The sequence below is a fragment of the Sceloporus occidentalis genome, unplaced genomic scaffold (assembly GCF_023333645.1).
Source record: "Sceloporus occidentalis isolate IW3139 unplaced genomic scaffold, rSceOcc1.0.p SCAF_454, whole genome shotgun sequence".
NCBI lineage: Eukaryota > Metazoa > Chordata > Lepidosauria > Squamata > Phrynosomatidae > Sceloporus > Sceloporus occidentalis.
In genome coordinates, this window is record NW_028317434.1 from 138,813 (window position 1) to 282,991 (window position 144,179).

Sequence of the window (144,179 nt, forward strand, 5' to 3'; positions counted from 1 at the left end):
CATCATGCTGTGCCCCCCCAATTGAAACGCCGTCTTTTTTTTTTTTTAATAGACCCGGAGGAGAGAGTGAGAGGCGCCGAGCGGTTGCTGAGGAATAAGTTCTCAGCAACCGTTCGGCGCCTCTCACTCTTCTCCGCGACCGCGAGGCCTCTTCCTGGTTCGCAGTGCCGGCATTTCAAGCCGAGCGCCGGTATATGTCGTCATATCCGGCGCCCAGCAGTGAAGCCGGCAGAACCAGGGATACAGAGACCTCGCGATCTCACCGCTGGACAAGCCCAAGGTAAGTGAACTTCAAAGGGGGGGTTAGAAAGTTAGGAGGGGGTTAGAGAGTCAGAAGAGGTAGATAGGAAGTGAGAAGGGGTAGATAAGGATAGATTGGGAGGGAGAGGGGGGGTAGATGGGATAGATTGGGAGGGAGAGGGGGAAGATGGGATAGATTGGGAGGGAGAGGGGGGGGTAGATGGGATAGATTGGGAGGGAGAGGGGGGGTAGATGGGATAGATTGGGAGAGAGATGGGGGTGGATGGGATACATTGGGAGGGAGAGGGGATAGTTAGGATTGATTGGGAGGGGGTAGATAGGATAGATTGGGAGGGAGAGGGGGGTACATAGGATAGATTGGGAGGGAGAGGGGGGTACATAGGATAGATTGGGAGGCAGATGTGGTAGAGAGGCAGATGTGGTAGATAGGGAGGGAGAGGGGGGTAGATAGGATAGATTGGGAGGGAGAGGTCTTTATGGGACAAAAACGGCGTACGTTCAGCTGTTTGGGGACAAAGTTGACATAATGTGTAACTTAGGTGCTGGTCAGGTTCTATGTGGGCAGTGTGGACACCAGGGTTGGCTTTGGGGTGTGTGACCAGCGATCTATGCCTGTAATTTAGGGGGTTTTATCTATACCTTTAATGCAGAGTTTATATGTAATTTCCAATTGATTTATATCTGCAAAGCTGGGTTTTGTGTCATTCTGTTCATCTGTATCGGCTATATTTCCATACATTATTAATGTTTACCTGCAAATATAGGATTTGCATGTCTTATTCAGTTGATCAATACCTGGAGTGCTGTTTCCATGTGTTCATTATTTGATCTAAACCTTCAGTGCTGAGTGTACATGTGATTTCCAGTTGATCTATACCTGCAATGCTGGGTTTGTGTGTTCTGTTGGTTTATACCTGCAATGCTATGTTTCCATACATTATTTATGTATACCTGCAAATACAAGGTTTTTTTTAATCTCATTCAGTTGCATGTGCTGTTTCCATGTGTTGTTTATTTGATCTATACCTGAACTACAGGGTGTAAGTAAAAGAGCGCTATGGTTTAGTGAATGAGGGGACAAAGGGACTCTGGGGATGATTACAGGGGAGAGGACCTCTCAATGTCACGGTGCAGTCAGAAGGAGGGAACACTGCACTGACTCTCACTGTCTTCCCCTGATCTGCAGTCAGTGTGGCAAATATATTGGCAGCAGGGTCTAATATTAATATATATTGGCTGCAGGGGCTAATATTAATATATATCGGAAGCTGGGACTAATGTTTATATATATCGGCAGCAGGGGCTAATATTAATATATATTGGCTGCAGGGCCTATTATCAATAAATATTGGCTGCAGGGGCTAATATTTATATATATTGGCTGCAGGGACTAATACTATATATCGGCAGTAGGGGCTAATATTAATATATGTTGGCAGCAGGGTATAATTTCTATGTATATCGGCAGCAGGGTATAATATAAGTATGTATCCGCAGCAGGGGCTAATATTAATATATATCCGCAGCAGGGGTTAATATTAATATATATCGGAAGCAGGGTGTAATATTTCTATATATCTGCAGCAAGGTCTAATATTTATATATATTGTCAGCAGGGGCTAATATTAAAGAATGAAAAATAACTGTCACTTTAGCTGTTATTTTGAAATCATATTTTAATCACAGTCTTTACTTCAAAGAGATAAGTGCATATTATGTAGTTAAAAATGCACGTCTAACGTGTGTGTGTGTGTGTATATATATATATATATAGTGTATATGTACCGTTTTATAATTGGCCCCCCTACTTTGGTCCCTGGCCCCCCATGTGCCCCCCCTAAATATGAAACCTGGAGACACCACTGGGAGCCAGGCCTTCTCGTCCAACATCAGTGCCTGGCCTCACAAACGCTCTACTGGATGAATGGGCAAAAATTCCCATGAAAACACTCCAAAATCCTCTATTGTCTGAAAAATCTAATTTCCCACCCTCTACAATGCTCCCTACTACACCAAAGAAAAAAAAACAGAACAAAAAATAGCCTGGATAAACTAAAAAGGTTTTATGAGGTAATTTAAATTGCAGTAATTAACTAACTGGAAAGATATCACTGAACATACCGTATTTGCTCGATTATAAGACGAGGTTTTTTCCAGAGCAAATGCTCTGAAAAATACCCCTCGTCTTATAATCGGGATCGTCTTATAATCAGACCTCAAATAGGTCTGACTATGAGACGACTAAGATCCAGATCCCCCGTAGCTGCAGGGGACCTGGATCCTCCTGTCACTTCCGCTGCAGCAGGAAGGAGGCGTGGCTAGCAGCGGGGGTTGTCTGCACCCATCGCGCAGACCTTCCCCGGCTGTCAGTGATCAGAGTTCTCGGTGCGGGGAACACTGATCACTGACAGTCGGGGAAGGTCTGCACGATGGACGCAGACAACCCCTGCTGTTAGCCACGCCTCCTTCCGGCTGCAGCGTAAGTGCGTGGGATCTACATGCTGCCCCGGCTACATGACAGGGAAGTCAGAAGCATCGGTAAGTTTGGGGTGGGCGGGGGAGTGTTAAAAGGGGGGGCATAAGGCATTTCTGGAGGCAGAGTGCTCTGTGAAATGCCTTTTAACCCCCTTAATGCCACTCTGCCTCCAGAAATGCCTTTTTAACCCCCTATACGCCACTCTGCCTCCTGAATGCCTTAAACCTCCCTATATGCCACTCTTCCCCATAATATGCCTTTTAACCCTCTAAATGCCAGAGTGGCATATAGGGGTATAAGGCATTTCTGGAGGCAGAGTGGCACATAGGGGGTCAAAAGGCATATCATGGGGCACAGTGGCATATAGGGTTAAAAGGCATATCATGGGGCACAGTGGCATTTAGAGGGTTAAAAGGCATATCATGGGGCACAGTGGCATATAGGGGGTATAAGGCATTTCTGGGGCAGATGTGCATAACTGGGGGGCAGGTTGGAAAATAGAAGGAAATAAATCCAAAATATTTTTCTCAATCATAGCTTTTATTAAAAAAAAAAATAGTTTAGATGAATTAACATTTACTGGTAAAACTTTTTTCCTATAGGGTCGTCTTATATTCAGGCTTTTTCTTTTTTTCCTAAATTAATGTTCAGATTTTTTTTCTGCAGTTGCCAATTTTCTGGCTGAGAAATACAACACAATTTACTCCAATACAACTCACTGTTTAGACAATAAACCCCCAGAAATGCTTATTGTTATTGCAGTAGACAGAGACTGCTGTTTCACACAATAGAAAGTTTCCTGTAATCTGGGAAGTTGTAAATGCAGTTAGATTGGAGAAGACTCAGAAACATGTTCACATTTCAGAATACACAATACTAGGGTTCAATGACAAGCTCCCTGTCCAGCAATACAACAGGCCGATGGAAAGTATTCCAGTAACCAGAGAGCGCTGCATATTTCCCCCCATACCGAAGCACTGGAATGTTCTATTTCAGTATCACGGGTAAGGGAGCATAACTTAGTGATTTGGGCAATGTCGGTTTCGTATAATAGGGATATGATATTTCTTATGCCAGATGGTTATTAAAGTCTCCAAGAATAACGTGCGGTCAGCGATTTCTTGCACTTAAAACAAGAAATGGAGTTAAAGCGCACAGCCTTTGCAGCAGAGGGGAAATAAACATCAGACGTCTCCGTCTTAACCGCAGGCGCGGTGTATTGTGGGTGCTGTAGTTCACCTGCTCGGTGGAAAAGCAAATATGCGGAAGGCTCAACACTACAACTCCCACAATGCTGTGGGTGTGTACCGAGGAGAAAGAATTGTCTGTATGGCTGGTATGGGGCAAAGATGAACTCTGTGGCGTGTCGCAGTCGGTGTTGGTGGTCCCTTGTGGCCAAAGGACGGTTGACGGTGAACTGTAGCATGGTGCTAGGGGCAAGAGGGAAAAATACTAAGCCGACCGATACCAAGAATAAGCCTTTGAAGCAGTGGACGCTGATCGTGAGCCCTCTAGGCAGCCTTAGAGTACGACTGCCCTGCAATGTGAGGGTGAGACCCCAGGACCCCCTCGCCTATCCAGATGCCGACAGGGTGTTTGTTATGGTCAGTGGCGTGGACCGCAATGTTCACCGGGGGCTGGATCTCGACAACATTGAAGTCAAGTACAATGAAGAGTCCAGGCAGGTGCTGATCTATTCAGAGAACATTGACAGCCAGACCTGCGTGGATGTCACAACTCCTGTGCGCTTTAGTGAGTACCGCACTGTTACGGAACAGGGTAGTGGTGCTAGGTGAGGTGTGCCATGTGACACCCAGTATAAAGTGTGGTTGTTATGTACTTTTAATTTGACTCGCTTTTTGTTTTAAATGCGATATGCCAATACGTCCTAAGTGCGGCCTGTCCACGGAGGCTTCCCCGCCCTCGCCCTGCGCGCGGCCTGCCGCGGAGGCTTCCTCGCCCTGCGCGCGGCCTGCCGCGGAGGCTTCCTCGCCCTGCGCGCGGCCTGCCGCGGAGGCTTCCCTGCGCGCGGCCTGCCGCGGAGGCTTCCCTGCGCGCGGCCTGTCCGCGGAGGCTTCCTCGCCCTGCGCGCGGAGGCTTCCCCACCCTCGCCCTGCGCGCGGCCTGTCCGCGGAGGCTTCCCCACCCTCGCCCTGCGCGCGGCCTGTCCGCGGAGGCTTCCTCGCACTGCACGCGGCGTATCTGGAACTGCGCGGCCTGTCCGCGGAGGCTTCCTTGCCCTCGCCCTGCGCGCGGCCTGTCCGCGGAGGCTTCCTTGCCCTCGCCCTGCGCGCGGCCTGTCCGCGGAGGCTTCCTTGCCCTCGCCCTGCGCGCGGCCTGTCCGCGGAGGCTTCCTCGCACTGCACGCGGCGTATCTGGAACTGCGCGGCCTGTCCGCGGAGGCTTCCTTGCCCTCGCCCTGCGCGCGGCCTGTCCGCGGAGGCTTCCTTGCCCTCGCCCTGCGCGCGGCCTGTCCGCGGAGGCTTCCTCGCCCTGCGCGCGGCCTGTCCGCGGAGGCTTCCTTGCCCTCGCCCTGCGCGCGGCCTGTCCGCGGAGGCTTCCTCGCCCTGCACGCGGCGTATCTGGAACTGTGTTCCCTGTGTGTAAAAAAGCTTCATTAAAGTAAAAAGTCCTAGGATGGAGTAATCCTATTGTATGGTGTAGTTTGCATTGCAGACTTTATCCCCATTAGACATCAGCATCGTTTTGTTGGAAGTATCTCCCTATGCTTATTTTAAAAGTCGTCTGAAAGGTCCAGTGTGTTAACTGAGTTAAAAGTGAAATGACTGATGAGTTCAGGGAAGATATGAGTAGGTATGTTCCTCACTCCTGTAACCCGTCCCCCAGTGCTTAGCTTTGTTTCCTAAGGTCTCTGCAGTCATTAAACAGTCCCAGCTCCTGGATGTCATTTTAATGACTTCTTTTTTAGGGACCCTTACTGCTATATAAAACAAAATGTATAACTTGATGTGTGCTTCTTCATACATTTCCACTTACATTTTAATGATCTTGCATATTAGTACAGTGCAATAAATAATTGTTGAAGAGCCATCAAGTACTAGTTGGCCCTGCAATAGAATATTTAATCTCTCCACTCAACACCAACTTATTTTTAGTGGTTCGACTTTGCAATGTTTTGCATCTTCTTGAGGTGATTAGGAATCGGTTCTTGAGGTGATTAGGAATCGGGGGGAGAGAATGATGACCGTAATTAGTTCATGCTACTAGTAGTAGAGGTTCAATGTGTCCAGTATGTAGACCCTAACAGGCCGCCATCACATGCATCGATGATGAATAGCTGTCAGGAATAAACTTACTCTGTGCACGTTTTACAGAGCAGCTGCTTTTTAGCTTTTGGTGAATATTGTAATGCAGAATGGGCGCCAGCAGTATATAATCTTTCTTGTGTTCATTTCAAAATCTTATACTGTTGTGCTGCAGTTATTGCTTGGTTTTGGGAACAGCTTTTGGACACGTGTGGCTTTATACTATGCTGTGTACAAGGTTAAATGGGGTCACAGCATATATTCTGGGAAATGGAACACCTGTTACATGTTTTTCTTTCATGTTAAATGGCCGATTTGACATTGAAATGGTGTGTGTGTGTGTGTACACTCACGGGCCACTTTGTTAGGTATACCTTCCTAGTACCGGGTTGGACCCCCTTTTGCTTACAGAACTGCCTTCATTCTTTGTGGCATACTTTCATCCGTATGGACCTGAGCAATTGCTGCAGATTTGTCGGCTACAGATTTTTCGGCTGCACATCCATGATGCGAATCTCCCATTTCACCACATCCCAAAGGTACTCTATTGGATTGAGATCTGGTGACTGTGGAGGCCAGTGGAATTCAGTGAACTCGTCATGTTCAAGAAACCAGTTTGAGATGATGTGAGCTTTGTGACATGGTGCATTATCCTGCTGGAAGTAGCCATCAGACGATGGATACACTGTGGTCGTTAAGGGACATACATGGTCAGCAACAATACTCAGGTAGGCTGTCGCGTTTAAACGATGCTCAACTGGTACTAAGGGGCCCAAAGCGTGCCAAGAAAATGTCCCCCACACCATTACACTACCACCAGCAGCCTGAACCGCTGATACAAGGCAGATTGGATGCATGCTTTCATGTTGTTTACGCCAAAGTCTGACTCTGCCATCTGAATGTCCCAGCTGGAATCGAGACTCATCAGACCAGGCAACGTTCTTCCAGTCTTCTCTTGTCCAATTTTGGTGAGCCTGTGCGAATTGTAGCCTCAGTTTCCTGTTTTTAGCTGATAGGAGTGGCACCAGGTGTAGTCTTCTGCTGCTGTAGCCCATCTGCTTTATGTTCGACGTGTTGTGCGTTCACGGATGGTATTCTGCATACCTTGGTTGTAACGAGTGGTTATTTGAGTTACTGTTACCTTTCTGTCATCTCAAACCAGTCTGCCCATTCTCCACTGACCTCCGACATCAACAAGGTATTTTCATCCACCCAACTGCCGCTCACTGGATATTTTCTTTTTCAGACCATTCTCTGCAAACCCTATAGATGTGCGTGAAAATCCCAGATCAGCAGTTTCTGAAATACTCAGACCAGCCTGTCTAGCGCCAACAACCATGCCATGTTCAAAGTCACTTAAATCCCCTTTCTTCCCCGTTCTGATGCCCTGTTTGAAATTTGTCAAAGGTTTGGGAGAGTGTCAGACTTGTGGCCATGAGTGTATTCCTCCTTTTAGATGTAGCTGGCATAGCTGTAGTATGTAATCGGCATTACTGATAACCTCAGTGCCAATCATGTTCTAGAATATGTATCTGATCAGCCTGGTGTAACTGGGTGAAATACTTTTTACTACGTATAACTAGGATTTTCCCAGAAATGCAAATAGACCACGACGGGTGTTTTTTTTTTCAAGAATACTAGTTTTTAAAGTTCCTGACGTTGGTAGAACAACATTCCAAACGGGTTTTGGTGTTCCAATGTTTGAGCGGCTGTCGGCAGACGTATTGCATATGTCATGCTGTTCTTCTGCTTTGTTTGCACTTCACCTGATTATTGACGCTGGAATTCAGTCTCAGTCCTGTTAGTATATGGTGTTGACATGACATTTGTGAATACCAATATACCAACTTTGTGTATTTAAATAGCATTTTGAACTTATAGAAATCTTCTCTAATATTTTATTGAACCGTCCAGCGGATTTAAATTGTACATTTGCAATTAACGTGTATTGCGCTTAGTGTAACATATTAAAGGGGAACACAATAAAATGTGTAACTTAATTTATTTTATTTTAGCATTTTATTTAGCATTAAAATTGCTTAATGCGTGTTTTTTTTTTTTGTGTGTGTGTGGACTTATCTTGTCTCAGTCTACTATAACAACTAGCCCTTTAATAAGTTTTCCAGAGGGAGCATACAGTTAGTGGTAATCTATATTAGAAGGATTTTAATATGAGCTTTTGGTGTCACAGTGTTTACCAAACCTAAATTTAATTAGATGGCCGAATGGTCCTCATCTGCAAATTCTGTTTCTATTGGTAACTTAATGGGAATACATTTTGTGGCTCTTAAGAATAAATATGATTATGTGGGTTTATAACTCCCAGCAGTGTGTTTTTTGCTGGACATTCCCAATTTTATTTGGGGGGTGGGGGCCAGACCAGCCCAGGGGGTAAAAACCCAATGGAGGTCTGTACTGTTGCAGGACAGGCCTCTTTTTGCAGCTTCCTCCTTACTGTCTCCCTATGATATCAAGTGGTTCTGTCACCAAAATAAACCTTTCTTAAAAGAATAAAAAAAGTTGTTTACTGAGCAGTCATTCAGGAAATGGAAAACAAGTTTCTCCAACAAAGAAACGTGCAAATATTTGAATCTGCCCTACAGGGTTTTAACAATCGTTACAAAAAGGTTCTTCTCGTTGTTCACATGTGCTAAACCCATTCATTTCATATGTAGGCAAATTATATGCTCCCGTGACTAATTGGACTTCAGTTTTGGTGACGTAGACACTATGATCCTCATAATGAATATTTTTCCCTTGGACCTTATTGTTTGACAGCCTTATTAAAGGTCCAGTAACGCATATGTTTCATTGGTAACCCCTTTATGCTAAATAAAATACATTCCATTTAGAAACACTGCTCACGTCGCAGCCTATTGCTGTCCATCTCCTGGCAGGTAGACCCCCCAGCGGTACTGTGCATGTGCGCCCATCTGGGTGCGGGTCATACCCTTACCAGCATGCTAGGCTTCAGTATTTTGGTTTTGTTCTGTTTACTATTAAAGGTTAGCTGTATTTTCTAGATCCGGTCGTAGTTAGCACTGTAATAAGAGTTCTTCGAGACATACAAAGGTTAAAAGCACCATCACGTCATGTTAATGTTCTGTAATCTCACCGATGCAACAATTTTAATTTGTTTTAAGATTCTGTATTAAGTATACTGGTTATATTGTTTTATGTGCATGCTGTAAATTTACCATTTATCTCAAAATTTCATTCTAGATGTGAACATCAAGACTTCAGGCACTGGTAGTGTAAACGTTAAACAAATTGAATGTGACAACTGTCAGATAGAAACCGAGAAAGGAGACAGCGTTCTTCATGCTGTCAAGGTAATGCTCACAGGCTTCAAACCTCATCTAAAATGCAAATCCACTCTATAGTTAACCTGAAGGAAGCTCTTGTCCTATTTATACCTTCTCTTTTATAGTGTTTCCTGGCCACTTATTGCCCCGTCACTACTTAGTGAATATTTTCCTATAGATTTACGCTTACAATTATGGTGTTTAGAAGCAGAGTTGAATTATGAACTTTTTGTGAACAGTAATCTGGTGTTAATTTCCACATTTCATATATATAAGCACTGGAATAGCGAGGGCCAGGTGTCAGTTTCCAATCAGCTGCTGAGCAGTGGTGTCCCTTGCCAGGGTTCTTGACTGTGAATGCCAGGTGCTGGTATTAGCTGTAAGTAGTAGCAGATTGAAATAGCAAGGGGGGGGGGGGTTATGGCTCTGCCATTTGCCTACCCATTCTCCTAGGCTATGGGTGATCCAAGAAAGGAGGACCCCGTGGTGTCTAATGGTGAAGCAGATGTTGTGTGCCGTTCCCTGCACCATCCTGGACTGATAGATTGGGACAAAAAAATGCCTGTTTTTTTTTTCTATTCCCGTTACTAAATTTATATAACAAAGAAGAAGGTATATAAACAGGCAGGAGCATTTTTAAAGGAATTTGATTATTCTGCGCTTGGGATTTCTTGACCCTTGTAAACACGTAGTTCGTAAAAAGCTGTACCAGTTTGAGCATTAAAACCAGGCCAGTTATGAGACTGGAGGTATTGGGGTTAATACTTCTGGTCACCAGCTGAAGTCTGGTTTCAATCCTCCCAGATTTAGTCCCTGGAAATCCACTGTCCGTTGAAAATAAACTAATCATATATGGTAACTGGTTTATTGAATTGATTTAATTGTTTAGCTTACAATAAAAGCTTAAAGGAAACAAACCAAATGCCCGATTTCCGGTGTATGTTGTGAAGGTTTTGATGTTTGTGTGCTTTGAAGCTGTTACATGAATTAGAAAAGGCATGAAACCATTTTAGGAACATTTTGTTTGGCTGGGAATTCTTGACCTCATACAGAGACACTTGAATCAATTGAGTTCTGGAAGTTCACTAAGCATAAAAACCAGTGTTTCTAGTACACGGTTCTAAAGCAGTGGGGTACCTGGTGAACTAGAAGAGACCAGAAGCCTGCAGAGTGCCATAGGGCGACTCAATCTAACACAGTTTTGTTTTTCTGAAAATGTAACTAGTCCATTTTGAAATAACCTATTGTGATAAGTAGGGCTGAAACAACGAATCGATAAAATCGATAATAATCGATAACGGAAATCGTTGTCGACGATTTCCGTTATCGATTAATCGAGTGATCGATTCGTTGTTGGCTCCTTTTACTTACCTCCGCGAGCGTTCCCTGCTTCCGCTACACGCTCTGCACTGCGTGACGGATGTGACGCGTTCCGGAGGTAAGTATTCTTCATGTCTGTGCGAATCGCTCTGTGTGAGTGGCTCCGTTCGCACAGAGCGAATCGCTCTGTGCGAGTGGCTCCGTTCGCACAGAGCGAATCGCTCTGTGCGAGTGGCTCCGTTCGCACAGAGCGGTTCGCTCTGTGCGAGTGGCTCCGTTCGCACAGAGCGGTTCGCTCTGTGCGAGTGGCTCCGTTCGCACAGAGCGGTTCGCTCTGTGCGAGTGGCTCCGTTCGCACAGAGCGGTTCGCTCTGTGCGAGTGGCTCCGTTCGCACAGAGCGATTCGTGGGGGTGGGGTTTCAGGGGATGCAGGGCAGAGTGGGGGTGGGGGGGCAGGCCAGGGTAGGAGACGGGGTGGGGGTGCAGGGCAGAGTGGGGGTGGGGATGCAGGGCAGGGTGTGAGTGTGGGGGCAGGGCAGGAGACTGGGTGCAGGGCAGAGTGGGGGTGGGGGTGCAGGGCAGAGTGGGAGACTGGGTGCAGGGCAGAGTGGGGGTGTGGATGCAGGGCAGGGTGTGAGTGTGGGTGCAGGGCAGAGTCCGTGCAGGGTGTGAGTGTGGGGGCAGGGCAGAATGTGGGGGCAGGGCTGGGTGCAGGGCAGAGTTGGAGACTGGGTGCAGGGGCACAGTGCAAAGTGCTGGGTGCAAAGTGCCAGGGCTGGGTGCAAAGTGCCAGGGCTGGGTGCAAAGTTCTGGGTGCAAAGTGCCAGGGCTGGGTGCTGAGTGCTGGGTGCAAAGTGCTGGGTGCAAAGTGCTGAGTGCTGGGTGCAAAGTGCTGAGTGCTGGGTGCAAAGTGCTGAGTGCTGGGTGCAAAGTGCTGAGTGCTGGGTGCAAAGTGCTGAGTGCTGGGTGCAAAGTGCTGAGTGCTGGGGCAAAGTGCTGAGTGCTGGGTGCAAAGTGCCAGGGCTGGGTGCAAAGTGCCGGGTGCAAAGTGCTGGGTGCAAAGTGCCAGGGGTGGGGCAAAGTGCTGGGTGCAAAGTGCCAGGGCTGGGTGCAAAGTGCCGGGTGCAAAGTGCTGGGTGCAAAGTGCCAGGGCTGGGTGCAAAGTGCTGGGTGCAAAGTACCAGGGCTGGGGCAAAGTTTCTTGAACAGTAATAGTCCACCTCTTTTCAGAATGTTTGGGGTTATTTTGTTTCATAAATATTGTGTTTGGGTTTTTGTACTTTGAAAATATTGTTTTTTTATTACATCATAACAAAATAAGAATGTTAATGTAAATTTTAAGTTGTTTTTTAACATCCAGTTCATTAAATTATTTTAAATAAACTAAAAATTTGCATATTGTTTTTTTTTATCCGATTAATCGATTTATCGAAAAAATAATCGGGCAACTAATCGATTATTAAAATAATCGTTAGTTGCAGCCCTAGTGATAAGAAATGTAAAGTATTCTTCCAGGTATTTTTAAATTACTTAATTGAAACTATGTAAACCATGATCCATTTTGCAGCAGTTTCCCCTCACATTTCATTAATCGTAAAACCGATATGCCGCATATACCGTATTTGCTCAATTATATGACAAGGCTTTTTTTCATAGCAAATGCTCTGAAAAATAACCATTGTTTTATAATTCGGCCTCAAATAGAGGTTTTACTACAAGACTAAGATCCAGATCCCCCGCTGCACTGCAGGGGACCTGGATCCTCCTGTCTGGCAGCTGCTGGACAATGCATGCAGACAACCTCCGCTGCTATCCGACACTTCCGCTGGGGCTTCTATGACAGAGCACCGCCGTGAGGTCATATAGCGGGTAGCAGCAAAGGTTGTCCGCACGCGTCGCATTGACCCCATTTGACACCAGAGTCTTGAGCATGGGGGACAAGTTTTACCTTTATTTTTATAAGTGGTTTAACAGTTTTAGTTACGCCTTATCTGTCACCAAGTCCTACAGAGTACACAATTTTGATTTTTAACTTTAACTCAATGGTTCAGTCATAAAGTATCACCCTCTAGAAGAGAAATGGGTCCATTGGAATCGGAGTAATAGGCCTTGTAAGTAACTTTGAGCTCGTACTATACAGAAAGTAAACCACCAGGGATATGTATGTGGCATTTATAGTTAATCACTTGCGATGTTAAAAATGCAGCTACGCATGCTTGCACTTAAATCTACTGCATATTGTCATTAAGTCATTAGGAATGTTTGTGGCAGTGAATTTATCATTTTTTTTTTAATCTATCCTGTTCAGTTTGGGGTATCTGATGTTGAGATTTATTTCCCTTGTGGTTTATTTTTCTGTTGCAATGGTATGTTCAACTGAGAGATACTTTTTCTAAAATCCACAACTTTTTTCTGTGTGTGATAAAAAAAAAAAATCGCAATAATGAATTGAATGCAATAAGAATAAATAATAATATATTAAAGTTACAGAGAAAGTTACTTTAAAAAGTCCCAGTTTCTTTTTTTCTTGGTCTTTTTTGTACTCGTGGTTTACACCCCAACCTAGTTTTCTCCTTGAACCTTGTTTGTGCTTTTGGAGATGAAACTTTGTGACAATTAACGAATATTATTTTCTCTTTTAGGGCCACAATGTCCACATAGTAACCAAAGGAGGCAAAGTGAGATGCGTGGGTACAGTCCATGGAAATGTAGATATTCAGGCTTCATCTCACAGTGTAAGCAAGAATTGACGATACACCTTTTGAGGTCACTAGTTGCTTTGCTTTCAGAAACTAATTACACAAACCCGATAGGTGATAAATGTTTCCTTAATGTTTTTTCTCATATGATATTTACATTTATTTTTTTTACCAAGGCTCTGATTACTGAAATGACCAAAGCATCTTTTGGGCCACTCTAATAAAAACCTTCTTCCTTCTAATGTGACTGTCCCAGCTTGGACAGTTAAAATAAGTCATATATAGTTTTATATTTACTTACATCATTTGGTTTAGTGAGTAATTCCCCCACTCCACTTACCTCCCTGAACCTGACCATAGTGTTTCTGTAGGAAGTCGCTAAACCATTATCTCTGCCCTAGCCCATTTGGGTCCTTGAGCCAGACGATTACAGGTGCTCAGATGGTAAACATAATCTGTAGTAGCACGTGTGTTTCCATGAGCAATTTCTACATTAAAGAGACACTCAAGGTATCACATGCACTTTAATCCATATAATAGCTTTTATTTGGTTGCCCACTCCCCCAACCCCACCTATACATTTGCCTCTTTGTCCACCCCAGCTCCTTGGCCTGCAAGTAATGGATTTTGGCCAAACACATCTCCTGCTTGTTTAAGAGCATAAACACTACACTCAATGCAGCTCCAGGGTCTAGTGAGACCCACCGTGCACATGTACAGAAAGAGACAAACTGCCATGTCTGCTCTTCTTTGGTTGTCTCTTATAAACCTCTTAACATTTTCCCTTATTCCCCCTTTTAACAAGATGATACAAGACATATGTGCTGAATTACTGTTTCCAGAAGCTTAGGATATGCAGTCATTTGTAAAATAATTTCTCCGTGGTAAACAAGAAAAAGTTAGCATACATCATTCTGAGTGTATTTTATTAAGAATCAGACGCAGAATATGACACAACGCCTCCCAGCCTGTGGCAGTACCATGATAATGAAGTGGCTGCAGTGAGGTATGAGTCTGAATATAACTATAGTTTGTCCAGGCTGCTACCTTTTGCCCAAATACTGTTGCATTACACGAGTAAATATGCCTAGGCTCATTGTGGAATGCAGAGCAAAAAAGATATAACTGCTTAACTTATGACTAGGGCTGAAACAACGAATCGATAAAATCGATAATAATCGATAACGGAAATCGTTGTCGACGATTTCCGTTATCGATTAATCGAGTGATCAATTCGTTGTTGGAGCACTCGGCTCCTTTTACTTACCTCCGCGAGCGTTCCCCGCTTCCGCTACACGCGCCTTCTTTTAGTTGCGGTTCGCTCTGTGCGAGTGGCTCCGTTCGCACAGAGCGGTTCGCTCTGTGCGAGTGGCTCCGTTCGCACAGAGCGGTTCGCTCTGTGCGAGTGGCTCCGTTCGCACAGAGCGGTTCGCTCTGTGCGAGTGGCTCCGTTCGCACAGAGCGAACCGCTCTGTGCGAGTGGCTCCATTCGCACAGAGCGATTTGCGGGGGTGGGGGTGGGGTTTCAGGGGATGCAGGGCAGAGTGGGGGTGGGGGGGGCAGGCCAGGGTAGGAGACTGAGTGCAGGGCAGGGTGGGGGTGGGGATGCAGGGCAGGGTGTGAGGGCAGGGCAGGAGACTGGGTGCAGGGCAGAGTGGGGGTGGGGGTGCAGGGCAGAGTTGGAGACTGGGTGCAGGGCAGAGTGTGAGTGTGGGTGCAGAGCAGAGTGGGTGCAGGGTGTGAGTGTGGGGGCAGGGCAGAATGTGGGGGCAGGGCTGGGTGCAGGGCAGAGTTGGAGACTGGGTGCAGGGGCACAGTGCAAAGTGCCAGGGCTGGGTGCAAAGTGCCAGGGCTGGGTGCAAAGTGCCAGGGCTGGGTGCAAAGTTCTGGGTGCAAAGTGCCAGGGCTGGGTGCAAAGTGCTGGGTGCAAAGTGCCAGGGCTGGGTGCAAAGTGCCGGGTGCAAAGTGCTGGGTGCAAAGTGCCAGGGCTGGGTGCAAAGTGCCAGGGCTGGGTGCAAAGTGCCAGGGCTGGGTGCAAAGTGCTGGGTGCAAAGTTCTGGGTGCAAAGTGCCAGGGCTGGGGCAAAGTGCCAGGGCTGGGGCAAAGTGCCGGGTGCAAAGTGCCAGGGCCGGGTGCAAAGTGCCGGGTGCAAAGTGCCGGGTGCAAAGTGCCGGGTGCAAAGTGCCGGGTGCAAAGTTTCTTGAACAGTAATAGTCCACCTCTTTTCAGAATGTTTGGGGTTATTTTGTTTCATAAATATTGTGTTTGGGTTTTTGTACTTTGAAAATATTGTTTTTTTATTACATCATAACAAAATAAGAATGTTAATGTAAATTTTAAGTTGTTTTTTAACATCCAGTTCATTAAATTATTTTAAATAAACAAAAAATTTGCATATTGTTTTTTTTTATCCGATTAATCGATTAATCGAAAAAATAATCGGCCAACTAATCGATTATTAAAATAATCGTTAGTTGCAGCCCTACTTATGACAAAACGTATATGATCCGCAGGCACTCGCTGACCTCTGCCGATGATACAATAACAGACAAATGTCATATAGACTTTTGGAGGAAAATATTTCTTACTGAGTAATGCTGTGATAAGCTGTTCAGTGAAATCTAATGAGCACCATTTAAATATGAGTGATGTGTGACCTTTGTTGTAATATGTAATTGCAGTACTAGACTTCTGCCACAAGTTGGTGTATTAGGAGCACTTATACAAATGCAGCTAAACCAAAACTATGCTTTCCATGTATTCTGGTCACAAGCTTTGACAATCCATTCATTCTAAACATGAAAACAAGTGTTTTGTACACACAAATACTGGGCAAAGAGTAAAGGAGACGATATATATATATATATTTTAAATATTAAACATTTTAAAGGTGCCATGTTAGTACAAACTGCATCTTGGCATGTATCAGCAGGCCACCTTGACATACAATAATTGCTGAACGTGAATTATATATGTATTTATGCTTATTTTTATGTATTAAGTGCTTTACGTTTAAAATGAATGGTATAATAAGTGAAGACAATATAATATGTACAGTGAGTGTACATACATTTTGATCTGGATACAACAGGTATGTTCCCAATAATACATTGGGAAAGGACATCCCTGTCCCATAGAGCTTACAGTCTAAATAGTAGTAGTAGTAGGGAGTGGATGGACATACATATGCAATCAGGTGAAGGAGATGGAAGAATTCCCATGTACTGTACTGTAGTTCTACGATAAAAAGGTGTACTCTTTCAGGATTAGGAGCAGAAATGACATGAAGCTGCAGCTGAAGGCTGCTGCAGCATGTTGGGAAGTACAGACTGCCATAGCTACAGCGCCACCGATAGCCCATGGCTGCTGAGCATACTCCCGCCGTGCTCTGGGGTTTGCATGTAGCGGTTAAACCTGACTTGTTTTGCCCGGTTACCTCACCAGCTTAAAGAGACACCCCAGCCAATGTACGCATATAACTGAGTGGTCTCTTTAAATGTTAATGGTGACCGCCTGAAAGTGCTCCCACCGGTTTCAGTGGGAATTGTTTCCTGCTGCAAGCAGCCGGTCATTGCCAAGAATCATCAGACCACAGGAGGAGGTGGGGAGCTGCAGTTTATTTAACTTTTTTGAAAAGTACTTTAATATGCATTATTCTTTGCAATGGCTTCCTGGGACATTAAACTGTCCCTCCAAGGCTATGTTTTTATATTGCCTTAAATTAAAGGAAATCTTTTGAGATAGCAACAGTTTATTTTCTTCCATTTGATCATGTTTGTGGGTCATATGGTCCCAATTAACTAGTTTGTTCATAAAATTCCTCTCTGGGGTTTCCTGCCCATTTAAATGCTTCCAAACCCACCTCGGGCAACTGGTTTAAAAGACAAATCACTGAAAGGCTATCAGTGAACTGTACCCACGATTTCTTTTACTCTTTTATCATCAGCATTAAGTGATGGTGAGTAATCAAAGAGTCTGTGATTAGGGTGTAAAACACATGGAAAGCGAGATGACTATTTTAAGGACAATCAAAGCAAATGCTTTGCCAAGATTTTTACAATTATATTGCATTTATTAATAGTTTTGAACTCTTGCCATGCCTAAATATAACCGCTGAAGGCTGAAAAACTATTTTCCCACTGGCACCCAATCTGATAGTAGGAGTGTTTTGGCAAACAAAATCTAGTACAATTTCAAGAAAAAAATATTTCTAATAAATGGTTATTTTAATCACTGAAAGAAAAGGGCCCTGTAAATCTAAATCTTGAACCGCTTGCGACAAAATGATCCAATGCAGTGACCGGAGGCTACTGTACACTATACATTAAATGGCTTAAACATCATTCCCTGGTTTATAATAACAATAATGTAAGTTAAAACCATTGTTCTACTTTTTTGGTGCCTTTACCTTATCATCATAATCTGTTGTTTTATATAGCGCCATCATATTCTGTAGCGCTGTACAATTTGACTTACCGAAACAGGGAGGTAAGGAGGGCCCTGCTGCAAAGAGCTTACAATCTGATAGTCCATTTTTGTTTCTCTGTCTTGAGTTTGCTAAGGCTGTCACACCAGGCCTGACTGGTGAGGTGGGAAAAGCCTTACACCAGTGTAAAGTAAATTTAGACCACCGGGGGATTGTCTGGTTCTTGTGGATCTGTATGGGGTTCTAGTGAAGTAAACATATTGCCATGTAGGAGCTCTGTCTCACTACGGCAATGGAAGCATTCCAAAGAATGTGACGATCCGCCCTGTAGACTAGAAAAGGGTGGATGGTTAGGATAGCATTTTCTCTCAAACTCCATAATATACTGCAATACTGTCAACTAGCTATCAGTGTTTTGGAGGGACCATCCGCCTGCTTTGTCATTGTAAGTTCTCATTCTAATGTTCCCATCATTGCAACTCCAACTTCGAATATCATTCTGAATGAGGTTTTTGAGGCAGGCACTCTAAATTTTATGCCATACATTATAAACCAATGACTGTATTTACTGGTATGTTTTATATTTTCTGGTTATATGTATCACTAGATTATGTTTTTTTATAATTTTGTACATACTTTGTAATCTTTTTGTTTAGAATAATCTTGTTTATACTTCTCATGTCTGCTTTGAATCTTTACAGACTGTAGATATTGAGAAGTTGCTGGGAAATTCCATAAATATTTGCACAGAAGATGGCCGTTTGAAAGCAAAGTACCTTTATGCCCAATACTCCTCAATGTCCTCCACTGCGGGAGATATTCTGCTAGGAAGTACCCATGGTAAGAGTTCCCCGTATTTGTCAGTTTTAACAACATCATAAGTTTGTGTGAGGAAATGCTATTGAAACAAATGTATTTTCTTGTCAATTATATGTTTAATGTGCTTAGATTGTAAAAACTGGAAAGCAACATTTCTAGTGGCCTTGCGCAACTACTAGAATGATGGCTTCAAACTACAAATATCTAAAATAAGCCCGATCCCACGGCGAGGAGCTGGTAAAGCATGTTGTATTATCCAGATCACTTTTCTTTACTCTGATCACTGCAGACCAGGAACACCCCACAAGAGCTGCGGTTTTGGAGATGCTCGGAGCCGGTCATCTAGCCATCACAATTTGGCCCCTTTTTCCTGCTTCTAACACACAAAATGTTCACTTGCTGCCTAATACTTTGCCCGAATATAGGCTGCACTTTTTTAAAGACTTAAAGTGGGGGTGCGGCCTCTATTCGGGGTCTAGCGCAGGAATGCGCAATTCGTATCGCCCGACGCCCGGGACATGCAGTTCCAGGTGCCGGGCAGGCAGCAGGGTTAGGATACAGATCCCCCGCTGTCAGGGTCCAGCAGTCAGGATTCGCCGCAGCGACTCACCGGAAAACCCGCTACCCGCGGGTACCGGGTCCAGCGATGCGTACCCGCGGGTACGGGTTCCATCGCCGCGGCATCCATCTTCTGGTCTTCCTCCGGCACTCTCGAGTGCACGCTCGGAGACTGTCCCGCCCCTAGGGGTGGGGCGTAGCCGAGCAGCAAGTTTAAAAACAAGCAATAAGCTTTGCTCAGTTATTGTGCTTCCCATACGTACCTCCTGAGTGCTCTCTCCTTGCTGATTATTTCGTGTACCAGACCCGGCTTGCCTTGACTCCTCTACTTACCTACCCTTCGTGTACCAGACCCGGCTTGCCTACGTTTATCCTTGTGGTTCCTCCTTGGCCTTGGCGACTAAACAGCTCCTGCACCTGTGTACCGAATTTTGGCTTCTCCTTGACTTCGTTTTTGGGACTGATTATCTAAATACCGTGCCTGTTTCTTCTGCATACTGGTCTCCGGGGGTGCCTCAATGTCCAGCAGGTCTTCTTCAACCCCTTCTAGCCCCAGCTAGACCATGGATAGATATTTCTCTGGATTCCGTTACGGATCTACCAACCTCTGATCATTTTACTACCTTATTGGTGATTGTGGACAGATTTACCAAGATGGCTCACTTTATTCCGCGTAATCATCTCCCATCTGCCACAGAGACTGCCACTCTATTTATCCGGAATATTTTTCGCTTACACGGTTTACCTGAAGCATTGGTGTCGGACAGAGGGTTTCAGTTCACTTTGCGATTCTGGAGGGCGTTTTGTGAACAACTTTATGTACGTCGTTTCCTGTCATCAGCATATCATCCTCAAAGCAACGGCCAAACGGAACGCACGAACCAAACACTGGAACAATACCTCAGATGTTATACTACATACTTACAGGATGACTGGAGTTCCTACTTACCCCTTGCAGAGTTCGCTTATAATAATCACTTACACCGCTCCATCAAGATGTCACCGTTTTTTGCTAACTATGGATACCATCCGACTATGTTACCCGGTGCACCCATTCACAGTACTGTTCCTTCTGTTACTGACCACGTCACTCATCTGTCCAAAAACTTCCATTTTCTCCGTTCCACGTTACTCAATGCCCAACGTTACTATAAAGCATTTGCAGATCGTCATAGAAGAGAGGCCCCTACCTATCGGCTTGGAGAGAAGGTCTGGCTCTCTACCAAACACCTTAAATTAACATGCCCCACAACTAAACTAGGCCCTAGATACATCGGGCCTTTCTCCATCTCACTCCTCATCTCGCCCTCGGCTGTAGAACTACAATTACCAAGCTCCATGTCTGTACACCCGGTGTTTCATGTATCACTACTTAAACCTTGGCACGACAATCCGTTCCCTGGCCGGCATCCTACTCCTCCTCCTCCTGTTTTGATCGATGACACTCCTGAATATGAAATAGAAGAAATTCTGGATTCCCGTTACCACCGCAGCCAATTGCAGTATCTGATATGCTGGAAGGGCTATAACCCAGATGAGGATTCTTGGGAACCGGCCGCCACAGTTCATGCACCTGACCTGGTCTCTTCCTTTCATAACCTCCATCTTGGACGCCCCGGTTCTGCTAGAGGCCGGAGGCCTCTCGTTAGGGGGGGGGGATCTGTCAGGGTCCAGCTGTCAGGATTCGCCACAGCGACTCACCGGAATACCCGCGGGTACCGGGTCCAGCGCTGCGTGCCCGCTACCCGCGGGTACGGGTTCCATCGCCGCAGCATCCATCTTCTGGTCTTCCTCCGGCGTGTGTTGCTAGGGGCGCGCGCGCCCTCTAGCTTAACTTTATTGTTCCCATTCTGGGAACACTGAGTGCACGCTCGGAGACTGGGACAGCGGGACGCCCCTAGGGGCGGGGCGTAGCCGAGCGGCAAGTTTAAAAACGAGCACTGAGCTTTGCTCAGTGCTCAGTTATTGTGCTTCCCATACGTACCTCCTGAGTGCTTTCTCTTTGCTGATTATTTCGTTTACCAGACCCGGCTTGCCTTGACTCTACTTACCTACCCTTCGTGTACCAGACCCGGCTTGCCTTGACTCCTCTATTTATTGACCCTTCGTGTACCAGACCCGGCTTGCCTACGTTTATCCTTGTGGTTTCTCCTTGGCCTTGGGGACTAAACGGCTCCTACACCTGTGTACCGATTTTTGGCTTCTCCTTGACTTCGTTTTTGGGACTGATTATCTAAATACTGTGCCTGTTTCTCCTGCATACTCCACTTCTGTCGCTGCTGTCCAGTATTCCTGATACCCGCAGGACTGCGGGGACCTGCATCCTACCCTCAGATATGCTGAGACAGCCTCCACTGCCAGGGGAGGGGGCGCCGGCACAGGAGACTGTCTAAGCGCATCGTGGAGACGTTCACCGGCTGCGGTGATGCGCATAAACAACCTCCGCTGCTCTATGTGCTTTAACAATCTCCCTTGCCGGGACTTCCCACGGCCGGCAAGTGGGATTGTTAAAGCACATTGTGCAGACGTGCCGGCAGTGGAGGTTGTTTACACGCATCACCGCAGCCGGTGAACCCGTGGGAAGTGCTGGCAGGGGAGGCTGTCTCAGCGTATTGCCTGAAGTTGTCTACGAGTATTGCGTAGATGTCCCCCACCGGCCCCACAAGATAACCGGGAGTCTGCTTTGGTAAGTCTAGGGGCGGCATATCCCGGGGGGGGGGGGCACGGCAGAGTGGCAGCATATCTCGGGGGAGCAGAGTGGCAGCATATCTCGGGGGGGCAGAGTGGCCGCATATCTTGGGGGGGGCAGAGTGGCAGCATATCTCGGGGGGATGCATGCTTGCACTTAAATCTACTGCATATTGTCATTAAGTCATTAGGAATGTTTGCGGCAGTGAATTTTATCATTTATTTAATCTATCCTGTTCAGTTTGGGGTATCTAATGTTGAGATTTATTTCCCTTGTGGTTTATTTTTCTGTTGCAATGGTATGTTCAACTGAGAGATACTTTTTCTAAAACCCACAACTTTTTTCTGTGTGTGATAAAAACAAAAAACTGCTTTAAAAAGTCCCAGTTTCTTTGTATTTGGTCTATAACCATGTTAAGAGCTGTACCGCTCCAAGGACCCAACTATCCTTAATACACCAAAATCTCAGTTAAATGAGCATTTCTACCCCTCCTGCCTTCCAAGCGGTGGAGTTGCATCGACGATGCTGCATGTTGGTCGACAGGGTTATGTTTAATTAACATTTTAGTGGGGGAAAAAACACAATTTAAAAGTTTCCCTCTCTTAGCAGGCTCATAAAATCTAACAGTGTATGCGCTAACAGCAGTGTCTGATCCATTGTTGCTCACCATCCATACTGGGTGCCACTTGCCACCCATGCTTATGATTATTTAGATACTCTTATAATACAGCATAAATTAAACAAAACCTTTTTTTTTTTCTTTAAATAGCACTTACAAAAATATACACTTCTGGATTTACTGATGAGCGGTATTTGTAACCATCATTAAAGTAATTTACTGAGTTATGACTTCAGTGTAGTTCATGTCTGGTGCAGACTGTACACTAACAGAGCAGCATCCAAATTAAACAAATCTTTGTGAAGTGACATCACCCTGCTTATTTAATTTGGTGATATATGAATAATTACCCGCAGCCTAGGTTCAGATCTTTTTATTTTTTTTGTGAAAAGTGCCTTCGCTTTTCTACTTGTTTGGGCTATTTGCACCATTTTTGCAGTTTAGCACTGACCTGTTTAACCAGTCTCGTACCCCGTGGGATATTGATCCCGGTGTGCTGTAATCAGAGCCGCTCCCGCGGTTGACTTGGCTGGATACTGTCCTGCTGACAGTTCTCATGAGCTGACATCCTCGTTATCAAGCAAGAATAAACTCCACACAGGAACTCAGAGTTCCGCATTATCATTAATGTTGTGTTCATAACTAATGAGGAAACTGAAGCAACTAAAGCTTTTCCCAAATTCCAACATTTACAGTCCTATACTTAAACTAAACCTATGTAGTGCTGTCAACATGTTAATTCATATTTATTGTTTAAGTTAAAAACCAACCCTATATGTACATCATATGTTAACTTTTCTCAAAATCGACATAAACTATTGTCCCAGGTAGCTTTTGCAAAAGCTGGTAGGGAGAAGTAGGGAGATGAATATTAAATATAGATATCGCTAAAGAAAGAAATATCATTTAAAAGTAGTTTCAGTAAAATAATTTACTTACAACTGAAAGATGTGACGTTGGCCATATAAATTTATTGAGCTTTGAAGAATTTAAGCCTCGGGGAACATTTGTTTTTAGAATTCTACATAACTGATTTTTTTTTTTTTAATTTTCAGTTTTTAATGTTTTTTCTTATTTCTATATTTGAAATCAATTTCCTCCCGCCCACTAACAACTATTAACACTCTCCGTGAAAAAGAGCGTTTTTCCTCCTCTGCATTTTTTTTGTAATCACACCAACGGTCATAAAAGCCATGGAATGTTTCTAATCGACATCCTCCATGGGGAACAAATTGGAGCGCAAAACTCCTGAACATCTGCAGCTTCATGTCGTTGGCCAGCTGTTTGCAGTCCGTGGTTGTGTAGTCATAACAGATTTTCAAGTAATAACCATCAATAAGGTAGGGATTTATGGTTAGTTTGCCCTGTAGGTACAACCAAAGAGTATTTTGTCTTCTAGTAAAGATAAAATACACGTGACTCTTCAGTATATATCTCCATCCTCCTAACAATTCTAAAAATCCATTACATAAGTTATGGTGGGTAAAGGTGATGGAAAACCCTTCCACTAAAATTAAGGGGGTAGTAGAAGTAATGGTATTTCTTGGCTACCCCAAGCCAAGTATTAAGCCAGTATCCCAACCTCATGCTGACGAGTCCCATTAAGGATGAAACAGCTGTCCATGAGTGGTGATTTGGCTACTGCACCTCTTACCCGAGTTTTGTCTAAAGGCTGTCTTGTACAGCGGGCAATTAATTTCAAGGGATCCACGTATAAAGTGGATATAGAGGCAAAAGGTGATAATTGTTGACCTTATTTGCATGCGCCTACCCAGAATCCCTTGTGATTGTGGCAGCACCATGAGATTTCTGAGGGGGAAAAAACAAGCCTTCTGGCTTGTCTGGTGTCTGTAGATGAGTGTTTAATAATGCTACTACCCTAAAAATCCAGAAAGAGGAAAACAAGGAAAGCAGTTTGGGATTTATTCAGTAAATGGAGAGTTGTTAGGAAAGTTGTGTTTCAACTCTTGCTTCACTATTCATTAGGAAGGGCTGATACTGGCAAGTTTCTGTAGCAAGAAGGGCTAAACTGGCCCTGTATAGTTCAATGAGTGAAAAGAAACCACACTGCTATATCTATATGTCTCTCCTCATGCCAGTATTTGCTGACTGACCCATGTGCCCTTTACTTCTTGTCTCTGGCTTAACAAAAGCACCTATCCTCCCTGCAGTCTCATAAAGCTTCCAGGGTTCTCAATATCAGATGAATATCTTCAAGAGTTTAGAAGTTTGTATGAATTACATTAACTGAAGTGGAGCGCTAGTAATGCTTTCCATAAAGCTCAGCTTAAACCCAACCTTTTGAGTTCATGACATATTCGCCTGCTTAGTACGAGAGGAACGCCAGCAGAATTCAGTGCTCAGCGCTGCCAACTAGGGAAAAATGCGTACCTGGGCACGGGCATAGCAGACCTTTTGCTACTGAAACATAGCTTGACAGGCATCGATGAAGCAAACCATGCAAAGCAGAAAAGAATAAGCGGCCCTGTCCATTGGTCAACTAATCTGCTTCGAGGCATTAACAAGATACTCTATCAAACATATAGTGAGAATGTTCTTCTGGAGCTACCTTGGCCAGTTCAACCGTTCTCTGGGATTTGAAAATATCTATATTTTCTTTACGCACACAAGCCTGCAGCAGCATAAGACCACCTGGTTACTAGTCTGCCCATATGTGTTTTATTACATGGAGAATTGCTTCATGTAATAAATTGCATTTACAGGAGTAATCGAGAAAACCGCCTGTAGTTGATAGGTCTGCTGATGAATCTGTTTAGATCACTGGACCACCAATGATGCTTGGCTGACTAAAATGTCCAAAGACAGTGTGTATATTTATTTATTCATCCTTTTGGGGAGAATAGGGCTATATTTGATGAAATATATATTATTTGTTTTATATTGCGCCATCAAATTCCATAGCGTTGTACAATGGGCATTGCATAGTTACTCCTGACTTAATGCGCATATGGTCTATCTTTTACAGGTGACACAAAGCTTCATACAGAGAGAGGAAATATTACAGTAGGTATGCCATTATACTCCATTGTTTTGTATATGTCACTTTAACCCCTTTTAGACCATTGTATATTCATTGCTGGCTTTCCCCATGAGGTCTGCACAGGCATCACATTTATATTGTCTAATGAGCATGTCGTCATTGTCGCATTCTCTGCTGTACCGATGCTGGGGAATAAAGCTACCGATTGGTAGCCATAACCCCTCTCTGTCAGCCAGGACAAGGTTTTTAAACATTTAAATTACTAAACTTGCGTGGATATTATTTTTCTGGGTAAGTTATCTGCGTGAGCTATATGTGCACTGTATTAGTACTTTTTTATGCTTTGCGATGTGTGTGATGTTACGTATTGCATTATGACTCTACAGTACATGTGTTATTTCCATGTATTTGGTTTAAGGTTGTGCCATAATTACTTTAGGATCTAAACCGTGTTTACCATGTGCATCCTATTTTCTTTTATTGTTGTGTTTTGTTATTTATCTGTTTATCTAAATTAAAATCTTAATCGCAATTTAAAATTGCAAGTTATTGTAATGTTATGTATGTTAAGAAAAAGCACTTATTTGTGTCAGCTCTTCTGCCTAATAGCGTCCTCCTCTTACCAAGTGTAATGATCCCCTGCAGATTCCTCTGATGGGTGTCTAACCGCATCCACTCACCAAGGAGCCATAGATGTTTACGTCAGCCAAGCTGGGAAGGTACATCTGAAATCAGACCAAGGTGAGAAAACTGTTCTGTGAAATGCAAGCTTCCCACAACAGCCGGAATTTTTCTTCGCAAGGTTATGTGTTGGAGATTTTCTCAACTTCATTTGACATGTTCAGTTTGTGACAATGCTTTCTTCTTGAGGTCTGTGATTAGCTACGTGTGCTGTATGGGTGGTAAGCATCACTTTGTGCTTTGAAACGACTTTGCATATTGTGAAACCTCTCTTTCCATGTATAGTAAGTAAAGGGTTCGCTAAGGCTGATACAGGGAGTGAAAAGCATTTAGTGCAGGGGTACAACAGGCCTTCATTTTCAGCGTGCTGCTTTTCCCTGGTTCATGGTATGTGTGCTGCCGGGCGCCTTGTACATGTTCACTTATAAGAAAAGAGATCGTTCTTTTTTATGGTCGGTGTGTGACAAAAATGTATTTCCCTAGGTGACCTATTTCTCTTACCGTGAATAGGTAGCATTACTGTCAAAATACCCGCAACACTTCAGGCTTCCTTACAGCTTTCGGGAGCCAAGGTCGAGGTCAGCCCCGAGGTCCACTTACAGGAGATCCAGAACACTTCAAGAGAGGACCAGGCAACCGTAACAGGTATATTTTTGTTTATATAACTAATAGAGGATTTACAATCTGCTTTGGCATGTTTTAAGGTATTAAACGGGGTACAGGCTATATCTATGTGGGATTATGGACAGGGTGATTCTGTACAGCATACCAACTGCAGACAAACCGCATGTATAATGCCGGCCTAAGACATAAACACCTAAATACAGTACATACAAGCAGCTGCTTTAAAATGAGATGTACAGTAGCTACTGTTACATTACTGCCCGTGCAAAAGTATTCACCCCTCCTTGGCATTTTTCCTATTTTGTTGCATAACAACCTGGAATTAAAATGGATTTGTTGGGGGTTTGAAATCTGTATTTGATTTACACAACATACCTACCACTTTGAAGATGCAAATTAATTTGTGTTGTGAAACAAACAGGAAAACTTGAGCGTTCATAACTATTCACCCCCCTACTTTGTATAGCCACCTTTTGCAGCAATTACAGCTGCAAGTCTCTTGGGGTACATCTCTATAAGCTTAGCACATCTAGCCACTGGGATTGTTGCCCATTCTTCAAGGCAAAACTGCTCCAGCTCCTTCAAGTTGGATGGGTTCCGCTGGTGTACAGCAATCTTTTGTCTAGGGCTGCAACTAACGATTATTTTAATAATCGATTAGTTGGCCGATTATTTTTTCGATTAATCGATTAATCGGATAAAAAAAAACAATATGCAAATTTTTAGTTTATTTAAAATAATTTAATGAACTGGATGTTAAAAAACAACTTAAAATTTACATTAACATTCTTATTTTGTTATGATGTAATAAAAAAACAATATTTTCAAAGTACAAAAACCCAAACACAATATTTATGAAACAAAATAACCCCAAACATTCTGAAAAGAGGTGGACTATTACTGTTCAAGAAACTTTGCCCCAGCCCTGGTACTTTGCACCCAGCACTTTGCACCCAGCCCTGGCACTTTGCACCCAGCACTTTGCCCCACCCTTGGCACTTTGCACCCAGCACTTTGCACCCGGCACTTTGCACCCAGCCCTGGCACTTTGCACCCAGCCCTGGCACTTTGCACCCTGCACTCAGCACTTTGCCCCAGCACTCAGCACTTTGCCCCAGCCCTGGCACTTCGCACCCAGCACTTTGCACTCAGCACCCAGCCCTGGCACTTTGCACCCAGAACTTTGCACCCAGCCCTGGCACTTTGCACCCAGCACTTTGCACTGTGCCCCTGCACCCAGTCTCCAACTCTGCCCTGCACCCAGCCCTGCCCCCACATTCTGCCCTGCCCCCACACTCACACCCTGCACCCACACTCACACCCTGCCCTGCATCCACACCCCCACTCTGCCCTGCACCCAGTCTCCCACTCTGCCCTGCACCCCCACCCCCACTCTGCCCTGCACCCAGTCTCCTGCCCTGCCCCCACACTCACACCCTGCCCTGCATCCCCACCCCCACTCTGCCCTGCACCCAGTCTCCTGCCCTGCCCCCACACTCACACCCTGCCCTGCATCCCCACCCCCACTCTGCCCTGCACTCAGTCTCCTACCCTGGCCTGCCCCCCCACCCCCACTCTGCCCTGCATCCCCTGAAACCCCACCCCCACGAATCGCTCTGTGCGAACGGAGCCACTCGCACAGAGCGATTCGCACAGACATGAAGAATACTTACCTCCGGAACGCGTCACATCCGTCACGCAATGCAGAGCGTGTAGCGGAAGCAGGGAACGCTCGCGGAGGTAAGTAAAAGGAGCCGACAACGAATCGATCACTCAATTAATGGATAACGGAAATCGTCGACAACGATTTCCGTTATCGATTATTATCGATTTTATCGATTCGTTGTTTCAGCCCTACTTTTGTCACACCACAGATCCTCAATTTGATTGAGGTCTGAGCTTTGACTAGGTCATTATATTTAAATGTTTCCCCTTTTAAACCACTCAAGGTCAACCTCTGGAACAGATTTCCCTGTTATTCATCATTCCTTCAATCCTGACCAGTTTCCCAGTCCCTGCTGAAGAAAACTGGGATGGTGTTCTCGGGGTGATGAGAGGTATTTGGGTTTGCACCAGACCTAGCGTTTTTCCTCAATGGACAAAAAGCTAAATTTTTAGTCTCATCTGACCAGAGTACCTTCTTCCATATGTTTGGGGAGTCTCCCACATGGCTTTTGGCGCACAGCAAATTTGTTTGCTTATTTTTTTACTTTAAGCAGTGCCTTTTTTTCTGACCACTCTTCTGTAAAGCCCAACTCTATGGAGTGTAAGGCTTAAAGGTGTCCTATGGACAGATACCCCAATTTCCGCTGTGGATCTTTGCAGCTCCATCAGTTATCTTTGGTCTCTTTGTTGCCTCTCTGATTAATGCCCTCCTTGCCTGGTATGTGAGTTTTGGTGGGCAGCCCTCTATTGCGAGGTCTGTTGTGTTGCCATATTCTTTCCATTTCTTAATAATGGATTTAATGGTGCTCCGTGGGATGTTCAAACTTTCAGATTTTATATATATACATACATACATACATACATACATACATACATACATACTCAACCCTGATCTGTTTGGGGAGCTCCGTGGTCTTCATGATGAAGCTAGCTTGGTGGTGCCGCTTGCTCAGTGGTGTTGCAGACTCTGGGGCCTTTATTTAACTAATTATGTGACTTCTAAAGGTAATTGATCTTATTTAGGGGCTTCACCACTTTTCTGTTTTTTTTTTGTTTTTTTTTTATCTTTTTAGAATTCTTTTAAAAAAGTAATTTTCTTCATTTCACTTAATCAATTTGGGCTATTGTGTGTATGTCCGTTACAAGAAATCCAAATAAAAATCTATTTTCATTCCAGGTTGTAATGAAGCAAAATAGGAAAAATAGGGGGTGAATACTTTTACTTTTGTAAGGCACTGTAGGTACTGAAGCCGGCTGGTTGATTGTAACTAGGACATGATTTTGTAGTAAGTTACATTACTGAAGCAGAATTCACAGCATGTTGACCTCATAGAACCTCTTTGCCCTTTTTCAGGATCTTTGAATTTGGGAAATGAAAAAGAGAAGTTAATTGAGGCTGAAGCTAAACGAGGCACAGTTTCCCTTAAACAACAAGACTGGCTACAATCCCTAAAACTTCAAACAACCTGAGATGTTCAAACCTGCACCATACTACTGTTCCAGTAGTACTGACCTCTGTTCTAACCACTGCAATGAGGAATTACACGATTCCTAAATAATCATTTTATTATGGGGTGAATAAATTTTACTGTATTTTGTGAAGGTAAAAAGAAATCTACAAGATTTAGGAGTATAATTAGGCAACCGCCAAATTTTACAGCGCTGCTTTCAGAAAAATATCAAAGAATTGAAAACTACATACAGTTATGTGTTTGACAGAGAGGAAATACTTTACAGCAATGGACCATTCTCCTCTGTGTCAAGTGAGCAAGGGTTACAGATACCACCATTGTGGCTTTAAACTTTAGGATCTGTGTTGGGGATGTTTTTAAACTTTAAAGTGTACATTCACAGGCAGTGTTGCTACAGTCGGCTGGCAGTTCACATCTCAATGTAATAAATTAGCACCTGGAAAGTTTCCTAATTCCCCGTGCCTTCTGTCAACTACACAACTGGTTTTGTGCCACCATGTAGTGCTTATTTTTAAATGTAGGATAGAGTTATATCCATCTTTTCAGGGATCTGGCAGTGCAACCATTTAAGGAAGCTATTTTATCCAGCTGTTAATAAAGCCAACCCAATAGGAATACCCAGCCTGAAGTAACTCTTTTGTGCACCTTATAGATCTTTTAATGAAAAACGGTTCTTCCAAGTAATAGGTCATGGGAATAGAACAATAATGAATTCTGTGCCTTTGGCATTCATTGTAGTGTGTTTGCTGTTAACATTTGTATTATTTCTTCAGACTGGTATGTTAAATGGTTATCCTACGGCATTCTATTACTTGTTTTACAAATTGTTTTCTTCTAATTATCTTATAACACAAGGTTCTCCATATATATATATATATATATATATATATATATATATAATAAAAAAAATGTGCGGTTTGTCACAGCGCAATAAATGCTAACCACTAAACGGTATAAGATAACAAACCAGGAAACATGAGGCTATAGATATTGTAGCTTGCAATAAAAGTTAGAACAAATCAGTCTTGTGTGTTTTATTCATTCTCACAATGCATATTTTACACTTGGTAATGGTATTTGATCTATGAGGTCTCCTGTAATGATCTGATAACCCTGCTGTTTCTCCCTTCCAGGCTCTGTATCCACCTCAATGATATGAAAGCATTGTGTCACTGTTAGTCTGTGTCACCTGGACGCCGCTGGTAGTACACACACACACACACACACACACACACACACACGTGTCCTGGTCTTCTTCATTTGCTGGTGCACAGTTCATTACTTTATTAATGGTTTTATATGTTTCAATAACTGTTACATCAGGCATCATGAAACATTATACTGCAATGTATGCCATAAGTAATGTTGAAGCTTAGGCAAGACCAATTCCTCATTAAATCACAACTGAGAGTGTTCCTTCAATTGGATTGTTAATAGCACAAAGTAGTTAGGACAAGGACGTATTTTCTGGCACTATAAATAGCATTTATACCTCTAAATCCACCTAAGCAAAGAGACTAATTAGGCCCGCTCTTGAATAAAGGCACTCACTAACACACTTCACAGGCTATCCACGCTAGCACTGGAAAATAGCTTTGTAGCTTGCTTCCCCGTCTCCTCTTCAGTTTCCTCTAGATGTGACACACCATTAAGCAGATCACCATGCCGATCGTATCCAAACCATGGGGGTGGATCATCATTATTGTACTCTACTTTCTGAATCTTTGATTCCATTTTTGAAACAGCTGCCCTGTGGAACAAAATACTCATAATTACTATAGAATCTTATGTGATATTTACTGGACAGCAAAACTGGTTAAAACAATATACAAATATAAAGCCTAGTTTTAGGTTTAACTACATTGAGCATAAATGCACACCTACAAGTATAAGATGAGAGTGTTTGTGATGTTCTACATAATCTATACGGAAAAGGGTTTGGGGGAATCGCTGAAATCACAATGCGACCTGTTGATCTACTGGATGGATCACTGGATCCATCACAGGGTAGCACCAAGTGTTGGTTGTACATCCAGGGACTGGCTGACATGCAAGACAAGGGGCAGCCGCCTCCTGGAGGAAAGATGCTTCCACTTAAACGTAACATATCTCTTGAGCACGCGTTCTGTTAAATAACACATGAATGAAGATAGGTTTATCTCGCAGACACGCATTTCCTCTCCATTCATCTAGGTAAAGAACATCATCTGATGAGACCTGGTAGAATTTGATTTTCCCATTGCAAGAAGCCTAGACTAGCCATGTTTTTCCTAGTCTGAATAATTTTATCACATGTTAGTCTACCTGCTGTGGGTTTAATACACTTCTCATGACTCACTTGGTAATACTTTTGCAATACAGCATTCGGAGGATACGAAGTTGTCTGCAACCTTTCCGCAGGTATTTTAAAGTTCTGTCACTCAGATGGACACATCCAGAGAAATCCAAGATGTGGAGATAATGGCAGACACCAGAGAGATACTGAATACTTAAGTCTGTTACCTGTGGATTATAAATTCGCAACAAAGAGATGCATCGTTAGATTGAACATTTATGCATTCTAGATTCTTAAGGTCGGTTTACGTACTTCAAAAAAGTGTAACTGTTCAGGATCTCATTGAGCAAGCAGAATGACTTAAGGCCTAGCTATATCTATCTCTATGTAACAGAGCTTGGCCTGGGGGGTAGGGAGATTAGTCGAAACTTACAGAGAGGGTACATGGCTACAAATACCAAACCTCGTGAGCAATGTTCCATCTAATTTTTCTTAGGTGGCGTGCGCAGAAAATTTGTCTTGTGCAAAAATTTTCCCAGAGCCAAAATGTGCGCACAATATCCGCACCGCATAAAGTATCAAAAAAATAATATATATATATTTTTTATTGGGAAAAACTGTTGTGCGCACAATTTTTGGACGTGTGCGCTCTCTAAAAATGCTATGTGCGTGCGCACAAGCGCACAGCTTAGAGGGAACACTGCTCGTGAGTATAGGTATTTGTGTAAGTATCCTAAACCTTTTATAATGGAAAAGACTTTCAAAGCTACCTTTTGCACCCTCCACCAGGCCGCCAAATTGAAAGCCTGCTGTACCGTCTGCTAAGAGTATTTCAAACTTTGTTCTATTTAAAATGTATCAAAAGTTGCCCAAAAATGTCTAGTATGTCCCTTCTGTGGGTTTGGTAACCTTGCGTGTTTACCTTGGGACAGCCAGCAATGCTGATTGATGTTAGCATTTTACAGCAGAAAGCCAGTGATTTCACTGTGTTGTTGGTCACTTGCAGACAGTGAGAAATGTCAAGCAGCTCCAGATCTTTTGATTGTTGGCAAAATTTCTGTAAATTTACAAAAAAGGGGTGTGAAACATGCATAGAAAAGCTTATTATTTTCCACTGATTTTCCTTCAGGTTTTTCCATAGGTTAAGTGAAGGAAATAGTAAAGATTCAAAACTCACTTGCTGATTGCTTGCTGTATGAAGAAGAAAATACTCTCACCCACCTGCCTGCAATGGGCTAGTTTGCCACACAGGCCAGTCCTTCAACAGGCAATATTATGGGGAAAAGGGACTATGTTGTGCTCCTTCTGTTCTGCATGGGACTGAAGTGCAAGATGTGCCTGTGACTTAATACGAGCTGAATATAGATTTTTTACTGTGTATGTTTAAGTAATGAGTTGAGGAGTTTTACTCTAGCAATGTGTTCTTGCGATTGAAGAGTATTGCTGCATATGCGGGCGTAACTTACTATATCTGCGTAACTCGGGGCACGTTGTGTTGGACCCAGCTGTTAATTTTTAGCATTTTCTTGGGTTATTATAGACAAAGCACTTCTATATTGAACACAAAACATTATCATAAATTCTACTAAGTAGAAACTTTTTCCTTTGATTAACAAATACATGTAATCGGTTTGTCAGCTGGTTCTTATCTGCTGCCAGACACTATGCTTTATAGAGGTTTAGAGCCCACATTTTTAAAAGCAAGACAAAACCCAAATAAACTGGAACGTGTTCTTTTCCCACTTTAATCTAAACATTAATTTCATCCCTTCTCATTGCCTCCTTCCTACCTTTATTTAAATACCTTTGGCCGCATATTGCTCCTTAATGCCTCCTCAATGCCCCAGTAACACTTTTAGAGCATTATTCCCCTGGCAACTGATGAAAAGTCCTTGTTCCTGGTGGTACACATTCCACTGTTCATGCAATATTAACTAAATGTTGTCCAGGTTTAGAGTGAAGAACATATCTAAGCTGCTTCTCGATTCATGTTTTCAACATCGTGCATTTATTTAATGGGGTTTACTCACAAAAGGGAAAGTTGTCAGAATAGGTTGCAAGCAATGTTCCATCTAATTTTTCTTAAGTGGCGTGCGCAGAAAATTTCTCTTGTGCAAAAATTTTCCCAGAGCCAAAATTATGTGCGCACAATATCCGCACCGCATAAAGTATCAAAAAAATAATATATATATTTTTTATTGGGAAAAACTGTTGTGCGCACAATTTTTGGACGTGTGCGCTCTCTAAAAATACTATGTGCGCGCGCACAAGCGCACAGCTTAGAGGGAACACTGGTTGCAAGACATTGTGGTTTAACTCCCTAACTTTAATATACATTATGAAGGGCCCACCCCTGCTGAAGGAAGAGCTTGGCTCCCACTGTATATTGTATAGGTAAATCTGCACAGACACTATCTATGTGTGTCGCAATCGCCAGTGTCATTTCTTCCCACCTTCAAGAGATCTTTGCCATCAAAGCACTGTAACCTAAGCAAGAGTTATTGGCATCTGACAAATGTTCTGATGGCACAGCATAAAACACATATCAACTAAAATCATAAACTAACTCTTATTAAGGTCGTTAGTCCTTTATAGTAAAATCATGGCAGTATCTGGAAATAATTCACAAAGCGCATATTGGGGGTGGGTTCTTACTCAATGTGCTTTGGCAACACACATAGTGTATGCACTTTAAGAATTATTTCTGGATACTGCCATGATTTTACTATAAAGGACTCAGTACCTTAATAAGAATTAGTTTATGATTTTACTGTATATATGTGTATTTTGCCATTTTCTTGGAGTGCGGTCGGACCATTTGTTGGCTGTCTGCGATGAGTTTGGATCCTCCTTTGATTATTGTCAGAACACCTATTAGCAGGTCATTAATTTAAATAAGGACTGAGCTGTCAATAATGTAAGAGTTATTGGAATGTCATGTAACAACTACTACCTTCTCTTATCTCATTAAGCTCATTATCCGTGTAAGTTTAAGAAGAAGTATCATATGGTGTTGGGGCAATGTGGTATCTACCAAATTGGATGGCATTTTGTCTTAGCAGAAACTGCTTACCTAAACACAGTAATACAGTAAAGATATAGGTTGAAGGGGTGCTGCAGTGGCTGGGCTATAGGCACAAGTATGCAAGTAACTTGCTAGGGGGGTGCTACCATACAAGCAGATTAAGCCGTTGCTTGGGGCTCCTGTTGGTCTATGGTGCATCATCAGAAGAATGGGGGGGTGAGGCACAGATTCCTCTTAAAACTTATATCATTATAATGCATCTTTTTCATTGACACACTTTCGATTGTAAGTATTGTGTTCATTTATGTATACTTACCTACTTTAATTGCACGTATGATGCACAATAAATCTTTTCACTTTGGGCCCTACAGGCAACGCTACTACATGCTCACCATCCTTCTGGGGAGCTAGTGTTTGGAAGCTTTATTGCATAATCCTGTGTTCCTGCTACTAGAAAGCGAGACAAAGGATCCTGGAACATGAGGTCCTGGTTGTCTGAGAATCCATTTGCACTCTTGTGGCCTCCCAAACAAAACGGTTCTTTAGGTAAATGTCTGTCTCATGAGGGTTTGCCCACTTAGCAATCCAGACTAGGTAACTTTCAGTAGAAGTGTTAATACCATAGCTAACAATTTCACTTTGAACAAAAAAAACCTGTATTAATACAAGTTTTTTTTAACTGATGAGTTTGTTCCAGATTTTCATAAACATTTTTGGCACTTGCTACCTAAAACTGAAAATGTTTCCTGTATATATCTAGGGAAATGCAGCTGCACATCTCATTATCCAGTGAATGATATCCCCACAGCTAAATTTCATGTTAGCAAAAGCATTCATACTACATGATCGACAACAATGACCAAAATGCTAGGGAGAGGAAAGAAAAACAGAACCAAACCCTGAATTGTGTGTGTTCTTCTGGTATACAATGTACAGAATGCTTTTATTCATTTCCAACTATATATCCATGCCTCATGTTATACAGCACAGAAGCGATTTCATTCTCATGAGGCTCAGCTGAACTAATCTAAACTTTTTGTCCTGGAGAGAGGTATGTGAAAACCCCCAAAATATACAGCAGTCATTGCAGTGAATGCAATAGCTGCAGCTTCTTCTAGTGTGTGTATTTATCTTCATCTCAGAAGCCTTCAAAGCTTATCAGAGTATATTCTATGGGACAACTATGACAATATCAAACAAAAAAATATTCTTGACACTTAGCTCAAATTAGCCTGTCAATGGAAAAGAAAGCCCTAACTCTACCCATTATACTGAAATACCCGCACAAATACCACAAGTGTTGCCTAAACCTAAGAGTTTGTAATCAGATTTTAATGCAATGGATTGAGGAGATTTCTGAACCTTCATCCAGTATACAGCTGTTGATAATTCAGACAATAAATACATAGAGAGCACTACATTCTGAATTAAACCCCTGCTTGTAGCTGACTTACTTCATCATCATCATCCTGGTCAAGAAATAGAGTACAAAACCTTGCTTTTTCTGCTGTGATAGAATCCATACATTTCTTATACAGATGTGCTCAAAAGTTTGCATACCCTGGCAGAAACTGTGAAATGTAGGCATTGATTTTGAAAATATGACATAGTTGTTTGGCTCTTTTTTAAATAATAATGATAACAGATATCACCCAAATGGTCCGGATCAAAAGTTTACATACCCTTGCATGACACACACAGGTTAAAATGGAAATTAAAGGTTAAATTTCCCACAAAATTAATGTCTATGTATAAATAGTCAATGAGTTTGTGAGCTCTCACGTGGATGCACTGAGCAGGCGAGATACTGAGAACAGGCAGAAAAGAACTGTCACAAGATCTGCGCAACAAGGTAATGAAACTTTATAAAGATGGAAAAGGATATCAAATGATATCCAAAGCCTTGGAAATGCCAGTCTGTACTGTTCAATCACTTATTAAGAAGTGGAAAATCCAGGGATCTCTTGATACCAAGCCAAGGTCAGGTAGGCCAAGAAAGATTTCAGCCACAACTGCCAGAAGAATTGTTTGGGATACAAAGAAAAACCCACAGGTAACCTCAGGAGAAATACAGACGGTGTGGTTGTTTCGAGGAGCACAATACGACGATGCTTAAACAAAAATGAGCCGCATGGTCGAGTTGCCAGAAAGAAGCCTTTCCTCCACAAAAGCCACAAAAAAGCCTGGTTACATATATAGAATTTGGGGCCTCATAGACAACTATTACAAAAGGACTGCATGCTGTCATTGATGCTAAAGAGGGGCAATACACAGTATTAAGAACTAAAGGTATGCAGATTTTTGAATTAGTACCTACACCATACTTTTAATGGCAATGATAGTTTGCCCTTTAACGTAAAAAAGTAATTTAGAACTTTAATTGTAAATTTAAATTTGTTAGAGAACCAATAGGATTAAACACTAACACAATTTTTCAGATCTGATTAATCTCATTTCAACCAGCCGAGAGACTATCAGGAGTGAAGGGAGACAGTTTTCCTCCATGTTGATGGGGACACAATCTGCAGACAGAAAAGTGTGCATATAGGATGCTGTAGCTTTGGCCATACTTGACGCAGGTAGAGTCGGTGAGTTATACTTTAGGTCCTCAGATGGAGTAAAATATCTGCAATAGCTTGATCTCAGCTGATTTTTGCCACGGTAACTAGTAATTTAACAATATCACTGATTAAATCTGCCTAACCTGGTTTGCTTCCTAATTTCAGATTGTAAAACATTCCAGATCTACGGATTATTTTCTAAAAGCACTGTAATTATTGTAGCATCTCATACTTACCCTGTAGGATGGAGTTGAGTACATCTATTTTAAAGATTTGCTAGATTCCCTCAAAATAGAAACCTACAGAATATGCCTATATAAATACGGTTGACTACACCACAGGTAATCACGTCCCTGGATTGTCAAGCCGTGTGATATATACTACAGAAGTGAACAAACATGCCACATTTTCATATCACACTTTTGTATATTGCTGTATGGCTTCATGATTCCTGTGGTACGCTGGAGATACATAACAATAATGTTTGTATCAGTTTCAATGGGGCTACCCTCCTCTATTGGAGGGAATATTGAAAGGACCATTTCCACAGAGGGAATGTATGTGAAATAACCATAACTAAAAGTATAATATAAGTTCTAAGAATTCACTTGTGTAACACAAGTATATTGCATCTTATTGCACCTAATTTATTATCGAGTCCCCAGGAAAAAGAACTGTTAATACTAAAACTCAGAAGGCTTAATTTCCATATAAACAAAGGTTTTAGTCGGAAACATTTTATTTGGTAAACGTATTTCTAGAGCAGGGCCCTGGTCCAGCGTTCCAAGAATTGTTAGTCCTTTTGTGTAATTAAGGGTGTAGTGAAATATAAGATCCTTTTGTTATTCGCTTTTACATGGTTTGAAGTTAATATTTTTATTTGCACATGGCTAACAGCCTCTGAGTTGCTATTTATTAATTTTCTTTTGGGTTTGAATGTACGGATTATAGCCAGGGGTGCATCATCCCAGAAGGTATCCAAGCAAACCTCAGCAGTCCACATCCCTCTATATTTTTGTGCCAGCCATGTGTCTACACCAGTCAGCCAGGCGTTACAGGTTCGGAAGAAGAGAGAGAAGGCAAAATTATACAGAAGTGTCCTGGGTTAATACGAACTGGGATGGGAACTACTGGAACTACTGTCAATTATGGAAGACACAAAAGATGGAAAAGGGGTTAAGATTTTTAGAAATAGGCTTGTGCAGTAGGAAACGAGAAGGGGCCTGACTGGCAACGTGGGAACATTTTTAGGAGTAAATATTGTCACCCTGGGTAATGTTTGCTGTTGATCTTCCCCGTTTGTGGTATGTGCTTGATTCACGTAATAATTGTGGACTTATGTGAAGAAAGTTTTTAATTAAACAAGTAATTTAAGAGGAATATGCTGCTGCATGCTATTTCAAGAGGAGTTCAGAATATATTTGTCCCCATAAGGTTATTAACAAAACTATAAACACACATCAGCAAATCATAGCTCCAGTGTTTTAATACAGATACACGTGTCCCAGTGAACCCCCTAAAATACTGATGCATGTAAGTAATCTATGTAATTACTTTCATTGGAAAGAAATGTACTTACTGTAAAAGAAAAGCTGCAGCTACAAATCTTTCCCGCCTCCATGGTCCGATGTTTCCCTGCTCAAAGCAGCCCATCAGCAGCAGGAAAGATTCCTACTGAAATCAATGGGAGCACATCGGGTATATTCCCACAGGGGTCCCATTGGACCACCACCTGGAATGTTTGCAGAGCCAGTGTTCAGTGAGTTTATCACATGTGGGAAAATGTGTTAGGTCAAACACATCTCCTGCACAGAATAAAGCTAGGGGGCAGACACCGACTACTATTAGAACTGCTAGTTGCTGCCATTAGCAAGTTGCAAGTTGCTACAACAAGGGTCATATTTCTTAGGCTCAGGGTCAGTTTACTTACTGATGACCCACCTTGCTTTCTTGAGTGGAAGATAATGGATTCTGTCAGTTCCCAGTATATGGCTGGAGATTGCATGACACTGCTTTTGGATATATGCAAATAGTTACCTGAATTCCAATGTCAGAGATCCCCATACATTCTGATACAGCGAGTTCTTTTATTTTGCTGTTAGCACCAAGGGCAGCCAATCCCTATAAGAAATAAACAATACAGTAACCAGTGATGTACAATGCGGTCGAAGTCCAAATTCTGTGCTACACGTTCCATTGTCATAAAAAGTTGGAAAGCCCAAATAAATTGAAATACGTACTGTTCTGGATATTAAAAGTAACATTTTCTAAAGGCCTAACTTTTTGAGGTCTTCTCACTAAAGGGAACGCTGTCAATAGTTATGGTTGCAACGCTCACTTCACTATTTATTATGAAGTTTCACGTATAGTGAAGTCAATGGATTGAAACCACAACTCTCCTGCAAAGTCACTTTCCCATTAATGCATAAACCCATTTCTAACAATTTTACTGGCACTGAAAGGGGTTAAATTGTCCCTGTGTATGTTTTTTTGATGTTTGTTTCGGTTTTGCTTTGCATGAGATAAAATGCAATATTACCGTACATTAAAACTTAACAAAGAAATCAGGAGAGTCAGCTGTGTGCCCTCATTTTTTTTATATCAAATGTTTTCCCTAGGAGGTAGGTAAAAAGTTACTGCTGACTTTATCTAAAACCTTAAACTACACTTAAACACACTAGATGTTTAACAGAGCTTACAGATAACTTTTTATGTAATAGTGATTAGACAATTTATAAATATGTACAGAGTGGTTGCCATACCTAAGCAATGTTTCAAGTCTTAATACATTTGTTGTAAAACTAATATGTTAACTCACATTTCTATTTACATGTAACAAATTATACATCACATCTCAATTTTACAAAGCAATTCATTTCTGGGAAAGAACTGAAAACATTATCAGTGCAGCGATCACATAGTCTGAAAAAGGATTCTTTGTCGAGTCCAACATTTCCAAGAGATTCCTGTAAACTGCTCTTAAACTCATGCCAAATCCATCCAGCCGGATTCATCAGTAGATTAACCATTTTTCAAATTAAGCACATGAAGGAAAACTAACCCTTCTAGTACTGGATGCTAAATTGCTGAAAAAGTTAATGTTGGTTCTGATAGAAAGTTGTCAGAACACAAAGTGCATCGCAGTTTGTTGCATATGGGGCTGTGTAGCCGCAGACCAGTCAAGCTGTCCATGCGGACCCCTGCTCACTTCCGAAAGCACCTACAATGGGCATGAGAGCATAAAACCTGGACCACAGAGCAACGGAAGAAGGTGGCCTGGTCTGATGAAAAGTTTTCTTTTACCTGGAGAACACACGACACCAGGATGCATCCATGGAGGTCCCACCTCGCAACTTACAGAACCTAAAGGACCTGCTGCTGACGTCTTGGTGCTAGATACCACAGCACACCATCAGAGGTCTTGTCCATGCCGTGACTGGTCAGGGCTGTCCTGGCAGCAAAAGGGGGACTCACACAATATTAGGCAGGTGGTCATAAGGTTATGGCTCAAGAGATGGTTACCTGTTTAACAACTCCTCCATCGTGCCTGCGGCTCTCCTGTAAAGCTGCTGTTCATCGGACTCTAATAAGGTAAGTATAGACAGCCAGCAGCCCCCCTTAGGCAATGCAAAGTGCTGTTTTAATAACCTATTTATATAGCCTTTTCCTGCCTTTTGCACAACGTGAGCCCGTCACAAGGCACAAGCAGGACATTTTTACCACAGGCAAAACATGAGCGCAAGCTGATTAATATATATATATATATATTATATAACATTTGAACTTATGAACCCTACCTAATACAACATGGCTGACCTTTACCTGACCGCTTCGTATCCCCATAACCACCTGCAGGCCTGTACAACTGGTATGAGGGCTTTGCAGCCTTTGCCTCCCTTATTGTCTGCATTGCAACTTAAAAACAAGCAAGTAAGAACAAGCTATGGTTTTAATAAAATAACTGATGACAAACTAATTTCTCTGTTCCTTGCGTGTGGATCAGGAACTGTACCTTATGTTCTCCTTGATGTGTAATGCATTATCTGTGATCCAGATGTGAATGCCCTTACTATCACGCCGTATGCAAAAATATTACTTCTGGCAGAATAATAGACATGGAATATCCTTAAAACAACTCTCTCCTTTGATTGTAATCTTGTCCCCTGGTAACATACAGGGGGTATAAATAAGGGCGTCACAGAAACTTTTCCAAGGGAATGTGTAGATTTAAAACAAAACGGATAATTATTCCCCCTATCCTTCATTCATTCACCCACTCTCCCCTGTCATGTAAATGTTCCTCTTTTCAATTAATACTTTAAATTACCCTATTGCCAATGATTGCTTCCATGCCTCCGAGGGTCTGGAGGCAGAGTTGATGTTGGAGTCCTCTGTGAATTCTCTAGTAAGGGGAAAGTGCTTTGAATATTCCCAGTCAGCCATACAGCTCTCTTCTGCTGTGAGTTCCATTGCAACACTATGCATTTTGGTGGGCCACACCAGGCACGGAACTGAAGATGGAATAGACTCCTTCACCATGGTGGGTCTTGAGGGGCAGCTTGGGGGACTGACTCAGATCAGGCCTTAGTATATATACCACAAATTCCAAGTTATTTTGCCCCAGCTGTTAAGTTACTGATCCATTTTTGTGATTGCTAGTTTCAGCAGTTTGTATGAGTGGTGGGTAGAGGATTGAAGCGAAGACAATATCATAACAGGGAATATATATGCTAGTTCTAATTTTCACACACATACCTCAGCTTTCACAACATATAACACTCCCTTACTTTTAAACTAAACATATCCACAACAATTACACTGTCTGAAAAACAAAAGCTAAATGGCTAGTTTTAATACATTAATTTAGTTTGGGGTTTGTGGTAAAAAATTATATGATTGAATAAGAAAGTCTGTCTCTAAAAATGAGTGGAAAGTAAGACTCATGACATTAGATACATCAATTAGTAAGAAAAGAATCTGTCAACTATGCATTTGTATAGTCCTAATATGTATATATATATACACATACATACATACATATATACACACTTGTTTTAAGAAATCAGAATTATCATTTATTGTACATCTTGTTTTTTTGTAACGTAAAACCTTACCGATCTTGGATCTAAAAGTAAACTTAATTATAGTGTTATAGGAAAGTGTGGGTTTGAAGGATATGATCATATTCAGAAGTATGTGCTGTGTCATAAAGGGATCACTGTACAGTTATGTCCTGCTAGCAGTATGGTTTTATTATTATTCCAAAGCAAAGACCAGCAGCAAAACCACTCTCTTTTAAAATCTTCCTTTACTGTATTATGCATCTGCCAACAAGCGTCATTCTATGGTGAGCTGGCCCTGGAGCCTATTTTAGACAGTTGTGTATAAGCAGAATTAGGCAAACAACCCCAAGAGTGATCACCCCAGCCTCTAACTTCCCTTTGCATATTTGGAGTCAATGCTTCGAGACTTATTCACTGACTTTCATCATTGTGTGAGTAGAAGAGCCTCCTTCCTCCTAGCATCACTTTCGTCCAAAAGAAACCGAGTGGTGGTATTCTTGACAAGTGAGGAACTAAAATATGAACTGCGCCCTGTTAAATGTGTTGTGTGTCGCCAGTCTACCAAGATCTAAATTATTAGTTGTAGAAAATGTACTGAATGAAAATAAATTTTATTTTATTTTTGTCTAAAAAAGATACAGCCTACTACCTGTAAGGCAACACTAGACATGTCCCTGTGCAGGAGCCTGGACACGTTTTCGTATATAACAAATCCACTAAAACATAGTATACAGATGATCTACATCAAGTAGACAAAACATTGCTAAACACAAGCCCTATTCAGGAGAACCCTTTGATTATATGGATGAAGTAGGTGTCTTCCTATAAGTGCTAAAATAAATGGGTTTTGTAATCTGGCCATTTTCATGGGAAGGGTGGGTATTTAAGTAAATTATACATAGAGTCAAACATTAATATTCAGATCAGATAATGAAAGCACACTCTTACAACAGCGCATTGGTTATTGGAGATATTCTGGTTTATATATCTAAATACTCAATAGCCTCTGAAAGCTCACGGGATCAAACAATGTGTCATTGTGCCTATCTCTGAAAGGTTTCACTTCCATGAAAAGAACACATTTGCAGTTCATGGGTTTACACACTCCCCCACAAAAAAACAATAATAAACAACAATTTGTTTATATGTATTGTTGTTTGTGCGCTGGTAACATTATGGCTCACCTGGTCTGTGATGCTGGTTCCAGACAGATCAATGGAGATGAGCGAAGCCATGTTACCCAGGAGCTCAATGCCAGAATCTGTCACGTTTTCACAGAAACGAAGGCTCAAGAACGTCAGGTTATGGCATCTAAAGAGAAAGCAACATGTTCCTTAGAAACAACATAATGCATATCTATGTTTTAAACTAATAACAAAAAACAAGAGCATAATTTTAGCAGATGAATTCTACAAACTTTACCAAGTTTACCATGACTCCAGCTAAGGGTAGATCAAGAATACACACTAAGTTCAAGTGCACCCAAGTTTCAAGGGCATCACAAAGCTCACGGATTGTAGGAATACATTTCTTTCCTACAATTCTGGAGCTTTTTCTCATACAAGGGACAATAATACTATTGAGTCAGAGACTGGAAGGTCCCACTCCAGGGACCTTTTTACATCTTGCACTTTGGAAAGCAAGTTCCCACTGCTTCAGTTAACTGAATGTCCAAAGATCTTTACAAATGTTATAGTAGCTAAGTCTCTTCTTCTTTTCATAGAGTTCCCAGGTATGTGCATAAACCTACACAAATGCAGCCACTCGTGCATTCATATAGAGACATCCTCACATAAAGACACTGAGTTCTGTGCCCATGGACCAACGTTCCAACTTGCAGAGTATCTCTGCTCCTGTGTCTGCAGGCTTGGGGTTTTGACACAATAACTCTGAGCCTTTCCTTTTTGTTTTCAAGCAGAAAGCCATGCAACTTCCACTCTTGTACTGTTGTATCTACAAAAGTAGTTTCTTAGTGGTTGATCCTGTCATGTGACAGAAGTCTGCCATGTCTGATCATACTCCAGCAATGAGGTGTGTGTCCCTACAAATACCCCCGCTGCAGGCCATTCCCTTCCTCCTAAGGGCAGCCAAACCCACTTAAGGCTACCTGGGGCTATTGTTATTTATATTGAAATTAGGTCTAATTTTTTGAACTATTTTGCCAACACTAATGGTATTTATCTTGGTATAATTTTATTATTTAGTTTCTTATCCTCAACAACTTTCACAACACATAACATAGTACATGGGGTATGTCAAGCTCAAAATGACAATGAAATAATGCTACTATTCTAATTTCTGATTGATGCTTTTTTAAATTAACGATTGAATGGAGAAATCAGTGAGATTTATGATGCAACACGGACAATCAAACACTTATAAGAGGCAGCTAATGCTCAGTTGGTTTTTAAATGGCATTCAATTTACTGGTATAACGAAGGCTATTTCTATCAACTATAAAAGGAATTAGAAATATAAAAGTTAAAAATACTGGCAATGGGACTCAAAAAGCAAAAAAAAAAACAACATTAAAAACCTTTTTCAACAAAACATGGTCTGTTATTTTTTTTAGGCAATTTCTGAGCCAGCATATGCACTGTTGGCAGGAAAAACAATTAGCTCATGTTCATTAATGTGTATTCCAGGAACATCACACACCAGCAGAATCACAACCCAAAATTGGGATATCAGTTCTGATAGCACTGCAGAAACTATAGCAAGCTATAGCTAAGTTTCCCACCCAAGGAATTGAATCACATCTGAGCTGTACATAGTTTTAAGAATACATGAGTATTCCATTAAGGCTGATCTGAATAGAAGCTATATTTTACAACATCTGCTATCTTTCTTCTCTGTAATGTTTCTAGTGTAATAGCAGCATAAAGCAATACCCTTCAGAACCAGTTCATTCTCCAGTGCAAACTAATGCTAAGGATCAAAGCAGAAAGATAAAGTTATACATGGAGTGTTTTGGAGGGCCGTTCTATAATATATGTTTAATAAATATGAACAAATGAGGAAACACATTCTGAAATCAATAAAATGAATATTTACGCACACTAAAACTCAAAATATTGAATAGTGAATTTACATGCCTTTGTAGACAACAGGAAAGAAATATACGCGAGTTTAAAAAAAATAGGGTGACCGCATGTCCTGTTTCACATGGGAAGAGTATATAAATAAAATGTACTTCGCAAGCTAGCAAAGACATGTATTATTTATTTCAGTGATGGCTCCCAAATATTATTTTCCAGTTAGATTTAAGCAAGTAGGGCAAAACATGCCTCAATGCTTTAATGTATGTAAGGGTTTTATTCAATCGATAATTTGCTGAGGGGTATAATGACATTAAATATGTGAAATATTTATTGTGGATTGAGTTGGCTTCACATTTAACTTTAACAAAGGACCCAGTCAAGGGCTTGCCCATACGCATCTGGTCACCCTATATTATTGGCATTGGTACCACACAAACAGAAGCTCAGGGGCCATTCCTGATCATAAATCACACAGTAGAGCAGAATTGTAGACCAGCATACACAATCGGGTAAGATAAACATAGTACAGTGTACAAAGGTGTCACAAATAGACGGTCAACAGTGGAGAGATGGCATCAGGACAATCATACGGAGAGACCATATATTAAAGCAAGCACCATAGTATACAGCATTGCCATACAATAAACTGAGATAGAAGACAGGCACATGGGGCCCGTACAACGAGCGAAAACAAAATAAAGAAAAGAAAACCAAAGGCGAGGATTGCGGAATCAGTCCGGTGGAGCACTGTCATAAAACCTGTAAGTAGAATACATACATATACACAGAGGAGGGGCAACAGGACAAGGGGCACAGCAACGACCATAGGTATCAGTAGGCCGGCTACATCGTCACGGGAGAACTAGACAGTAGGGCGGGAAAGGTAGAGGAGGTTATAAAGGACTGCCACGGAAGCCATTTCAGCTCATGTTTATAATCTAAACCCTTGGAGGACATAACTAGCTCCTCCATCTGGTGGATGAAACTAACCCTAGCCAGCCAGGCAGAGACGGGCGGGGTTTCAGCCTTCCTCCAAAACCGGGGTATGACCGCCTTGGCAGCATTAAGCAGTTGCACGGTAAGAGAACGTTTATAGGAGCCAACAGGGGCATCGTGAATATGGAGAAGGACACTGGCTGGATCTAAGGAGAAATCAGGAGGCTCTACATGGCGTATCACACGGAGAATGATGGACCAATACGGCGTGACCAATGGACAGTCCCACCAAATGTGTCTAAAGGTACCCCTTTCCAAGCCACACCTCCAACATAAGGGAGATACGTGAGCCGCGAAAAGATGGATCGCGACGGGGACCCTATACCAGCGCGTAAGAAGTTTATAGGCAGACTCCTGGAGCCTACTGGAGATGGAGCAACTATGCGTGAGGGCAATAGCACAGTCCCAGGCCTCTGTATCCACAGTGATGCCCAGCTCACCCTCCCACATAGCCAGGAAATAGGGCGTCGTAGAGGCACAGTTATCTATATACAGTTTGTATATGGTAGAGAGTAGATAGGAAGGCAAGGTCGGATTAACGCAAAGCGACTCAAAAGGAGTAAGGGGCCTAGCTAACAAAGGAAGCGGGGAAAGGGACAAAATAAAATGCTTAACCTGATGATAAAGGAATCTGTGGCCAAAGGTAGGTGCAGTGCCCGACAGCACACGTTCCAGAGGGAGTATCATGCCACCACCCAAGAACTTGGAGACCCGGAGAATCATTTCCCCCTGCGATATGAAGGGGCGAAGCACCGCCCCTCTACCAGGCAAGGGGAACTCAGGATTATGAGAAATCGGGGTCATAGGGCCGGGGGGGCCCAGCAGAGTATGAGTGGCCTGCAAGCGTTTAAGGACTCCAAGCGTCGGTGCAACTGTGGGATGTGCCCGAAGTAGCGGAACCGTGAATTTAGAAGGCAGCCACGGCACCGCTGAAATATGATGGGAGAACAGAGCAGCCTCCATCGGAAGCCATGGGCCTCCCTTACCGTGCGACCACTCCACCACCCTCCTTAAGTGCGAGGCAATCCAATAACCCTCCACGTCGGGTAGACCCATTCCCCTAGCCAACTTGGGTCTGGTCAGGTGATGAAAGGCCAGTCTAGGAGCACCCGAAGACCAAACATATCTGGCAAAGATCCTGCGGCAACTCTTAAAGAAACTACGAGGTACAAAAATAGGGAGGGCTTGGATGAGATACAGGAGGCGCGGCAAAACATTCCTTTTAATGACCCCCATTCTACCAAACCACGATACATGAGTATATGACCACCGAAGTAAGTCAGCGGAGATACTAGAAAGGAGGGGAAGATAGTTCCGAGAGAAGAGGTCCGAGGGGTCGGCCGTGATTTGGATACCCAGGTAAGTAAGGACCCAGAACCTCAGATTTTTGGATGTTAATTTTATAGTTGGCGAGGGAGTGAAAGGTGTCCAATTCTGCGACAATGTGTGGGATAGAAACCAATGGATCAGTAATCGTGCACATCATGTCATCGGCGTATATGGCTAACTTATGAACATCGTCCCCCACCCATATTCCCTTGACCAGTGGATGACCCCGAAGCGCATTAGCCAGTGGCTCTAACATCAGAATGAACAATAGCGGGGATAGGGGGCATCCCTGCCGAGTACCATTGGATAGGGGAACCCTCTCAGATAAAGTGCCATTGACCCGTATATAGGCCGAGGAATCGGTATACATAGACCTCACCATCCGAACAAAACCTGGACCGAGCCCCACAGCGGAGAGAATGCGAAAAAGAAAGGGCCAAGAGACGCCTTCTCCGCGTCCATGGACATCAGCAGCAAGGGGAGTCGGCGATGATGAGACCAGACGAGAAGGTTGACAGTTTTAATCACGTTGTCCCTGGCCTCCGTCCCAGGAACGAAACCGACCTGGTCCTCGTGTATAAGGGACGGAACAAAGGGCTGCAACCGAATTGCCAGGATCTTCGCCAGAATCTTCAGGTCGGTGTTTATGAGGGAGATGGGTCTGTAGCTGCCGCACAATTTGGCGTCCTTATCGGGTTTAGGAAGGACCGTCACATGGGCAGCATTAGTGTGGGGATCCAGTGGGCCACCTCTCGCTAGCGCGGAGAAGAGAGAAACCATATGAGGGCCCAGAAACGTCCGGTAATATATAGGCGTAAAGCCATCTGGGCCAGGGCATTTACCCCTAGGGAGGGACTTAAGCGCCGCCGAAATCTCAGCGAGGGTAATGTGTGCGTCCAGAGCTAGTGTATCGGCCTGGGACAGCCGACGACGGAGGTGTTTAGCCAGGTAAGAATCAATAAGCCCTCATGAGCATTACCGGGTCCCGAAGGCGAAGGGAGGTTGTATAATTTGCTATAAAAGTCACAAAAGCAGTTAGCAATTTTCGTAGACTCGTAATGAGAGGATCCAGATGAATCCCTAATTTTATGTATGTGAGAGGCCGAGCGTTTAGCACGCAAAGCACGCGCCAATAGCTTACCCGGCTTGTCCCCAAGTTCAAAAAACTTGCTTCGGGTGAGAAGGAAATTCCTACGAACCCGAGTGTCGAGCAAATCGGACAGCCGGGACCGCAAGACCTTGAGCTGATCCATCAATTCGTGGATTTATGGCGCAATTCGAGTTCAGCAATCTGACGCGACAAGGCAACCATTGATGCCTGGCTAGCACGTTTCAGCCTGGCACCCAGCTGGATGAAGCGACCCCTTATGGTAGCCTTATGGGCCTCCCAAAGCGTATGAACCAGAGTATCATCCACAGTATTTTCGCGAAAAAACTGAGTCAAATGGCCAGTGAAGTCTGCGACATATTGTGGATTACTGAGTAGGTTTTCATTAAGGCGCCAATTAAAATGTTTGGGGGGAGAGGGCGCAGCACCAAGTGCACAGGAGAATGATCCCCTAGAGTGCAGCTGCCAATAGAAGTGGAATGTAAATACGAGAGGTGATGATGGGACAAATAAAGAGTGTCAATTCGCGAATACCTATTATGAGGCGGGGAATAAAACGTATAGTCACGCGCAGTAGGGTTTTGAGACCTCCAGGAGTCTGCCAGTTGGTTAAATAGTAGTAAGCGCTTTACCCTTTTAATTTTAGCATAAGGTATGTGGGATGTGCCAGCGGAACAATCCAATCTTGGATCCATGACCATATTCAGGTCCCCCCCGAAGACAGTGATGCCTTCCTGAGAGAGAACTTTCGCCAAAAAGGGGGCCTGGTCTCGGTTAGGGGCATATACAGTGGCAAAGGTGATTTTATGTGTACCTAGGAACCCCTTCAGAAACAGATATCTGCCCTTTGGATCCCTGTAAACATCAGAACATTGAAAAGAGACTGTCTTATGAATCAGTATCGCCACCACCTTGGTCTTATTTGAGGGAGACCTTGCAAAGTAGACAGGATTGTAAAGGTGGTTGGACAATTTAGGTTGCTTAGAGCTCAGAAAATGGGTTTCTTGAAGAAAGGCAACATAAGTTTTCAATGATCGTAACAAATATAACAGTTTGGAGCGCTGCTGTGGTTTATTTAAACCCCTAACATTAAGGGAAGTGATACGAAGTGAATCAATGGCCATGGGCATTACAGCAGACAATGCAGCAATAGACATCATAATCTCCACCGGACAGTAATCTCGCCAAAAAAATTAAAAACCAAAGAAAATACCAAAATACATAAAAGAACAAAACAGGGCAAAACAGCAGCCCGATGCCGAAGCATCCAATAGTGAGCCAATGGACCAGCCGAGCGGTCAAAAAACCACAACCCATCCTAGAAGGACAGGAGGGTAGGCTCTGGTGGGGGTGAACTGGTAGGATAGTACAACATATAGAAGACATAGTTGTGAGCAAGAACAGAGAGGCCCAGGCATGAGCACGCCGCCTCTCCGCCATATGGTAACTTAAAGTGGATGGCCTCCCGTAGAGCTGTAGTAACCCGTCGAGTGTGTAATGTAATCGGAGACAAGTCCGGATAGACGGATACAGGCGAGTCCTGCCACTTGATGGAGGAAGCAAAGTGGCACCTACGGATGATCTGCTCCTTGAGCGGGTAATCATGTAGCCTGCAAATGATATCACGCGGAGGACCGCCAGGGTCACCTCGAGGTCTGATGGCCTGATGAGCTCTATCCAATTTAACCGCGGCGTCAGACGGCCTCTGTAGGATCTCATTGAACAGCGTTTGGAGAGTAGAAGCAATGTCCTCCGGGGGGACCGATTCCGGTATCCCCCGGATCCGGAAGTTGTTCCTGCGGCCTCTATTATCTAGGTCCTCCAAGCGCCGGGAGAGCATCCTGATATGGTCGGCATGGGATGATGTTTGTTTCGACAATAAGTCAACCGTACCCATAATGCGAGAAGTGTCTTCCTCTGTGGCTGCCACGCGGTCGCCCAGTTGACGGACATCCGAACGAATTTCGGAGAGCGTGTCTCGTATGCCCTGAGTAGCCCGCTCAATGAGCGGTATCATTTCATCTTTTGTAGGCAAAAGTTTCAGGACCTGTCGCAGAGCTGGATCTTCTGGATGAGAGGCCTCCGAAATGTTGTCGTCCCCATAGTCCTCGTGGGAACTGGCGGGAGAAGGCGCCATCTTGGCATGTGGGTCTCCGGAGTCAGGATCAGCAGAGCCCTGGAAAAACTTCCGAACCGAGGTAAGTGCAGCCTTGTCTCTCGGAGGTTGTGACCGGGAAGTCCCGGGGAGCCGATTGTGCTTCCCCATGGCAAAAAGAACACTGAAAGCCGGTTTAGGCGGAGAGGAATAGCGGAGCTCAAAGCCTAAGCAGCCATCTTTCTCAGAGGTCAGACCACGTCTCCCCTCTTTAATCTTTAATGTATTGGTTTGTCTCAGTCTGTCTACTCTAGTTTTGTCATACACTTGACATGTATTTACTGTAAGACATGCTGCATAAACGGTGGGCACTATATAAATAGAGGATTATAATAAAATGGTTTATCTATCCTCTATTCATAACAACTGCCTTACTAGCATATTTTGTGTGTCCTGCAAGAAAGTAATAGTGTTAACATCTCACTTAGAATATAGCACTTGTCGGATAGTTACGTGATATTAATTTTTAATAAATATTAATTTTCCATACACTAGGCCCTATAGAGTATGTTCATGCACCACTACCTCAGCGTTAACACAAAAACCATTGAGCTTCTGTATCCTTTCTATAGATGCATATGGTTGACTGTTTGCAAAAGATTCATTAAAATAATACAGACAATTTCCTTACTTTTGGGCTATTCTCAGAAGAGATAAATCACTGACACGTAGACAGTTAGTCAGATTTAACTCTTGGATCTTAGCACCTGATGGTCCTTCTAGAATTTGTCGGACACCTGGATCGCTGATCCTAAAATAAAGCAAGCAGGTATTTGAAACATGATGGAGAGCTTTACTATAACGTTACGTCTAACAAGCGTCTTGTTATTGCACAAAACAAAGCCAATGAGGAAATCATGCTTCTAAGTTACAAACTGGTACTTCAATAAGAAGTGAAGAATGGATGTATAACGTATAACAATAACTATTTCACTGTGTCTCAAGTGCTATAACCCGACAGCGTATTGTTTTATTATATTTGTTGCATGAGAAAACGGATTTCAAAACTTTCCAAGAGTTTTAAAATGCTAACACTGCATTTTTTAAGTTCCGTGGATTATCATATTATTTTGCATAGTATTACTAAGTGGCTCTAAAAGGCATTGGATTTATGAATATGAGGTAAGCATATTCCCTATCCCCGTGCTTTCATTTACAAGTCCCATGCAGAGGACAATGCCTTTTGATCATATTGTTATTAAAATAGACAATAATTATTACTTTTGTTCTGCAAGTATAACAATTAGTAAAATAATTCTCTTTTTACGCTATACATTGTTATTAAGGCATAAAGCCATGTCAGCTAAATATGATAAATATTTCCAGTCTTTTCCTTCATGTCTGCTTTATGTCACAGTTACTTTAAACAGGAAACAGAACTGTTTGATGAAACTGGCTACATGCCAACATAATATGCTATAGCAATGTACAATCCAGAGGAATTCAAGTGAGAAGGAATAAGCACATTTTACTTTTTATTGTATTTATAATATATTGCATGGATAAAAAGTGGAAAGTATCCTGAACAGTGTAAGCCTTAGTCACTTACCGTATGCAGTCAGCAACGTTTAATACAGTAATATACTTCAGCGTTGCTACTGCCTTTAGGGAGGCATCAGTAATTTTCTGACAATCGGCTAGATAAATGTGATTCAGATTGGGACACGATTTGCTAAGCGCCTTGATGCTTGCATCAGTAACCCTGTTGTTTCCTGTAGCAATAAACTGAGATGTTAACCTAAGTAACACAAAGGCAGCAAACGGGAAATAAAGTATAGTCTCTGACCTTCAATTCGGAGTTTTACAAGTTTTCTTCCCTGTGCGAGTACTTTAAAGGCTGCATCAGAAAGATGCGGGGAACTCAGAAGAGAGACCGATGTAATGCTCTGACATTTTTCAAGAAGAGCCTTGAAAAGAATAAGTCATGTCAAATATAACACTGCACGCGGCATGTTCATTTATAAACAATCAGTGTTTATTTATTTATAGAATGCAAGAAAACTATACCACATTCATTCAAGAGAGAGCCTTATTCCTGAAAAATAGAGAGATGTATTAAACTGCCTTTAAAATGAATGCTTTCACATTAAGGTTCTCTATGTTACTACAATCTTTGGGTGTATGACTTATACAACTCTAAAAAAACATGGTTACTGTATCAAATATTGATTTTACAAAGTAGTAACAGATTCTGCACCACAATTAAAATTAAGGAGGAATAGCGTTTTAACAATAACGTTAAAGGGACAGTTTAATGCCCCAAACTGCCTTACTGGCAATGAATGTACATGAATGTATATTAAGGTACATGGTAAGAACTTTAATAGACGCTTATGACTTTATTTTAACAAAAATCCACTCAGCTATTGGAAACACTCCAATCCAGAGCTTACAGTCTCATGCATGTTTAAAATTCCCACACTGTATTAGCCTCTGCTATCAGCTGGGAGGCAGTTCCACTTATCTACACCCCTCTATGCCCGGCTATGAAAACTAATATGTGACACAAGTGCTAAGCATGAATTCGGTCTTTTCCACATAGATTGATGCATACAGTTTCTGATTATTCAGTTGTTCTGTTCACTACACTGTTTTGCAGCGTAGCTTTTAGCAATGAGGTTTGTAAAGCTCAGCATGTCTTGCAAAAGGGAGTGAACATGAATACTTCTCATTATTTATTTGCTTGGTCGAACCATGAAGGGTCATGTCACTTAAATTCCTTCTGGAATCTAGTATATGGCCATTTAGGAGAATTTGCATTGTCCGCAGTGGAACGTGCTTGGATCTTCACATTCACAAACATGATTGCGTTCCTTTCTCTATAAGACCTCAGGAGGAGACTGTCTCACCTCGGCTGCTTTCTGAATGGATGTTCACTGACAAACACTGCATGTTGAGTCTACATTATTGAGTATGTATCCCCAACGTCCTTTTTTCCTCAAATAAAAGTATGTACAGAGCGAGGTTGTGCTCTTAACAGCAGACTATTACATTAATTGGAGTGAGTCATTTTACTTCCAAATGCATTCTATTGGAGATTCTATTTTTACTGTTATATTCAACGCTGTGATTTGTTTCAAGCAAATATCAGGAAGCCTGTATGGGAAGAACTCCCATATCGACAAAAACAAGGATGAATTCAATTGTGCACAGAAAAGAAAAGCATTCCAGATCCTTCACAAGATTAAGCAACGCATATATATATATAATGTTAAAAAAAAATCCTTACTTGGCGCCTAGTGAAGGTTGGAGATACTGGACAAGAAGACACCATCTATCTAACGGCAGAGGAAACGATTTACTGGAAAGCAGCTTTATTGAGGTGCAGTTAATGAAGTGGGTTTGCTACTTTAATAGGCTTTAAGCTCACAGAGTCATCTTCTTCTTACACAGGAACAGTTCATCCTTCTTGCAGGACAAAACGGAAGGACTTATGTTTTCTTAAAGGCCAAGATCATAGCTATTCAAGTCTCTGGTGGACGACACACTCTTAAAGAAACCACCTTCCTGTACAAAGAGACTTCTACCAGGAATGTAGAAGGTAACTTTGGGTGGAACTAACCAGACCACACTTAATTTGCTTTTCAAATACTGAGATAATGTAAGGAGATGTTACACGGACTGGCTGATGGTTTTTAGATAGTTCTCTAGCCGAACCAAATAAAATAGGGATTTCAGATTCATTGAGTTTACCGTTGTGTTATAAGAAAGCTTCTGGCACAGATATAAGTAAATGATCCCAATCACACAGGATGGACCACAAGGCATTTGAATACAGGACTTTCATAAGTTAACAAATCAACGTATTTTTAGAAACTGGTATTCCGTCACTTTACACTAAATCTGTGGATAAACTTTGATATTACAGAACCATGCAATAATCATTTTCTATCATTTGAAAGATCGCTTAACCTTTAAATCAAAGCAATACCGTTGTAGTCATCGACATGGTATCTATGTAACATTAATCTACATACATAAAACATGTTTAACTATTTCTAGAAAAAAATATTCTCTGTATTTTCTCCAGATGTGCACAATATGTAAGAATCTGGAATGGATGATAACACAGGTCTCTTGATATGTCCTAAAAACCAGAGATACTCCATTAAACGACATATATTTTTGCAAAAGATGAATAGGGTATAAATCCCCTCGGAGTCAATGAACTGTGATTCGATACCAGCCAGATGCCCTTAGGTGGTGGAATTTACAATGGAAACAGCAGCTATAGATCACTGGCCAGTGTCAGTGACATCTTCTCTTTGGGGGACCGGTACTTTCGTCATACTCACTAAAATGCAGTTGTCTGTCAGCGTAAACATATCATTTATTTTCAACTGTTGAAGAGAACTACATCCAGCAGCTATGAATCTGAATCCCTCCACAGATATCTGAGGATAAAGAGAATGAAAGATTTGTAACATTTGAAACAAAACATAAGATGCATTTTATGCATAGTAACACAAGTGATTATCAATAATAAAATATGTTTATAAAATTATTAATTACACTGTTTTTATTATTTATTACACCATCTTGCAATGGCAAAACCTGATGCATTTTATACACATTTGCAGGAAGGGGTAATTTTTTGGAAATTTACTATAGACTATAAACCCTTTTTCATTATGTTCATATATCAGTGAAATGCTTTACTTTCGTAGAAGCAAACTTTATTTTCGAGAGGAATTTAAACAAGGAGAAAAATCGGGAGTATACATTCGATTGTTTTGTCTAATGTTTTTCATTTTCAAACTTCTGTTAGTGGCCAAAAACAATTCCCTACCAATGAGGCACTTTAACATGTGTTCCAAGTGCATAAGAGGATTTATGATCCCAGTGCAAAGTGATTGTATCACTGTAGCAACCAATGGAATCGGGCTACCTACCACTGGTTTCTGTGATGATAGGACCACTTTTCTAACGTTGGGCCAGAGTAACTTTTTACCTACAACCCATGCAGCGGACAGTGATCTCTGCATTGTGCAAGGGGAATAACAAACCATTAGGAGAGGAACGGAGGCAAGAGGAAGTATACATACATAAACCAACAGTTCTTCAATGTATATTTGACTGATTGGATGTAGTAGACACTTAAGTTTTTATATATGCAGAATTATGGTCATTAAATGAAGCATGAAAATAAAATGCACACTCTATGACCATGGAATTACTATACTAGCTCACTAAAATGGAAGTGTTTTAACCCTAGATGGAGAGAACTCAGACAATCTACTATTATGTCGCTGGGAGCCGAACCCTAAAGTCACAGTTTTAATGTTTTGTTGATTTCTGGTGATCTGCATCTAAACCTTCAAAAACAGGATTTCATTAATTTGTATGTAATTTCAAACCGCATTAAACTGGTACTCATGGGGCTAATGGGGTCTTTCCTTAATCTACTTCATCTAACCGAAAAACTGTTCTGTGCATTCCCTGGAACCACATTGCTTGCATTACATATGCATCTGATGAGCTATTTCGCTTAAAAGTCCCTGCAGACTTCACAATTTTGTTAAGGATTATGTGCTGCACTACAGTGAACATGCAGCCAACAACAACACATCAGTGTGTCATACTGAAAATATAGAAAAGATGATAAAAGGTTTTGTCAGCCAGGAGGGTATTTTTCCAAAGAAAATATTGTTGCCTCCAGGAAACTCTGTTGCTAATTTATCCCTGGCACCTAGTATTCACAATGTATTTGATTGATAGTGGTTATTTATTAACATTATCCGTTAATGGTCTAATTTACTGACTTTAGTGACATTAGTGAAGCAGTGCATAAATTAATAATTTCAAACATGGATATACAGTATTTGTACATTACTACATGATATTATTGCACATAGGATAATAAATCTGTAATGTCTATGTCAAGAATAATTGTGCACTGTTTTACTTTCAAGCCATTTAAAATTTATGATAATTGCCTTTTAACAAAATGAAATTTGGTCAACAAAGATTGTATGTATTAGGAAAAATAAAGTAAGCCATGTTTATGTATGGAAAACCCACCTTATGTATATATGATGGGGAAGGGTATCTTAACATCCTTTTCTCCAGATTTGCATTATTCTGATTGTTCCTTATGATTATACACTATATGACCAAAAGTATATGGATTCCCCTCCTAATTATTGAGTTTAGGTGCTTTAGCCACACCCATGGTGGTGTATAAAATCAAGAACATAGGCAGCCATCTCTCTAGACAAACGTTGCCAGTAGAACGGATCATACTGAAGAGGTACAGTCATACGATGCCACCTTTGCCACAAGTCAGTTTGTGAAATTTCTGCCCTGCAAGATTTGCCCGATGCTATTATTGTGAAGTGAGCCTAGGAGTGACAACAGTTCAGCCACGAAGCGGCAGACGACACACACACTCAGAGCGGACTGTCTACAGAGTTCCAAATTGCCCCTGAAAGCAACATCACCACAAGCACTGTCCATCAGGAGCTTCATGAAATGGTCTTCTATGGCCGAAGATCACTATGCCCAATGCAAATTGTGAGCTGGAGTGGTGTAAGTCAGTGGTTCTCAACTCATGGGTCGCGGAGGGTCAGGGCTGGACTGGAGGCATACCGGGAAAATTTCACTTTCCTGGGGCTGCCTTACACATTATAGCGGCAATCCGCGAGCAGCAGGCTGTCAGGACCGCGGCCGCAACAATCAGGGCCATCAGGCAGCCTCCGGTCCGGCATGTACTTTAGTATTACTCCCCGACTGTCTGCTCCTAGTGGGAGCTGAATAAAGTTTTTCTCTGATTGCTCCTCCCCTCTTCCTGTTGCAGCCCGCGGACAGCCTTTCCACTCCCTCATCTTTTCTGAGGTTATTTAATGATCAAAGACAAATGTGGGTCCTGATGATACACGGGTTGAGAACCACTGGTGTAAGTCACACTGCCACTGGACTCTGGAGAAGTGGAAACGTGTTCTCTGGAATGATAAATAAAACTTCACTATCTGATGAAGTCTGATGGATGAATCTGCGTTTGGTGGATGGCAGGGGAATGCTGCCCTCCAGAATGCATAGTGCCCACAGTTTGGTAGAGCAGAGATAATGGTTTGGGGCTGTTCTTCAGGGTTTTGGCTATGTCCCCTTACTTCAAGTAAATGGTAAAGTTTGTATAAAACTGGATGCTTCCAACTTTGTGGCCCCAGTTTGGGGAAGGTCTTTTCCTGTTCCAGCATCACTGTGCCCCTGTCTGCAAAGCAAGATCCATAAAGACATGGTTTGACAAGTTTGGCGTGGAGGAACTAGAGTGGCCTACACAGAGTCCTCATCTTAACCCCACTTAACACCTTTGGGATGAATTGTAATGTCGATTGCGAACCAGGCCTTCTCGTCCAGCTAAAAGAGCATTTGTGAGGGCAGATACTCAAGTTGAATAGGCACAAATTTCCACAGATACACTACAAAATCTTGTGGAAAGCGTTTTCAAAAAAGTGGAGGTTGTTATAGATGCAAAAGGGGGACCGCCTCCATATGAATTCCCAAAGTTTTGGAATAAAACAAACTCATATACTGTAGCTGTTATGATCGGGTATATATTTTTGGTGATATAGTGTATTATCCCTTTCTTAAGGATAAGTTGCAGGTAGATGAGGAGAAGGGAGAGAACTTCAGGTGATTTATAACACGCTCTGGTTGAAAGCTCTGGTTCTACTTCAGCACATGAAGTACTTGTAGAATTAAATCTAATTAGAAATTGTTCTAATTAACAGATATGCCCACTCTTGGGGTCTAACGATCAACATGTATTGAAGATCACTATACAAATTCCAAACATAACTTGTAGAAAACTGTCCATACAACAAATTACTCGACTTCATACATATTTTATAGCCTAGCAGATTTATGTCATTATCTCAGCAAAAATATAGCTCTGGGATTCTACAGCTTGTAGAATTAAATGCACTTTGTTAATGATATGCGATGACAAGCAATACTAGCAATTGTCATATGGTACTTTAACACTTTTTTAAATTTTGTTTTTGCCAAGAGTTCGGTAGCAGCCCTGTTTAGTAGCACCATTTTGTCATACCACTTTGACCAGTGTACATACCAATAATTCCTGGATCTAGTAGAGGCAGCTAGGGGAGGACAGGAGACAGAAATCTAATTTTCTAACTCTAAATACTAACTTGCATGCAGTAAAATGCATTTAGAGTACATGTTAAAAGGACTACAACATGCATTAAAAACATAAAAGCGGAATTTTGGGGACCAGATTGATCTTAAACTTTCAAGCCATATTCAATTCATTAAAATTGAGAAGAGGGCCCACTTTATCTAATGTATCCATTTGTCTTAGTCTGTCATTTGTGGTCTTGTGATACTATTTGAATGTATCTACTTAAACAGAAACAGCATTGAAGCATTGAAACATTTCTGGCATGAAAACCAGACCCTCTTAAAAAAATGTCCATGGTCTTCTGACAAGACATGTAACATTGATATATTTCAAGCAAGCACTTCAATGGAAAAAAAATGTGGCTACCATCATGCCCATCGATTGGTCTATTAGTTAACAATCAATGGATTTGAAAACATATATTTCAAACACAATAAAATGGTTTGAAATGTAAACCTTGGGGCTGGTACTTAGTTATAAAAATTAAGATAAGGGCTACAACATCACTAATTTGTAGAAGGAGAGTATGTGTATATATATATCTGGGTGTGTGGGGGAAGTAGAGGACATGTGGGGGACAGTGTGTGTATATGTGATGGAGAGTATGTATATTTATAGAGGAGACAACATAAGTGAGAATCCATGTGTGTGTACATAAAATATAATATAGATGCTTATATATAATACAGTATATAGGTATATGTTTGCATCCTTTATGGATTCTAGAATGTTTAAACTATAACACAAGTCAGATTTATTCTTGTTCATAATTAAGCTTGCGAGCAGGGCCTTCTTGACCTAATGTGTTGTTTTTTCTTAATCTGTCAGTTTTAGGTTTGACATACCCTTTGAATGTGTCTATTGTAAAGAGTTCTGTGTAAATGTTGGCGCTATATAAAAGGTAATAATGATGATAATACTTTTATGCCATTTTGTATGCTTTAATCAGATTGTATACATACATACTTTAATTTAGCTGACCTTCTGGATAGGTATGTTTTACCATATAACCAGATATCAAGAAATAAATATTTATTACATGTTCATGAAAACAGACCACAACAGAGCATATAGTGTTCTGTTTGAAATTAAATATGTTCAAAGACAGCTGATGTGCATGATGCATCCAGCAAATTATTTACATCAAAAAGCCAAGCACAAAACGCAGCCTTTTCAGAACCCCAGACAAAAAAATACAATAACTGTTGCATTGTACAACATTTTTCACTGTCTCATTATAAAAGCAACGCTAAAGATTTCAACGTATAAATGTACATAATAAATAAACCAGAACCTCAAGCACTAAACTTCTTTCTTACTAATAAACTACTGGATTATGTGGCTTTGTCAAAGAATAAGAGCGCAAGTATATGTCTGCATGTGTCTTCTATGTGTAAAGTAAAGAGATAGATGATAACTGGTGATTGATGTCAGGACTTTCCTTCTCCCATGAATATCAAACAATTGCAAACATGATGCAGGTTTATCCCCCCAAAAATTAAATATATCTGTGCCACGATTATTGCCATACTTTTAGTCAATACTTTGTGCTACCTCCCTTTGCCAAGATAACAGCTCTGAGTCTTCTCCAATAATGTCTGATGAGTTTGGAGAATACATGGCAAGGGATCTGAGACTATTCCTCCAAACAGAATCTCTCCGGATCCTTCAAATTCCGAGGCCGACGCAGGTGGACTTTCCTCTTCAGTTCACCTCACAGGTTTTCTATGGAGTTCAAGTCAGGGGACTGGGATGGCCATGGTTGGACCTTGATTTTGTGGCCAGTATGTTTGATGTATGTTTTGGATAATTGTCCTGCTGGAAGATCCAACCACGGCCCATTTTAAGCTTTCTGACAGCAGCAGTCAGGTGTTCATTTAATATCTGTTAAGATTTCATAAGAGTCCATGATGCCATGTATCCTAACAAAATGTCCTGGTCCTCTGGCAGAAAAATAGCCCCAAAACATTAAAGAGCCACCGCCATATTTAACCGTCAGCATGAGGTACTTTTCCATATGGCTACCTCTCTGTGTTTACCAAACCCACCTCTGGTGTTTATTGGCAAAAACCTCTATTTTGGCTTCATCTGACCATAGAACCCAGTTTCAGTAGTGTCAGTAGAAGTTTCAGTAGTGTCTGGCAAACTGAACATGGTTAAGTTTGTTTTTTGATGAGATTAGAGAGTTTTTTCTTGTAACCCTTGCAAACAACTTGTGATGTAGACAACCTTGAATTGTAATTTTGGAGACTTTCTGATCCCAAGACGCAACTAACTTCTGCAATTCTCCAGCTGTGATCCTTGGAGATTTTTTGGCCACTCAAACCATCCTCTTCACAGTATGTTCAGACAACATAGACACGTCCTCTTCCAGGTTGATTCATAACATTTCCAGTTGAACTTCTTAATTATTGCCCTGATAGTGGAAATGAGCATTTTTAATGCTTTTGCTATTTTCTTATAGTTCAGCAAAACAACCCTTTGCCACACATCACAGCTATATTCCTTGGTATTACCCATTGTGATGAATGGTTAGGGGAATTTGGCCTATGTGTAACATAATATTTACACCCCTGTGAAACAGGAAGTCATGGTTGAACAATTTCCTGTTCCTACTCACCCAGGTGCACAAAAAAATATAAAATATCAATGGGAATGTGCTTCAAATATATTTTTCTCATTTTAATTTGTAGGGGTGCCAATAATTGTGCCACACATATTTTTCACTTTTTTGATAAACCTGTGTTGTGTTTGCAATTGTTTGATATCCACGAGAGTAGAGATCAGGCCGGACTGGGACAAAAAATAGGCCCGGGCATTTAAGACTGAGCAGCCCATTTTTATTTATTTATTTATTGTTAAAGCCCACCCTTCATGTACCAGCTTTGCATTTCCCCAAATCACTTAAACATTCATGATAGACACAAACACACAGTTACTCACTCATTCACACAAATCATTAACACATATTCATTAATGCAGTCTCACAAATCATTCAAGCAATTCATCCACACATGAATCCATTAATTCTCATACGCATTCACACAATTCATCCACACATTTATTCATTCATTCTTGTACGCATTCACACTACCCCCTCTCCCCATCCCCTTCTTATCTGCCCCTTCTAATGTTCCCCCTTATCACTATGTACCCCCTTCCCCATTTCTCAATATGTACCCCCTCTCACTATCTATCTGTGCGGCCACGCACCCCTAAGGCCGGCCCCCTAGAGTGGCGGACCCGGTCGCAGTTGCTTCGGGCTTAAGGGGCAGGTGCCCCTTATGCCCTGTGTTAATGCGGCTGCATAGGCCCAGTCAGTCCGGTCCTGACTGAGCCCCTACGTCAATGCCCGGTGTGCCCGAAGGCCAGTCCGGGCCTGGTAGAGATAGAAAAGATCATTGGGTTAAACATAAAGACAATTACCACCACAGTTTTTGCTCATATTTACCAAGGATGCCTAAGATTAGCAGAGACATGATTCATCTGCAACCTGCAACCTCTTGGTTGCCTGTCATTAGGGATTTTACTCCTTGTAGGTGTAAACCTTAATAACTTCACCCACAACACCCTCCAATAGGTTAATAGCAACCAAATAGATATAATTTAATTATTTATAACAAGGTGTTTTTGATAAACTAATTGAACTAGAATATTAATTATGCATATTAGATGAGATGTATACTCTCTATTCGATTTCTTTTATTTTCATATTTTTTGGCTGACATGGAGGACTCCCCTCATGAGACTATATACATATGTAAATTAACATTTTGCTAAAGTATAATCCTGTAATTAAAAATGGAGGTTTATGTTTAATTTTATTTTTTAATTGGAGCAATTTTCTTCATCTTCTTTTTATATTTCTTTGCTCTTTACCTGCTTGTTCTTAGTTCAGTGATATTAGAACATAAAGTTTGGTTTACCTTTGTGCACAGATCTGGTGATTTGTACACTTCTAACAATTATACTTTATACATCGTATCTTAACCTCTCTTGCTTTACCATGTTGACATTATGTAATTCTGGGAGGTTACAATATATTTATATATATCTACATTTAAACCAGTTTCTTGGTTCAAAGGGATTTATTCGCTAAAGAAAGAGTTGGCAGGAGAGTTGTGATTTTAATTTTAATATGCCATTGACCTGCGGTCTCTCTACAAGTATATGTAACTGTATGTTTCATAGGAACAATGAAAACAGTTTTGCAGGACCCAAGTCTTCTTTTCATGATCCAATGTGTACGAGCTGTTTATAATTCTGACAGTGTCTTGGAATCTGGCCAGTGCCTATAGCGCTGTGCCTAAGGAGACTGTAAGCAGCTGCAGCCTTGTAACTTAAAACCACTGGAGTTTCCTGGAGGAGCAGCACTACTAATATTTACACCCCTGTGAAACAGGAAGTCATGGTTGAACAATTTCCTGTTCCTACTCACCCAGGTGCACAAAAAAATATAAAATATCAATGGGAATGTGCTTCAAATATATTTTTCTCATTTTAATTTGTAGGGGTGCCAATAATTGTGCCACACATATTTTTCACTTTTTTGATAAACCTGTGTTGTGTTTGCAATTGTTTGATATCCACGAGAGTAGAGATCAGGCCGGACTGGGACAAAAAATAGGCCCGGGCATTTAAGACTGAGCAGCCCATTTTTATTTATTTATTTATTGTTAAAGCCCACCCTTCATGTACCAGCTTTGCATTTCCCCAAATCACTTAAACATTCATGATAGACACAAACACACAGTTACTCACTCATTCACACAAATCATTAACACATATTCATTAATGCAGTCTCACAAATCATTCAAGCAATTCATCCACACATGAATCCATTAATTCTCATACGCATTCACACAATTCATCCACACATTTATTCATTCATTCTTGTACGCATTCACACTACCCCCTCTCCCCATCCCCTTCTTATCTGCCCCTTCTAATGTTCCCCCTTATCACTATGTACCCCCTTCCCCATTTCTCAATATGTACCCCCTCTCACTATCTATCTGTGCGGCCACGCACCCCTAAGGCCGGCCCCCTAGAGTGGCGGACCCGGTCGCAGTTGCTTCGGGCTTAAGGGGCAGGTGCCCCTTATGCCCTGTGTTAATGCGGCTGCATAGGCCCAGTCAGTCCGGTCCTGACTGAGCCCCTACGTCAATGCCCGGTGTGCCCGAAGGCCAGTCCGGGCCTGGTAGAGATAGAAAAGATCATTGGGTTAAACATAAAGACAATTACCACCACAGTTTTTGCTCATATTTACCAAGGATGCCTAAGATTAGCAGAGACATGATTCATCTGCAACCTGCAACCTCTTGGTTGCCTGTCATTAGGGATTTTACTCCTTGTAGGTGTAAACCTTAATAACTTCACCCACAACACCCTCCAATAGGTTAATAGCAACCAAATAGATATAATTTAATTATTTATAACAAGGTGTTTTTGATAAACTAATTGAACTAGAATATTAATTATGCATATTAGATGAGATGTATACTCTCTATTCGATTTCTTTTATTTTCATATTTTTTGGCTGACATGGAGGACTCCCCTCATGAGACTATATACATATGTAAATTAACATTTTGCTAAAGTATAATCCTGTAATTAAAAATGGAGGTTTATGTTTAATTTTATTTTTTAATTGGAGCAATTTTCTTCATCTTCTTTTTATATTTCTTTGCTCTTTACCTGCTTGTTCTTAGTTCAGTGATATTAGAACATAAAGTTTGGTTTACCTTTGTGCACAGATCTGGTGATTTGTACACTTCTAACAATTATACTTTATACATCGTATCTTAACCTCTCTTGCTTTACCATGTTGACATTATGTAATTCTGGGAGGTTACAATATATTTATATATATCTACATTTAAACCAGTTTCTTGGTTCAAAGGGATTTATTCGCTAAAGAAAGAGTTGGCAGGAGAGTTGTGATTTTAATTTTAATATGCCATTGACCTGCGGTCTCTCTACAAGTATATGTAACTGTATGTTTCATAGGAACAATGAAAACAGTTTTGCAGGACCCAAGTCTTCTTTTCATGATCCAATGTGTACGAGCTGTTTATAATTCTGACAGTGTCTTGGAATCTGGCCAGTGCCTATAGCGCTGTGCCTAAGGAGACTGTAAGCAGCTGCAGCCTTGTAACTTAAAACCACTGGAGTTTCCTGGAGGAGCAGCACTACTTTCAAGCACAATGAGAGAAAGACACAGTCGTTTGTTCCAAGCATTTGCTTTCTTTCTGCATGAAAACGGAAAGACCAACCTGAGTGCAGCCGGACAGGTCTAAGTAGATGAGTTTGTGGCATCCTTTTGCTGATCCCAGGTACTGTAAACCTTTGTCTGTAAATTTTCTGCTGTAGGCTAAACTCACATACTGCAGATTAGGAAGACACCTTAAATAGGGGAAAGTATGCAAAGGTTATAAGACAACACACACACAAAAGAAACCATGCAGCCCTTCTCAATCACCCTGTATTGGCTTATTTGTGCTATAAAAACCTTTGCTTCTGCAAACAATTACATGCATTTCCTTTTGTTGTTTAATATGAAATAATATGAAAAAATAACCCCTTTTACAAACTGATTTGCAAATAACCCTTAAAGTACCAGCAAGGTGCTGGGAGTTTGTTACCTTGCTAATACTCCAAGAAAATATTTTTTGCGAAAAGAAAAAGTCCCAGAACTATTTTATACACTATTGCTTATTTTTTATTTGCCCTTTTATTTCAGAAAGCAGTCTGGAGAGGAGTATGTAAAATACTGCAGAAAGCATTACTGCAACTTGTTCTCAGAGGACAGGGGAGGGGAATACACTGCGTTTTTTTCTTTGCTAGCTCCTTCTGTGCCAGGGGAGCCGATGCTTGTTTGAGTCATGCTAGGTTCTCCCACACAGCCCTGCCAGTAATCCCCAGCTAACATATTAATGGCTTTACCTATCCAAAACTGCTCGTAACAGCCCGAGGTCCGCTACAGCTTCCAGGGGTCTTTCCTGCTCTTTATGAGTTCTAGGAACTATATCCCCTTTGCAAGCTTTTGCAGTCTATTTAAAAAGCTAAGATGCATGTAAGGAATTTGGTTCTCTCTTTATGGACCCATGACCAAAATTGATTAAAATGTTTAATCTAGCATGCAAAACATGTGTAAGATTTTATTTTTTTAATTCAAACCCGTTATTTAAATAGTATTTTGATTTCTGGCAGCCCACTGTGAAAGAAACATTCCCGGGCTCTATCTAGTAGGATCCCTTGCTCAGTTTGGCTGCTGCCTGGAGATGCCTCTTGTTCTTTTTACCCGTTGGGCTCTAAGTTTTTCCTAATAGTATTGCGGTGAATTAGTGTGAATGAAGATGCAAATTGTAGATTAGGCCCTGTTGATTCATCATAAGATTGAATGTTGGAAAATGTGTACCAGTATAAAAACACTGTATCTTGTACACATATCTTGAGAACATACGTGAATATAATTTGATGACACAGCATCTGGTAACAAATTCACCTCCGAGATTGCCATAAAAATGCTACTATACTGTTGCCCTCAACACAAAGGAAAGCTGACCAGCCGATATGAGTTCATGAGCGTTCCTACACACATTGGTGTATAACTGGGGTCTATTTGCACCCATTTTTTTTAAAACGGAATAAAATTTGGAATTACTACCCTGCTACAGTGGTTTACAGTTTTTCCAAGGCCAGTGGGCAACCACAAAGATACCGATTTACTTTGCCTTTGTCACTTGATCATGTACAGGAGCTGTTTTTCTGCTGGTTTCCATAAAACACATCACTTTTTTCCTTTATTTTTGTTAATATGAAATTCCTTACGTTTCCTGTATAAAACTAAACTGTTGCTATGTTTGGCAATCTATATGTTTTTAAAATGGTAGCACAGCTGTACCCTGGTACTATATTGCTGTTAATGGGTCTTCTGTGTGATGCAGTTTAACGAAGTAGTTATAGGTAACTGGAAAATGTACAATGAAAAAAATATTTACGTCATTTGAAATGGAAACTAAGAGGCAGAAAAGCACTGTAAATTAACAGGTCTGACACATCTTGGCCTATTCTGTAATGAAACGTTGCATAAACAACTGTTCACAAAATTCCAAGTTAAGCAGCAGGTTACCTTGACATCATGCGCAATGAAGCATTGGTTACATTAGTATGAGATACATTGAGATAAAGTAAAGCTGGACATCCTTCACAAATAATCTTCATTGATTCATCCTGAGCAAAACAAAATCATGGAGAAAGATTTACTTTTTTTTTTGTTTTTAAATAGTGCGTTCCTACTTTTAAAATGTATACGCCAATATCATTTCTTTTAATATTCGAACTGCGTACAGGCAGTGCGATTTACCATAAATAGTACATCTGGTATTCAATAAACAAATTGGCTAGGGTGTAAGGAAAGATTTAGTAATGTTATTTTCCCCCTGAAAATCCAGCACTGCCACTCACTTGCTCCCAAGGGGAGCAATTTATTGCGAAGTTATATTGGATTGCTTCCTCCTGATGGAAACCCATTTTGTCTGTGATCAGCAAAAAAAACCTATAATTAGAAACATTTTCCGAAATATAGACATTACGCTCGTGGGGCTAACCTTCACTGACACATCATGACAGCGAGCAATGAAAATATAGACAGCCTGCCGTCAAAAAATGTCTGTGTTGCTGTTTAATAAATTAGGTCCATTTAATAAATCAAGGTCTGTTGATTCATTTATTTACAAAGATGTAAATCTTTCACAACCACAGCCTATGTCTGCGAGGTACTAGGGGTCAGTTCCCTCAGTAAGCTAAAGTGGCTGCTTCTCTTACTTGGCTCTGGGCTGGAGCCCCTAGTAGAGTTTGCAAAGACAGCCCTGGGCATTCACACATGGGCGATGCTTACTTTACATTGTACCTGCCAGGGACAAAACCAAAGTATGCAAAATATGTGCCATATGGTGGCATAAAATATCCATATAGTCATCCCAAATGTCATTAAAATCTGATCCTTGAAATTTGTTCATGTTACTTATCTTTTGTCTAAGTCCTTGGTAGACAAATTTGACACCCTACTGTTGTGGTATCTTGACCCAGTTTTATAATCGGTAGGGGTGTCTATTGTCACCGTTTACAGTTATTGACATTTACACACAACTATCTTGTAGGTTGCACAGAAAGCGAAGGACAATCTTCATTGGTATGGTCTCTTAACCGTGGATACTGACTTCTGTATTCTCCAGGATCAATACTTAAGTTACATTGAAGATTTTTGGTCACTTACAAGGATCTAGCGGAAACTTATTCAAGAGTTTTATCTAAATTTCACAAGTTTCCAAAAGACATCTCCAAAAGTATTATTCACATTTTAGTTCTTCTATTTGCAAATATAGGTATTAGCCTTTACAGCAGGAAACAAAACATGCAGACTATACTGTCTCAATGGTTCTTATCTGCTGTCAAATTCTATGTCTCTATATGTTCATACACAACCCTTATGTATGAAAAAAGCAGTTTCTTAACATTCTGCAATAAGAGCCTTTTTTTCTGTAACCGAGGTCAACTGTCTTCTGCTAAAATGAATAAGTGAATCCATATGTGGATCATGTAAAACTGGAACATTTTTTCTGGCCCTGGCTCCAGATTAAGTATTACATCTGTAATTTAGTGATACCACATTGCAAACTGCATTTTTTTTCTGGAAAGTTGCTTTGAATAATAGTAACACTTACATTCAAGCTTTGGCATTCAGACACATTTAAATCTTGCAGGTTTTTACACTCACCTAAAAATAAAAAACACGTTCATTAGAATGAAACTATTTGTATTTCTGTGTGTATTATATATATATATATATATATATATATATATATATATATATATATATATATATATATATATATATATATATATATATATAGTTTTGCAAACTAAATGCATGCCATTCTAATGTTTCACTATGGGAAATACCGTGTGTCAATATCTAGATTTCTGGGGGTTTTTATCCAACAAATAGTATCCTATCAACGTGCTTTCTTCTAATCTGTGAAGGACAGCAAACTGCGAGATAAGATGGAAGTCTTTACAACAGGAATTCCCAAATACACTGTACTGCTTTTATAGAAATTATCACATAAACTTACATTTTATATCTTGAAACTAATTAATCTTTCAACATGGTTTGATAAACATTGCTCTAAAAATGAAATCCATGGCTGTTAGGTACAATAACATACTGACATAGACATGTAGTTCATTTAAAGATGACCCTTCTTGTTGACCTGCTTGCCAAGAGCTTAGCACCACCGCTTACTTCCCAACATTTTAGATGACCAAGGAGACACACTTTTGCTTTAGGGGATATGTTTAGAGATGCTGTTTTTCAGAAGATATTTCTGAAAAGATTAATCTACACTTGTTCACAAACATACTGTTGTAAGGTTAAGGACTGTAGAACACTATGATAGACTTGTGTCCACAAAACATTCTGAACGCCTAGAATAGACGTCATTGGTGAAAGAGGGACCTCTGATCTGGGTGCAAACAAGGGACTAAATTGAGACACTTGGCAGTCACTAAAAAGTCAGAACTCACTTACTAAACAAAGGCCATCCCGTGCCCACATAAACACACTAATAATGTAATATTCCTTAGTTATACAACATATGTCCTAACATTCCCATTTATGTTAGAGGCTGGATTTAACATTTTGAATATTAGGAAAAAATGTGTTTTTAAATACAAATATAAGTAATGTTTCATTCAAAAACATGTTTTTGCTCTTTGTCTTTTAGAACGGGGATTCCAAGTAGCCCATCTGCAAACATTGGCTTCCAAGACCTATTCTATTTGTGGGCAGGATAATAAGGGCCAGCTGGATGTCAGGATGCGAGTGGTTACCCTTACATTGCTACTTTGCTTCTGCACAGTGTCTGAGCTAAGGAAGATAAGAAGAAATCACAGAGGAAACAATGACAAACCGAAAAACTCCAAGAAATATTCAAGCACGGCGGAGCGTTATACTCCAGAATCACCTTGTGACATTTACACATATCTTAATGAAAAATACTTAGACTGCCAGGAGAGGAAGCAGACATCTGTCCACCCTGACTGGCCAGAAGATCTAATACACATACTGCTTGCTAGAAACCGGATCCGTATTTTGAAAAACAACGTGTTTTCTAAATTCAAAAAACTAAAGAGCTTGGATTTGCAGCAAAACGAAATAACTAAAGTCGAAAAACAAGCCTTTTCTGGTTTAACGAAACTCACAACTCTCTTGCTGCAACATAATCAGATAAAAGTACTTTCAGAGGAGGTGTTTATTCACCTGCCTAGGCTTGGTTACCTACGGCTGTATGACAACCCATGGGATTGTAACTGTGAGCTGGAATCCCTAATCACATATCTGCAGATTCCCCGAAACCGGAATATGGGAAATTACGCCAAGTGTCAGACTCCACTAGAGATGAATGGGCAGAAGTTAAAACAGGTTACACCAGAAGTTATATGTCAGGAAGATGATGCAGCACCTAAACACCTGGAAGGACCCAAGATCACCAGACCTTCAGTGGACTCGTCGCACTGCCATCTTTATTTGTACCCAATTGCAACATTAGACTGTAAAAGAAAAGGTTGGTGAACACTATATAATTGTTCAAAACCCAATGACTTTTCACATAAGCCTTTAAACCATTACAACTATACTATGCAGAGAACAGGGATGGACCTCCCCAATGTCTTTTGTGGTGTGATAGGTTTTAAACATCACTGGTACTGTCACCATGCTGTAAAGCATATATATATTTATTTATATATATATATATACACTCTGAGCGCAGCTGACTTTCTTAACTGTATGATCCTCAGCAGATAATCAATATCGTAAAATCAAAACTGTTTATACATATATATATATATATATATATATTACTAATGGTGGCACAACCCCATTAATCTATAATAATACCAAAAAGCCAACATAAATTAACTCTCAACAAAATAAAACCACAGACTAATGTAGCTGACACTATAGGTAAGGACTTTTGTAGTAAAAGAGGGGCCCTGAGCAAAATTTCACAGTCTTTGGGGATAAAATAGTTCTACCTGTTGTGTCAATATTTATTTTTTTTTGGTACGCAGAGGGTCAGTTAGTAAATTTAATGTAAACATCACAACGAATATCCTGGCTTAACAATGAAACACACAACAGAATGAATGGTTTGTTAGGGTGCTCTGTTTGACTAGGCTTATACTGTAGTTTACCATTATACAAGTGAGCTTCATGTGGCACTTCTGCATTGTGTATTCATCTGTGAGGAAAGAAACGGGGTACTACACAAAGCTGTTTTCACAATTGATGAGAGCAGGAAGAGCATCCACTTAAATACTCCTTATAAACTAAACAAGACCACAGCTCCATCTGCAGTATTTGCCGAGCTCCCCCTCATTATTTATAATGAAGTCCATACATCACGTATCCGAGTAAACCAAAAGAGGGCCAGCAGTATAGCAGCAAGCCACAGAAAAACTTAAAAGGATGATGTTGGCTCTGATGCATATTAACAATGATATTTAGTTATGTAAGTTTCTAATCAAAGCATTTTTTGGGGAGAATAAAGGCAAGAACTGAAATGAGGTTCTGAGTGCCAGACAAATGACTAATGCATGAACTAAATTCGTGAAACTACAAAAAAACTAAATCAGAATAACCTAAAAATACATAATTATAAGCCACATTACAGTCAGCAATCTAGTTAAATAGATTAAAATATGTGACAATTCCAATTTAATAGAAAATAAATAAAGAACCGTTTCCAGATGCGCGGAAACACATAACTAAACTTCCAGTATGGCTTGTGCTTCACTGCATTTTATCCTGGACCAGGTTGTAAGATTTTCTGGAATAATCTTACAATTTACCATAGCACAATATACAGCACCATTAACTTTTATATAATACCTGGTATAGATTTACCTGGTAACACGTGTCCAGCTATGTCATGCTATAGAAACAAAATCCAACTATTTTAGTTAGGACAGGAGTCAAGAGGACATTGCCATGGTCAAACGGTGTCCACTTTGTCAGTCACTAGAAAGAAACCAATAGCCCTCTGGTTATGATAATACACATCAAAGTAAATTTATTGTATGAAATGTTTGTCTCTTGGAGTCCGCCTTGAAAAACAGCATTAGCATTAAAAAAAAGTGTTTGCGCTTAATTTATTGATGTATCTAATAAGCTGTGCAATTTAGAACTAATCTAACCAGCCATGGCAGCCAGTAGAAAACAAAAACGAGCAAATATCAGCACTGAGAATTAAAAAAAAAAAACTTAACTGCTGGCTATAAACACAATTTACCTAGTGTGCATTTTCCATTTCATGTCAGATCATTATCTATCAGTATGATACACAGCAATGATGTAAATAACAGACTCTCCGTTTGGACCCTAAAGAATCGCCATAACACTGATTTATTCATTACTAAGTCATATACCATCAGAAGTGGTAGAAGCCAGTACAGTGAGGGAATTTTAACATGCATGGAACAGACATTAAGCTATCCAGAATCAAGGACTGGTTTAGACCGGAATCTTACATCAGGAAAAATAGCCAGATGGGGCTGATGGTTCTTATCTACCCTCAAATTCTATGCTTCTTTGACAAATTACATTGACATAACCACAAGTAATGATGCTTTTCATTCTTTCAGGATTACAAAGAGTCCCTACTGACATAGCTCCAGACATCGTAAAACTTGATCTGTCTTACAATAAAATAAAAGAGCTACGGTCAAAAGAGTTTGAAGATGTTCCAAATCTGGAGACATTAAACCTGGGCAGCAATGGTATGGAATCCATAGATTCGGGTGAGTTAAGTACATATGAATGTAAATGCGTATTTTTTTTAACTTTGCGTACTCCATGGCGATGTCAAATTAATACGTTTTAGGCACGAATGTGACACACAGTACCTATTTTTTATCATATTAAAATAGTGGATTAGTGACAATAAAGTAGGAGAACTCAGATGGCCCACTACTATAAAGATAATACTGGTTTCCAGTTTGTGTGCTTTAATTTTGTATTATTTCCTGCAGCTGCCTTTTCAGGTCTATTGAATCTACAAGAATTGGATTTATCAAATAATTCTCTTGCTAACTTTCAATATGGCGTACTGGAGGACTTGTACTTTTTGAAGACGCTTTGGCTCAGAGACAACCCTTGGAGGTGCGACTACCACATTCATTACTTGTTTTACTGGCTAAAGCACCGCTACAATGTTAACTACAACGGCTTGGAGTGCAAGTCGCCGGAGGAGTATAAGGGCTGGTTTGTTGGGAGGTATGTTCGAAGTTATTATGAAGAATGCCCAAATGAAAAGTTTCAAGTGCACGCGGATCGGGGAATGGATGAAGAGGAAAGGGAGCGACATAAGGACAATTCAAAGCCAAAACCTAAAGGTGTCATAGTAACTGTGATAAGTTAAAGCATATTTTGTAAGCAAGATACTTTCTTATAATTTGCTTCTTTTCTAAACAAAAACAAAGCCTGGCCTACATTTGCATGTAGCCCTCAGCTGTTGGAGACCTCTTGTCAAGAAATTGTCTCCTTTTAGGGGAATCAATAAATTGGTGCATCCCATACCAACAATATATGCTTCACAAAGTGTGCACATCTATTACAGAAGAAATGGTCTTTACTTGCCAGCCACATAACTGTGACAAAAGCAGCCAAGGGCAATGCATTATTTTATGTGTCAGGTAGCCTTAAAGCAGGTTCCTCTCAATCAGTCCGTCAATCACCGATCTGATTTACTAGTAGAAGTGCCTCATTGAAACTGCTATATTACCGAATGGTTTACTCAGGTGACATTTCTAACAGTACACAATCCGCTGCTGCCAACAACACTCTGTGATTGGATGACAAAGTCTGACACCCTGTAACAAATCGTTTCTACCAAACAGCATCAATATAACAGCTGACCCTATTGGATGCGTCTCGTGGAGTTACCGCAATTTAACAAGGTGTGATTTATACAATGTGTTTTAAAATATATATGTATTTGTGAAACTATAGCATTCAGTCTGTTAAAAGATGCCGTTTGCTGGCAGATGCTAGTAAGCAAATACATTTTATCATCTTCCTACTGAACCAGCCAAAGGAACCTCAGCAGTCTTGTGTATAACCCCCCTTGTGACAGAACACATAGAAAGCAATTATAAAAAAATGCAGCTTCATTAAAATCCTTCATTCGAATATTTGTTCTATAGGCCATCTACAGATGGTTGCTTATTAGCGTGTTCTAGCCCTGTGCGGGTTATGTGTAATAATTAATTCTGGGGGAAAAGTGGAGTGTGAGCAGGGCTGGTGCAAGGATTTTTGCCACCCTAGGCAAAACATAATTTTGCTGCCCCTGGCCCCACCTCCACAAGCCCCTCCCCTTTTGCCACACCCACTCCTCCCCATAGTGACCGCAAGCCGCAGCCGCGCTTCTAATGAATGACCACGGCCGGCGGTTCGCGGCTGCAGGCTGCCGGCGCCCCCTCCAAGTCCTTTGCCTATAGGTGGCGCCGGCCTGGGTGTGAGCACTCTTTATACATAACTCATAGGCATGCCGTTAGTCTATACCCACTAAAGGTCTGCTCTTTATGTTTGTAATGGACTTTTATAATTCCATAATTCCATTATGTTGAGTGTATTTAGTGCAATCAAATATGTTGTGCCTTTGTGAAGGGATAAGTGTAAATACAATTAAAATGTGTATATGTGACAATATGTGTATCATAGGCATTTTGTAATTTCAACTCTTGTAAATGGAGCTTAATGAATCATACCCCTGTCGTCGCCCAAACATAAGAAATTACAATGTTTGTATACATGCTATGTTTTGAGTAGCATAATGTGGTTTGCTGTAGCCACAAGATATTCATTTTCCAAATGACTGCAAGTTTGCACATTTTCTTTAAAGGAATAGTCATGCAAACCCTGGACAAACATTAGGTTGTTTAACAGATTGTTTTTAATTTTACATACATGGTATATGCAAAATATTATTTGCATGACAGCATGGTGTATTGTTCTGCAGGAACGGCTCAATAGGCTGGCATCACACGGAGTCGGAACGGAGCCAGCTGTATAGCCAATGGTGCTCCCTGTTAACAGGCAGCATGGCGCTGGAAATAAGCTGTCAGTACAACAACCAAACGTTCTTATTAAACTATACATTATGCATGGTCAATTCTTATAGCAGGTGATCTCTGGCGTTGGGCCTTTATAAGGTGGAGTTAGTGGCTTGAAGCACTGAATTCTCTTGGAAACACTCGGTACAGTGTTTAACAAACAGTTTGTTGCAAGGTTTTCCCAGATGTCTGGGAATCTATTTCAGATGTTCGGGGTGTAAGCAGATAGATGTATTTATTAATATTCATTTCAGTACCACTCAACAGAAAGATTTCCAGGGCTACACGTAACACAATTATATATATACACACACACACATATTATATATATTACTATATGGGAAAGATATTTAGAGTACGGAAAATGTTTTTTCTTTCATTTTTGTTATCTTTAAATATAATTTAAATGTAATTCATCTTTAAATATCAATGTTTTCTTTATACTGCCACTAGTGTTCTTTGGGACAGCAGCATTATAATAATATATAATAAGGTTCCGGCAGGGGAGGGGGGTCTGCTAGACTTACTTAGAGGAATACAATGTTGGGACAAATCTACAAGAGAGACAACATATTTTCCTTTATATATATATATTTATATATACCAGGGCATAAACCGTGGCAAATTACATCACTGAACCGCTGGGGGAATTCAGACACCCTCTACAGTCGATTAGATGATGATTCATGGCTGAAAGTATTAAGTATCACCATGAAAAGGAGGATCCCCAATTTAATTAAAGTGGAAAAGCCTTCTCATGGGGGCAAAAACTCATCCAACGTATCACACTTTGGTAAATACCCCGGCTTGTGTCACACCAGGTGTCTTGTAGAGCTTCCTTTTATTCACACAACGTATAAAGGAAGGTTACTTTAAATTACATTATCTTCAATTAATTTTATTGAATGAGAAGAGTGATAAGGGTTTGGAGTCACTGGTGTCCATGATGTCTTATCACAGGAGCGTTTCCGACACAGTTCTCAGCTTTTATCAGTTGAGAGGTTCTTAGTTGCTAAACACAAGATGGATTCTCAGAACAAGAAGACGGGGAAACCATTCAAGAGGCGCTCGTCAGAGCCATCAGACCTGCCCTTGAAGCGGTTTGTGACTCCGTTCTTGGAGAAGCAGCCAGGAGACAAAGAACCAAGCATCAGCGGCCAGAACAACGTGCCGGATCCCAAGAATTTACCATCACAATGGGTGCTGGAGCAGGCCACGACCACCAAGCTGCTCACGTGGTTTGGGACGTTTATCTGCCGCAGGTGTCCTATGATACCATTGCTTGGTCCCAAGGACCCCGTCCGTTGGATTCTCAGTGTGGACAGAGCCCTCTACCTCCAAGGATGGCAGACAGAGCGATTCCTGACATCGGCTAATGTCATCTTTCTGTACCTGGTGAGTAGAGAGGTCATCTGCTCCAACCTGCTCAGCAAACGGCAGTTCCGGGCAGCGCTGATGAGCTGTCTGTATGTGTCCTTCTCCTACACGGGTGCAGAGACCTCATACCCTGCCAGGCTCTTCTGTGCAGGCAGCGGGAGGGAGGAATTTTGGAGCAGATGCCTGGCTATTGCTGGAGTAATGAGCGCCGACATGTTGCGCTTGAACACCGACCCAGGGTTTTACGCTTAGACCTTTACACATCTGAAGGCTGAAGGTGACTGGGAGAGGAGCGGAAGACAGACCGGGAATGATTGAGGAGGAGAGAAGCGGAAGACAGACCAATACTGATTGTGGAGGAGAGGAGTGGAAGACAGCCTAGGACTGATTGTGGAGGACAGGAGCGGAAGACAACCCGGGACTGATTGGGGAGAAGAGGAGTGGAAGACAGCCCGGGACTGATTGGGGAGAAGAGGAGTGGAAGACAGCCCGGGACTGATTGGGGAGAAGAGGAGTGGAAGACAGCCCGGGACTGATTGGGGAGGGGAGCTGAAAACAGTCCAGGACTGATTGGGGAGGGGAGCTGAAAACAGACCGGGACTGATGGAGGAAATTATGCCTCCTGTTGATGTGTCTAATTCTGGATACAACTTACCTTTTAGTTAAAAACCCTAAAAAGAGTCATTTCTTATAATAGCTGAAAAAGGGAAAATGTATGGTGTTATAAAGGATCACTGAGTGTTATGAAGAGCCAACCCCAGTGACAAGGGAGGGCTGGCAGCCTAGGGCCTGGGGGGGCAAGTCTAGTCAAATGCATAATGATGTAATGGGATGGGATTGGGAGTACATCAATACACTTAAAACGTCACCCCTGAAGCCACAATTTACTGTAATTAATCTTTTTAATAAAATATGCAGATGCAGAGTAAATAACACAAAACCTTTTCTCTCACTGATTTCTGGGCCTAGAAAGTTTTGTCCTCTGAAGTGACTACAAATTCAGGAGGCCGTTTTTATCTCTGGATAAGTAAAATTAAATAGTTCAATGTATTCCTATATTTAGGAATGTAGGAATTTAGGCTCTGCCATGTTGACACAAACCAGTACAGGCTCTGCCACACCAAAATCCAAAGACACAAACCAGTACAGGCTCTGCCACACCAAAATCCAAAGACACAAACCAGTACAGGCTCTGCCACACCAAAATCCAAAGACACAAACCAGTACAGGCTCTGCCACACCGAAACCCAAAGACACAAACCAGTACAGGCTCTGCCACACCGAAACCCAAAGACACAAACCAGTACAGGCTCTGCCACACCGAAACCCAAAGACACAAAGCAGTACAGGCTCTGCCACACCGAAATCCAAAGACACAAACCAGTACAAGCTCTGCCACACCGAAATCCAAAGACACAAACCAGTACAAGCTCTGCCACACGGACAGCCAGGCACATACACCAGGACAGGCTCTGCCACACCGACATACCGGCAGTTTTATGCTGTCACTAAAGTTTTTATGGAGAGCAGCATTAAACTAAACCTTTACAAATGTGTGGGTTACTCATTTATAAAAAGCAGTATTGCATTCTACAATGCCACAGGTATGACATGTTAAGGTAAATGGAAGGGGATCTACCAGGTGTATTTGTACATGTAATGTGCTAGGGACTTTTCTGACCAAGAAGTACACAACTCAATGCATGATGTGTCCTTTTAAAATATCCATGAATAAAAATACTTACTGATTGCTTTAAATGAAGCCCAGTGGAGCGAAGAACAGCTACGGAGATTTAAGCGTATAACGTAAGGACGGCACTTGCGTAAAATACTGACCACAAATTTGTCCTGAATGAGATGCCTCACTGTGAAAAAATCAATCTACAGAAAGTAGAAAAATATGGATAACATTAAAAGCAAAAGAAATTACTTATGTTCAAAATATACAGTAGGTACGACCATGAAAAAATGGGTATGTGGGAAGGCAAGTATCAGGTTAATTTTCCAATATATTAAGAATTTACTAATAAATATATACCAAATCATTCCTCCACCAAAATCTGTAGAGATGACTGGGAGCTGCCCAAGGCCTAAAGGTCCCAGTCATATCTAACACTTAACTCTGCACCACCATCTTATGGCTTGTTTAGTGGCGGCTCACCATGGGGCCTGATTAGTCCCTGGTTTTGCAGCATAGGGGCTTTCATCCCGCTTGATCTGCCCCCATAGTCACCTTAGCCAAGATAACATTACTGGCTCATATGGGTATTACAGAATGGATATATCCTATTGTCTGGGTACAAGGCTGCTAACACAGGAGAATACAATAAGAAATGAGAGAATTAAGTAGTGTGGGTGAAAGGGCTTGGCACAACACACTACAGATTTTGGTGGAGGAATGATTTCAAGATCAGAACTGTTAAAGAGTGGAACTGGTTTCAGTCCTCGGGATGGGAAACACAACAATATACACGTCATAGAGGGGAACTGTCTTTTTGACAAACAAGTTGTGTGCATATGGGTCTTACAGATAGCCCTGCCTGTGTCCACATGTTTGCTTCCCATTGTTGATGATGCGCCACCCATGTGCTCAGCTAACACTACCATTTTGTGGATGCTTAGCGTGCAAATTTGGCAGTAATAGTCCTTCCCCACCACAATAGGTAACATTTCAATCTGCTAGGTCTTTCTCATGTAAAACTGGCTTTGCATGTCAATTGACTGTGGCTGACTGGCTATGTGTCACAGGCATAATAAAACTGGAATTCTTTATCACATATCGGGGTGATACTCCGGAGTTTAGAGTCTTTATCAGTAGAGTCTATGTTTGCTCTGCTGTTATATACATATTCATTTGTCATATATAAGGCTGTGAGGATAGCTGTGAGGATAGCTCCAGAATGTGTTTTCAATTACCACAAAAGCTGCACCTTTTGTGGAGTTACCACAGCGTAAGAAATTGTGATTTATATGATGTGTTTAAAAATGTATATGTATTTGTGAAACTTCACATAGAAACATAGAATTGAGGGTAGATAAGCACCAGTTGGCCCATTTACTCTGGTCATTTTTCTTGACCTTGGCCTGGAATTAGATTCAGGGTAGCTTTATGCCATGTGTGTTTAAATTACCTTCCTGCATTAGCCTTCAGCACTTCTTATGGAAGACTGTACCATTTATCTAATACCCTCTAACCAGTTACATTCAAAAAGTCTACTTACACTACTCCAGAGTGAGCTATGCTGTGTTATTATCTTCCAGGATCGACAAACCTGAGCACATCTTGCCAAATCTATTAAATCCACAAAACCAAAGATCTGTATAAACACAAGGAACAGCAAGCATAAATTATGTGCCAACACCAGGTAAAAAATGGAAGCTAGCGTGATTTTTCAGGCAACTTATTCTAAATACACTAGAGGGATGTAAAACAAAAACAGACCTTATTACAGGGCTCGATACACCCCAAGCCCTGGATCTCCGTTGTGACCAGAAATTGCTTCCAGGTCCAGCCAAGGTGCTTACCTAGAGTTGGACAACAGAGTGTCCTGAAGAGCCCACGATCATTAGTGCCACTACCACGGACATAAATGATTCTTTTATTAATTCCTACTATTTTAAAATCAAGTCAAAAAGTCTAGAACGCCAATTTAGGGAAGTGTAGGGTTTAAATTAAAAGTGTGCATCTTTTCCATGAATCTAACATGCTGTATAATTACAGAACTTGGACTAATTGCTTTGGTGGACATTTAAGTCTTATCATTTATTTGTGATTTACTTGTAATAATACACTACTAAATTATCAGGCTGGAAAATGTAAAGGCCAACTCCCTCTTATAGTATGAACAAATCGATAATATGATGGCACTATATAAAGAAATAATTATATATATATTGAAAAAGATAAAAAATGGTTTTTAATTTAGAGTTGCCAGTCGGCTTGAAACCCCACACAGGTTTCAAAACATGACTTCAATGGTTTAATAGTGTCTGGCCACAGTGCTCCTGCTCTTAATGACATGCAGTCTCCTCCATTTAAATGTTGGACATCCTTGTTCTACACACCTGCTAAACTCAGGCTAGATGCCAGACTGGTGTTAAAGGATTATGGTATAAACTATAAAAATGAACTATAAACCAGGGATAGCCAACAGTTTGCAAGGCAGCCAGAGAAGGTTAAAACGTGGAAACATGACTGCTTCTATTCAGCCTAGTGCTTACTAGGAATAATGGGAAATGCACATGCTTGGAAGCTGGTCTACAAATATTAACATTCACATACAAAATGAAGCCATAAAATTGCATTTCTGCTACACTTTATTTGCTTAACATAGTAGAAAGTGAAATGAGTATTTTATATAATTGAAATGGCACCTTTATTGAAAAGTACTATTTGTTAGAAGGTACATTCAAATATTCTGCATAAGGTGAACTATGTGCAGTGTTTGTAATTGGAGTATGTTAATACAATGCAATGTTACTTGCTTAGTATTCAGTTCCCTATTTACCCTATGCTCTTCACATGAATAAGTACATTTTACAGTCATTGACATGGTTGAGCAGTTCTCAGAATCTTTACATGTACTCATATTACTTCTCTTGTGTATTAAGAACACAATATTTTCCAGCTGGAAATGTTTTCACAACAGACTTATTAATATTGAATCTGGTGTGTCACTGGTAGAGAATTTGAACAGGAAAATATTTTATTAAAACGTGTATTGATATTTTTTAATGCGTGAGGAGTGATATAAGGGCCTCATTATGATATGAGAGTTCATCTTTGATCTTACGCTAGAGAGAGTTCACTAGCTACATTATTGTAATCAATCTAAACAAAAACAGCTAAAGAAATTCATTAAAACTAGCAATTCAAAAAATACATGCTTTCCAATAATATCCATCACCAGTTTCCTCAAGATGCTCTGGTCCAAGCAGATATCTTCTACGGTGCTGTCATAGACACCCGGATCACCACTACATCTTAGCACTGTGTTACTTGTGTATAATGAGTGTTAATAGTGCAATTAAGCCAGAACATTTGGCAGAACTCGTCCCCTAGGCCAGCCCTTTCTGGGACCATTTCCACTTTAATATGCATATTATATATATATATATATATATATATATATATATATATATATATATATATATATATATATATATATATATATATATATACACACATATGCACACTATATATACAGTAGTTGTCATTATCATTCTTCAAACACCATTCCTGTTTATTTGGCTGATTTTTTTATAACACGACATTCTGTTCTGTCTGCATTTCTCGCTTTGTACCTTGAGAACAGCCTTGAGTGGTAACTGTGAAATGTCATCTTCACCTTCTCTTATAGAAGAAGAATTTAAACTTCCATAATCTTCCATGTCCCCTCTTTCCAAGCGCTTCCAAATGAGGATGAAAAAATACATAAGTCAGCGTTAAAGTGACATAAAAACATTTATTTTTAATGGATGTTGTTCCACTAAAGCCCAGCGTACATTAATATTTATTACCATTTATTTATATACCATCACCAATTTACACAGCACGTTTCAAAGCATATTCAAAGCGTATGACAAAAATAGAATCGACAGGTTAAGACAAAACCAACACATTAGGCTTGCAAGGTTATACATCCAAGGCTTTATAATTGCTCTATGAGAGGGGTATATGCATTAAATGGCATCAGCATAAATACAAATCATATAAATGATGGAAATGGGCCTTTCCAACAGATTCACATTGAGAAAATATTTTTAAAAAACATGGTCAGTCTAGTTAGTAGGCAGATTAATGCAAGCTCTTTGTGTTAAGTTGTGCTGTGGTAGGTGAAAAGGGCTTAATGATAATAGGTACCCCCACCCATTTAATGCCTATGGGTCATTTAACATCTTTGGACTACATTGCCCAGTAAATATATCGGTGATTACTATACATTGGTACATGCAACAATATTTTTATAAAACACCCAATACAATGTAGCAAAAGCCAATGAAATTGTCAATTTTACACTACACAACTATGCTGAATAATAAAACGGTAACAGAGTTCAGAACAAAAGTATTCTTTCAGAGAACATTTCTGAACTGAAGGCAATGCTGTAAAAAATAAGGCACATTTTCAGCTGGAATCCCACACGAAGATAAGCCTGGTTAAGGTTCTAAGAAGCTGGTGTTCTACAAGAATGACATCATACGGCCGGTTTCACATTACTACACTGCTCAATTCTCTGGATGTTTCAACAGTTCTTTTAAAGTAGTCACTTGGTCTTTCAGTACCAAAGGATCTTTGTGGTATAACACATTATTCTAGAAGGAGCAATTTGTTCTGACAGTGAGTAGAAACTAAAAAACATAATATTTTTAGAACACTGGATTCCAGAGGGTCTACAAAAACCTATATGACTTTAAGAAGATGCTGTATAGGCTTCATGTACTTCTTTTATTCTTTTACGGTATTTTAAAGTTCAAGACATCTGTTTTTAGGATGAGACAATTGTTTTAACACGCTTTAGCACTTAACATTTTTATCTTAGGGAAGTGCTCCATTTCCTCAACTAAATGCTAAGTTGTACCTAATACAATAGTGACTGTTGTATTTTTTATCTTGGATATAATACCCCAAAGCTGCTGGATGTACAAATGATGTAAATAGGTACTAATAAAAGTACTCACACTTGTTGGCAAGTCTAAACCCTTCCTACTTTTTTGTTTGTTTTCTTTTGCTCTATGTATTATGCTAGAACAGTAACAATGTAGGTGTTATTTTCTATATTTTCTATCTGCATTGCGTATTTTTTAATGATAACAGAAATCATATTAATGATTGCACTGTCCCCTCTGTAGTCTGGTTATTGAGCCACTTTTGGCTGCTTCAAGCAACCAATTATTGGCAGGCAAATGCTCTCGCTATAATCCTGTGAGCATCTTCTGCACATGTGTGCAGGGGTCTTGTTACAACGCCTGAAACTCTCATGCAAGCTGGCACTGGCTGTGAATATAACGCACAAGTGAAGGGGCAAGCAGGAGATGTGTTCAGCAAAACATAGTTAGTAGGAGAACTGTTACTTCAACTCTGTGACTTCACCATAGATTGTGATTGTTCAGAGAGGTTTTACTGCAGGAGGAGCTTGGCTGGCCTGTTATACTGCATACCTCTTCAAAGTTTCCTCACTCACTCAGCAATGCATTATACACAGCAAGCTCAGCCCTGGTTGATGGAGAAACCTCTCAATGTTGGTTATTAACAGTAAATAATGAAATGAAGAAGTTGAAACCACAGTTTCAGAACAATGACATATCTTCTTATACTGTCTTGTCTGATGGGTACTTGGTTATGTCTGGACATTTAGTAGTGGTTAGAACTTTCATGCATCTTTGTCTATGGTCCACTTGAATATAATTCCATGGGATGCAAGTTACTATAGCCTTCTGATCCCAGGCAGAATTGAACCGCAAAATGAAGGAGGGGTCCAACCCGGCCTTGATCTGCCCATGCATAGACAGACTAAGGGAAAGGAGTCTGGAAGGTCTTCAAATGAAGAAACACAGCTGACAATACAAGCTGGGTCAGGAATCAAATTGTTAAAAAGGACACTAAAGCACACAAAGGCAGATGATTTGGCTCACATGAGGGGCATGAGGAACTATGGCTAAAGGCTAACTTTAACTGTTGTCAGGTCAGATATGCAAAAAAACACCCCTCAAATAGAATGGAGACAGCATTATATATATATATATGTAGAATAGATGCTATCTAGGGCCATGTGTGCCTCTGTAATGATGACCAGCCATTGTGTAGGATATGTGAAATGGCACTTCCTCTTTTTGACTAACACCTATACAAGCCACCATGGGTGACACAGAGACAGGTAAGTGAATGACACGTGGCTTTAAATTATGCCTCTTATCAACAAAGAAATCATGTTGGCTCATAACAAAAAACATAATTCACAAGAACTGTGAAACAGACATGAAAAACAAATCAGCATACAGAAGTGGCACATAACTGGGCAATCATCCCTTTTACACCTATTACTTGGATGGTATTTTCATTTTGGCTTATTTAATAAATCTCATTGGCAACATATCCTTACCATGGAAAGATTTGTTGATGGAAAGTTTTTCTTGTGTTTACACTGCAAAGCACTATGAACACACACAGTATATTTTTAGAGCCCAGATCTAAGATAAGAATTTCTGATCCCTTACTTGGGGCCTGTAGACTAATTTAAGACAATGTCAGCTTTACAGTGTTCTTTCAGGCATACCTCAAAGTACTCTCTTTTCTTTTTAGAGTCCTGGGTCTCAGCGTTCCACGCTTTTAAGATTTTCTTCATTAAGGCGTCATTTAAAACATTCTGAATTCTGGTTGCTGCCACTAAAACAAATAAATATTGAAAGAAAAAACTGTATCAACTTTGATTTGCATCCAAACTAGTCCTTTTCTGAAATGACACTTTTCAGGGTTGCGCATGTGGACCACTAAGTGTCTGCCTGATAGATCCATCTGTTTTCCAATTGTGAACAGGGGAGATTGCTGTTAAAATAGTCACATAAGACAGCTAAAAGTAGTGGAAAACCCATAGAGAACAATCGGAATCATATTAGTGAATACCTATGGCAGCAACATGTTATTTATAAATATATATATATATTTTGGGTCAACAGCAATTAACAGATATGGGAAAGGCTGAACTTGATGGATGCATGTTTTTTTTCAGCCTATATAACTATATATATAACTACATAACTAAATATATTTCTTAAAGGGGACCGAGAGAGGAAGTTGTTGAGTCTATATGTAAAGTCTAGGTTCCCCTTAGCACATGGCTAGCACAGTTATTATTAAGGAGACCAAATCAATATGAACAGGATCAACCATCTATCAAAATATAACCAGTTTCTGTCGAATAAAGACAGTTGGTAACATTTAGCAAAATGAAACAACATATATGAAAGTGTAACATTCTAGCACCTATACAATGTGACACTAAACTGTTTTGGGATAACTTATGTTCTGTTTGTTAAAGATGGCAAAACAGCATAAGGAGCAGAACACGGAACACTCTGATTTTTCAGATACACACCCAGGTCATCCAAAACTGTACGAGTCATGTATTACTGCAGGGAAAACATATTTGGTATGTGTTGCTTGCACGCATTTCTATTAAAAAACAACAACATTTCTTGTTCTCTGCAATCATATCTGAAATGCAGTTTCAATATTAAATTTGCCAGTGTGACATTGGGCAAACTGAAAAATGAATATATGTCTAAATAGCTAAACAAGGCAGAGTGTGTAAGTTTTTTGAGAGTGAAAAACTTACACATCTGTTGCTGTTTGCGAGTTTTTGTCCAAGAATTCCACCGATGTATGATGGATTTCAGTACAGTATTCGCATGATGGGCCTCAGCAGTCTGCAGTTTGAGCTGTGTGTTGATCTTGTTGGCCTGCCTCCTTGAGCAGAATTCTGTCCATGCACTGGCAATGATAGAAATCGTAAATATTTGATACAAGAAATAAAATCCATGTAAGACAATCTGATACGCAACACTGGGTGGGTGACACACAGTCTAGCAGGTTGAGCAGAGAGGGTATCACCAAATTAATATTCAGGCCATGCCAATTATACAGGTTTATTGCAAAACTGAATACATATGTATAGATCGCTATCTAAGATACTTGCTTTCCAAAGTGTGATTGCGGTTGAAAAATGTCTTGGGGTTGTGAGGATGTGCAAGGAAGTAGGTAGAGCAGTTTGAGGGCAAACTGGAATGAAGCAGGTAGGCAACTAAAGATTTCTTAGACTTCTTAGACTTGGGAGCATGGCTATCCAACCAATTATTGATGATTATGTCTGGGTGCACCTCATAGGACATGCGTGTATGGTAATTAAATACATGTACTGCTGTTAGGAGAACCTGAAAAGCTTCATTTCTGGTGTGACCAGATATCTTACTCTGTCCAGAAAGAAGTGAAATGTGTAGCTGAAACTTACAGGTCTATTATTGAAATAAATTATATTTAGTAGTTATACATGGGTTATTAATTTACAGTAACTTATGCTTTATGTCAACCGAATAAAGTATTGTAAACTTAAATTGACCTTCTTTAGGAGGACTTAGCCTCTTCATTCTTTGGAGTTTCCAGAACACCAAATTGCTTTAATTACTGAGAAGCAAATGAAAACACATGTATGCGCTGCTTTTCTTTTTTTTGTGATATTTATTCATACAGTGCCAGATTTCAGCATTGTTTTTACCACCTGACACAAGTTTAAAATAGAGAAAATAAACAGAAACGCAAGTGAAACTCAAAGTAGTAAACCGTCCATATGCCAGGAACGTGTGAGATGGAATACTGGAAACATTTAATAAACTGCTTTATACAGACATAAGGTGCAAAACAAGAAGAGGTTCATTAAAAGGCAAAAAATATATATATTTCTAGTTTTGTAATTGCCTATATTACTTTAGCTGAAAAAGAAAACTTTAATTATTAATAGGTAGTTTGTATATCATATGACAATAGCAAGATTATAGAAGAGATTGAGATCTGTCACTGTTAGGGGAATGGATGAGATCCTTTATGAGAAGTGAAGTAATGGCAGCCTGTCGGTGCTTAGAGTGGTGTATGGGGAAGACACTTGGCCCTTTTTCTACCTATAGGATGGATTCGCTTGTTTTTGACCAGTGATGGAGAATCAATGCCTTGTTTGACTGTGCTTGGGAGTGATGAAGAGCTGGGTACATGAACTGTTATATATAAGCATATAGGTCATGCAAGCACATTTAAGGCAAAGAGGAAAATATGGAGCAATCATTGGAGCACCCCCATTGGATTCCTTATTGACTTTCCTCAAATTTCTTAATTTCAAAAGATTGAGCCATCATAAATATGACCAATGAATTTTTCTTATCTTATCTTATCTTATTATCTATAAATAGATTCTATATCATCTATAAAGTGATGATCTTTCATAAACACCCTGAAGTGCTGGTTTGCATGTTACTTGCACTCAGTTTGCATATGTATGTATCATATGTATAGTTTTTATTCATTTATCAACAGATGTTCATAAGACAAGTGTAGTCATATAGTAAACACAGTGGTCAAGGAGACATTTTGATTGGGATAGCTAACTATAAATCCATTAAGAAAGGATGTCCCTGGCCCATAGAGCTTACTGTTTATGTATGTATATGCATCTATATCTAGCGATATAATATGTACAGCTGTAAACAATTTAGAACCCTCTTTATACGGAAGAGTAAAATGTCCACCGATACCCGAAATGGTATTAGTGACAAGGATGTCTTTTATACGGTCATAAACTCTAAAAAGCTTCAATTCTGCGATATCACTTAACAACAGGACAAAGTCCTGGAATAAAAGCTTGGAATATTCTGCCAAAGTGTAAGACTTCGCAGTAAAGTGCATTTTAAAAGGAACACAATTTGAATATACTTTGTCAGGTTGTAAAGTACTCACTCAAAACAGAGTCTTTGCAAATTGTTGATGTAAAATGAATATGCCTTCTTAAATAACTCCGGCGACACCTGAAAGGAAAAAGGAATAGTACCTTACCAGAAGGATCGTATGTAACAGTATCTTTTTTGCTAAAGTACAGAATTGGCAATGGAAAAAGCACACCGCATTTTTCTTCCCAGGTGACGCATAGATTCACTGTAACACACCATTTAGGATAACCACTCAACTTATTCTCAATTTTGGATTTAGCAGATGAATATAGAGTTTAAAGGAAATCGTTGGTGCTTCTGGAACACATAAATAAATAATTGTGGAAGAAATAGTGACATCTCTTTGAAAACTTGGTGAGTCTAAATTGACTTACCTGCCTATTAATATATAGGGGTTTATTTACTAAAGTTTGCTGTTAAATTGCAGTTATCACCAAGAATTGTGAAAGGACCATCGTCTGTGAGTTTATCCTGCAAGAAGAGCTGATCCGACCCCATATAATAAATAGCTCAAAAAGGTATAGAATTGCACCGTGTTTGCCATAGAAACAGAAGAAGCTAATTTGCTAAAGATTATACTTTTATTGGCTAACTGACTGATTGCAATGGATTGCAAGCATTTAAGACTATCTATTAGTCATATTATCCCAGGTATAATATGTCTGAAGAAGAGACTCATAGATAGATATTCATAATGTAAAGGAAACGGGCATTACAATTATCAATATTTATCCATCAATAGATACTGATAATTGCAAACCACCGCAGAGTTTTTTTCTCTCCTTACTATAAAGATCAGCACAGTATTACCAACACGTCTTCATCTTGTCCAAATAGGTGATCCAAATAGCTTCCGGCCACAGCCTTTATTTTAGGTTTCTTAGTTTCATCAATAAACACATCCCTGTAGCAAAAATGTAAAGCAAATATTCTTACCACCGCTTAAGGCAGCACTATAAATATATTATTTTACATCATGTTTTGGTTCTAAGCTAAATACATAAGCTCAAAGATTGATTTACGTATATTTGTTGCTATAATTCAAACAAAAAATAACCTTTTAAAAGTGCACCTGTCACCCTTTTAGGTAGGAAACATTGCCCTATACATTGTGCTAATGAAAAGTGAATTGCATTTTGACATTTTAATAGAAATAAAACTACAAACATGTCAGTTGAGTGGGTTTTAAACATGGCTTCTGTACGGCTAAACAACTGTAAAAACCATGATTTATCACAAACAGAGTATATTTGCATTTTTCAAACGCAGTATTGCTTAGTTACCAAACTAATCGAAACTTGGATTGGGCTAAAGTCAGTGGTGGGATTCAGCCGGTTCGCACTTAAAGTGGTTGTGCAGCCTATAACTGGGTTTAGGATCCAAATCCCCCACGGCGCTGCAGGGGACTTGGATCCTCCTTCCAGCAGCAGCGGACGTCTGTGCAATGCAGACAACCTCGCTGCTGCCGGCGGCTCCACCCACCCTCCTCACTGAACGGGGCTGTCACCGCCCACGAAGGTCACTGAGTCGCGCTGGCCAGCTGACTCAATTCTATTTCGGATGAACGTGGACAGCTTCTTAAAATGCCACCCCTGTCGATTCGAAATAGAAGTGAGTCAGCCGGCGCCGCTCAATAACTTTCGTGGGCGGCACCAGCGCTGCTCAATGACCTTTGTGGGCGGTGTCAGCCCCGTTCAGTGAGGAGGGTGGAGCCACCGGCAGCAGCAGTGGGAATCCAACAGAGGGCAGCACGTCGGGGTCTTCAGTCGGGTAAGTTGATGTTGCTGGGGGCATGCTTGGCAGTGTGAGGCTGCGACAAAGATGGTTATGGGAGACTGGGGGCAAAGGCAAACCCTGTGCCCAATTTCCTACAGGCACCTTTGTCAATAGATAGCTTCCCATAATCTCATGTTTAGTGACAAAGATGCCTATGGGAAACTGGGGGCAAAGGCAAATTCTGTCTGAGTCTCTGTGTGCGTGTGTGAAAGACTGCCTGAGTCTCTGTGTGCGTGTGTGAGAGACTGCCTGAGTCTCTGTGTGCGTGTGTGAGGGACTGCCTGAGTCTCTGTGTGCATGTGAGAGAGAGTGCCTGAGTCTCTGTGTACGTGTGAGAGAGAGTGCCTGAGTCTCTGTGTTGTCAGATATTTTATGATAGAAAACATGTATTCCACATATTCTGTATTTTACATGAACACAAAATGGAGTCAGATCCATTTTATTTTACTTAATCATGTAGTGATTATTTCTTTTTGTCCTTGTTCCCTCTATAATAGAGAACAAAGGAGTATTCATGTATAATGATGTTTCAGCGTATATATGATACAATTAATTTTATCTTCCATGAGAAAGTTAAGGAGTAGACGCTGCATATCTTTAGAAATGTAACTTGGAATGGGGGATACATGGTAAGACTACCAAGGCCTGAGTTACTATCTAGGAGGTAACACCTGGCGATTAGGGTGACCAAGGATAAATTCCAAACACATATGTAATGGTTTTAAATTAATTCTTAGACCAGAGCGTCTCTCACAGGTAAATTAAGAAATTACAATGGTGTAAATATGAGTAGAAATTCTAATTTTAATGGGTAAAACCCACCGTTATGATTGGAGAATTCCAATCAAGAGGTGGAGGCTATGATAATAAGCTCTGTTTTTAAGCTTATGTCTTGGATAATTAAAAAAAAAAAGAAAAAGGACGGACTTATTCACCAAATTTACCCCAGAGAATTGGAATCTTAAGATTCTGGCACCATAGTTCACTCTTGGAGTTACTTTGAGTTCTAACCTATATAACTGGTAGAAAGTTATATTCTTTTTCACTTAATTTCTTGCCAATAAACCTGGATTAACTTCTACAAGGACCGGTGGGACAACAGCAACAAGTGGTGGTAATTATAATTGTTTTATTATTCTGAATAGAAATGAATTTTGTCTTCTTCGTATAGAATTCCCTGTTTCCGGGAAATAATATATTGCATTATTGTATATGGCGGCTTGTGAGACTGCAGCTTATAACCCGTGATAATAACAATAATGAAAAGGTATTTTTACCTATAGATGAAGTTTGACACTATTTGCATCTATTAGGAATTTCACTAATACTCGTAGACATTATTAAATTATTTTTAATTTGTCATATTAGTTGAACTAATATTAGAGAGATAGTGATATTTTTATTACTGCCCTGATTATTATCAATTTTTGGTTGCTGAGTGGACTGGAAATTAATTGTGTGTTAGACTCATATAGTACTAATTCATATTGATAACTATCGATAATATATTGTATTTGAATTGATTTAATTTTTGACATGTTTTAAGAACTTTGTGTTTTATATTATGCACTGTGTGACTCATACATAGATTTTATAAATTGTATTCACAATAAATAAATATTTTTGATTGACTATCGTGGCGATATCTATCTAATTTGAATTATAATTTTCGGCGATCTGAAAGAATTTAGGATCGGAGATAAAATATAGGGTATCTCCTTAAATTAATATTGTGGATGTGGTACTACAATATTTGGTAGCGTTGTTATTTTGTGTGTGTGACGAAATATTGGTTTTGCCTATTTTGTCTCATTAATATCCCTAACAGTGTACGTGTGAGAGAGAGTGCCTGAGTCTCTGTGTACGTGTGAGAGAGAGTGCCTGAGTCTCTGTGTGCGTGTGAGAGAGTGCCTGAGTCTGTGTGTGTGAGAGAGACTGCCTGAGTCTGTGTGTGTGGGAGAGAGACTGCCTGAGTCTCTGTGTGTGTGTGTGTGTGAGAGAGAGTGCCTGAGTCTCTGTGTGCGTGTGAGAGAGTGCCTGAGTCTGTGTGTGTGCGTGTGTGAGAGAGACTGCCTGAGTCTGTGTGTGTGGGAGAGAGACTGCCTGAGTCTCTGTGTGTGTGTGTGAGAGAGACTGCCTGAGTCTCTGTGTGTGTGTGAGAGACTGCCTGAGTCTCTGTGTGTGTGTGAGAGAGACTGCCTGAGTCTCTGTGTGTGTGAGAGAGACTGCCTGAGTCTGTGTGTGTGAGAGAGACTGCCTGAGTCTGTGTGTGTGTGAGAGAGTGTCACGATCCGGGACGTTCTTGTCCCGAACCGCAGCGGAGCCATTCTCCCGAGTACCCGCGGATAGCGGGTACTCGCCATTTACCTTCCCCGGTGCCCAATCTTCGGTGCCCGCGTCCGGCGGGCACTCGGGGTCTGCTGCTCCCCATGCCGCCCCTCCAGAATAGGGAGGAGGAGCACGCACACATGCCACGCCCCCTCCCTCTCTCTATGCATCAGTGGAGATCACGCTGCACGCACAGCTCCACGTCATCAGCTGGGGGCGGGGCTTGGAGAGGCGGCAAGTTTAAAACCTGAGCACTGACACTCATTCAGTGCTTGGTTGTTGTTCCCAGCTGAGCTGTTCCCTGCTGCATATTGCGTTTACTCCTGATTTGGTTTGTTCCTGGCTACTCTGCTATCTCCACTCCTGACCCGGCTTGTCTGATTACCCTCTCGTTGCTGACTCGGCTTGTTCCTGTTTACTCTGATTTCTCCACTCCTGACCCGGCTTGTCTGAGGATCCTCATGTTGCTGAACCATTGCCTTACTCCTGACTACGTTACCTTCTCCATTCCTGACCCGGCTTGCTCAACTATTCTTTGGACTCTGTCCGAACCGTTCCTGTTGCTACCTTTCCTGCATACTGGATTCCTTACCTGCATTTACCAACAGAAACATTACAGAGAGAGACTGCCTGAGTCTGTGTGTGTGTGTGAGAGAGAGACTGCCTGAGTCTGTGTGTGTGAGAGAGAGACTGCCTGAGTCTGTGTGTGTGAGAGACTGCCTGAGTCTGTGTGTGTGTGAGAGAGAGACTGCCTGAGTCTGTGTGTGTGTGTGTGAGAGACTGCCTGAGTGTGTGAGAGAGACTGCCTTAGTGTGTGTGTGTGTGTGTGAGAGAGACTGCCTGAGTGTGTGTGAGGTTTTTATTTTTTAGTACGAAATCTCGGAAGTGGTTACTAAAAAGATTGAATCCCACCACTGGCTAAAGTCAATATTTCTTTTTAAACAATATTAATGTACTAGCTGTGGTGATGAATATTTTCTTTTGTTGAAAAACTACAAAAAATGCACTCTGCTTATCAGAATTATTACAACATAAACATCTGCATCACATACCATAAAAAAGTATCATGGCCCGTGTCAATCATTTGCTTGAGTTTCTCTTCCAGAAACAGGAGAGGGTTTTCTGGGCACATAATGCATAAGCCACACAGCAGCGCCTGTTACAGAGAAATCAGCAGCAATTGAAATGAATGCAAATGTATGAGTGTCTTGTACGCTGTTAGTTTCTGTCTGCATACAGTATAGCGCCTATATGCTTCATGCAACTATACATCATAGTGATTGGACACCTTATTCTATAGTCTACCAATTGCATTTACAGAAGTGCAGCCTTTGCTAGATCTAAACCAACTCTTTGCCCAATTGGCTTTGCCACCCTTGTGCTATATGGAGACTCCTAAAACGGAAGAAATGTTTTTCTAATGGTCACTGACGTCTCCTGAAAGGTGGTATTCCCTGATATTTCTTCAGACCTAATTCACTGAAAAGAGATGTGGAGGTCCAAGAATAGACCAAATACAAGTCATTTGAGATATTTCCAAAATCAGGACAAATACAGGAATATTTTTTTCCATTTCCATAGTTTTTATAGGATAAATATTTCATGCTGATTATATATACATATATATAGTTTCATATAATATATATTTCATATATATATATATATATATAAAATACAACATAGCAAAGAGCAAAGGTGCTAGAAATTCTTCAGTCCTTAGGTGTATATATAGAAAAAACCTAGCCTTAGTGTTTAATAAGACCTTTGCCCCCAGAAGTGTCCCCATTACGTTTTTGACCACTCGGTTGGCGCCCACGCTATAGGGACGCTGATTATATAACTTTATCACAATGGTTGTCTTGCAGGGAGTTTTCATTTCGTTTGGAGGGGTGGGCGCGTTACCTCATAAATCTCGGGTAGTGAGTGCTGCTTGATATACGTCCTGAGCCGGACATCTGCATTACGCAGAGAGGACATGTTGGAGTTTAAGGTCACCTCAGACTTTCTGTATTCACCAAGAGAACGACCAGCACATTGAAAGCGTCTACACTCCCGGTCTCCCAGCAACAAGCTCTCGCTTACCCACCCGTTGCTTCAAACCACTCCCCCGTCCCTGTCTGTTCAACGCAGCTCGTTGGGCGGGAAAGGGCCGACAATAACTTAACCCTGTGATGCGAGTGTGAGTATCCGTAAATGATCGTATATGGGCTTCAACCATGAGGGGAGATTGATTGATATAATGATAAGAGCAGTATTTGACTATTCTAGGGATATTTATTCATGGTGTACCTGGAACGTCATTGAGGGCCACTTTTTAAAATCAAACTAATAAAACATTCATATTTTTCCTTATAATATGTCCTATTATTTTGAGTATTTAATGTGTGTTGGCTTGTCATAGAACAGTAAAAAAAATGATTATTAGCCCAATGAAAGCAATAAAATATTTTTTTCAATAAGGTTGGACACAGTTACTGCCATCTTCTATTACATTTTTAATATCTCAGCCTAATTTTCTGGTAGAAATTCTGCTAGAATAAAAGCGTTATAATGTTAGGGTTCAGTTAAATCCCTTCGCCTTCTAATCCAAACTTGCCAATGCTTGGTTATCTTTTACCCAATGCAGGGGTACATGTGTACATTAATAGCAACACAGAATTTGTCAGCTAAGAAATACTGTGTCTGTTTTATCCTTGGCATTGCACTACACACATATCCCAAGCATGATTAAATTCCTTCACTATATTCATTTGTAGGAATTTGCAGGAAGGCCATTCCACCTTCCCCCGTCTTCTCTGTGATGAAATTCATACAGATAAACAGGTTTATTGAGTGATGTCACAGTGACATCATGAAGCACTTGTAAAGTAAATTCTTTGAGCACTGAGGCAGACATGCCCAGTATAGAATGCACAATGTGCTTCCTTGTTCTATTATTACATGGACATATTAGTTATTCTATGACAAACACAGGGTGGTGATTGCATAATGTAACCGCAACCCCTGCTGGCCAGATAGTGAACTGCAAAGACAACAACCAGCGGCAGGCAACGTCTCCACCGTGTACTATTACACTCATTTTTTAGAGGAAAGTAGTGGCTCTGAAAAGCTATTAAATGAAATTATATTTGAAGTCAGCTATGATTATACAAATAGTAAACCATTATATCTTGAAATGCAAAGTAAGAGAATCCCACTATCGTTTCTTTTTAGATTAAGCAACGGTAAAAATGTTGGAGTTCTTCATAAGAAATTATTATGGCGCAAAGATTGTAAAGTGGTCTGGTCATCATAGCCACCAACAAGAGCGTTCCTGCCTTTAAACAAAACACTAAAATTAGGAACTGTTCTGCAGCACAATTTGTTTACTTTTTGTGACTACAATTAAAAAGGAAGAGTGATAAGGAAGATAAGGACAGAGTGGTTTGTCCAGGGGCCAAATAGAACAAGAGGTACATAGATATTGTAGATTATACTTATATGCATTTATTGACTGGCTTGGCAATAAATACATAGTATGGGTTTTCTTTAAGCTGGACACAATCATTTCATATCCAGCATGGACAGACTGACCTAAGAACTATATGAGTTATAGGATTTATCTACTAAAGTGAGAGTTTTCAGGCAAAGTATGGTGAGCGTGTTATGGCCAGGCCTGGTGCAATCCTGATGCAAGAAGGGCTGGCCCTCCATAGCGTATAGTTAAATCAGTAAATTGGCATTCCACAAATCCCCTTACTTATGCATTGCTAAGAAACATCCACTGGGTTGGCCCTCCATTATGCAGTTTAATAGGTGAGTAGAATAGTCTCAACTGCCATGTGTTCTTTCATGGGGGGGGGGGGGGACAGTGTTCGAACAGGTTGTGAATAAACTTGGGACATTAGCTACACAAACTGCCTCCATCAAATAATAGAGGTTTATGCCAGGAAGATTCTGTGATTCCCTGTAACAACTTACTGTACTGCTGCAAAGCAAGGTCATAAAATTATACAAAACTCTCTCCAAACCAACTTTTCACTGTCGGGATCGCCCCAAATCGGTCACTAATACCTATAAATGAAGGTATTTAAAGAACACTACAGGGCTTCGCATTTTTTATAGGATATAACTGAAATGCCTTTAATTACAACACATGGTAAAATGCACCAGATGTAATACAAATAAAATTATCCTGACACTTTTAGCAGCTTAAATGACAGTACAGACAACCAGGTTTCTTATGGGAGCGCTCATTTCTGTTCCCTTCAATCATTGGGGAAAAAAATTGCATCAATCACTACATATTTGCAGCTTCACTGCCGTTCATGGGAGTTTATTAGAAGACAAAGCTCCTTCCCCATTATCGATACAGTACATGAACTGCTGTACAAATATTTTTATTTATAAAAGGTATGTCCTAGATACTAAAAATCAATACTGTGGCCCACCATGAAACATTTAGAGATAAAGGTTGTATTGTATTCCAGTATGGAGAAACAAAAATAAAAAAATACTACTATTCGGGGGGGGGGGGGGGTTAGCTTGCATGATAATGCTAAATGGTCAGTTCAGTTCCCTATCTTTTAGCATCATTCTTAATGCGGGCCAGTCTTGCATTTACTCAGTTCAATTATTTCTTCTTCTTTTTGCTTTTCTTGCCACCATCTCCTTGAGGCACGTTTTGGTCGCTGCCTCCTGTTTTTTGAGTTCTGGTCTTTAGTTTTGGGATGTCTTCTGCTACTCGGAGCATTACAGCTTTCCCTTAAAGGAAAAGAAACAAAAAAGAATTAAACCACAGACAAAGCACCGAACAAACTCAAACCTTGTTTACTAGCAGTCTATAGCTGAAGTACTCCGGCCAGGACTAGTAAACACTATTTCTTCATATATTGAATATATATATATATATATATATATATATATATATATATATATATATATATATATATTATATATAAACGCAATAAACTTACACCTAGTCCGTATATAGTGTGTCCAGCGGCACCAAAACATTTATTATCAGCTTGCAGACATTTGCGTGTGAAGCTGGTTTTTGTGGCTGACTCTAAGATGAAGCATTCCACCACAATGTGAAACTGAACCATTTCAAACCTGTCTTGTGAGAACTTGCTACAGAAAATAAAGTTGCACATTTAATGTGCCAGGTGCTTCCCTTCCTGATTTTGTAGAGACAACAAAGAAAACACAAACAACCACCCCATCCAGAGCTTTACTTGATGTAAGTTTGTCCACACATGGTGTCCCATCCTCGTTCTTCAACTGCACGCGCACTCTGCCTCTGAACTGGATGTCTCTGTTCAACTCACGTGTGTACATTTTATCTGCCTGTGGTGGAGAAAAGATTCAAAATTCAACACAACTGGATTATGAATCACAGGACAACTAATCAAAGAAAATAAATCATTACCTCTACAACAACTTGCAGCCTGTTGGCACGGCACACGTCTGCAATCTCGGAACATGTTGGATTCTGCACAGCCTGGATGAAAACAAAGAGCTACGGGTGAATAACATAGATGCTATGATCTGGGTTACTCCATCACACTCATTGTAGAGAAGAACAAGGAGAAGGTGTTCCTATCAGAGATATCCTGACACTTTCTGCCATCCTCTATGGTGTGACCAACATTCATTTCCAACTACATGGAGAATATAACTGTGTTATATGAATCAACAAACAGTGTGACAGTACGGAAATAAGGTATTTGCTACATCAAAATCATTCAGAATGCAGCATGGCAGCTCCGGGCGTTAAATACATTACCAGAGTACCCACTTTAAAGTGCAGTGTTCATACTTGCAGTAATGGACCCTTATGCTATAACACCCGTGCGTAGTATGCTGCTGTTCTCCCATACAAGATATTTTTAAAGCTTTTTTTTTGCATATCCAGTTACTCTACAACAAACAGGTATAATATCATATACAATAAAATCATTAAAAATACATTTGCTACGTTGCCTGCTGCAACACAGTTCCTAATTATCAAACAGAGAGACAATAGAGACTGAGACATGAGCTCCACATACTATTATTTTCGTGGAGTGGACGTGTTTGCAAAAGTGTCCATTAACTGTGAACGTGTAATTAAAATGATCATGAAATGTTACATATTGTAAGAAACTCTGGTTTGCTGACCTTTTCAATAGGTATCCTTCTCCCTTCTGCAACTGTTTTCTTGTTATTGATATAAGCTGGATAAATGCAAATAAACCTGGTGAGAAAATGCCCCGGTTAGTGCACGTTTCAGCCACAGTGAACTGTAAGTAGCTACAGTTGATCTGTCGCACTTAAAGTTAAATCCGTTATCGTTCATCAATGTTTTGTGTCTCTTTACTAATGTTTTTTTCTTAAAAATGGCTAAAACATATGTGGCTCGTAGCACACGTACAGCACATTTCCATAAGTACGTACCTGGATGGGTCCGTGTGGAGTTTGGTCAAGTCTGCCATGATTCCTGTACCTTCTCAGTCACAGGTGCATATCTCAACCTGTAGCAGGAAAAAAAATGCTAATTAATTACTGTATATAGTCAGTCCATATGTTGGTCATGCTATAATTACATTATTCCAAGCTTATATTTAATGTAAGCATATTTCTCACATTTTCTGGTTCCCTACAATATCAGGATACGCCATTCAATGAATGGCATTACATAGCACTGTATTTCTATTGATGTTGAAACAGAGGAAAGGGGGTATAGGGGAACATTTTAAGACATTATGTTGAAAATTTAAAGAAATAAAATCCAACTTCAGAGAATTTCTATAGATAACAAATTAACAATAAGAAAACAGACACAGCATTTGATGACAGAGAAGAACCATTTGGGCTCATTCCCTGCTTTAGAGACTCAAAGCTTAATCAGTCTTTGGTCTCTTGTAAGATTCGGGATAGCCATATGCTTAACCTATGCATGTTTAAATTCACTTACGCTACCGCTGGGAGTCTGCTCCACGTGTTTACATTTCAAATAAAACTAATACAGCCGAAATCTTCTACTCCTAAGTTTGCACTGGAAGGACGATATGAATATGAGGCCTTGATATATTATTTAATAGCATCCCCCAACGTCTAATATGAAAGTTTCTTAGAAGAATAGAACATGGCACACAAATAAAAAAAATGGCTTAAAACTAAGTTTTAAGAAATTCCTATAACGGAACAGAAAACGTAACTTTCATTAATACTTTTAATAGTTAAACATTTTGTTTGCTGCCCCACAGCATTGTTTTCTATATAGCAGCTTCACTACATGCATATAGTTAGTGAGTATTTAGAACTTTTTCAGAGTATTCACCCGGTTGTTACGTTTTCCTATCCAGGAAGCATAATTTAGGGTTTTACTACCCAGTACCTTCCTCCCTGCGGATTTCTAATTTCAAGGTTTATGAGACTCCTTTGTTCGTACATTTAAAACGAGGTAACACGTCAAACATCACTGGCCCTTTTAATAACTGCCTCGGGGCATACGCCAAAGCTGCCCATTGGGATAAAGCACTTCTTACAGTAGATACATTCAAAGGGTCTGAAAAACTAGAATTTACATTAGGTAAAAAGAGGGCCCTGTTCACAAGCTTACAATCTATAGTACTGAGCATTCATGTTTAATCTAAACCAGCTTTACTTAGGGCTGCTAATTTTGGTAATTTAATATACTTAGCAACACCATCTCAATGCCCCGCAATGCCAGATAGGTGCCCTGTAATGACACATGGGCAGCAAGCACCTGTAATTATAGCATATTGGTCCCAACGTTAGCTAATTTTCTATGACACAGTTTATATTGAACTAGCAAACCCTCTGAGAACAGGACGTGCTCGGCTTGCCCGTTCTGACCACTAAAACCATGCCTGTTTAACTGGGCAGAATGGTTTCTTAACCCACGATGGATTGAATGAAATGCAGGTAAATTATTACTTAGAATCATCCCTGATGCGTGAAACTCGCCTGGTGTACACTGTAACCGTCAATGAACCCCCAGCCTTATTACCCAGAGCCCCGCTAACAATAAAAAGATTGCCCGTTATCCATACCTCAATTTTTAGCTGCTGACTACACTTTCCGGAGAGCACAATTCCCGAAGCGGAAGCAGGCCGCAGAGAGCAACTCCCCAGCAGCCAATTAGACGCTTAGCGTTCCAAGCCTCCTTTTGGGTCTACTAGCAAATGATTAGTTGGATGTGACGAGATTACGTAAACAAAATGGACGTACTTACCCAATAGAAACGCTCTGGCTACATACGTGTCGACTGAACGCAGTCACGTGATGCTATGACTTGTAGTTGCTGAAAGTTTCCGAAGGGTTGTTGTGTGTCGTGTATTCTGTGCTCGGGGGTAGTTTTTCGGTATTATGCTGACAGTTCCCTGTATGCACAATAATGAACCTTTACTGTCAAGGTTAATCATTTAGCGGTAAAACGCCATCTGTTGGAACATGCTTTCAGACAGGACAGCCATGAGACAAGCGCTGTACCTGGCTGTCGGTGCCGGCGTGTGCTACTTCTTTTATAGGGTGGCGTTTCCTAATAAAGAGAAAAAAAAGAAGGAGCCTAGAAGGAATAAAGAGCGGAAGCACAGCAAACTCGTTGATAAGGTGTCTGAGATTGCTGTCTTGTCCAGTTTCCCCCAGAATGGTCCAGGTATGAGCTATACATATGATATGGTAAAACAATAGAGTGGACTGTCCTAAATTACATGCCTCCAAGCAGTGCAAATTTTGCCACTCTATCCCACGGAGCTCTTCCTCTGCTTTTCAGGATGGAGGTGGAGCTTGGCCACCACAATTCCACGGCCCCAAACAAATTATCCGGTGTCTGAGAATTGTGTGTGTGCACAGTAGTGCAAGTGACACATTAAGTGTGCGGTGCTGGTCAGGTTGTGTCCAAAGCGAATCATGTATCTGTACTGGACTGTGATTTTGGGAAGCTAAACAAGCTTTGCAGACAGGCAGCGAGGACTAGCTCAGGCAATCTGCCCCCTCATTCGACGAGCTGGAGTGCATGAGTGAGATGAGAACTTGATGATAAACAGGTAGCAGTGAGGCTGCTTCCTGAAGAAGACAAAGAGGGACAATCGAGTCATGATGATGTCCTCAACCGGCAACACACAAGAAAACAAGTAATTTGCCAGAAGAGGACCTTTTCAGTTTCCCAACGAAAATGTCTTGATAAGAAGGAGTCATCCTCAGAGGACAGTTTTGTGCAGCTTGACCATGGTTATGGGCACAAAACTCTGGCTCTCCCATAGGCTAAGCATTAGCAGCATTCTGGAACATCAGTTGGACGAGGATGACCTGGCAGTGGGGGTGGGGTGAATGACAAAGTGGTGTGGTAGGTAATATGGATACATTGGGTGAGGTGGTTCTTTAGCTGAGCTTTTGAAGGGCTTGCGGGGTTTGGATGTAGCTCAGGCTTGGGAGCATTTAAAAGTTTGGGAACTCCTCTTACAAAATGCCAATGGTTCTGCAATTTGGCAGAGTTTATTTGAGAATAACTATTCTCTGGAGATCTCTAGATTTAGATTGTAAGCTTGTTTGAGCAGGGTCCCCCTCACATGTTTCTGTAAGTCAAATTGTTATATACTACTTGTTATGTCCTGTCTACCCATTGTACAGCGCTACGGAATTTGGCGCTATATAAAACAATAAATAGTAATAATCTTCACCAATGGAACTGGTTCACACAGCTTTTGCATCTATTGGCAGGCAAAATGGGTTGTAACAAAATTGTTACAAGCCGGAGGAGAGCCAGCATGGGCAAAAAAAACTGATTTTGCAGTGAAATGGAAATTGAGGGCAAGGAGTTGGATAATATGAGGATTCTGTTGAATTGGGATAACATGGGGTGGTTTGGGTGTTTAACCGGAATAGATTTTGCACATAACATGTTATTAATGTTCTTAGGCTTTTATTGTATTTCTGTTGTTGATTCCCTGTCATGTTTTCAGTAGCTTGGCACCTAGGCTTTCTCTCTCTGCCCTAACAGTACCGGACATCATATGGAATTTACCTTTGCCTGGAAAAGTAGATTGTTAAACAATTATCTGAGGCTTATTCTAAAGCATGGAAGGAATGGTCAGATTTTAAGAATAATGTAGGATCCCACCCTATGGATACCTGTGTCGAAGATACTTTAGGGATTGTTCCAGGTGTGCTATAGTGGTTAGGCATTGCCTTTCTCTTAAAGTTGTCTCAGAAACTGCCAGTTTTTATGTTGTTTTTATAAGTTGCACTGACATTTTTACCATTTGCTTAATATTTCCAGCTCAGCCAGAAAATATTGCAAACCCTTCCAGTAATCTTGAACCTCACCATTTTGAAAGACTCCTAGAAATCGTTGGTGCCGGTTCTGACTCTCACCTCCGAGAACAGGCCTTAATTACCCTGGCTAACAGTGCAGCCTTCTCTGTAAATCAAGTAAGTCAAATATACTCGTGTAAGACTCCTGAAACTGCAGTGAGCAGAGCAGCCTCAGGAGCCCAATACATAGTCACAACTAAATCACAGATTGGGGATCATTTGTCAATAAACAAAATATCCCAATTGTCATAACTTGGTTCACATAAATTTCAGTTTTGTTTTTTTTTTAAGTGAATTTAAATGCAATTTTAATAAGCAGAACCATTTCCATGTTCTGCCAATTTCTCAATGTGTATTGGGATTGAAGCATTATGACATAGTGACGCTGGGATTATGTGCTCAGTGATGTTATCTCTTTAAGATACTAATCTATAGCATCATGTGTATACATTAAGGCACCACACCATTTGTGTTCTTCATTTACAATTTTCTTTTTTTATTTTATTACAAGATTGAGATTTGATCTAGATTCTTTTCATCATCTAGGGAGCTAGACTATATATTAATGGCGTTTTTGTAAAAGTACAAAAACTCTTTAAAACATCGCATAGACGTTTACCTAGTTCCAAATGGGTACAGAATCTTACCAAGTTTGACTTTGATAAAGTCCACTAATTTCGCTATAGTGTTCAGCTATATGTTTTCTCGTTGTTGCCATAAAAAGGTTATTGGTTTTCAGCTTGCAATTACTTGAAGCCTTCCGCAGTATGTTGTACGTGTGGTTCCCTGCAACGATTGTAATATTTCTATTATGTCTTATTTTCTTTAGGATATCATCCGAAATTTGAATGGCATTGAAATTATTGGAGCTGCACTTTCTGACCACAGTCCGCAAATACAGACTAATGCTTTAAATGCACTCTCCAACTTGAGTGTGAATGTATGCAATCAAGAACTTATCAAGGTGATTCCATTTCATTAGTTTTTAGTAATAATTCTATGCCTGCACGCTGGTAAAACATAGACTGCATTTTGGGCTACAAATAAAGCATTTTTAAAGAAATGTGACTAAAAACCAGGAGACGTACATTGATCTGAAAAGCGTAGTATGTTTAAGACTGACACTTAATCCTTTAAATATTAAAATGTATCTGTAGAAGTGTCACTTCTAAAGCACATTCTGTGTGCTTTTAAGTGTTTTGTCAGCTGCAAGCAAGTAGAGCAGCCTAAAGGCAATGGGGAAAGTGAGGATGTGCCCAGGTCATGTGAATAATTATTATACTTATGCTCATGAACCACACAGTCCCAATCTTCTCATTATGTAAGGGTCCCAACATAAAAAATCAGCATTTTTACAACAATTATATAAGTTCTTTTACACAAATGTCTAAAGCTTGTTGCTCTTTTCCCCTCAGGATTTCATTGCTTTGACCTATGTGACCTTGTCTTCAGCGGAGGTTAATTCCCAATTACAGTTGTCTGGTCTAAGGCTGTTAATCAATATGTCTGTGACCAATAATTATCAAGACAGGATGACTGATTATATTCCGTTCTTTCTTCATCTACTAGTAGAGGGAAATGCAGATACTCAGGTAGGCAAGATTACTTTGTGCATCTTCACTTCACCTTCCCCCAGTTTATAGTAACAGCACTAAAACAATATGCATTTCCAAAAAGCAAACCCCTTTATTTTGAGTTTGAAGCATGGTTTTTTTTTCTGGGAAACCTAATTTACCTAGGCCCTGCTATTTCATCTATCCTCAGAACGTGTTGTTTGTGCAATGCCTGTGTTAAGTAGGAATAATGGTATTACTCATCTGGCAGCTACAGATCAATCATGTTTCTTTAACAGAATTGAATTTCATTCTTTATAAAAGCTGGAACACAAAATCAGTTACTGTAAAGTGACATTGGTTTATTCAGTCCTCCATGTGCTAATATTTAGTAAAGCACCATTTCAGGTTGGTTGATGTTTGTAGACTACAATTGTTTCTCAGTGACATATGAATGTGTATGATAGGGGATAGCTGCTCTGGCAGCTCAATCCACTAATGCATCTTTTTCAGATCCATGTATTAAAGATTTTAGTGAACCTGTCTGCAAATCCTTCAATGGCTACATGCCTACTGCAGAGTGAGGTAAGACATGCGTTCATAATGGATATTTATGGCAATTCGCTTCTTCTAGCCATAATTATACTTAAAGCACTGCCAATATTTAGCATTTTGTGAAATATGCAAAACATATTGTATAGAAGATATTATATTGCAGATCCAACTTTTACCCAAACTACCCTGCATAATGGATTGTTTAATAACAGGATTTCACTAATTGAACCCATCTGGCCTAGTGCATAGGCAATGGGATGTTTACGCTCTCTTTAATTCTCCTAAAAAGCACTTTAATAAATAACCCTTCGTACTTGTGCTGTCATAACAGGTTCCTACTAACACATTTTGTTTTGTTGAATCCTTAAAGGCTCCGCAGTCACTGGATGCTTTGTTCAGCAGCAGTGTGAAAGAAGACATTCTTCTCAGAGCGTTGACCTTTGCTGCAAATTTATATGATAATGTGAAAGGCGTGCGCCACTTTGATGGACGTCATGATTATGATGAAAAATCTCTTTTTAATCTGCTGTTTGGAGACGAGGCACCGTTTAAGAAGAATCTGTGGCTTTTATTACAACACCCAGACATGGAAGTAAAAGAAAAAGTAGCTACACTTCTGTAACATAACTTCTGAATGTAGTGTCAGAGTCAGTAGCTTTTCATTCTGATCATTTTTTCTTTAATTGCATCATACCAGGTGAGGTGTGAAGTGAATCGGATAAATCTGAGGGCTTTTGTGGTTAAATATGACATGCTTCCATTGTTTATGTAACACTACCTCAGTCACCATTTAATGTTCCCATAATATAGATATGCTGGATAAAATATGACTGCACTTTTATTGGTGTTGAATAATTTGTTTTACTAGTATCAGTAGAGTTCTACATAAAGTACTTCTGGTGCAAATTTTGAAAAGTGTTTGTTCACCTTAGCAACCAATGGACGATTGAGGCTTATTGTCTCATTTTGCATTGAAATTGGCTGTAGGAAGGAGCAAGTGTATATGCATTTGCAATGGAGGCTCTACTAAATTTAACTCCTTTAAAACCTTTTGATGTTCCATGCTGTCATGAAAAAAAGCGCATCAGAAACCTATATCGTCATGGAGAAACTGTTTAGTTTTTACACTGAAAATGCCACGGTGGAGCCGGGTTCTCAAAGACTCTATCTTGGTGGGAGGAGTGGGCTGTGCCTTTTGGAGGCCACTCCTTCTTGAAGACTTCCGTAGGTCTCCTCTTTTGAGAGATCCTAGAAGATCTGGCTTTAGGCTTCAGTCTGGGAGGGACGGAAGGGGGCGCATGTCACCTTGTAGGAGTGCAGCCTAAGAAGAAGATTGAGGACCTGGTATCCACTGTGGCCCAACCACTTCTGAAGCACAAACCATGGTTTTTGTTTCACGACTACTGTGAAGCATGAGGCCCTGGCATGTCAGTTGACCATAAATAACAAAATTTTGGTTCCCCCCCCCCACTGTATGTTACTTTTTTTTAATATGTTTAGTGGTGTCGACATCAATATAGCGAATGGCGTAAAAGAGATATAACCAAACAGCCAGTCATAAAGCAGCCCTCAGGTCCCACAAGAGAATGCAAAGGACTTCAAAAAGGTGGAAGGCACCCATGGTACAGCATTAAGAGATGGTACATATAAACATGGCCGGTACGGCAGGTACGTGTACAGAGCAGAAAAATAAAGAAACCTGAATAAACAGTAGTCGACAGTATTTTTGTTGTTGTTTTAGTTATACCGATAGGGCTCGTGCAGTGCGGCAGAGCGATGGCATAAACACAACATGGTCAGCGTAAGGTAGCTACCAACCAGGGGGGGAGGGGGGACAGAAGACCAAGAGATAGTGGGGAAGAAGAATAGGATAGACCTCCACACCAACGGCGAGTCAGAGGGACACCAACGGCAAAACAGTAACCCCTTGGGAGAAGGCAGCAATCCAGGGGTCCCAAATATCGGAGAATTTCTGCATCTCATCATGAAGTTTAGCCGTAATCCTTTCCATAGAGATAATATGCCAGATGTTGGACTGAATTTCATCAGCGGTTGGGGGGGCTCCCATCCACCTCCTGGCCAGGGCCTGTTTGATAGCGGCACAAATCCGATGTACCAGTTTACGCCCAGGGGCAGACAGCTGCATCGTCGACACATCCATGTTCAGTAGCGCCGTCTGGGGGGAAGCAGTCACCAGAGTGCCCAATGCTGTCGAGAGATCCCGGAAAAACTTAGACCAGATAGACAGGACAAGTGGGCAGGACCACCAGGCGTGGAGATAAGTGCCCACATCGCCACAGTGGCGAAAGCAGTTGGCGTCGGAAGTGGGGCAAAGTTTGGAAAGCCGCACCGGCGAGAGATACCAGTGGGCAATAACCTTGTAGGACCGCTCTCTGATAACCGTGTTAACAGTAAGGCGATGTGTGTTGGTCGCCGCTCTGCACCAGTCATCATCCTCGAAGTCGCGTTGGAGGGCGGCATGCCTGCGGCGGGTAAGAAATCTCTGTTCAAAGGGGGTCAGCTCGGAGACCCCGGCGTCACATAGGAGAGTGTGCACAAAATGTCTGAGTTGTAGGTATCGAAACCTCTCGGCCTGGGGAATGCGATTAAGCAAACGTAAGTATTCGCCTCCTACGCACCAGGGTACCCAGTCTACACAGGCCCGCCTCGATCCAACACTGAAATCGTTGGGTATCCACGCCCTCCGGGAAGAGGGGGTTAAAGAACAGCGGGGTCAGTTGGGACACACGTCCCCGTAACTGGTACTTAAATCTGGCTTTCTTCCAGAGAGAGTAGGACGTCAGCATAGTGGACAGAAGCGGGGAGCCCGGCAACCGATCGTGGCCAAGCCACAAGCATAACTGGAGCTGACGGTCAGGTAAACAGAGGCGTTCAATGTCAATCCAGGGCAGCGTGCCAGCCGGGAAAGACCAGGATTCCATCTGCGAAAGTCTGGCGGACAGATAATAAAGGCGAAGGCATGGGACCGCCAAGCCGCCCCGTTCCTTAGGCAAGTACATTGTGTGCCGGTTGATCCTGGCCCGCCTGCCATTCCATATGAACTGGAAAATGCACGACTGAAACGAATCGATGTCACGAGGTGTTGACAGCAATTGGCAGGGCGCGAAACAAGTACAGCAGACGTGGTAGTGTATTCATTTTGACCGCATAGATCCGGCCCAGCCAGGAAATGTGGTACTACGACCATTGCCGAAGATCCTGACGGAGCAACAACAGGAGGGGGGGGTAGTTAGCAGCATAAAGCATCTGGGGGCTGTTGGTAAGATTAATGCCCAGGTATTTAAGCGACGATGGTTTCCACTGGAACGGGAAGGACATGGCAATAGTCTGTCGCACCCCAGCATCCAAATTGACGTTTAAGGCCTCACATTTAGCGGTATTGATCTTGTAGCCGAAAATCTGAGAGAACTCGCTCAAAACCGTGTATAGGTTCGGCAGAGATACAAGGGGGCGAGACAGAGTCAGGAGGATATCGTCGGCAAAAAGTCCCAATTTGTATTGCTGACCTTAAACCTCAACACCGGTGATATCGGGGTGCTGACGGATAGCTATCGCCAGAGGCTCCAAGCACAAGGCGAATAACAGGGGGGAGAGCGGGTTCCCTTGTCTCGTGCCATTGAGGATGTTGAAAGTTCCAGATTCACAGCCCATCAGACCAACCGAGGCCGTTGGGCCGTCGTAGAGAGCACAGATACCCCACAAAATATTGCCGCGGAAGCCGAACCAGCTCAGGGTTTCCCACATGTAAGCCCAGTTGATGAGCGAGATGGGCCTGTAACTACCACATCGAGAGGGGTCTTTCCCCTCCTTGTGGATAACAATCTTAGCTTGCAGCATTTCAGGCTTAGGGGCAGTTCCCCCAGGAAGGAATTGAAAAGACGTAGCAGCTGCGGCAGAAGTTGCGCCTTAAATTTCTTATAGTAGGAGCCCGGGAGGCCATCCGGGCCCGGAGCCTTGGCTGACCTGACACTGGAGATGGCAGCGAGGAGCTCGTCCTCCGAAATTTCTTGATTTAAAAGGTCAACCTGCTGGTCAGAGAGTTTCGGGGCAGGCAGCGAGTCAAGAAAACGGCGAATATAGTCACTCCCGGAGCGGTTCCTGGGAGCCTTGTTGCCGTCATACCGAGAGCCGTAAAAGAGCGGAAATTGTTGAGCAATGTCTTTAGGTGACACCCAATGAGTGTCGGCAGAGTCAATGATTTTGTGGATATTCTGTGACTTCCTCTGGGAACGTAACCGGCGCGCCAACATAGCGTCAGGTTTATTAGCGGACTCGAAGAATTTTTGCTTGGTATGGTTCAGGGAGTGTAGAACATCGTTGCTGAAAAGGACGTTTAATTCGCCTCGTAGTTGAATAATTTCTCGGAGAACAGTGGGGTCCAGTGTCCGTTTGTGGACCTGTTCGAGTGAGGAAAGTTTAGCAGTGTGGGAGTCTATGGCATGGCCGCGATGCGGAGGAATGAGCCACGGACAAAGGCTTTATGAGTAACCCAGAGGAGCTGCGGGTCAGTGCCCGGAGTGTCATTGAAGCGGTGAAACTCCGTGATGTCGGAGACGATCTCGGCCAGCACCCCCAGGTCCGTAAGCAGGAATTCGTCAAGGCGCCAGGTGCGCGCTCCCGGTGTCCAGTCTTTAGGGCAGAAGGAGCATTCCACTGCGCCATGATCGGACCAGGAGATGGGGTGAATCCGTGAAGCATGGGCCGCCGGGGCCAGGTTCTGACTGAGGAAAATGTAGTCTATCCTCGAGTAAGAGCCGTGGGGGTGAGAGAAGAAGGTGAAGTCCAGGTCCTTAGGGTGGTGAAGCCGCCAAATATCCACAAGCGCTGCCGTCTTAGCAAAGTCTCTGAGTTGTTTAGAAGCTGGGGAAGAGCCCTGCCGCACAGTCGCACCCCTCCGGTCAACGAAGGCGTCCCAATACGTGTTAAAATCACCTCCGACAATAAGCAAATGGTTGCGGAACGGCAGGAGAAGATTCGAGAGCTGATCATAAAAGGAGGCCGACTGAGTCGACGGGGCGTAAACATTGAGGATGACTGCTGGTTTATTGTGCAAAAGTCCCGACAAAAGAAGGTAACGGCCCCATTTGTCACGCAAGAGGTCCGCACACTGGAATCCCATCGAGATTCTCAGGAAAACACTAATGCCGTTTTTACGTTTAGTAGGATGCGTAGCGTGGTAGTTGACTCCAAAGGATCTGTTCCAGTACGAGGGCAAGGAAGCCTTACGAAGATGTGTCTCCTGCAGCAGAATAACATCGGCATGCAACTTCTGATAGTATCGCATAGCTTGTCGCCGCTTCTGGGGGGAGTTGAGGCCCCGTACATTGTGGCTAATTATCTTAAGTTGATCCGGCGGCATGGCCACTCACAGAGAAAAGCTGTCGGGGCTGGAGACATAGGAGAGAGCGGAGGCGACGAAGGGCCGTGGGAACAAAAGGTAAAAGAGAGAGAAAAAGAGAGAAGAAAAAAAAAAGGAAAGCGAGGGAGAAGGAGGGACAAAGGGAAACACACAAGGGGAATATGCCAATATCGTGTAATAAAGTACAGACGCATAACAGCAGTTGCATAAAAAACGGACAAAATAAGGCACGAGAAAGATAGGCGTGCACAACATGGACACATGGCCCATGAAAACTACAGCTCTGAACCTTGACTAAACCTCCCACCAGGAACTGCCCGGGGGAAGAGCCATCAGGCTGTAATTCGACCAGTAACGGTCGCACGGGGGTAGAAGACAGCACTACCATCAAGGTGGGTATCCCGCCCTAGCAGTGGACAATCACCCATAAATGTAAGAACATAAACAAATAACAATGAATGCACAGGAATAAACAACCTGCTGCCCAGGCACAGAGTGACTCATAGTAAGGCAGAGGAGAAAAGAGGCGAGAAAAAAAAAAAAAAGGGAAGATGTCGTGAGTGTGATGTGTGTAAGTCCCTCGGCGGACAAGGCGGGGAATCCCAGTGGACGGGCACGGAAGCCCCGGGACCCAGCGGCGTGTAAAGTGTGAAGTGCAAACAGAGAAACAAATAAATAAAGCAACAAGAAATAATAATACCCCCCCCGCGCGCAAGAGGCTGCCGAAAGTCTCAGGCTAAGCCATATTTCCTCGGACTGTGGGAGAGGGACCTGGGTCTCTCTCTAGCTGATGAGGATTGGTCCAAAGTCATCCTTCTCACCCATAAGGGGTCCACCTCTTCTAAACTGCAGGAAACGTCCTATAAATTACTTACTAGGTGGTACAAGGTCCCGGCGGAGCTTCACCACTTCCTTCCTCAGGTTTCCCCGCAATGTTGGAGATGCGATGCGGGCGTTGGCTCCTATCTCCATATCTGGTGGGCTTGCCCTCTGATACGGCCTTTCTGGGATGCTGTAGAAGCGGTACTCAGGGAGGTTGTAGATCCCGTTTTTTGTCTCACTTCTGGGGGAGCCCTCCTTAACGTCACGCAGTCGAGCCTGGGATCCTATAAACGCTCTCTGGTCATTCAGCTCCTTAACGCCGCCAGAGCCACTGTCCCTAGGTTCTGGAAACAACCCCTCACTCCTCCGATTTCTGCTTAGCTGTCATATGTTAACTTCCTCTGTCAAATGAAGGATCTGGTGATGTCCTCTAGGGGCTCTGGCTGTGCCAATTATTTGAAGTGGTTGCCCTGGCAGGCCTTCCTCGGATCCCCTGCCTTTCAGAGGATCCTGCCGGGCCTTCCCGGGGCTCCCCAGGCTTCGGCTCATGTATAGCCAGTTCTTACGGAACTCTGTTGTGGTTATTTGGATTTGTTTTTCGCAGCACATATGTTCGTTCTCCAGCTCCACTTACATCTGGCATGGTTCCTCGTCATGTTTACATCACGTCCATTTATTTGTTCTCCTGTTTTGTGTTCCTTAGCCTGTCTCGGTTTAGTCCGAGTCGCTAGTTCATCGGCTCTCCTGACTATGATTTCCTCTGTTACACAAGCCGAATGTCATTTGAGAGGATTTTGCCTGTATGGGTTATTGCTATGTGTCTGATTTACCCTCTCATTACGCCGTTACTACTACTGTGCCTGATGATTGTGTTATTACTTGTAATGTGGCTCACACCACTATATGGTCTAGTGTGTATTACACCTTTTTATTACTGGTGTCTGTATTGTACGGCTTTTACTGTCTTTTTCAATAAACTGAGACTTGAAAAAAAAAAGAGGCTGCCGGAAAAGAGGGCGAGTATGTGGTGTGAGTGCGGAAGGAGGAGAGCCGTCATAGGCAGACAGCCTGGGCCGCCCATGTAGCAGCGCAAGCCCAGTGCATACGATAGGGTACCAAAGTCGTGGAACAGCGTCCCCCGGCTGACAGGGCTGACAAGTGGGAAGAAAGAAAAATAGAAAGAAAAAAAAAAAAAAAAAAGTGAGTGTGATGCGTGTAAGCCCCCCGGCGGACAAGGCGGGGAATGCCAGTGGACGGGCACGGAAGCCCCGGGACCCAGCAGCGTGTAAAGTGTGAAGTGCAAACAGAAAAACAAATAAATAGAGCTACAATAAATAATAATATCCCCCCGCGCAAGAGGCTGCCGGAGAAGAGGGCGCACATATGCTGTGAGTGCGTAAGGAGGAGAGGTGTCATAGGCCCAGTGCATACGATAGGGTACAAAAGGTGTGGAACAGCGTCCCCCGGCTGACAGGGCTGAGAAGTGGGGGGGGGGATGCAGATATGAATGTACGTGGTGTACGTGAGCCTCCCAGGGGCCAAGGTGTGGAATGCTCCGGGACAGGCAGAAAAGGCACAGGCGGATAGACTAAACCCAGCCGGTTAGCCACAGCCATGTCACAGGAGTCCAAAGGCGGGCAAAGTGGGGGAGCCGATTGCGTGAAGATGTAAAGAGGAGTGTAAATAAGAAAAACGAACAAATAAAACACCCCCCCCCCTGCAAGAGGCTGCCGGAAAAGAGGACACCAGTATGTCGTGTGTGTGCAGTGAGGAAAGGGCATACAGACCGCCCGTGTAACAGTGCAAGCCCTGTGTACATGACAGGGCGCGAGCGTCTTTCGGCGGAGGAGGAGAAAAAAAAACAAAAAAAAAAAAAACGGGAAATCTACCTCAACTACCGTGCATCGTACATGGCACGGACCAGAGATACGACCTAACGGGCAACAGGTGTGGTAAAAACATGTAAAACAAAACAGAACATGATAAATAAAAAGTCTATGAGGCCAGATAGCTCACGGTGGCGACGCGCAGCAAATTACGAAAGTCCTCACGGAGGGGTACTTGCTGGGACCTCCTGCCAATCTCCCGGGTGGGGGACATCGGGGCTCCTTCTGCTGCGTTTCCGGCCCAAACATAGAGGTGGTAGATCCAGGATCTTGAGAAAGTCCTCGGCTTCAGAAAGGGACTGCAGAGATCCCTGCCTGTCGCCAGTGTGGACCTGTAAGGCAAACGGAAACCTCCAGCGATAAGCTATGGAGTGCACCTGGAGATGATCTGTGAGGGGTTTATGAAGCTTGCGTCGCTGTAGGGTCCTGGGTGAGAGGTCAGCATACACCTGGATCTCAAAGTTGTCGAGCGTGAGCGTAGTCGATCTCGCCGCCTTCATAACTTCTTCCTTGAGGGTATAATCACGCAGCTTCACGATGACATCCCTGGGCTTTTCAGCAGGGCCTGGCCGAGGCCGCAGAGCCCTGTGGATCCTGTCCACCGGGAGCACCTCCTGGGCGGACTGCGGAAGGAGTTGGTGGAGGATCAAGCAGAGCACCTCAGTCAGGTCGAGGTAGGTCTCAGGAATCCCCCGCAGCCTAAAATTGGAGCGCCGGGATCTATTTTCCAGGTCCTCCTGAGCGTCCTGAAGTGCTAGGACCTCTTGCTGTAGGGATTCAATGTCACCCGCCATCTTGCGTTTTTCCCGCTGAAGGATGGCGTGTGACCGCTCCAAGGTATCAGTGCGGGTGCCGATATCGTGGATGTCGCGCTTCAGGTCTCCGATTTCTGCATTAATGTGATCCATCAGATCTCTCTTCACCGAGCGCACAAGGTCCTTGATTTCGGCAATGTCTTGCTTGGAGCAGGCCTGCATCGCCATGTCGGCCGGAGGCCTCGTGTCGTCATCTGGAGAAAGCACAGGAGGCTCAGGAGTCGCGGGCTGTTTGGAAAATAAGTCCTGTACCGACTTCTGCTTGGAGGACTTGCGGGGCCTCCCGGACATTCTCTGGCCACAGACAGCAGCGATGGAGCGATGGAGCGATGTAGGGTGAAATTGTGCGCCAATTTAAAGCATATTGTAGAGCTGAGTGGAGGAGCAAAAGCTCTACGCGTCCATCTTGGTTCGTGGCTCGCTCCGCCCCCCCCCAAAAAAGTTTTTACTTATTTTCTTGTTGAGGTTGAGATCAGCAGTGCAAAACGATGGAGCCCTGATTGGTGCAGGGTACATCAGAGGGAGGAGAGTGAGAAACAAAGTTTCCCCCTCTTTCAAGACAGGGAAAAAGTAAATATTTAAAGGCCCAAATAGGCCTAAGCCAGTATTATTTAAAGTTGGCTCCTAAATTTGTTGGCTGGCTGTCGTATGATGTTCTTTGCAGTCCCCTGTGGTGAGATTTATTAGGAGATTTAAGTAAGTGTTACTTTACTGAGTAGTAGATGTTAATACAGGGAGAAAATTTACAAATACCTATGATAGAATCGGCATAGCCATACGCCTAAGACAAGACCAAGGACTAATTAAAGTCTGAGTCTTTACAGAAGGAAAAACAGACAGACTAGATGGGCCTAGCAGTTCTATAACATTCTGTTTTTCTATGTTTCCCCCCCAAGAGCAGCTATAGCTTTAATCACTCTGTGAACCAGTGCAGCCAATACGAAACGCAACAACGGCCAATAACTCTGTGGTTGATAGTTCCTGTTACACCTCTGGCAGTGATAGGATCTGACCTTACTCTTATGTTGTCCAAATCACTACGTGGGATGCTGATGAAATACTGTTGGTATTGTCAATGTGTTTCGACACATAACTCAGTTCTGTCACTGTCATCTTCTGCCAGAGAGGTCAGAGTGGCAGCCATACGAAAAAGAACAAGCCGATCAAGGCTCTCAGACCCAGCAATCAGCTGACCAACAGTTTGTCTACCCAACTAATGATCCGTCGACATCCAACTCACACATGCCAAGGCGGTGGCCAGGAAGGTAAAGAGCAGTAAAATCAGCTGTGGGAATCTACAGATGTTAAGACGTTGATACATTTTAGCAAATTTCCTCAGATTCTATAGGAGACCACCCATTTGTCACAGGGGAGGAGGTGTGTAACTCAGGCACTTTACAACACATTTAAAAAGTTTGATCCGAGGGGCGTGGCTTGCCTTGCTTGGTGATGGCTGCTTAGGCTCTTAGCTCCTCAGCATGCCCGAAGAAATCCGCATCCATCCTCACTCAAAATTCGCCATGGGCCGCCTGAAGCGCCCCTCTCAACAACATGAAGCTCCTGACTCACAACCCAGGTCATCTGGGCATTCTCTGCGGCAATATTTTCAGACCCCCGCAGCCTTGGACACGCAGCCGCCATCTCCTGCAACGGCGCCTTCACCTGCCAGTACATCATCCTCGGAGGAGAATCCGCACACCGTACCCAAGGAGGATGTTGCGCCGTCGGCTGCAATTCTGCAGGACATGTTCCGATCTCTTCCCACAAAAAACGATTTTAGCAATCTCATCTCCGAAATGAAACTCGTGTTACACGAGGAAGTGGCGGCACTGCGAGCAGATATCGCTGGTATCAACAGACGCACTACTCACCTTGAATCATCGCTGGACACCACCGTGCACCAATTGACAGAGCTGCGTCAGACCACGGCACAGCTGCGCACCGTGACAGCAGACCTACTCCGCACGGTTGAGGACCTGGGGAATCGAGGTAGGCACCACAACATACGGGTCAGGGGCATACCAGAACCAGAAGGCCCTGAAGACCTACGGGCCTCACTGACCCGACTATTTAACTCCATCCTGGGCCGTGCACTGGACTCCCCCATTAGGATGGACAGAGCCCATCGGGCCCTGCGGCTGCGAGGTAGGCCCTCAGACCCACCCAGGGATGTGATTTGTTGCCTGCCAGACTTTCTCCTTAAAGAAGAACTCATGGCACAAGCCCGTAATTCCCGCACCTTCGAATTTGAGGGTCATACGGTATCGCTCTTCCAGGACCTCTCCTCAATAACCCTGCGTAATAGACGCGCGCTGCGGCCTTTGACGACCCTCCTGAGTGATAGGGGCATTCGCTACCGCTGGGGCTTCCCCTTTCAGCTGATAATTCCGCATGCTGGCACGACACACTTTGTGAAACAGCCTGGAGATGTCGAGCCGGTGGCTAGATTGTTGGGGATCCCCACGCCTCAAGTGGAAAACTGGCTCCTTGCCCCCGGTTCGGCACCCCGGGAACCGCAAGCTCCTCGACGCCCACGGGCTCGACGCATGGGAGAAGTAGCTGATGGTAGATATGCTGCCTTCACACACGAAGAATGAAGGGCTGACCGGCCCAGAGCTACCTCCCACGGATATCTCCGCTTACACACTACACGTCTGAGTGCATCCATATTTAATTTTTTATTTTTTTTTCTCAACTCTGTCACCTGTTGGGCTATACTCTGTTTCGGTGATACTGTGGCCCTACGAGAGTCGACTACCGCACCCGCTGGACACTCCTTCTCCACTGCAACATACATCCATACACACAGACGGGGACCGTCCTCTATTCAAGATAGCGGTTGACACAAACCTCCGCTTGTGGACGCTCATTTGCAGCCGCACGCACAATCCAGTTCCCATAAGATGACTACTCGCACTGCTCCTCAAGGACGGTATTCTGGGTCTTGCCCTCCGCATGTTCCTGAAGTCTCGGGTCATCACGCTCTTCTACTGACTGCCTCGGCTACCCTCGGACCGCACTCAACTGTACGTTTGTGGGCCCCGGCCTCGGCGCGTAGGATACATGGGACCCTTAATTTGACTTCCCTACTGCTGCCATACCCACGTGGTCTTCTCTGCGGCCACTGATTCAGATGCGGTGTCGTCAGCTGCGGTATTCTTTGCATAACATTGTCATGTATTAACTAGATTCTATGGGGCCAGGGGGTGGTGGTAGTATCGTGGGACTAGTTGGTTACCGCTTTATATTCCCCCCCTTTTTAATTTATTTCTTTTTTTCTTTTTTTTTTCTCCCCCCCATTTCATACACGTACCCTATTGCATACACTTCTTTACATTTAGCTTCGGTTCTCAGCTTGTGAAGGTGGGACCCCTGCTTCCTATAACTAGTTTGCGGTTTACAGCGCATATCGCGTACAACCCTTCTTTTATATATATGTATATATATATATATATGTATCTATACTTAATTTATTTTATTTTATTTTTAGTAATTTTTTTTTTTTTTTCTTTCTTCTGGAAGCACTCCGTTGATAGAGATACTCGCTCCATAGGGGATGGTTCCGCGGGTCACTAACACTGTTATTATTTTTCTTAAACTCCCTGCAGCATTTTGACCTATTTAGGTTACTCGGTTACTTCTGCGATCTACCTGTTACTTGTTGCAGGAGTCGTTAACCCGCCTGTTTACTGGGATATGTTTGCTGGCTTCATTAACTCTGAGTCTTCTGTACTATGTATTTGCTGTGTTATGGGTTTGTATGCTATTACTGATCTACTATGTGGGGCCCACTGCTACTGCCGACAACGCCACTGATTAGGCCCCCCATTAAATAACCAGATATACTCGATTAGACCTCTGGGGCATCACTCATTGACTGGGAGCTTCTCGTTTGGAGCTTTTCTGTTGGTTTACTCCTCACTGATAGTCCCAGTAGCTTAATCCTGCACCCAGGTCGGTTTCCAGTCCTTCTGGCGTCCCTAGACGCTCTCCACTGGCACCTGGCAGTGGAGACTGACCACACGCTCCCCGCCCATGGCTGGGCGGGTGTCTGCTGTTACTCAGGTTGGTTGCCACACTGCTCTTGAGTCGGGACATGAGCTTCTATTTCACTGTTGGGGGGCTCTGGCGACCCCTTTTTCCGCTATCATCGGATGGTCACATGCATTGTTCATATGTAGCTGGGCGTACGTTGTGGAGCACTGTGATTCTCCCCTTCTTGGTTTTTCTCCTGGAGACTGGGTTCCCGGGGACTCTGAAGGAGGTCACTCCGGGCACGGCTTCTATTAAACCCCTGGCAGTTCGGGACTCTAACGGAGCGGTTGGTCTCGGCTAAACTCCGTAGACCTTGCCTCCCCTCTTCCCGACACCTGCTGCTGACTGCTCGTTTTGAGCTTCCCGACCTTATTCCGTCGGGACACTTTCTTCCCTACCCTTCTCACAACCCCCCCCCTTTTTTTTTTTTTTTTCCCTCTCTCCTCCTACTGCCCCTACCTATCCTTTTGCTGCCCCTCTCCTGTTGTCTAATTTGTGTTTCAACACTCCTTCACCATGCCCACTCTGGGTACATCCTTTCGCCCTTCCCCTTTGGTGGTAACGAGCCTCAATGTGCGCGGACTTAACACCCCGGAGAAGCGTTCCCGGTTGTTCAGGGAGCTCCGTCGGACTTCCCCCTCGGTGGTGCTGTTGCAAGAGACCCACTTCAGAGGATCCCATGCCCCGACACTTCGCGACTCGTTGTATCCCCATGTGTACACAAGTAATTACACGTCCTCTAAATCTCGAGGCACTGCCATTCTGATCTCCCGCCGGGTTCCCTTTCAAATGCTTGACATCCGACAGGACCCTGATGGTTGATACACGTTCCTCAAGGGTACAATAAATGATCAGATGTTCACTTTCGCCTCCGTATACTTACCCAACCGCAGACAATGCTCTGCGCTCTCACGTATTCTTCGGGTCCTGATGGAGTTCAGGCAGGGTGGGCTGATCCTAGGTGGTGATTTTAACATCCCTCCCGATCCCCGGGTAGACACCACTTCAGGTGCCCCCGGCTTGTCGCAGTCCCATCTCAAACACTTCAACTCTATTCTCCGACAGCATAACTTGGTCGACTGTTGGAGGGCCTTCCATCCGGAGGGCAGAGACTATACCTGTTTCTCTGCTCCCCACCGAACGTACTCCAGGATAGACCTGTTCCTAATGGAGCATTACCAAATGGGGTCAACGCTGAGCTGCACAATCGGGGCGGCGGGGCTCTCGGACCATTCGCCTGTCACCCTGTGTATTCGGGCACGACTGTTCCATCCCACCTCTACCTCCTGGCGCTTTAATGAATCCTTACTTGCAAACGACGTAGTGAAGCGTGAGATTTCCGAACGATTACAACTATATTTTTTGGAAAACACAGGTGTTGGAGTGGGTCATTCCTCTGTTTGGGAGGCCCATAAATGCACTATCCGAGGGTTTTTCATCAGCAAAACCACCCAGATTAAGCGAATGAGAACCCAAGAGATCACAGATCTCTCGAATCGCATAGCTGCCTTGGAATCGCTTCATAAACAATCAGGTGATGAGGATGACTATCAGGAACTTTTACTCTTGCGAAAGCGTCTCAGCACGTTGCTTAACTATAAAATTCAGAAATCTCTTTTGTACTCTAAGGCTCACTATTATGATTTTGGCAATAAGAGCGGGCGAATGCTTGCGAGGGCTCTAAAAGCTAGACAGCAATCACTTTATATTAGCAAAATTCGGACGCCCCGGGGACTGACCTCCTGCTCTCCCGCCGACATTGCTGACTCCTTTTGTCAGTATTACCAAACGCTCTATCATCTCCCTGGAGCTAACACGGATGCCCAGAGGGGGTCTCTCATTAGGGATTACCTGGCGACACGTGTTCGCCGTAAACTCACGGCGGAGCAAATGGGGAACCTTGACCGCGAAATCTCAGGTGACGAAGTTGGGGCTGCCGTGAAGACTATGCATTCTGGGAAGGCTCCCGGCCCGGATGGGCTGACTCTCAGGTACTACAAGGCGTTCTGGAAGCACTTGCAGGGACCCTTCACGTCCATGCTTAATGGAGTCCGAAGTGGGAGCCCCTTACATCCCCACTCCCTCATGGCCCATTTCCCTCTTAAATACTGATGTGAAGCTCTTTGCGAAAGTCCTCGCCACTAGACTTCAAGTTGTCTTAGGCTCCTTAATTCACCCGGACCAGACTGGTTTCATCTTGGGTAGGGAGGGTCGTGATAGTACCTATAGAGTTCTGAATTCGGTTCATTTGGCCCGGGTGACTGGTCAGAGGCTCCTCCTCCTGTCAACTGATGCGGAGAAGGCCTTTGACAGGGTCGCATGGGACTTCATGTTGCAGACCCTGCGGGTCTTCGGCTTTGGCCAATCATGGCTTCTTTGGATTGCGGCCTTGTACTCTGCCCCTTCTGCGCGTATCCGCATAAATGGCGCTCTCACTAAGCCCATCACCATTCACAATGGCACCCGGCAGGGTTGCCCCGTATCCCCGCTTTTATTCGCTGTGACCTTGGAGCCTCTTTTGCAGTCGATCCGCGACAATTGAGATATCCACGGTTTGCTTTGCTCGGGACACACATACAAGGTGTCGGCCTACGCTGACGACCTGTTATTCACGGTGACTCAACCCAGGATTTCCCTACCGGTCCTACAGGAGGAGCTGCGGCTTTACGGGTCGCTCTCTAATTTTAAAATCAATACGGATAAGTCCGAGCTTCTAGACGTCTCGTTATCCCCTGATGAGGCGCGGGCGGTTAGGGGGCCATTCGGTTATAAGTGGTGTCAGGGTAGCTTGCGATACTTGGGGACCTGGATTCCCAGTGACTTGAGACTGGTTTATCGGAAGAATTTCCCTAGGATCTTGGCGCAGATACGGCTTGACCTGCGACGTTGGTCCTTCCCCCATGTCTCTTGGCACGGTAGAGTTAACGTGCTCAAAATGAACGTTCTCCCACGAGTCCTCTACCTTTTTCAGTCACTCCCTGTCTCCATCCTGAGGGAGTTCTTCTCAGAACTTCGTTCCCTAATCATCAGGTATGTTTGGCAGGGCAAGAGCCCTAGAATAAGGCACTCTACGCTTATTCGGCCAAAAGAGAAGGGGGGCCTTGCGCTTCCGGACTTTCGGGGGTATTATCGCGCTACTCACCTTCTGCGCATGCTCGAATGGCGCTTCGCTCCACCCGCTAAGCTCTGGATCTCACTGGAACAGGCCACTACGCAGGTCCCTCTGTCATCTTGTTTGGGGATCCGCCCGGGGGCTCTCCATTCCTCCGAGACAGAGAATCCTTTTGTCCACGCCACGTTGATGGTGTGGCACTTGCGGCATGTGGGTGGGACTCTCACCTCCTTCCCCTCCCCTCTGACCCCCATTGAGGGTAACCCTGACTTCCCACCTGGCATGGAGCGGGGTTACCTGGACTCATTGGGGTTGTCCCCGCGCACGCTCCTCTCCGCGGTGTGGGGTCAGAGTGCCATACTCCCTATCGTCCGTGCAATTCCTGGCACGGAGCTCACTCTGCTAAAACGCTTCCGGTATGCCCAACTTACCCGATATGCGTCATCTATCCCGGGCAGACACCACATCTCTAGAGCGTTGACGCCCTTTGAAGCGCTCGCTGGCTGCGACTCGTTGCTTAGGGGTGGGGTCTCTTCGCTCTACCGTCTGTTGATGGCAGCAGACCTCTCCTCACCGCCGAGGTTTGCTGGCTCCTGGGAGGCCGCCCTGGGTGAGACTCTGACTGAACCACAGTGGGATGGGGTTTGCGCATTGGCACATAAATGCTCAATAGCAACCAGCATGCAGGAGACCCCTGTGACTCTTGCTAGGTTCTTTCCCGGCAGCGATCCCTCCTGCTGGAGATGCGGCGCGGAACCCGGTACTTACCTACATCTTTGGTGGGGCTGCAGCAGTCTCCAACCATTCTGGCAAGGCGTATTTCGAGGCTCAGGGGAAGTGGTGGGTCAGTTTATTCCGCTCTCCCCGTGCCTTGCTCTTCTTCTGAACTACAGTGCTGCGTCATCTTCTCAATGCGGCCCGTAGCTTAATTCCATTATTCTGGAAACGCACAGAGGCCCCTTCCCTGCGCCTTTGGGTATCCCGCATAGAGGAGATACGAGTCATGGAGGAGCTCATTCATATGTCTAACGATAAAATGGACAAGTACACGGGTGTATGGGCGAGCTGGCTGTCTTATCTGTCGTCCGCCTCGCTGCGGGCTCTTCTCACACAACCATGAATGCATCCGATTGCGCTTGGATCGTTCCCACCTACCTTCTTGACTTCATTGTCTATCCCCCATAACCTCACCTGATGTGTTTACCCTTGCCCTCCCCTCCCTCCCTCCCCCTTTTATTATTATTATTTTATTTTTTTTTGCAACGTAATCCGCTGGATCTAGTCCTTTCACCTCATGAATCGCAGTGCTCCACGGCATGTTATACCCTCACTTTTTCATTGCGCCTGTGACTGATGGTTGGGCTCGTTTTGTATCACATTGTACCTGTATGTACTGCACCACTCTGTATTAACTTGGACGCTGGCGCTCCATGCAGATTCGCGGCCCGCGACATTTTCATGTTACGACACTACCTGTTCCTATTGGTTATGTATCATCGTGGTTGACTGTAGCGTATCAAATTGTAATGTTGTAACGCCAGGTAGACCATGGTGCACTGCAGAACGTTATATCCTCCTGTAATGAACACAACAATGACCTATGTTCGTGTCCACCATCGGTCACACAATGGCTGTATGTATCATTCCGTACTGTATCATGCTGGATCATCAACTCTGATGTTGCTCTCCCTCTTAACCCTTTTCTTCCTGTACCCTTCTTCGTTTGACATGTTAAAACAATAAAATTGATTTACCTAAAAAGTTTGATCCTTAAGCCTGACATTTCAATGTCGTATTTGGTTGTTCTGGTACGGGATGTTTGGTGCCTACATGGGCAAGAAGTGAACCCTTTGGAATTACCAGTATTTGTGTATACATGTGTCCTAAAATGTTATATGAGCTTTATCTAAGTTACAATAATGGACAAAGACAATCTGTTTTAATTGATAACACAACAATTGCATTATCCTTGTCCATATTGAATATATCATTCAAACATTCACGGTGTGAGCTGCAAGATGACTCCAAGGGCACATTGCGGTATACCCAATGAGGTAAAAAAAAAGAGAATCCTAGTGTAACAGCTAAAGGTTTGAAGGAATCAATGGACTTGGATAAATCTCTGTTCACGAGTCTACCTTATGCAAAACATTGAACATGCATGGAGTCCATGGGAGGACACCACAGAGGAAGGCACTGCTCTCCAATTTACCATTGCTGTATGTGTGATGTTTGCCAAGGAGCACCAAGTGCTGCTGCTTGGTGTCAGGGAATATACATTTACGGTAAGAAATTTTGTCTTTCAAAGCAGCATACCTTAGGTACATAGCATGGTATTTTAAGAAGGGTGGGGAGAGTGCAGCATCCAAAAGCAGCATCCTCAGAGGCCAGGATGTTTAGCCTGTAATGTTTTGAGAAGGTGCTTAGAGATGACCAGGTGGAGGCAGTTGCGGTCTCCATCCATAAAGCGGCAACAGCTCTAGTAGAAATGGGCAGTAATGGAAAATGGAGGAGAGAACCCTTCCAAAACACCGGACAATTTAATAGTCTCTTTAAGCCACAGAGCGAAGGATGACTTAAAAGCCCTTAATCACAGGATAAAGAGATTTTTTAAATAGAGAAGTCCTATCCAAAGAACCGGAGAGACAACGTTAACATCTAAGGAATGAGATTTCTTTACTAAGGGAGAAACAGGATCTGGACAGAAGGCAACCAAAATAAGTACCTGACTGATATCTAGGGAGGACGTAACTGTGGACAAAAGTCTAAGGTTCTTAAAGCTACTTAGTCCTGCTAGAAAATAATATAAGGTGGTTTGCATGACAAGGCCTGGAGTTCTCCAACTCTTGAGCCAAAGAATGGTCTGCAATTGAACTGATAGAAGAAATCAGGGTTTAATAGAGGTATAGAGCTCCCTGAAATCCTGTTAGTAAAAACTGTAGAATTTGAGGAACTGAAGCTTGCAGAGGGGAAATACCCAAAGATGAACTTCATCTATAAAACACGTTCCAAATCCTGTAATAAATTATGGAAGTAGTCTACTTACGAGGACTGCATAAGAAGATTTTTAAGCACTTTTTAAGATGCTCTATTCAGCAGCAATGCCATCAGCTGCCAACAGTCTATTACTCTAACATTTTCTAGCATGCCCTTCGACAGGGGGAGTCTCAAAAATCTCTCTCGAGACAGAAAGAAATGATCGGTAATCAGGCCCTCAGGGGCCAGAACAGCATTATGACAATAATCCTTAATTTCTTCTCACAAATCTTTTGAAGAATCCTGGGAGGGAAGATGTAAAACAGGCTGTAGTTTCACCGAACTGTCAGGGCATCCACTATCTCTGGCACATCTACAACCCTTAAAAAAACTAATCTAGGGAGCATTGATTCGCATTGTAAACATAAGATCTATTTCTGTTGTACCAATAATTTTTGGGTGATCTCTACGAAAAAAATCTGTTGCTGAGCTCCCAGTCTCTTTGGGAGAGCTCCTGCTCAACTGGTCTGCCAAGATAATGGGATGGCCTGCAAAGTGCTGCTGATCATTTGTTTTTCTGACCAAGCCATGAGTTTTGCGGATAACTTTACCAGGGAACCTGATTGAGTTCCTCCTTGTTCTGGTAAATAAGCTACTACTGTAGTATTGTCTGAATGGACCCGCACAGGAAGGCCTTGGCAAACAGACTGAAACCCAGAAAATCCATCCACAGATTACCAGAAGTAGCTTTATTGTGGCCCTTTATACACAAACCTGAAGTATAGTCCATGCTAGTGATACACATTAGCACCTTAACATGTTCCTTTAACACCAAGATCATGCTTGCAATATTACTTAGCGGTAAAAAAATGGAAATACATTTGTGGAAATATGCTAAAAACTTTCTGATTGGAGTATTTCAATCAACAGCAGAGATTGCTGTCTTTAAGAGTTTGTTTAGACAAAGGAGGCGTGTGTGTGTAATATATATATATATATATATATATATATATATATTTATATAATATGCATTGGGGCTCCTGAATTTTTTTGGGATTATCGTTTTACTCATAATTACTTTGATAATTTAACACTTTTTTATTTACTATATTTTCCTGGCTAATTAGAATGACAGTTGCCTAATTTTAAATTATTTTTCTTTCCACTGAACCTGGATTTATAGGAACACGTACCACAGCAACAAGAGGTAGTAAATGTAATGGTGTTTTACTATTCTGAATTAATGTGCATTTTGTTTTTTTTCTCTCAACATAGAAGCACCTTAACCCCTCTTTGGAAAAATAGTATATTTCATTATTACATGATGGTTTACGTGATTGTTGCCAATAACCCAAAAATGAAGTATAACATTATTTGCATCTATTAAAAATCTATACACTGCATTTTATCTCATGATATAATTGACATGCTTTGAAGGTATTTTTTAAAATCTTTTGCGCTGCACTGATCATATTAGATTTTGTAGATTTGTGTTTTCACAATAAATAATATCTTGACTATCGTGTGGTATAATATCTCATTTTTAATTATACATTTTAGTGTGATCTGGAAGAATTTAGGATCAGAGATAAAAAAAGACCTATTAATATTGTGGGCATCTTATGGTAATAGCACCAGGAATGTGATACAATATTGTGTTAGGCATATATACTGAAATCCATATTCATGCCTGCGTTTCTGGTAAATCGATCTTTCTTTTGGTAAGTAGTTTGGTAGTATCCCCTAAAAAAAATAACCCACACTGGAATCTTTTATACTATAACTAGTAAATATAAATTTTTTATAATTACGAAGGCCAACAATTTTAGCATTTATGGTAATTTTAAAATTCTCTAAACAGTACTTGCATCCCTTTCACACATTTGGTGTGAAAAGAACAGCCTTATAATTAACAGTTACACATTCCATATATAGCTGCATCAACTTAGCTAAACCGACTAAACCATATTTTATTATACTATTTATAATAGTGTGGTCTAGCAAGGTCTAAAAGGCACTCTCCATATACAAATTAAAGGTGGGATAATGAATTAGAATTCAGTCTTTAGCCTGCCATATATTCATATATTAGTAGAATTACAATTTAGTACCATAAGGTTTGTAGAATATCCCAGGAACCTTGGCTCTTAATGTTTTCTGCCTACTACTTGTTTAACCCCTTCATGACAAAGCTCGTACATGCACGGGCTCACAATGCATTGTTAATTAACAATTGTCCTTAAGGGGTTAATATAGTGCCAAAAAAGTAAACTTACATTTTTTTAGTGGCCTCTACGCCCTACCAAATATTTGGCAAGTTATACTGAATCCTTTTTTTTTTTGCACTGGTACATAGCTGTGGGAGTTTAATAGCAGCTAAGACATTAAAAGTAACATGAAATAGACCCCAGCCTCTAAAACCATTTTGTTTTCCTATACCATGTGTAAACTCATGAGACATAAAAGGGAAATATTACATGAGCAGAGGGTATGCTAAATTAGATTCCTGACACTTTAAAAACAAAAAAAGGCACATGATCAACTAAAAGTACAATTTCATCACCATGTTCACAAGCAAAGTGTGCAACTAGCTATGTGCTTCATTCCGCACATATTTTGGAAGACTTTTCTGCTTTTAATATCACAAGTAAAAAATGCAACCAAGTGTTAAAATGTTAGACAAGTATATAGACTTTTTTCCCCCCACAACGAAAAGTTGAGCCAGCACACCTCTCACACCTGATCGTACCACATTTTACTACGCTGAAGCTCAGACTTATTCTTCTTCAGATGCATATTCTGTATCATCGACATTAAAAAGTCTTGATTCGCCATGATTTAGAACGACAAAGTCCTCTGAGTTCAGTCCATAGCTCTGGAGCGCTTCATTCAGTTTGATTGGTGGATCCAGGTAGTGCTGATGAATTAATAAGAATAACCATGCAATTTAACTTAATTCAATTTAACTTCTTTACATTTACTTGCATGAAGACACTAATGGCTTAAATAGATGATAAAATAAAAAAAGCATTCCACACACATAGGACAGCATATATACACACAGAACCTGGGCATATAAGGGGCCATTCCTCCAAACAGGGAAGAGGATGAGCCCATTTTGTTCACCGTGAGGTTACCACAGGCAAAAAGGGCAGAGCCTCTGGGCACATCCTCTCCCCCATTCCTCCAATCAGGTGTGGGAGAGATGTCCCCAGAAGAGGAAAAAGACAGAAGAAAGAGATCAGAAGCAGAGCTGTGAGACAGAGACACGGAAGCAGTAGGCAGAGAAGGATGAAAATGTTGTTTCCGAATGTAAAAAGCCCTTAGTTTTTGCCTGAAACGAACAGGCAGGAAACCGAATTTGTTGTCCGAAAACAAACGGACCAAAAACAAACAAAAAAAATCATCCAAACTGTTTTTGATCCATTTGCACAAGCCTAGTACCTACCTAACATTGATGCGATAAATATGGCAATTTGGACGTACCTCGTTAGCTAATGCAAAAGTTCCCCAGTGTATTGCAACTGATTTCTTTGCACGAACATCAGCATGAACTCTGACGGCTTCTTCTGGATCAATATGCTGGCTCTTCATGAACCACCTAATAAAACATTTAAAAATGTTACGGCAGATAAAACAGATTTTCATTTGCACTTGTAAATGCAAACAAACAATTTACAGCAGACAAGAACACGGGAATCAATTGCCATGTCAAGTAGCATTTGATGGGCATAATTTCCTGTCCCTTATTACGTAGTGACATGCTACACACGGTTAAAAGACAATATATTTGCACCACTCCGCAAAGCAACAAACCATTTAATTACTGCTCTGTAGCTCATTAACTGATGGACAGTGTGTGCACCGATTGGAAACCACTTGTATTTTTTTTTTTAAATCGGTTATTAAACCAGTAACAAATACTTAGACATCTTAAGGTATATTCGCTAAAGAAGAGTTTGCAGGAGAGTTGTGGTTTCAAAACCCTCACAAAGCCTATTAATGATGAATAGCCAACACTGGCAGACATATTCAAGAAGAAGGGTTGAGCCCAATGTTCCCTCTAATTTTTCTTAGGTGGTGTGCGCAGAAAATTTATCTTGTGCAAAAATTTTCCCAGAGCCAAAATTTTGTGCGCACAAGATGCTTCTGCAAATGTTAAATTTAAATTGTGCGCACAATTTTTGTTCGTGTGCGCTCCCTCTAAAAGCTATGTGCGCGCGCACAAGCACACAGCTTAGAGGTAACACTGGTTGAGCCATATAAATTCCATGTGTAAGGAGACTAAAGAAATAAACATAATAAATTTATGATAATAAATCATAATGTATAATGAAGTCGAATAGTTGAAACAACTCTCCAGCAAACTCTTGTGAACTCTCGCTTTAGTGATTAGACCTAATTGTAACCAAACAAGAAAAGCATGCACATGTTGGTATAGGCGATACAAAAGAAAAAGATCAATATTGTGAACAGATATGAACAGCACCAATTGCAAGCACAACCGTAAAGAAGAAAAAGTATATAAACACTCTCTACTTGCAAATTAATTCAGTTCTCAATTGGAGAAAATGTGAAAGTTGTTTCACGCCTTCTGCCTTTTTTTAGTTAATGTAAATTTGTCATTGTGTAGCTCATTGTACAGTCCAGTAGAACCTGCTGGTGCTACATCTTAAATATTATCATACACACACACACACAAATATACAGAATTCAGGACATAATACTCATCCATTCCTTATCAGGTCTAAAATTAGGTAAATACAACAACATTAAATATTGCACCTGGGTCATTTCACATTGGCGTAACTACTATTACAATTTTACATTACCATCCAACGGAAACACGTACCTTGGCTCATAAGCTCCAATTGGAATAGCAGCAACATCAAAAGGCCCGTATCGCTTACCAATCTCTTCAAAAGCGGCACAATAACCTGTGTCTCCTGCAAAAAAGAAGCGATTTGAAGGTCCCAGGACCGACCAACTACCCCACAGTACTTTGTTGTCATCAAAAGGTGTCCTTTTGCACCAGTGCTGACAGGGTGTAAAAACAAAAGTCACCTCGTCATGTCCAGGGACGCAGTTCTGTTCCCACCAGTCCAACTCAATTACATTTTCACATCCACAGCTCTGCATCCAGTTCAGGAGACCCAGCGGGACAAACCACCTGAGTTCAGTGCCAAAGCGCTCATTAAGTTTTAATACGGTGTTGTAATCCAAGTGGTCATAATGGTTGTGGCTGATTACAACAGCATCAATCTTTGGAAGTTTCTCTATTGTGCAAGGAGGCCCTCGAAAACGCTTTGGACCTGCAAAGCTAATGGGCGATGCTCGTTGACTAAATATGGGATCCGTTAGAAATATCAAGTCATCCATTTCCACCATGACTGATGCATGACCTAACCATGTGACTCGTAATCCGTTCTTCATCTTCCCAGCAAGTTCAGGTTGCTTAATGAAATACGGTTCAATTATTGGAAGCTCCTTATCAAGCAGCTGTCAAAGAAAAAGGCACTTTTAAAACTTTTGTTGTCAAAATGGTAAAAAAACTAAACAAACAAAAAAAAACAACCTAGCTCAGCTGTTCACATAATGAATTACATTGCAACACATTCTGCTCCCATAAACTGATTAAGAATGGAATTCAGTCTTAAATTTCTATTATGGTTCTAATTTGTGCACAATGATGCATGATGGATATTCAACACACACTCTTGGTAATATACACAATGTGTAGGTTTATGAATGTGATGAGAGGGGCTGGGTTTACCAATGCCAAATGGTCATAGTGAGGTCTGGAGAAAGGGACATTACATACCCAAAATAAAAATAAAGGTTTGTTGCTAAGACATAATGAGAACGTATTTACCTCCTTTGTGGTGGGAACACTGCTGTTGTCCTTTTCTGTTATGGACCATTTCAGCACATGCCGCAATGTAGGCGATTTCCAAGTCTGCCACGGGTTTATGAATCTGCCGTTCGTTCCTCTTACTGATTTGGTAACATCTTCTTCTAATCGAGCATCCAACTTAAAGCTTTTCCTTGATGATCGGGATGAATCACTACTCCTGGAGCTGCGTGTAGAGTTCTGACGCTTACGCACAGTCTCTTTTGGGTACTGGTTGCCAGATGTTGAGCACTCATTGTTGTCACTTTCTTCCATTCGATTAAGCAGTCTAAAATTTAAATTGACACGGTTCAGTGGACAATAAATTGGTAAATAAGTGGGATTATGTAGGGACATCACATCTGGCGCTGCTGATACAGCCGCACAGGACCTAATATGGCTTCACCGATATACCAGAACACCAAGCAGCCCCATATTTCATGGTGCCACATTGCACATGTCTGGTTCTGGTCCCAATATCTTTTGTTTAAAAAAGGGACAAATCCTGCATTTGAAAGTATGTTTGAGAGACATGTTAGTCTTTAATAAGGTACATACAAAAATACATAGTTCCTATTATCACTGTGGCCCATGACATCATGTAATGGGCCGGGACCAACAGTACAGTTTGTATAATGCGATTATCAGTGAGAGTGAATCTGTGTATGGATATATGCCCAAGGTTTTAGATTGTGTGTGTAATGCATGGTGTTAGAGTATGCATGAATGTTTATATGTGCATGTGGTGTTAGGGTGGCTGTGTGTATGTATACATTCATGGTGTTAAAGTGTGTGTGTGTGTGTGTGGGGGGGTGCGTTGTGTGTTAATCTGTTACAGCTGCAAAAAAAGGGGGGCCAAATACATATTAATGTCTATGCATTTAGAATGGAATGTTATCAAAGTACCTGTTGGTGTAATGGCCAAGGTGTCCCATATAGTATGTAGTTTTAATTAGGTTATGCTAAAACTGTATTAAGTGGCATCTTCCCTTACAGACGAAGCCATTCAGCAAATAAAAGCCTTGTTAAATGCCAACAGTCCGATTATGAAAGACAACACATATTGTTGTTGCACATACTGTACACTAAGAACTTTGACCTCTGTCAGTTTGCTTTTAGTTTTAGAGCGAAATACCAGAAGTGTCTTCAAAGCCACCGTGCTTCCTGTTTGCACGCTACAGCAGAGCCTGACTCAGACCACTATGCACACTATAAATAAAAGGTCATGAAGAAGTCTGCTGGCTCCCAGCCAAACACTGTCTCTGGATCTGCTCGCTTTCTCTCTAACCAGAGTGTGGGTATAGCTTGCATCAGTAGTTGTAGAATTTTTTTTATTTTTTTTTTTAAATATAATATATCCCCACTTACAAAATTAGTTATGTTCTAATATTATTTGTAGCTCTAGCATGAGCTCCTGCACTTCTTTGTAGGCTTTTGTGCATGAGGCGTGATTGGTTATTTTTCTTAGTTCTGTACAATTCAATGGAGTTGACACACAAGACATAAGAAGTGCTAGATCGTAAAACCTTATTCTTTATCTTTGTTATTTTTACACACTAGTACCCACCACTGGAACTCTTCTGCCTTCTCCTTGCTACCTGGAAGTCCCCAGCAACACTAAAGACTGGCATCACGTAAATTCAGAGACAGCTAATTGCATCTTACAACCCTTGAATGGAGCCATGTATTGGTGAAAATGTGGCCATATACACATGTAAGGGGCATCTGACACCAGCAGAGGATATCGGCTGGGAGTATTAGTGCTGGCGCACAGTGCAGACAGACAATCCAGCAGCATGCGCACAGGAAGGGAACAACACCCATGGAAAGCTCCAGGTTATCTGTCCATTCACCCGACGCTTGCATAGGCACCTAAGAACACAGCACTACGTACACTACTGAGTAAACATCTATGTCCGTACCACAACAACCACCCCTTTAAACTTTACAATTTAAAGAAATTGGAAGTGCTTGCTCAAATTAGAACACTATTTAGTCTCTGTTAAATAGCCGTTACCTTACTGAACGACGCAGACCTTTGCAAAGCACAAGTACATACCTACAGCGTATACCAACAGTAAACATACTATGATAATATAATAGCTCATTCAATGGCCAGTCTGCTGATCCCATCAATATAAGTGTTACGGTATATTATCTGCTTGGAGTCGTCTATCTGGTGCCTTCATTTGCTTCCATGCAAACAATCAGGAGACGGGACGGAGGTCTTATCGGAGGCGGCGGTGTTTACTCGTTGTAGAACAAGCCATAATGTTTGCACTGCTTGATTCAGCACACCAAAATATACATGCTGCGGTGGAACTACCCCTTTCCATGTATTCACCTTCTCACAACGGTCTGTCCGGAAACACCTATGTTCCTTCAAATGAAGAATTAACCCCTTTACGACAAAGCTGTACATGTACGGGCTCACAATGCATTGTCATTAATGGGTTTAAGGACAACGGGTTTAAAGCCATGCAGAATCCAGACTGGTTTAAGGGCTCTGGATAAGCAAAGCATTCTTTAAAATAGCCCGTTGTGTCATTGCAAATTCCTCCCGTACCAACCAAAGTCTTCTGAAACCCGCCAGACCGGCATCAAAACACTACAATGCTGGATTCTCCCCGTTCCGCATCAGGTGCCAAGCTCGAGCTCACATGAAATTCTCAACATGCTTTCTAGAAAGAACATCCTTTCCATAAAGCCGTGCCTTAACTCTGAGGCCTGAATAATTGGTTCTCATCCCTCAGCACTTTGTTTTTTTAGATAGGAGCTTATTATAGAAAGAATAATGCTTGTCGCTGGACAACCCCCTCCCCCACTACCATGTTCTCACCAAGACTTGACAGAAAATACCAAAAGGTGTTGAGTTACCTGTTTACAGGGCAAACAATGCAATATTACACAGAACAAGGAGAATTTTTTTTTTTTTAATGGTCTGGTTAGAAATAGCTAAGGCGTGGACTATGACATCACTTTGGGGTCTATTCACTAAAGTTCCTTAACTTCACGTTAGGAATCTCCAACCTCTGTGAGCTAACGATACAGGAAGAGCTTGGCCAGTATCCTACATAGTTAAACCACTGGGATGTCTTCTCGCCCATTGAACTATGCATTATACGGGGCCAGCTCAATCCTTCTTGCTGGAGAAATTTGCTACGGATGGCCCTTCGTCACGTATAGTGAATTGAGGGGGTTAAAACCACAACTCTCCAACATACTCTCCCTTTAGCGAATAAAACCCTCTCTAAGTGACGTAGTTTATTAACAATTTATAAACTGTTCAATTTAAATTGTACAGCGCTGCATAATTTGTTGGCGCTTAAAAGATAAAAATAACCATACACACAGCTATGTGCAATTATAGATAGTTATTTCAAGAGCACTGCTGGGTTCTGATAAGTAAAGAAGTAGTAGAGCACATCATACAATCATCTTACGTGTTCCCGGTACAGCCTCACGGTGCTTTGTGTTAAGTTAGGGTGAGTATTATTGGGGAACCTGCTTTCGCACAGGCCATTAGCTGACAAACTACGTCTGGGACCCGCGCTGTGAATCCTGACTCCTATCACATACAGCGGTATTTGATCTCATCCTCAGGTGATCCTGCGCTGTTCGCCGCTTGCAGAACATTGGCACCTCGCTCTCCCCGTAGCTCATGCTCCCGCTGCCGTTAGCCCGTACCCACCCGGCTGGGGTGATGTGACCAGCGCAGACACTGCTCACCTCGCTCCCGGCTCGTCCTCTTGTGCCCGCTGGTCGTTTTCCATGGCCTGGTTTGTGTCTCCCTGCCGCTGCCTCTCCTGGATGCTGTCTCCGTGTCCAAGGCACGGCTCGGTACGAGGTCTGCTCGTGTAACAGCGATGGCTGTCACGGACTTTCCCGATTGGCACGACCAGCGAATGCAGGCAGCTCCGGAGCGCTCTGCAGCAGTACCTCACCACCATGTCACTAAGGGCCCACCCTCATACACGCCGGGGGGAGGGGGCAATTACCTGGCACACATACACCGAGCATCCTGATAGCGCCCGGGCCGCTAGGGGTGAGCTCAGGGGCGGAGATAGGCGGCCATATTGTCCGAGCAGCAGGTGATTGTCATCCGAGTGCTTGAACCGTTCAAAATTGCAATACATATTACCATGAATTCTATTATAGTTTTATAGTGGATATAATCATACAGCTTTTACTACACTTTACGGCACATGTGCTAGTCATATATGGTATGTGTCCTCGGGGAAATGGCTGATGTCACCCAAATCGTTTCACTCCAGGGTTCCAGGGAAGAATACATGTTCATGTACTTTGTAACTGCTTTCATATGCACCCTTCAACCTATTTTAAATATACACTTCGCTTTAGGAGAAGCTGCAGTTCAACACGCCCTCTGGCATATAGCTGGCACTCCAAGTATGCATGTGTTATTCACGGGTGAGCCTGTGTGGGGCGCTAGAGAGCATTGTATTTACTGCAAAAGATTACCTATACGAGGTATTACGTTGTGGAAGCAACTCTGCAATTACATAAAACATTCTAATTATGTATAAAGGTGACTGTGGCAAAGTCTGAATTCTAATAACCATAGAAACAAATGTAATGCTGTTGATAATCGGTTGCTATGGTGACAAGGCTGCTTTTTAAACCTTGCACCAGAGTTATTCCTTAATATATTAACAGCAGCTTGATGCAATGCCAGTACACTGCCGGCATAATGAGACTTAAAGTGATTAATATTTTAATGTAACTAATTTTACTGTTTAAAATATCAACATATCAGGATGGTAAATATATATATATATTGCAAATAAAAACGCAATGTATAAAACCATTTTTCACTTATACGTCAAAAGCATGCCGTATATACTGATAACTGTTTAAGGTTTACGTTAACTCCAAAAAGTATTGCATTCCTGGCTGCTTTAGAGATTCTGTTAAGAAGACGAAGGGTTAAAACCGAGTTCACAAGCTCCTGCCCTGCATGACAAGGCATTCCGGATCGCGGAAGTGACGTCGAACGGCAGACTTTGGGAAACATGGCGACGTCCTTGTTCAGGTTGAGCAGTGTGATCGGTAGAACCGTGAATCGTGGACTGCCTAGGAAGTCACAGGTAGCACAGACCATCCCGGTACCGTGACAGAGGGAGAATATATGCGGTCGGTGTTATTGTGCGCCCCATTATCCTCGTGTATGGTTCTAACACTGTGTGGCAGCTGGCGGGTGATGTCTTATGTCTGATGCCTGCCAGCAAGCAATGTTTCGTTATCACCCGTGTAAGAGCCGAGTCACGATGATGGGAGCTGTAAATCGCCAGCAGTGCATTATGCAATAGGTGATGCGCTGGCCAATGAGAAAAACCTATGTGAATAATGCTTCTCCCGGTTTGTCATTATTAATAGCAAGAACCGAGTATACTTTTGCTATAAATATATATATGCATACATATAAACTGCTTTTCTTATGTATAAATCAGAAATAACAATAAAAACTATCTGAACACGCACACTGATCAGCCATACCATTGTGACCATTGACAGGTGATTGACATTGACAGGATAATCTTATCATGGCACCTCTCAGTGGGTGGGATATATTAGGCAACAAGTGAACATTTCATCCTCAAAGTTGATGTGTTATATGTGGCTATATATATATATATATACACACATACATACATACAGTATATAATAAGGATGTGGGCTGTTGTAAATGGATACTGTTGTGTTGCGTAATTTCATGATCTTGCTTATGGAAGTATTGTTTCATGGAATTGGAAAAGTTCCCCAAAATTGAAGTGTTCTGACAGGAATTAGGGTTGCTCATTGCTTGTTAGTCAATGCCCAAGGTAAACTGTGAGCTGCCCACCATCCACAGTGTTTTGGCCTGTTAGATTAACCCCTTAATGACAAATGTACGGGCTGAAAATGCATTGTTTTCAATGGGTTTAGGGACCGCCCATTGTCCTTAAGGGGTTAATACAAATTTGGATCCAAGATAAGTTCATTTTTATAAAAATAAATGTTGTGGCTTTTATTGGGGAGTACGGGTCACCTGCCTAGTTTTTTTGGGGGGAGGGGGGGCATGCTTAAGGTCCTGGTTAGCTTTGTGTCTCATCTGGTGTATGGCTGTGTCATTGTGAAGGTTTATGTACTCTGGGTGTGGGCCAAGAGTGTGTTTAGGGTTGTTTTATATATAGTTATGTGTGATATATATATATATATATATATATATATTATTGTATAGTTATATCCTCTAGCTTCTCTGTACTATTTTATTATTCCCTATACAGGTACAAAACTTTGCAATAAATAGACGCAGATCCGCACAAGCTGCAACCCAAACAGTTCTGAATGTCCCGGAGACAAAAGTAACCACATTAGAAAATGGCCTTCGCGTTGCCTCAGAGGACTCAGGACTCTCCACTTGCACGGTAAGCAATGTTAGTTTTAGTTTATATATATATATATATATATATATATATATCACAAAAGATATAGAATGTAACACACTCACTTGACTGGAAGCAGTTGTAAAATGCCTGGGTGCTAACAATCCAAAAAGTATATACAGCATGCAAAGAAAGTTGATGCACTCAGCGAGTCTTCTTTTTATAAAGTTTATTAGCTTGGTAAAGGTCCAATGTTTCGGCTCTCAATGAGCCGTTCTCAAGAAAGTCCACAAGAAGCACATACTTGTGGACTCGGAGGAACTATTGTGCAGGAGGTACATTTATCCTGAAATGCAAATACCTGGGTGACAGGTAAAGAGAGTAAATCCATAGAGTGCACTCTGCATGCCAAACGCCATCTTTGGAGTAGATAATTGTGCTATCTGGTCTAATGACATTTTGTACTTTACTTCTGGTGTTCCAGTTTACCCTTCCAAATGCCTGTATACATGTGTGCCTTATTGCACCTTTCTTTGTGTGTTTTCATACACAGTAGACTATTAGGCATCCTATTTCATGTTTTATTAGGTTGGCCTATGGATTGATGCAGGAAGCAGGTATGAAAACCAAATGAATAATGGAACGGCGCATTTTCTTGAGCACATGGCATTTAAGGTATGTGTGAAAATATATAACTTATTGTTATTGAAGATACATAACGCCTCACAGAATATTTTGCTGAACAGCGATATTTAGATTCATGCTGGAAAATTACACAAACACACCACTTTAAAAGTGAAGTCCTGTGTTAGGAAATGTTCCGAATCAAATATATTTTATTTATTCATTTTTCTTTATTTCCACTAATTTAGGGAACCAAAAAGCGTTCCCAGCTGGATCTGGAGCTTGAGATAGAAAACATGGGTGCCCACCTAAATGCATACACATCAAGGGAACAGACTGTATACTACGCAAAGGCTTTCTCCAAAGATCTGCCCAGAGGTACTTCTGATACTGGCGTCTTATCATTCACTGGTAGTTGACCCTCGGTGATTTGTATGTTAGTGGTTCGCATTGCTTCTCCAAACATGAATGCATATTAAAGTACTTAGTAAGTATCTTAATATGCACTTTTTACTCCTTGTAGTCAATCACTGTCAGTGAAATGAAGAACCGAAAGCGCATGCATGTGTCTCGTTAGGTCACACGAGACTCTCTGAGAACTGGAACTGGATGAGTTATCCCCCTATACAGTTAGAAGCCAAAAAGGCAATTACAGGGTGACGCTCTTGGTGTTTCTTTTGCAATTCAGCGGACCCCCCCCCCCCCATATGCATTCGCCTATTTTTCCTACCCCCAGCTATACTTAATGCCAGTCGGCTTCGCCCATGGCTCTGGGAATGCTGCATTATCATGCGACAAGACTAATTGCTTTTCGAGAACCACTAATATTTTATCATCGTGTATTAAACTTTTGCACTTTGATGTTGAGCTTTGTAGATAAGCTTCTCTGTATCTGTTACCATAAAACCTTCAGTCTGTAAACAATGTCTTTTATTAATAAGTGACTTGTATTGCAGCTGTGGAAATCCTTGCAGACATTATTCAGAACAGCACCCTAGGGGAGGCAGAGATTGAACGTGAAAGAGGCGTCATTCTACGGGAGATGCAGGAAGTAGAGACTAATCTACAGGAAGTGGTCTTTGATTATCTCCATGCAACTGCCTATCACAACACTGCTCTGGGAAGAACCATACTTGGGCCCACTGAAAACATCAAGTAGGTTGGCTAATGTAGAAGAATCTTTAGCTTCAACTGCGATGTAAAATTCAGCTTCCATTCTAGACTTTTTCCAAAATTGGTTTCCTGCCTGGGCTTGGTTGTGGGAAACAATGAGAAATCATTTGTGTTCTAATTATGTTCTTTTCATTATTCTTGCAGATCTATAAACAGAAATGACTTGGTTGAATATATTACAACACATTACAAAGGACCTAGGATAGTCCTGGCGGCTGCTGGGGGTAAATCTGATTTGGTGTTTTTCTTTAGCTTAAGTAAGAAATCTATAAATTCTGATGTGTGCGCTAGCTCCAAAGCAAATAAACAGTTTACAGAGTATAAAAATAATATATTTAATAGATACTTATCGCATCAATATTTAAAATACATAATCAAACATATAAAAAGCAATTGATTATAAGATACAATCAACTTGCAAAACAAATGCCAGTGACCTGATGTTTCACCCTCAAGGGGCTTCTTCAGAGGATTTTTAGAGCTGGCTTAATAATATGGACACTGTAACCTTTAAGACCTGCTTTCCAGAGTATAAACAGTATAGTATGTCTGGATTCAGTAAAGTGCAGCTGGATTTAATTCAAAACAATATATCCGTCACCAGGTTCAATTCTGATTTAAATGTGGGGTGTTCAGAGGTCTACCCGCTACCCAGATTGCAGAGTCATCAAAGACATGTCTGTAACCTGTTTGTTGGAGCTAGCGCACACACCCGAATTTTATAGATTTTGTGTATTTTTCTTCTTGGTATTTACGGAACACGGCCAAGTGGTAGTATTGGAGCAGTTCCTCTATTAAATTTTTCTCTCTCGTTTCTTTATTTGTTTTATTCTTTCTTTCTTTGATTTACTTGATTTATATCATGGCACAGATCAATACACTGATAAGTAAGACATCTACACCCGTAATTTATTAGCTTTGTGGTTTTGCTTTTCCGCACTTTGGTGGGCTGATTATTACTATTACTAAACCATCGAAAAATTGGATGGAGCGTGCATGGGGTTTTGAATAACCATTATCAGGTTCTCACCAAGATAATTAAATACATAGATCTGTAGTAACTAACACGTTTGGCTGCCACAGATTAATACAGCAAATCTTCTGAATTTTAGAAACTCCACAATGTTAGTTTGAACATTTATAACCTAACATCTAGTACACACTTTTATTATTAATCTTTTCAGCCATAGGGTGTTTGCAGCTCTGAATCAATCAACAGATAATTACACAGTTCTGTTCATAACCACATGAGCTTTATGTAGTGTCATTGGACCTCCAGCAGGTCATTTCTTAGGGATCTGTGCATTTAATTTGTATGGCAATAAGGCATACATTATGAAAGTGCTCTTGAAGCGTAACTGTCTAGTTGTTCTGGGAATTGTCGGCGAATGTGAAATTCTAACACAAATTTCTTGGTTTAAGGCGTGTTACATGATGAGCTGCTTCATTTGGCAAAGTATCACTTTGGTAATTTGCCATCTATGTATGAGGGAGAGAATCTGCCCCCCTGTACCTTTACAGGCAGTGAGGTAAGAACAACAGGCGTAAACCTTTTGTGTTTTGTAATACCTCTTTGTTATGCAGTTCTTACCTTTGATGGCAATATTAGTTATACAAAGTTCTGCACCTCAACAAGGAAAATTGAAGCATATTGAGTGAAAAGCTGAGTCTCTCTGACTTGTTCATAATGTGTGAATAAAGTGTAAAAAGCCCATATTAAAGCTTGCATATTTTTTTTCTAGATCCGTGTTCAAGATGATAAAATGCCACTGGCTCACATAGCTATTTCTGTTGAGGCTGTTGGCTGGTCTCATCCAGACACGATCCCACTTATGGTGGCCAACACACTAATTGGGAACTGGGACAGGTCCTTTGGAGGTGGAGTGGTATGCAAATATTATTTTCTTCTTCTTTTATGTTTGGTGGATTGTGTGTATCCATGTCTAAGAGATGCTTATTGCAAGGTAGTAACTATTTCTCAATACCATATAACAGAGACTCAGATGTGCATAACTAGGGGCCAGCTCGGCAAATAAAGAAGTAAAAACAAGAAATACATTTTTCTGAATCATGGTTTTTATTAAATAGTTTACATGTGAATTAATATTTACTAGTAAAACTTTCTTTCCTATAGGATAGTTTTATTTTTTATATTCAGGCTCTTTTTTTTTATGAATTAATATTCAAATTTTGGGGGGTCCTCTTATAATTGAGCAATAGAACATTATCACTTATGGCTGTTGCTTGGATTGAGTACAGTGCCATGTCTAGTAGCACTCCACCACCCGGCATAGTTCGCTGAGCAATTCCAGAACCCTCATAGGTGAGATCTGGAGCTACACGGTGTTAAGGATACACGTTATGGTTCTGAAACCTACAAAGTGCTTATACACCTTTTCAATAAATGTCATCCGCGGGACAGTTTCACTTGTTTTAATGGCTCTAGAGAGAGCCTGTAAAATACAGGAATAATATTAAAAAAGAAAATGTCTTATCTTGCATGCTGATGATGCACATAAACATTATTTCATTCCGTCCCCAGAACTTGTCCAGTAAATTAGCCCAGGTCACCTGCCATGGAAACTTGTGTCACAGTTTCCAGTCCTTCAATACCTGCTATACAGACACTGGTCTCTGGGGCCTGTACATGGTTTGTGAGCCAAACACAGTGGCCGACATGATGCATTTTGTCCAGAACGAATGGTAAGCTTACATCATTATTAATTTGGAACATGGTTAACCTATCACTACTGCGCTAGCATTCTACCACGTGGCTGGATCATGGAAATAGGCACTAGCCCTATAAATATTAACTTGACCCATTAATTACATTTTATATATTTAAAAAAGCAAACACTTTTTCCTAATACATTTAATGCAGAGCTCTAATTTCTGTTCTTGGTTCTCTAGGTACTTTATGTATATCTTCTGTGTGACAGCTATAATCTAGAACTCCTGAAAACCTGCATTGTTATTATTATTATTATTATTATCTTTTATTTATATAGCGCCAACAGTTTACGCAGCGCTTAATACAATACATAAATTCAAGGGATATGACAAGACAAGAATTGACAGACTAAGACAAACCGATACATTTGGTGGAGAGAGCCCTGCTCGCAAGCTTACAATCTAGAGGGAAAATGGGGTGATAAACATAAGGCATAGAGAAAGGGTGAGAGGTATTGTGGGGGTATCAATGACAAGGATGTTCTAGCAGCTAAGATGGTATGCTTCTCTGAAGAAGTGGGTTTTTAGATGTTTCTTGAATGTCGGGAGGGAGGGTGAATTCTGAAGGTTCCTTGGGAGCAGATTCCAGAGATATGGGGCAGCTCGAGTGAAATCTTGTAGACGGGAAAAGGAAGAGGTGATGAGTGAGGAGGAGAGCCTTAGCCCATGGGAGGAACGTAGGGATCGAGTAGGAGAGTATTTGCTAATGAGGTCAGAAATGTACGGAGGAGCGGTATTGTGGATGGCCTTATATGTCAGTACCAGGATCTTAAATTTAATTCTAAAGGTAATCGGAAGCCAGTGGAGGGTTTCACAGAGGGGGGAAGCAGAAGAGGAGCGACGTGCAAGGAAGATGAGCCTAGCAGCGGCATTAAGGATAGACTGTAGTGGAGAGAGTCGAGACAGTGGAATGCCAACCAGAAGAGTGTTGCAGTAGTCAAGACGGGAAATGATAAGTGAATGAACCAGAGTTTTTGTGGATTCTTGGGTGAGGAATGGGCGGATACGAGAGATGTTTTTTAGGTGCAGGCGGCAGGATCTGGCGAGGGACTGAATGTGAGGGATGAAGGAGAGGTTTGAGTCAAGGATGACCCCAAGGCATCGGGCCTGGTTAGTAGGAGAGATTGTTGTGTTGTTAATGGTGATAGAGAATTCAGGTAGTGGAGTGGAGATGGAGGGAGGGAAGATAATGAGTTCCGTTTTAGAAAGATTAAGTTTCAGGTAGTGTTGTGACATCCATGAAGAAATAGTAGACAAGCAGCTGGTGATCCGGGACATGAGAGATGGAGAGAGATCAGGAGAAGACAGGTAGATTTGGGTATCATCTGCATATAGATGATACTGGAGGCCAAATGAGTTGATTAGTTTGCCAAGAGAGGAAGTATAAAGAGAGAACAGCAGAGGGCCAAGGACTGAACCTTGGGGGACACCAACCGAAAGTGGAAGGGGCGAAGATGTGTTGCCTGAGAAGTTGACAGAGAAGGAACGGTTAGACAGATATGAGGAGATCCAGGAGAGAGCTGTATCTCGAATGCCCATAGAAGCAAGTGAGTCAAGAAGAAGGTGGTGATCAACAGTATCGAAAGCAGCAGAGAGATCCAGTAGAATTAGAATAGAGTAGTGACCTTTAGCTTTGGCAGAGAGCAAGTCATTGGAGACTTTTGTTAGAGCTGTTTCAGTAGAGTGAAGAGGTTTGAAACCAGACTGTAGAGGGTCAAGGAGGGAATTAGAGGAGAGGAAGTTAGTGAGGCGATTGTACACAATCCGTTCAAGCAGCTTAGAGGTAAAAGGAAGCAGAGAGATAGGGCGGTAGTTAGTCAAACAGACGGGGTCTGAGGAAGGATTCTTTAGAATTGGTGTGATTAGCGCATGCTTGAAGGCAGATGGTACAGATCCAGATGATAGAGAAAGATTGAATAGGTGGGTAAGTGATGGACCAAGGGATGGACATAGAGACTTTGTGAGGTGTGAAGGGATGGGGTCAAGGGGACAGGTTGTTGGGTGAGAGGAAGAAAGAAGAGTGGCTATCTCTTCTTTGGTTGTAGGGGAAAAGGCAGTTAGTATAGTAGGAGTAGAGAGGGTGGTGGTGAGTGGTGTAGGAGGGAGTTGTAAGGAAGAGAGGTCTTTTCTAATAGTCTCGATCTTCTCTTTGAAGTAGGTAGCAAGATCTTGGGCAGTGAGAGAGGTTTGTGGTGTGGGTGTGGAGGGACAGAGAAGGGAGTTGAAAGTAGAAAAAAGGCGTCGTGGGTTGCAAGAAAGAGAGGATATGAGAGTGGAGAAGTAGAGCTGTTTGGCGAGAGAGAGGGCAGAGTTGTAGGTGTGAAGCATGAATTTATAATGAGTAAAGTCTTCGCTGGATTTTGATTTTCTGAAGTAGCGCTCAGCTGTGCGGCAGCACTTCTGAAGATACCGTGTGGTTTTGGTATGCCATGGTTGGCGTTTAAATTGTCGGGGGTAACTTGTAGTAATTGGAGCTATGGTGTCGAGGGATGAAGCAAGTGTGTTGTTGTAAAAAGAGGCTGCTGTGTCTGGGCAGGAAAGGGTTAACATGGAAGGTAAGAGAGGTTCGAGTGAGGCTGACAGTTGGGTAATGGTATTTTCTGGTAATGGCCTACAAGTATGAGGTGAGCGTTGTAAGTATGTCTTGTTAGGGGTTAGCACTGGAGAAAAAGATAGGAGGTGGTGGTCAGACAGAGGGAAGGGGTAAATGGAGAAATCTGAAAGGGAGCATGATCTGGAGAAAACCAGATCGAGTGAGTGTCCCTCAGTGTGCGTAGGGGAATTAGTCCATTGAGAGAGACCAGAGGAAGATGTCAGGGAGAGGAGTTTGGAGCTTGCAGAGTTGTTAGATATATCTAAAGGGATGTTAAAGTCACCCAGAATAAGACAGGGGATATTAGGAGAGAGGAAGAAAGGGAGCCAGGCAGAAAGGTGGTCAAAGAACTGCGAGGTAGGGCCTGGAGGGCGATATATGACAGCAATTTGAAGAGAGAGTGGAGAGAAAAGACGGATTGTGTGAGCTTCAAAGGAACCGAATGAGAGGGAGGGAGGGCTTGGTATATTCTGGAAGGTGCAGTGAGGTGAGAGAAGGATGCCTACACCACCACCCTTTCTGCCATCAGGCCTAGGAGTGTGGCTGAAGTGTAGTCCTCCGAAGGAGAGTGCAGCAGAAGCAGTAGTGTCTTGGGAGGGGATCCAGGTTTCAGTAAGAGCTAG

The 144,179-nt window shown here is 41.9% G+C and overlaps 6 protein-coding genes across 6 annotated transcripts; 3 read left to right on the top strand and 3 right to left on the bottom strand.

Moving 5' to 3' along the window:
- The first annotated feature begins 4,086 nt into the window (after positions 1 to 4,086).
- Positions 4,087 to 29,879, top strand: LOC149271874 (protein FAM185A-like). Its single transcript, XM_089507043.1, has 8 exons — positions 4,087 to 4,489; positions 9,226 to 9,335; positions 13,271 to 13,363; positions 18,455 to 18,593; positions 25,425 to 25,466; positions 26,085 to 26,180; positions 26,631 to 26,765; positions 29,764 to 29,879. The coding sequence occupies exons 1-8, from the start codon at positions 4,087 to 4,089 to the stop codon at positions 29,877 to 29,879; spliced, it is 1,134 nt and encodes a 377-aa protein (XP_089363169.1).
- Positions 29,880 to 31,441: 1,562 nt separating this feature from the next.
- On the bottom strand, positions 31,442 to 82,521 carry LOC149271875 (F-box and leucine-rich repeat protein 13-like). The gene is made up of 15 exons (XM_089507044.1): positions 82,435 to 82,521; positions 80,352 to 80,447; positions 78,876 to 79,011; positions 69,303 to 69,355; positions 67,709 to 67,809; positions 65,850 to 65,979; positions 55,730 to 55,828; positions 53,221 to 53,341; positions 52,984 to 53,146; positions 52,066 to 52,185; positions 43,990 to 44,116; positions 39,780 to 39,863; positions 33,079 to 33,213; positions 32,220 to 32,383; positions 31,442 to 31,631 (listed from the first exon to the last, which is right to left on the bottom strand). The coding sequence occupies exons 1-15, from the start codon at positions 82,519 to 82,521 to the stop codon at positions 31,442 to 31,444; spliced, it is 1,806 nt and encodes a 601-aa protein (XP_089363170.1).
- LOC149271876 (leucine-rich repeat-containing protein 17-like) lies at positions 70,457 to 74,060 on the top strand. The gene is made up of 3 exons (XM_089507047.1): positions 70,457 to 71,204; positions 73,285 to 73,440; positions 73,672 to 74,060. Exons 1-3 carry the CDS (start codon positions 70,457 to 70,459, stop codon positions 74,058 to 74,060), a joined length of 1,293 nt encoding a protein of 430 aa, XP_089363173.1.
- A 14,815-nt stretch (positions 82,522 to 97,336) lies between the features above and the next one.
- On the bottom strand, positions 97,337 to 99,179 carry LOC149271877 (signal recognition particle 19 kDa protein-like). Its single transcript, XM_089507048.1, has 5 exons — positions 99,142 to 99,179; positions 98,866 to 98,941; positions 98,135 to 98,206; positions 97,941 to 98,052; positions 97,337 to 97,467 (listed from the first exon to the last, which is right to left on the bottom strand). Exons 1-5 carry the CDS (start codon positions 99,177 to 99,179, stop codon positions 97,337 to 97,339), a joined length of 429 nt encoding a protein of 142 aa, XP_089363174.1.
- Positions 99,180 to 126,936: 27,757 nt separating this feature from the next.
- LOC149271878 (N-acyl-phosphatidylethanolamine-hydrolyzing phospholipase D-like) lies at positions 126,937 to 130,326 on the bottom strand. The gene is made up of 5 exons (XM_089507045.1): positions 130,033 to 130,326; positions 129,344 to 129,659; positions 129,013 to 129,106; positions 127,647 to 127,761; positions 126,937 to 127,077 (listed from the first exon to the last, which is right to left on the bottom strand). The coding sequence occupies exons 1-5, from the start codon at positions 130,324 to 130,326 to the stop codon at positions 126,937 to 126,939; spliced, it is 960 nt and encodes a 319-aa protein (XP_089363171.1).
- A 6,035-nt stretch (positions 130,327 to 136,361) lies between these two features.
- LOC149271879 (mitochondrial-processing peptidase subunit beta) lies at positions 136,362 to 140,940 on the top strand. The gene is made up of 8 exons (XM_089507046.1): positions 136,362 to 136,478; positions 137,025 to 137,111; positions 137,309 to 137,438; positions 138,017 to 138,215; positions 138,378 to 138,457; positions 139,656 to 139,762; positions 139,976 to 140,119; positions 140,776 to 140,940. The coding sequence occupies exons 2-8, from the start codon at positions 137,067 to 137,069 to the stop codon at positions 140,938 to 140,940; spliced, it is 870 nt and encodes a 289-aa protein (XP_089363172.1). The 5' UTR covers positions 136,362 to 136,478; positions 137,025 to 137,066.
- Positions 140,941 to 144,179: the final 3,239 nt, after the last annotated feature.

Bases quoted from the DNA above. Each gene is read 5' to 3' on its own strand.
- LOC149271876 (XM_089507047.1), top strand. From the start codon at position 70,457: ATGCGAGTGGTTACCCTTACATTGCTACTTTGCTTCTGCACAGTGTCT. The intron at 71,205-73,284 runs GTTGGTGAACAC...TCATTCTTTCAG, and splicing joins ATTAGACTGTAAAAGAAAAG to GATTACAAAGAGTCCCTACT. The intron at 73,441-73,671 runs GTGAGTTAAGTA...TATTTCCTGCAG, and splicing joins TATGGAATCCATAGATTCGG to CTGCCTTTTCAGGTCTATTG.
- LOC149271874 (XM_089507043.1), top strand. From the start codon at position 4,087: ATGAACTCTGTGGCGTGTCGCAGTCGGTGTTGGTGGTCCCTTGTGGCC. The intron at 4,490-9,225 runs GTGAGTACCGCA...ATTTCATTCTAG, and splicing joins CACAACTCCTGTGCGCTTTA to ATGTGAACATCAAGACTTCA. The intron at 18,594-25,424 runs GTAAGAGTTCCC...TATCTTTTACAG, and splicing joins TCTGCTAGGAAGTACCCATG to GTGACACAAAGCTTCATACA.
- LOC149271877 (XM_089507048.1), bottom strand. From the start codon at position 99,179: ATGGCAGACTTGACCAAACTCCACACGGACCCATCCAG. The intron at 98,207-98,865 runs GTCAGCAAACCA...GTTTTCATCCAG, and splicing joins GAAGGATACCTATTGAAAAG to GCTGTGCAGAATCCAACATG. The intron at 97,468-97,940 runs GTAAAGCTCTGG...TTTTCCTTTAAG, and splicing joins TGTGGACAAACTTACATCAA to GGAAAGCTGTAATGCTCCGA.
- LOC149271878 (XM_089507045.1), bottom strand. From the start codon at position 130,326: ATGGAAGAAAGTGACAACAATGAGTGCTCAACATCTGGCAACCAGTAC. The intron at 127,762-129,012 runs GTACGTGTTTCC...ATGTTTTATTAG, and splicing joins ATTGGAGCTTATGAGCCAAG to GTGGTTCATGAAGAGCCAGC. The intron at 127,078-127,646 runs GTACGTCCAAAT...TTAATTCATCAG, and splicing joins CTTTTGCATTAGCTAACGAG to CACTACCTGGATCCACCAAT.
- LOC149271879 (XM_089507046.1), top strand. From the start codon at position 137,067: ATGAATAATGGAACGGCGCATTTTCTTGAGCACATGGCATTTAAG. The intron at 137,112-137,308 runs GTATGTGTGAAA...CCACTAATTTAG, and splicing joins TTGAGCACATGGCATTTAAG to GGAACCAAAAAGCGTTCCCA. The intron at 138,216-138,377 runs GTAGGTTGGCTA...TTATTCTTGCAG, and splicing joins GGGCCCACTGAAAACATCAA to ATCTATAAACAGAAATGACT.
- LOC149271875 (XM_089507044.1), bottom strand. From the start codon at position 82,521: ATGGAAGATTATGGAAGTTTAAATTCTTCTTCTATAAGAGAAGGTGAA. The intron at 65,980-67,708 runs GTAACCTGCTGC...CCCCTATTTAAG, and splicing joins TCATTGCGCATGATGTCAAG to GTGTCTTCCTAATCTGCAGT. The intron at 52,186-52,983 runs GTAAGTGACTAA...GCTTTATTTTAG, and splicing joins AACGTTGCTGACTGCATACG to GATCAGCGATCCAGGTGTCC.